General features: G+C 40.3%; 2 protein-coding genes, 1 long non-coding RNA gene and 1 pseudogene across 4 annotated transcripts; 1 reads left to right on the top strand and 3 right to left on the bottom strand.

Moving 5' to 3' along the window:
- Nucleotides 1-4,525: 4,525 nt before the first annotated feature.
- LOC118552900 (olfactory receptor 7D4-like) lies at nucleotides 4,526-5,458 on the bottom strand. Its single transcript, XM_036119660.2, is given in 1 exon segment — nucleotides 4,526-5,458. A coding segment is annotated over 1 exon segment (933 nt).
- A 63,311-nt stretch (nucleotides 5,459-68,769) lies between these two features.
- LOC118552866 (large ribosomal subunit protein eL15 pseudogene) lies at nucleotides 68,770-74,004 on the top strand (annotated as a pseudogene).
- Nucleotides 74,005-77,266: 3,262 nt separating this feature from the next.
- ZNF846 (zinc finger protein 846) lies at nucleotides 77,267-88,502 on the bottom strand. The gene is given in 8 exon segments (XM_078055875.1): nucleotides 77,267-79,550; nucleotides 79,553-79,622; nucleotides 80,124-80,206; nucleotides 83,366-83,449; nucleotides 83,927-84,053; nucleotides 84,706-84,794; nucleotides 85,246-85,479; nucleotides 88,156-88,502. Coding segments are annotated over 7 exon segments (1,590 nt in total). The 5' UTR covers nucleotides 85,316-85,479; nucleotides 88,156-88,502; the 3' UTR covers nucleotides 77,267-78,483.
- A 19,204-nt stretch (nucleotides 88,503-107,706) lies between these two features.
- LOC118552895 (uncharacterized) lies at nucleotides 107,707-129,890 on the bottom strand. Of its 2 annotated transcripts, none has more exons than XR_004925728.2 (5): nucleotides 129,587-129,890; nucleotides 127,369-127,476; nucleotides 119,730-119,815; nucleotides 117,256-117,337; nucleotides 107,707-116,330 (listed from the first exon to the last, which is right to left on the bottom strand). It is a non-coding gene; the product is annotated as an uncharacterized LOC118552895 (long non-coding RNA). The 2 variants fall into 2 exon arrangements; XR_004925729.2 differs by lacking the exon at nucleotides 129,587-129,890 and adding an exon at nucleotides 129,105-129,263.
- Between the last annotated feature and the right edge of the window lie 444 nt (nucleotides 129,891-130,334).

The raw sequence follows: 130,334 nt of genomic DNA, 5'->3' as shown, positions 1-130,334 counted from the left end.
TGATTCCATGACCCCAATATCACGGCCTGAGCCAAAACCAAGAGTTGGACCCTTAACTGACTGAGCCACCCAAGCGCCCCCAAAGAAGTCTGTTTTTTAAAAGACTATCTGCATTTCCTGCCTTAATTTTAAAAGTCTCTTTAAACTACAGATTTCATTCAGATTTTATCATTTTCTTCTTAAATATATTTAAAGACATTTAAATCTCTAATTTGCATGGAATGTATTTTGACATGTAGTGTGTGGTAGTGGATCCAGTCACATTTTTTCCTCCAGAAAATATGACTAATTGTTTTAGTACCACTTACTATAAATTAATTGGCATACTGAATTGGAATTCCACCCTTATTTTAAAAAAGTTCTTTTTTTTTTTTTTTTTTTTTTAAAGATTTTATTTATTTATTTGACAGAGAGAGACACAGCGAGAAAGGGAACACAAGCAGGGGGAGTGGGAGAGGGAGAAGCAGGCTTCCCGCTGAGCAGGGAGCCCGATGCGGGGCTCGATCCCAGGACCCTGGGACCATGACCTGAGCCCAAGGGAGACGCTTAATGACTGAGCCACCCAGGCGCCCCAAAAACAGTTCTTAAAAATACCTGTATCAAAAATAAATAAATAATTAATTTAAAAAAAATACCTGTATCAGTTTCTAGAACTCTTGTGTACTAGTAATGTATTTATATATAAACATATCTCACTCTTGATTATGGTAGCTTTATATGTTTTAGTATTTCATGGTAAATATATAATGGCAGGTAATATTTGTTGCATGTAACAGCAGTAGGTATTCAGCTTGGCATCCTTCACAGGTCAGCTGGTAGAGTATGCAGACAAGTGGTATTGGTATTAGGGTCTGTGCATTTGAAGGAGCAAACACTTCTTTCAGTCTTTAGAAGCTGCTTTCACTAGATAAAGACCTTCTCCTGCTGGGTTTCAGGCCTGGTGGTTTTGCCTCTGGGATCATAGTTGAGTTGGGTTGAAGCCATGTAATACAGCTGCTCCTGGATCTGTACTACAATCTGTGGTTGAAAATCCTATCAGTAGGGAAGTGGACCTTGTCTGGTCCCTCGGTAGACAGGACGGCGTCCAGGACCTTGGTCAGTAGGGCTGGCCCTGGGACAACGATTCTCTTCAGGATCCACAGGTGGCAGGGCTATCTTCCCAGTTGTGTGAAAAAGTATAGCTCTCTCACTAGGCATGCATGAATAGCCCCACAACACAGCTGAGAGGGGCTGAAGCCATCTCCTAGAACTGCCTTAGGGTCCGCATCCATGACTGAGTTCTGTAGGCCTGCCTCAGTCGGCACTGATGGATGAGTCTTCCCCTCATGATTCCTACATCATGGCTCAGAGTGTTTGGAGCTGGGCTGTGGGCTGCTTCAAGATCTGCAGTCTGACCAGGTCTGCAGGCTTGCCTCCAGAGTCACAGATGGACACATGTCCTTCTGGATTCTTATGTGGGGAGGACCACAGATCAGAGAGACTGGAGCTGGATCACAGGCTGGCTGCTCAAGATCTGCATCTTAGAGTGAGGTCAGCAGCCTGTTACCTGAGAGGCATGGGTGGAAGTGTCTCCTTCCGGGGACTGCGGGATGGTGCTGGTGCCAAGGCCAAATGGGGCTATAGCCAAGTCCACATGAGGATATGGCTATTTCCAGGTGTGTGGCTTGGACCATGGTCAGCAAGCCGACCACCTGGGCATAGGTCTGCCTTCTCAAAATGTCCCTCCTTGTTCTTGGGCCCTACTGGGGCTTTGTAGTCTTATACCTGAATCCCAAAACTCCCACAAATGGAGGGGGTCTCTAGAATTTGGAAAAGGCAAGCAAACAGACTTCCTCAAGCACCTCCAGAAAGAAATCAGCCCTGCTGATGCATTTTAGACTTCTGACTTCCAGAAATCTAAAATAATAAATTTGTGTCATTTTAAGCCACTAGACTATGGCAGTGTGTTACAGCTTCAATAGGAAATTAATACACCTCTCTTCCAAAATCTTCCCATCTTATTGCCACTGGCTACGTCAGGTCCCCATCATCTTTTCCCCTCGACTACTTCAACAGTCTCCTAAAATGTTCCCTCTGCCTCCAGTTTCTCCCATTCAGAGCAATCCTAAAGTCTTCATGCTACACCTGTGATTACAACATGGCCCTAGTGCTCCATTGCTTTCAAAATCCTTAATATGTCAAATTAGATTCTCTCTCTCTCTCTCTCTCTTTTTTTTTTTTTTTTTTAGAGCAGAGCGGGGAGGAGAGGGGAAGGGCAGAGGGAGAGAGAGACTCTCAAGCAGGCTCCATTCCCCGTGCAGAGCCAATGCAGGACTCGATCTCACAACCCTGAGATCATGACCTGAGCCAAAATTAAGAGTCGGATGCTTAACCGACTGAGCCACCCAGGCATCCCTCAAATTAGATTCTTAATAGCCTGTCCTCCATCTACCTATCTAGGCTTATTTCTAATAACTCATTCATCCGTTCCATATAGCCTCCTGAAATGCCTTTGTCTTGAATTTTCCATGTTTATGTGTATGTGGTTCCTTTCTCCTCTAGTTCCAACTCGTCTCTCTACTTCCTACCCAAACCATTCTTCAGTTAAATTTCTACTGATTATTTGTTACTCAGTGCTCAAGTGTATTGTCCCATTAGAAGTTTTTGCTGAATTCCAAGTGTTGGTGATGTGGAAAATGTGGAACCATCATTCATTGCTCGTGGGAATGTAAAATAGTGGATCCACTTTGAAAAAAGTTTAGCAGATTTTTAAAAATGAAACATCAGTTTACCATGTGACTCAGTAATTACACCATGAGTTATCTACCCCAAAGAAATGAAAACACATGTCAACACAGAGACGCACATGCAAAAGTTCATAACAGAATTATTCATAATAACCCCAAACTGGAATATCCAAGTGTCTGCCAGCTGATAAATGAATAAACAAATAAAGGTATATTTATACATTTGAATATTATTCTGCAATTATAAGAAACAAAATACTGATACAAGTTTTCCACATAGATAACCCTCAAAATTCATTATGCTAAGTGAAAGAAGCCAGAATCAAAAGACCACATATTGTATGATTACATTTACATAAAATATCTAGAAAAAGCCAATTTATAGAGACAGGAAGCAGATAAGGTGTTGCCTAGGACTGAGGTGGGAGTAGACATTAACTGCAACTGGAGGCAAGGGAAATTTTGCAGTGATAGAAATGTTCTAAAATTGCATTGTGGTAATGGTCACATAATTCTATAAGTTTACTAAAATTGAACGGGTGAATTTCATGGTATGCAAATTATACCTCAGTAATTTCATTAAATAAATATTTTCTCTGGAATTACTTGAGTTGAAAACTTTTACCTTTCTTTTCAACAGGTTCTATTACACACCAACATTATTATGCTCACAATTCTGTATTGCAATCATATTTACTTCTTTGGTCCCCTCCTCAATTTGTACACATAGACAATAATTCAACATTGCTTGAAACTTAATGGAATCATGTATTAGGATCTTGAGGATGTAGCTTAAAACCACAATAACGGGAAATAAAGGTCCAATAGAACAAAGAATAAGCAGAGGACAAGAAGGAAAGAAGGAAGAGGAAAGAAGACAAATAGGAGGCAATATCTCAATGATATGCAACGCAATATATTACCTATAAACCTGAACAAATGAGGGACACGTGGGTGGCTTAGTCAGTTAAGTGTCTGCTTTCAGCTCGGGTCATGATCCCAGGGACAAAGGACCGAGTCCCACATCGGGCTCCTTGCTCAGTAGGGAACCTGCTTCTCCCTCTCCCTCTTCCTGCCGCCCCCCTGCTTGTGTGCTCTCGCTCTCTCTGACAAATGAATAAACAAAATCTTAAAAAAAAAAAAAAACCCTGAACAAATGAGGTTTCAAATCAACATCCCTGCTGTTGAAGCTGAAAATCACACCAGTGTTTTCAGGAACACTATGGTAGCAAACTTAGGAGTGTGAGCTCAGGGTCAGGTTTCCACATCCCAATCTCAATCTTTTTTAAAAAGGGAGAAAATATCTTAAGGAAATGACAAGATACACAAATTTATGGATGTAGAGCAACAAGTACAGTCTTGTTGATATGGCAAGCACTTTGGTTGTGACTGTTGTATGATTTCCATTCCGTTTCTTCCAGGGAAAAACAAACGTAAAACCAACTTAAAGTGAAGGATATCAGCATTCCAGAGGACAATTTTGGGAGGAAACCATGCTGGCACTTGATATAAGTACTTCACATATAATATTGAAAATCTCAGGAATGGCTGTAGGAAAGCTGGCCAAAGAATGTTATGGGCTGTAAATAGGGAAGAAAAAAGAGAAAAAGAATTATTGAGGAGGTTGTTAAGGAGAAACTAACACAAAAACAAAACCTAACAAAAGCAAACCCATGGGTACTTTGGGAATAGAAGTGAGGCCTGTCTTTTAGGGGAGGAAAAAAACCCAGAAGATTTACATGCACAATATTTGCCTTTGGAGCCCACAGTGTCCCCTTGGTTCTGAGGCCAGTGACCCATCACAGACAAAGGCCTCGACTGTGGAGTCTTCCCAGGGCCCCCTTCACATCCTTATTCCTCAGGCTATAGATGAAGGGATTCAGCATGGGGGTGACCACAGTGTACATCACTGAGCCAATTGAGCTCTGGGAAGAATGAGTCGCAGAGGGACTGAAATAGAGCCCCAGGCTTGTCCCATAGTACAAGGAGACCACAGAGAGGTGAGACCCACAGGTTGAAAATGCTTTATATTTTCCTGCTGCAGAGGATATTCTCATTAAAGAGGAGACAATCAGAGAGTATGAAAAGAGGATCCCAAAGAGAGGAAACACACCCAGTATGGCAGTGGACACATATAAGAAGATATTATTGATGAGGGTGTCAGAGCAGGCCACCTTGAGAATCTGAACCACTTCACAGAAGAAATGTGGAATTTCCGTGCCTGGACAGAAGGTCAGCTGCCTCATCAGTAGGACGTGAATCAGGGAGACACAGATAATGATGAACCAACACACCGGAACCAGCAGGCCACAGAGTCATGGGTTCATGATGATGGTGTAGCGCAGGGGGTGGCAGATGGCCACAAACCGGTCATAGGCCATCACAGTCAGGAGGAAACCATCCATTCCAGCAAAAATCATAAAAAAATACACCTGAATGAGGCATCCAGTGTAGGAGATGTCTTTGCTGTGTGCCTGGATGTTCAGCAGCATCTTTGGGATGGTGGTAGAGATGAAACAGATGTCAACAGAGGACAGGTTGGAGAGGAAGAAGTACATGGGAGTATGGAGATGGGAGTCAGAGAGGATAGCCAGGATGATGAGCAGGTTTCCCAGCACGGTGACCAGATACATGAACAGAAACAACCCAAAGAGGAAGGGCTGCAGTTCTGGATCATCCGAGAGGCCCTGGAGGAAGAATTCTGATACTCTGGTATGGTTTCCTGCTTCCATGTACCTGATGTACCTGCTAGAGGAGTTGAAAGCAATATTCAGTGAATAGCCAACTGTCACATCAGCCAGTCATCACCTTTATAATACCACTGTTAGGTGGACATCCTTCACCCTCCATTAGTCCTTCCAAAGGCAATGATTTCATTCACTCAGCCAAATGGTATCTCATTTTCAATCTAAATGTACTTAGGTATCCTTTTAAAAATTTAGCAGATATGTCTATTTTTTAATTTCCTATTCACAGGTCTAATTCTATTTGAGGCCATGGACATAAACGAATTTCTTCTATATGATCATCCAAAATAAGCAAAGACATCAAATGTCTTTCTTTGATAACCTCCATAATTCAAATATCTCTATACGAGTTATACAATGTGGATTCTCAACTCAAATAGCCTTAATTCGATGAGGTGATGCTTCCTTTCAATGAGACAGTTAACTATTGTCTTACTATTTTTCATTCTAAATATGTGGCTACTGCTATTAACTTCTTTGTGGGGATTCAGAATGCTCATGTACACAGTAGGATGTCAATAAATGATAGCTACTTTTATTTGTTGATCCCTTTGGTAGACAAATATCCCAAAATTCAGTATAGAGCTGTGATTTAGAATATGGGATCTTGAGTCAGTCTTTCTAGAACAGAAATTTGGTCTACCAACTGACCCTCTGTGTGACCCTGAGAAAGTTAGTTAATCTCTTGTAGCTGCAGATACTACCCCTCTACAATGGGAGTGGTAAGTATTCCCTACAGTGTAAGCCTGGTGAGTGAATTAAATGAGATGATGCATGTAATGTTTCTACTGTGGTTCTTGTGACATTCTGTGGACACTTGAAAAATGTGAGTTTCTGTCCTTACCACCACAATAAATCTGTCTTGTATGGCTATCACTTATCAATATTAAACTGAGGCAGCCATCAAAGGTGGAATTCTGATCATTATAAACACAACAGGTCTGGTAACTCTTTTGACCACCTTCCGGCACTTCTCATTAATGAATACTCTATACCTCCCTCTTTCAGATACCACCTGCCAGGTGGATTCTTCTAAGAAGAGAGAAGAGCAGGTGGACTACATAGATGATAGGATGAAACAGAAGCACACAACCATTAAAGTAAAATACAAAGTTTGTGTGAGAGTGTGTGCTCCTGTGTGCCCTGGAGCAGGTGTCTGTGGTATTAAAAATCAGCACTTTCTTTTTTTTTTTAAAGATCTTTTTTTAAGATTTTATTTATTTATTTGACAGAGAGAGAGACAGTGAGAGAAGGAACACAAGCAGGGGGAGTGGGAGAGGGAGAAGCAGGCCTCCCACAGAGCAGGGAGCCCGATGCGGGGCTCGATCCCAGGACCCCGGGATCATGACCTGAGCTGAAGGCAGACGGCTTAACGACTGAGCCACCCAGGCACCCCAAAATCAGCACTTTCATTGCAAAAAAATGATTGGTAGATTTGATTTAAAATACTCAAAAACTTCTATAAGGGAAATCATCCTTTAAAAATTAAAAGGCAAAAAATTAAAAGGCAAATTTAACATGAAAATAAATGTTTACATTATGCGTGATAGAAAGGAGGTCCTTGTTATTCCTAATGTCTAGAGATTGCAATTAATTAAAGAGAAATAATTATTGAGAACCAATTTAGTCTGTGGAGGTACATAGAAAAGTCTTTTCTGAAATAGGTATACTTGAGCTGCAAGAGGAACGATGGGTAATTGTTAATCAAGGGAAATAAGGAAAGAGCACATATTTCAGGTCCCAAAAAACAGAATTTGCACTTTCCCCATGGTTGGGTGAGCTTGGTAATGGAAGGGATTTGAGAGGCCAGTGAGATGGAGAGCAGACAGTGAGGTTCAGGAGGGACAGAGTATGTGAGGAGCACAAGTGGAGCACCCTGTACTATTCCTTAATGTGCCTCTCACATTGGTGATTTTATGTTTATCTGTGGGTCAGAGGTTGTGACTGTTTTGTTCTCCATTGTCTTTCTAAAGATTTACATGGTGCCTGCACATACTAGGCATTCAACACATGAAATGTTAGGTGTATAATAAAGATTGAGACCAAAAGCGTCCACTTAACACAAAAAAGGAATCTTCAAGCTCATCATATGACTAAATGTAGGCTAAAAAAAGACACGGAATAGTAAAGTTAAATACAATGCAGTCATACCTATTTAAGAAGAGTAATCTATCCTAAAAACATAACACAAGTGTTTTAGGAATGGAAAGCTCATTAATGCTAGGATGTTTGCTAAAAGTATGCATCACAAAAATAGAGAAATGAAGAGGGATCATAACCATAATCACAGTGGAAAAACTATTTGAGAAAATGTAACTTACTGTGGTTAGATTCCTGGAACGAGCCTCTTACTACATGAAACTTCAGTCAGTTTCTTAACCCAATAAAGAATAGTTGTTTAAAACTGCAACCAAGGGGCACCTGGCTGGCTCAGTCAATAGAGCGTGCAACTCTTGATCTTTGGGTTGTGAGTTCGAGCCCCATGCTTGGCATAGAGATCACTTTAAAAAAAAAAACTGCGGCCAACAGGGTATTCCACATTAATACACTAAATTATTTTTCTTACATTTGTGAGCAGATCAAGACAATCTACTCCAACTCAGTCACTCCATATTCTCTTGAATATTTATAGAGATTAGTAACATAGGAAATGGATATTAGCCTGAATACCAAATGTCAGAAGTGATTGCATTATTTGTAGATATATTGTGGACACTAAAGGAAAACAACAACAATACAGAACGATTAAGTGCTATCAGTAAGACAAATCTTCCAGCAAAAACAGTTAGGGAATATATTTTTAAAAAATCCAATCACTTGAGGAACAAAGAGGACAGCACATCATGCATAACACATATCCAGTGAGTAGTTAATGGTAAGTGATGGACAGGAAATGGAACAGGAACCTGGAATTCATGGGAAAGAATAAAGAGGAGACTCAGTGGGAAATAACTTACTGAAGAGTGTCTCTAGATTCTGAAAGAGAGAGAGGGAAACAGAACGAGAGCTGGGGAAGACTGGTTTAAGTAGCAAGTAAAGCACCTTCAAACTAGAGGCCAGCTTTGTAGGCTGACTAAATATGGGACTGTACCTGTCTCATGACTCTAGAGATAAACCCAGTGCCTACTTTCTCACCCTTTTCCCTCCGTACTCCTCCAGCAATGATCCTACCTTCTCTGATGATTATCACTGAAGCCTTCTCTTCTCTGTAGTCTGTCCCAGGAGAGCCCATTTGGGTTTTCCCTTAGGCTGCCATCAGAGAATCATAGGAAAGGGGAAACAGGACATGTTATTATCATCTCAGTGGCTGAATTCTCTAAAGTCCTCATTGAATAAATTGTTCTTCTGACTTTCCTCACTGCAAACAATTCAGGTCCCATGGGATACAAAGATGAAAGAATGGCAAATTTTCAGCCATGTCTGTGTAGGCAACAGTGGGCAAAGATGAAGGTATATTCTCAAAAAAGGAATTCTTCTTTCTTTGGTTTGACTTAAAATGAGAAAATATCACCTAAGAAACATGTAATTCCTACAAGAACCAAAACCAGGAATCAACTTTATGGAATGTTCATTCCTGAAGAATCTTTGGAGATTTCAAAGATCACTTAGTCCACAGTGTCATGGAAGCAAAGAGGTCCTTTCTGAAGAAAAACAGAGTGGTTAATAGTTTTGGTTCTGTTGAAAGGACTAACCAAATGAGGACTGCTGGTGACATGGAGGCCTTTGTTGATATTAGAGAGGGCTCCATTTTTTACCTCTAACATGAGGGATAGGGGCATGAACAATCCAGGTAGAGTGGGTTGATAAGTGAGTATTGAGGAAATGGAGGTGCCAATATAAACCACCTATAAAGTTTGTCAGGGAACGTGAGGATATAGGTAAAACCGTGCAGAGAAAAAAATGTGGAGTATGGTTTTAAAATTTTTGTTTAATGGAAAATATGCAACAGGTTTAATTTCAAAGAGTATGATCACATTTAGAGCAGACATTTGCATACAGTAGATATTCTGGCTACACAATTCACAGGATGCATGTACACTCTAAGTCAGTGACAATCATAATGTGCTCTAACTCAAATATATGGGATATGTGGGTCCAGAAGTCAAGGCTTCTTAGTAGAAGCAGCCCTAATGTCATGCCCAGTGAGCCAATTGGACAGTATTTGCTTCAGGTCTCCTCAACTCTGGCCTCAGCAGGTTTAGAGGTCTTGACACCTACAAGGGTAGCACTTCCAGAGACATGGCCAAGGTCCTATTGAATTTGAAGTTTTCCAGCTGCCTGGAACTTGAGGTCTGTCATGCCAGAAAGAGGAGACACCATTTTGGCAGGGTTAATTGACCGTGGTCATGAATGTCATTGTGTGAGCATGGCAGTGGGCATGCACTGCTACCCTACTGTGTTCAGTCCAAGGATGGGAGCAGCATCCTCAGAGCAAAGACAGTGGTGGGTACAGATGGCTGTCAGGCAGTTATGCTCCCACAGCAGGAGATCTGAGTGGGTAAGTGAGGTCAGCTTCTTTAGCTGAGGGCAATTCTCTAACAGGGTTAAAGGCTGAGGGCTGTCAGATGGCTGTACTCCCTGAGCCTGGAGAATAAGCCCTTAATTTTGAAGGGAGGAGTGGGGGACCCAACACAGGGTTTACTACAGTCCACCCCATTAGCATTTGGTTCATGACCTGCAACTATATGTACAGTGTCCGTGAGAGTTTATTTGTGATGCATGAGAGTCAGTAGTTGGGAAGGGCTGTCCTTAGGAAGTGGGAGCCACAGTGAGAACTGAAGGACTGTAGGATCGCTGACAATACCGACTGCAGCTTTGACCCTCCTTTTTGCTCATGTTCCAGTGATGAGCTCTCTTGGGGCTACCTCTTCTGGCCCCCTTGGAGACTAATATAGCCAAGGCCAGAATGGGGGTAGGCTTGCTTTGGTCCTCTGTAAATTTGTTAAAGATAACATAGTCTCTCCCCTTTGTGATACACAGAGTGCACCACAAAATCTAATTAAAGTTTAGCTGTCAATTGGGTGCATATGAAACCTTTGATTTCACTACAGCTCCCCCGTGGAAAAAAAAGGGGGGGCATCCTCTTGATCTATAAAATTTGTGGAGTAAGTTCCGGAATTTGCAGAGAATAGCTGTGTAGCACCTGGATTGTCACCCACCTGATCCCCCCATCTGTAAGTTGTCCTGAGTAAAATCCCTGTATAAACTGTATGGAGTCAGGTGCCTGGGTGGCTCAGTCAGTTAAGTGTCTGCCTTCGGCTCAGGTGATGATCCTAGGGTCCTGGGATCGAGTCCCAAATCAGGCTCCCTGCTTAGTGGGGAGACTGCTTCTGCCTCTGCCTGCCACTCCCCGTGCTTGTGCTCTCTCTTTCTCTGACAAATAAAAATCTTAAAAAAAAAAAAAAATGTATCACGGGTCGTGAGTTCAAGCCCCACCTTGGGCATAGAGCATACATTAAAAAAAAAAAATACACACTCCTAATACCCACAAAGTGGAAACAACCCAAATGTTCATCAACTGATGAATAAATAAATAAAAGAATATACAATGGAATATCATTAGCCAAGAAAAAGAAATGATGGGGGCGCATGGATGGCTCAGTTGGTTAAGGTGCTAACTCTTGATTTTGGCTCAGGTCATGATCTCAGGGTCCTGGGATCGAGCTCCAAGCCAGGTTCAGTGCTCAGGGAGTCTACCTGAGATTCTCTCTCCCCGTCTCCCTCTGCCCCTCCCTCCCCCCAGAGAGCACGCACACTCTCTCTCTAATAAATAAAATCTTTTCAAAAAATGATGTATACTACAAAGCATATGAACCTTGAAAAGCATACTAAGTGAAAAGAAATTATTGACAAAATATTGTATGATTTCATTTCCATGAAATGACTATACAATACGATAGAGAAAGAAAGTAGATTTGTGGATGCTTAGATGTTGAGGGAGGAGGAAAGTAAGGGTTGGACAGCCAAGGGTGCTTGCAGAGTGATGCAAAGGTTCTAAAATGTAATGTTTGCACCACTCTGTGACATACTAAAAAACATGTATCAGTACAGTTTTAAAAGAGTAAATCATACGGTATGTGAATTATATCTCAATATAGCTGTTGCAAAACACAAAAGGGAAAATCATGATAATAGCTACATAAGTAAATTCATAAAAAATTTTATGTCTCTGAAGAACCTCGAGCAGAAAGATGTAGTAACCATTAACTGCCATTATATTTTTACCACTCAAAGCTAAAACGTAGTATAAAATTACTGTAAAAAAAGTACATGTCCCTAAGTATATATTGTTGTCATAGAAAAGTCTAGAAACTGATACAGGTGTATATAGAGCAATTCACTGTTTAATAAAAGTGGATTTTCAAATCAGTATGTCAAGGATAGCTTATCAATAGATCATACTACAGTAGACCATCTTTCTGAAGAAAAAGGAAAAATGGATTCACTATCCCACATCATATGCTAAATTGCATTCTTGGAGGAATAAACATCATAATGTCATTAAAATATACATTAAGAAAGAAAATAGGAAATCGATATGGAATGTAGAGTTTGAAGAGAATTTTTAAGGTAAGGCGGGAACCCTCAAAATTACTTATTAAATGCATCATGGATCACTACATCAAAAACTAATGATGTATGGTGACTAACATAACACAATAAAATAAATTAAAATTTAAAAAAAATTACTTGTGGGGCGCCTGGGTGGCTCAGTTGGTTAAGCGACTGCCTTCGGCTCAGGTCATGATCCTGGAGTCCCAGGATCGAGTCCCGCATCGGGCTCCCTGCTCGGCAGGGAGTCTGCTTCTCCCTCTCCCACTCCCCCCTCTTGTGCTCTCTCTCTCTCTCACATAAAAAATAAAAAAATAAAAAAAATAAAAAAAATTACTTGTTAAAAAAAGCATCCTCTGAGGGGACCCCCGCCCCCCCCCGCCCCCCCCAGCCTTGCCCTCTTGACTTCCAAATACAGCACAGGACTGGCTCGGGCCCCATCCTAGTCCCCTGGGTCTGTCCCTGCTCTCTGCCCCCGCGCTGGGCCGACTGCAGGACCCTCCGCACCCACGGGTACGAAACCACTGCTTCCCCGCGAGAAACAGTCGGACGTGGCCAGCGGTCCGAATCGGAGCCACGCCCCTTACGGCGAGAGGCAGGAAGCGGAAGTGGCGTCACTCGCTCCCCGCGCTATTTGCAGGGTTGCTCAGCGTCTCCGTGGGCGAGCCAGTTTGGTGGTCTTGGGGCTGAGCGTGTGTTGGGTGGAAGGCCCGGATGCAAGGAGAGCGTTAAAACACAGGTGCGACCCAGTCTCCGAGGGGCCTCTTTAGAGGAGTCGGGGCCCCTGAGCTCGCGCCTTTCCTTGCTGGTGTCCGCGTTGGGCCGGGCCGGAGGTGCGGTGAGGGCGCGCCTGCGGAATGTTTTTGCCACGGCGCCTCCCTGTTCAGACGCCTCAAGTAACCTTTGTGACTCTTTTCCAGGAGGAAGCGACTGTCCGCTGAGCGAGGCAGGTTGCCCCTGCCCGGTGCCCGGCGGTTCTCACGACCCCGGCGCTCCTGGCCCCCCTGGTGAGCACTGGGGGAGCGTTGGTTCAACGAGCCTCCCCTCTTCTCATACGCAAGAGAAAGATTTTAGCGAGCGTTTGACCTTGTCTTTTCCTGTTTTTCTTCTTGAACGTTACCGACAGGTAGAAAGAAAAGAGACTTACGTTCAAGGGTGTGCGTATTTCTGTATATAAGCAGGAACATGTGTGAGCCGCAAGTCAGTCTTCTAGATGAAAGCAAGAAGACTCCGCTCTCTCATGCTCTGTATGTCCTGGGCCCCTGCATCCCCCACAAACCATCAGAAGAAGGGCCTCCAGGAGAAAAAGCTGGGGACTTTATGACACTAGTTCCAGAATAACTGACTTTATTAACGAGGTGTTTGGACTAAGTGTGTTTTATCCTCTCAATTTTTCTTCTGTAAAATCTGAAACTTTCAACAAAATTTGAACATCCAGTACAGTGAATGTTTGTTATAGTAGTTTCACCCGTTTTTACCAATTTGCATGCATGCTCTCTCTGTGGATAGCTGAATGCATTTTATGGTGAACTGAGAGCATAAGTTGAAAAGAAAATGCATACATAAAACTTGACCTTTATTTTATTTTTTTATTATTAACATATAATGTATTATTTGTTTCGGGGTACAGGTCTGTGATTCATCAGTCCTACACAGTACACAACGCTCACCACAACACATACCCTCCCCAGTGTCCATCACCCAGCCACTCCATCCCTCCCACCCCCCACCACGCCAGCAACCCTCAGTTTATTTCCTGAGATTAAGAGTCTCTTATGGTTTGTCTCCCTGGATTCTTCTTGTTTCATTTTTTCCTCTTCCCCTATGATCCTCTGCCTTGTTTCTCAAATTCCACATATCAGTGTGATCATATGATAATTGTTTTTCTCTGATTGACTTATTTCGCTTAGCATAATACCCTCTAGTTCCATCCACGTCATTGCAAATGGCAAGATTTCTTTTTTTAATGGCTGCATAATATTCCATTGTATATGTATACCACATCATCTTCATCCATTCATCTGTCAGTGGACAGCTGGGCTCTTTCCATAGTTTGGCTATTGTGGACATTGCTGCTATAATCATTGGGGTGCAGGTGCCCCTTCGGATTACTACATTTGTATCTTTGGGGTAAATACCTATTAGTGCAATCACTGGGTCATAGGGGAATTCTATTTTCAACTTTTTGAGGAACCTCCAAACTGATTTCTAAAGTGGGCTGGACCAGCTTGCATTCCCACCAACAGTGTAGGAGGGTTCCCCTTTCTCCGCATCCTCACCAACATCTGTCATTTCCTGACTTGTTAATTTTAGCCATTCTGACTGGTGTGAGGTGGTATCTCATTGAGGTTTTGATTTGGACTTCCCTGATGCCGAGCGATATTGAGCACTTTTTCATGTGTCTGTTGGCCATTTTGATGTCTTCTTTGCAGAAATGTCTGTTCATGTCTTCTGCCCATTTCTTGATTGGATTATTTGTTCTTTGGGTGTTGAGTTTGATAAGTTCTTTACAGATTTTGGATACTAGCCCTTTATCTGATATGTCATTTGCAAATATCTTCTCCCATTCTGTCAGTTGTCTTTGGTTTTGTTGACTGTTTCCTTTGCTGTGCAAAAGCTTTTTATCTCGATGAAGTCCCAGTAGTTCATTTTTGCCCTTGCTTCCCTTGCCTTTGGTGATGTGCCTAGGAAGAAGTTGCTGCAGCCAGGGTTGAAGAGGTTGCTGCCTGTGTTCTCCTCAAGGATTTTGATGGATTCCTGTCTCACATTGAGGTCTTTCATCCATTTTGAGTCTATTTTTATGTGTGCTATAAGGAAATGGTCCAGTTTCATTCTTCTGCATGTGGCTGTCCAATTTTCCCAACACCATTTGTTGAAGAGACTGTCTTTTTTCCATTAGATATTCTTTCCTGCTTTGTTGAAGATTAGTTGACCGTAGAGTTGATAGTCCTTTTCTGAGTTCTCTATTCTGTTCCATTGGTCTATGTGTCTGTTTTTGTGCCAGTACCATACTGTCTTAATGATGACAGCTTTGTAATAGAGCTTGAAGTCCAGAATTGTGATGCCACCAGCTTTGCTTTTCTTTTTCAACATTCATCTGGCTATTCAGGGTCTTTTCTGATTCCATACAAATTTTAGGATTATTTGTTCCAGTTCTGTGAAAAAAGTTAATGGTATTTTGATGGGGATTGCATTGAATGTGTAGATTGCTCTAGGTAGTATAGACATTTTAACAATATTTGTTCTCCCAATCCATGAGCATGGAACGTTTTTCCATTTCTTTTGCCTTCCTCGATTTCTTTCATGAGTATTCTATAGTTTTCTGAGTACAGATCCTTTGCCTCTTTGGTTAGTTTTATTCCTAAGTATCTTATGGTTTTTGGTACAGTTGTAAATGGGATCAATTCCTTAATTTCTTTCTTCTGTCTGGTTGTTGGTGTATAGAAATGCAACTGATTTCTGTGCATTGATTTTATATCCTGCCACTTTACCGAATTTATTTATTTATTTGACAGAGAGAGACACAGCGAGAGAGGAACACAAGCAGGGGGAGTGGGAGAGGGAAAAGCAGGCTTCCCACTGAGCAGGGAGCCCAATGTGGATTCGATCCTAGGACCTTGGGATCATGACCTGAGCCGAAGGCAGACGCTTAAACGACTGAGCCACCCAGGCACCCCAAAAGTCACACATTTTGAAATTTTGGATTTTGTTTTCACAATGTGTTTAGGTGTTTCTTCCATTTCTTGTATTTTCTGTCAACTGGTAATTGGGTCCAGACTAGAGGGGAGCAAACTTTTTGTCTGGAAAGGTCCAGAAAGTAATTACTTGATGCTCTCTCTGCAGGCCATAAGTTGTCAGAATTACTCACCTCTGCCTCTGTAGTGTGTAAGCAGTCACAGACCTGAGGCAACAAATAGGGATAGGTGTGTTCCAAGAAAACTGTTCACCAGAGTGTGTCAATTCCTGGTGTAGAGGCTTCAAAACATCATTTCAGAATATTCTATAGGTGATGTTTTGTACATCAAATTTCATTTTGTCAGGAAAACTTAAATTTATACCATCCCTCGGATGCCAGGTTTGATTGCTTGCTTGTTAGTGATCACCAGAGCACTCTGTTTTAAAGATAGACTTTTCCTTTGATATAAGAAGAGTCATATATGGATTGATATTTTGATACTCAGAATATCTTATTTCAGGGCGCCTGGGTGGCTCAGTCGTTAAGCGTCTGCCTTCGGCTCAGGTCATGATCCCAGGGTCCTGGGATCGAGCCCCACATCGGGCTCCCTGCTCGGCGGGAAGCCTGCTTCTCCCTCTCCCACTCCCCCTGCTTGTGTTCCCTCTCTCGCTGTGTCTCTCTCTGTCAAATAAATAAATAAAATCTTAAAAAAAAAAAAAAAGAATATCTTATTTCACAACAGCCTTTCTAACATTTGCTTTATTTCTGTTAATACGTGTGTGAATAAACTTTTGTATATAGTGTTTCACATTTCTGGGGGTGTGTTTCAAGGTAAGGGTCAGCTTCTCAGGTTGGTTTTCTCAGTCAAAGAACAAGTATACATACTTTTTGCTGGATACTGTAAATTCTGTTAGATAATTCTTGTGGCACATGACAGTGAATCACCTTTTTAAAAATTTCTAAAAATTATAGAGACATATAAAGAACAAATTTTATTATTTCCTATATACTTATTTCAAAAAGAATATCCTGTCCATTTTTATCTGAGTAATACACTCAAATGCCTTCGCAGAAGTACAGTGTTTTGCTTTATGTTGTATTGTGTGGAAACATTTTATATGAGACTTAAGTGGTTTTCATATTGTAACTCTATTTTTGTCTTCCTTTTCTTTTTATGTAGCATACGTAACGTTTTTGGCAGTGAGTGGCAATTGTCTCACATTCCACAAAGGGTTATTGAATTCTTTTAATGAGCTAGGTTGTGTGCCAGGGACAGGGAAACAATGGCCATCTAAACAGACATAGAATTGCTACCATAGGGCTTATAGTCTACCTGGGAATACAGATTTCAGATGAATACTGGCACATTTGTAACAGGAACATAAGAATGGATTAATATGAGGTGGTTGTACCTATTGGGAGGGACTGATATTTACATTGTGAAGGGAATTGTGAGTGGGATTTAGTTAAGCAGGTTTTTGAGTGGTCCTGAGGATTTGTAGAGTGGATAAGAAAAATATCAGATGAAGGAAACTTCATGGGCAAAATATAGCCTAGTTAGAAGATTAGTGTATTTCTTGAACTGAGGCAAGAGTGCTGGCAGAAGGTGAACAGACAGCAAGTGGTGGGAGATGGAGTGGAGAGCAAGGACAGGACCAGGGGAACAAGTAAGGCAGTCTAGCCAGTATTCTAAGGCCAGGGACACTTCGGAAGTGCCTAAGCCTGGGAATGATTTGAATCCATTTACAACTTAAATAGAATATACTAACTCCAACTTTGGGAATGGACTTCAGAAAAGATGAGAGTGAGGGCATGGAGTCAGGATAGAATCTTAGGGTGTGTAAGTTGTTTGTTGTTTTTTAGGAGGCATAAGTTTTAAAACACGATCTTGGTCCCCTAGATGACGGTGGTTGTTATGGAAAAGAAGAATAGGAAATGATTTGAGAGTCATGTAGAAGGTAAAAGTGAGAATCCAATCATTTCTTCATTTATACATTTACTAGAGGATATACCTGTACTTAGTTAATGCTTAAGTGTTTGATTATTGCTTAGGGAAAAAAATCCAATCCAGGGCAGTTCTTAGGGAACTTGTAAACTATTAGAGGAGGTGAACATCTATCCAAGAAAACAAAGTATTGATAAAAATTAATTAGTGTTCTGGAGCCAAAGTAGAGAATAGTATTGTTTTCTCTATATGGGAGTAGGTAAAGGTAAGAAAAGAGAGTTGGTATTGAAGTCTGAAAAAGACAAGGCATAGGAGTTAGCCAGGGTGGAAGTGATGAGAGTAGGCATTGGGAAAGTCTATATCAGGTTGATTATGTTGAAGTTTGAGAGAAGGGAGTGTGTCAAGACTCACTCCCAGATTTCATAGAGACATTTTTTTTTTAAGATTTTTATTCATTTATTTGACAGAGAGAGAAACAGCAAGAAAGGGAACACAAGCAGGGGGAGTGGGAGAGGGAGAAGCAGGCTTCCCGCTGAGCAGGGAGCCCGACGCAGGGCTAGATCCCAGGACCCTGGGATCATGACCCAAGCTGACGGCAGATGCCTAACGACTGAGCCACCCAGGTGCCCCTCATAGAGACATTTTATTTGGTTGAGAAAAATGCTGAGGTAGGAATCTAATTATCAGTGTATTACTGACAGGAAAAGTGATACCTCTTCAAATTATGTGAATCAGGAGAGAATAAGAGGGGCGCCTTGGTGGCTCAGTTGGTTAAGCATCCGCCTTTGGCTCAGGTCATGCTCCCAGAGTCCTGGGATCGAGCCCTGCATCGGGCTCCCTGCATCGGGCTCTCTGCTCAGCGGTATGCCTGCTTCTCCCTCTCACACTCCCCCTGCTTGTGTTCCCTCTCTCGCTGTCTCTCTCTCTGTCAAATAAATAAATAAAATCTTTTAAAGAAGAGAGAGAATAAGAAAAAAACATGATTGTGATTTAATCTGATTAACAGGACATTCATTATTCAAGGATTTAATCAAAATCAGTGACTGAGCATTAAAAATAATTTCTCAGGGCACTTGGGTGGCTCAGTTGCTTGAGCATCCAACTCTTGAATTCAGCTCAGGTCATGATCTCAGGGTCCTTAGATTGAGCCCCACATCCAGGCTCCATGCTCAGCAGGGAGTCTGCTTGAGATTCTTTCCCTCTGGTCCCCCCCCCCATGCATGTGTGCTATCTCTCTACCCTTCCTCCTTCCCTCCCTCAAATAAGTTAATTAATTTTTTTTAAAAAGTTCTCCATTCGGGGCGCCTGGGTGGCTCAGTTGTTAAGCGTCTGCCTTCGGCTCACGTCATGATCCCAGGGTCCTGGGATCGAGCCCCGCATTGGGCTCCCTGCTCTGTGGGAGGCCTGCTTCTCCCTCTCCCACTCCCCCTGCTTGTGTTCCCTTTCTTGCTGTCTCTCTCTCTGTCAAATGGATAAATAAAATCTTTAAAAAAAATAAAAAATAAAAAAAGTTCTCCATGAAAATTCACACATTATCAATAATCTTAGAAATGTGGGTTTTTTGGAGTTTTCGTTTTTGTTGTTTTAGAAATGTTTGTTTTCATAAACAGAAAGTCACAATCTCTCTTAGTGATTTGGCAGTCTACTGTTGGGTTTCTCTTCCTATGCAAACTGGATTTCTGATTTCCTAAAGGAATGTGTATAGTAACCGTACATCTGTGACTCCTTATAGACACACCTCTGGGGGTTTGGAATCAGTCCATATGTAAATGACTAGATTTCCCTGCCCATGCAAACTGCCAGAAATCTCTCAAGGGTCCATGAGGCTTGGAAATACTGCTGTCAGCCTCTCTGTTTATCTTTTAGACATTCCAATGAGCTAGCTGGCCATAAGGAAACAATTGATGAAGGTTTTTTGTTTGGTTTTGTTTGGTTTTGTTTTTTACGTAAGCTCTATGCCCAATATGGGGCTTGAAGTCATGACCCTGAGATCAAGAGTCACATGCTCTCCCAGTTGAGCCAGCCAGGCACCCCTGATGAATGTTTTAAAGGTAGAGTTGCTGAGGATCCACATTTACTGCTGGTTTGGGAGAGTATTGGAAATAAATTTTTTTTTAATTTTCAATATGTACTAAATTTTTACATATGCATCCTCCTATGACAAAACAGTAAGGTGTGCACATGTATATCAAGTAAACATAAATACTGTTGCTATCAGCATTATTTGAAAGAGCCTTAAATTGGATAAATTTCAAGCATGGAATAACAGAAGAATGAGTAAATTGTTGTATTTTCATACGGTTGGAATACTTTGTAACAATGTGGGTGAACTTGACCAAACATAATGTCAAGTGACAGAAGCTAGGTACAAAAGTGGATGCCCCTCCCCAAGGCAAGAATTCAGCCCTTATTATGGTAGATATGTATTTATCTATTGCTGCCTAACAAAATATGACAAATTTGATGGGTTACAACATCTTGCATTTATTATCTCACTGTTTGTTTGAGTCAGGAGTCTATATATGGCTTACACAGGTTCTCTGCTCAAGATTTCAAAAGGCTACAGGCAGGATATTGCTTGGGTTTTGTTTTTATCAGACTTCAGTAGGGAAGAGTCACTAGAGCTTAACTAGGGAAGAATCTGTTTCCACACTCACTTTAGTAGTTGTCAAAATTCATTTCCTTGCAGCTGGGGGCTAGCCCCAGCTCCTAGAAGCCACGTGCATTTCCTTGCCATTTGGCCAGTTAAGGAAAATATCTTAATCTGAGGGAAAGCCTAGACACTCTTTAAAAGACTTCCATCTGATTAAGTGAGGCCCACCAGAATAATTTCCTACTGATGAACTCAGAATCTACTGACTTGGAACCCTAATTACACCTATTGAATCTCTTCATATTTGCTATATCATATTACTTAAAAGCAAGTCACAGGTCTTGCATCCACTCAAGAAGAGGAGATTGTCCAATGCCGTGTCCACACATGGAGTGCTTGGAGGACAGTCCATGGGGCACAAGCTAATTGTGGTTTAGTGCAAAGACGGAGTTGGGCCAACATGGAGTATGCATCCTGGAACACAGTGTCACATGTCATGAGGGATATAGTAAAGAAGCTATTAGGTTCACCTATGTCCGGAGGGATATGGAGTGTGTCTGCAAGTGGGAAGCTTTTGAGCGTGAGTTGTTACTATTGCAAGGGGCCCATTAAGGAAGGTGGTGACCACACCAAGGCTATGGTACTGGCACAAAACCAGACATACAGACCAATGGAACAGAATAGAGAACCCAGATATGGACCCTCAACTCTATGGTCAGCTAATCTTCAACAAAGCAGGAAAAAACATGCAATGGAAAAAAGACAGTCTCTTCAATAAATGGTGCTGGGAAAATTGGACAGCCACATGCAGAAGAATGAAACTCGACCATTCTCTAACACCATACACAAAGATAAACTCAAAATGGATGAAAGACCTCACTGTGAGACAGGAATCCATCAAAATCCTAGAGGAGAACATAGGCAATAACCTCTTTGACATCGGCCACAGCAACTTCTTTCAAGATACATCTCCAAAGGCTAGTGAAACAAAAGCAAAAATGAACTTTTGGGACTTCATCAAGATAAAAAGCTTCTGCACAGCAAAGGAAACAATCAACAAAAAGAGGCAACCCACAGAATGGGAGAAGATATTTGCAAATGACACTATAGATAAAGGGCTGGTATCCAAGATCTATAAAGAACTTCTCAAACTCAACACCCAAAAAACAAATAAGTCAAAAAATGGGCAGAAGATATGAAAAGACACTTCTCTGAAGAAGACATACAAATGGCTAACAGACACATGAAAAAATGTTCATCATCATTAGCCATCAGGGAAATTCAAATCAAAACCACACTGAGATACCACCTTACACCAGTTAGAATGGCAAAAATGGACAGGGCAAGAAACAACAAATATTGGAGAGGTTGTGGAGAAAGGGGAACCCTCTTACACTGTTGGTGGGAATGCAAGTTGGTACAGCCACTTTGGAAAACAGTGTGGAGGTTCCTCAAAAAATTGAAAATAGAGCTATCCTATGACCCAGCAATTGCACTCCTGGATATTTACCCCAAAGAAACAGATGTAGTGAAAAGAAGGGCCATATGCACCCCAATGTTCCTAGCAGCAATGTCCACAATAGCCAAACTGTGGAAAGAGCCGAGATGCCCTTCAACAGATGAATGGATAAAGAAGATGTGGTCCATATATACAATGGAATATTACTCAGCCATCAGAAAGGATGAATACCCAACTTTTATATCAACATGGATGGGACTGGAGGAGATTATGTTAAGTGAAATAAGTCAAGCAGAGAAAGTCAATTATATGGTTTCACTTATTTGTGGAACATAAGGAATAGCATGGAGGACATTAGGAGAAGGAAGGGAAAAATGAAGGGGGAGGAAATCGGAGGGAGAGATGAACCATGAGAGACTATGGACTGAGAAACAAACAGGGTTTTAGAGGGGAGGGGGGTGGGGGGATGGGTTAGCCCGATGATGAGTATTAAGGAGGGCACATACTGCATGGAGCACTGGGTGTTATATGAAAACAATGGATCGTGGATCACTACATCAAAAACCAATGATGTATGGTGACTAACAACATAATAATATTTTAAAATTTTAAATAAATAAATAAGATTACTTGGGGATTGTGAGTTCTGGTTACATGGCACGAGTGAAGCATCACAAGATGTCCTTAGCGCACACCGTTGACCCATCCTGCACCTGCTGGAAGAATCCTGTAGCTGGTGCAAGAGAATTTCCTTGCTTTCTGCAGTGTTCCTTCATTGCCTTCAATTGACAAATCTTCACATGTTCAGTGTAAAAGATAAAAGCCTTAAAGAATCCACTCCTATATTTCATACCAGGTCCTGGAGGGGTTTTGGAGCTGTGATGAATAAATTGGTAACCGGCATTCATATGTACCCTTCTATGTGCCCCTTTGCAATCCCATCTAATAATAAAACAACTCTAAATTTCTAACACAGATACAAGTGAAGAAATTCTCACCATTCCCCAAAGTGAGAGATGCAAAAATCCCAATAATCATTGTGTCCCCATTGCAGGCCCTATTAATTATTCCAGGTTTAGTCACAGTCTCACTGACTATTCTGTCACCTAAAGACTGAGTTGTCAAGTTAATCTCTAGTACTTGTATATAAGTAAAAATAAGAATTAGAAGTCAATGGTTTATATAATTGAACACATGCATATAAAGATATATAACAAGTAAAGAAAAAAACCTGCAAAACGACAGTTCTTGCTTCTGTAAATTGGTCTTGGCATAATTGATACGCATGGCTTACTTCAATGCCCAACTCAATATTTTTCTTATCCTCTAACAGAACATCAGCTACTCTGGGTTCTGCACCTGGTAGTTACCCAAATTCTTCAGTCCAAAAAGGTCCAAGTCTCTCATCTTGCCTTTTTTTTTTTCCAGCTGTAATTTTCTTTTAACCTTTTCTGTGGAGCATGGAAGTACTAGGAAACCTCTTACAATAAATTCTTGCCTCACTTGTATAGCAGTAACCCATTTTCTCTCTGGCAAATGGGATCAATCACCCCAGCCAGTATATAAACTCACTCTCCCTCTTTAAAAAACAGAACAAAAAAAGCATTGGTTTTTTTACAGTTGGCTTAGTGGTATTATAAGAAGCCCCAAATGATAGGGTGCCTGGGTGGCTCAGTTGGTTAAGCAATGGACTCTTTGATTTCAGCTCAAGTTCATGAGATTGAGCCCTGTGTTAGGCGTTCAGCAAGGAGTCTGCTTGAGATTCTGTCTCTCTCAAAATAAATCTTAAACAAACAAAAACCAAGCTCCAAATGACCATGTCTCCATATCATCTTCCCATTTAGTGGAACTATAATTGTGTTGTCTGAGGAAATCATTCCTCATTAGGAACTTAGGTATCCAACCTTCAGCTCTCTAAATTGCTGGGTTTAGAAGCAGATATTCTGTTGATGGAACCATTCCCACGTTGACCGATCAACTTTTGGACCCATGTATTCTGGCTTGGGTAGGGGGTACCATGTAATGCTCTCTGACTCAAAGCATATACTGTGTCCCATGAGACAGGAGCCCATCACCTTAGCGGGCGGTCTCTTAATGGCACTGTAACTGTGTTTTCAGTAAGCTATTTGACTTTTTATTTACTTCAGCTCCTGAGTCATGGAAGTATGAGGTAAGAACATCTGATTCTGAGGACATGCTTCTTTTCTTTCAGCTTGCAGTGAAATGTGTTTCTTAATTAGAAACAAAATGTGTGAGTGCCATGACTAGATAAAGCATTTTGTGATTCCATGGGAAGTGGTACCAGCAGAAGCACTGTAAGCAAAAAGGCAAATCCATATCCGAGTGTGAATCTGTTCTAGTGAGAGTGAATCTTTGCCACCTCCATGAGAGAAGAGGTCCAATGTTACCAACCTGCACCGAGAGGCTGATTTGTCCTTTCTAGGGAATGTTGTACACTAATTGTTGGTTTCCTCTTTTTACATTTTGGGGTTTTTTTTCATTTAGATAGAATTGACATATAGCATTAGTTTCTGGTGTACAACAATCATCTGGTGATGATTTTGATATTTATATATATTTTGAAATAATAACTGCAGTAAGTCTACTTAAATCCATTACATCTAGTTACAAGTTTTTGGGCTTTTTTTAAATGATGAGAACTTTTAAGATCTACTCTTAGCAACTTTCAGATATACAATACAGTATTATTAACTATAGTCACCATGCTGTACATCACATTGCCAGGACAAATTTATTTTGTAACTGGGAATTTGTGCCTTTTGACCACCTTCGCCAGTTTCATCCACCCGCGATCTCTGGCAACCACCAATCTGTTTTCTTTATGAGTTTGGTTTGTTGATTGTTTGTGGATTCCACATGTAAGTGAGATCATACAGTATTCGTCTTTCTCTAACTTATTTCATTTAGCATAATGCCTTTGGTGTCTATCTATATTGTTGCAAATGGCAAGATTTCTTTCTTTTTTATGACTGAATAAAATTCCATTTTGTGTGTATGTATATGTATGTGTGTGTATATATACATATACATATGAACACAGTTCTTAATTCTTTCATCCATCAATGGAAATTTATGTTGCTTCCATGTCCTGGCTATTGCAAATAATGCTGCTGTGAACATCGGGATTCATACAGCTTTGAGTTAGTGTTTTGGTTTTCTGCAAAAACACCTGGAAGTGGAATTGCTGGATCATATACTAGTTCTATTTTTAACTTTTCAAGAACTTTTACATTGTTTTCTATAGTAGTTGCACCAATTTACCTTCCCACCAATAGTGTACAAGGGTTCCCTTTTCTTCACATCCTGGCCAGCCTCAATATTTCTTGTCTTTTTGATAATAGCCATTTTAACAAGTGTAAGGTAATTTCTCATTGTGGTTTTGATTTGCATTTCCTTGATGATGAGTGATGTTGAGCACCTTTTCATGTGCCTATTGGCCATCTGGATGCCTCTTTGGGAAAATGTCTATTCAGATCCTCTGCCAATTTCTTAATACTGTTCTTTGTTTTTATGTAAATGAGTTGTATGAGTTTATCTATTTTGGATATTATCCCCTTATCTGATACATAGTTTGCAAAAATTTTCACCAATTTTGTAGATTATCTTCAACTTGTCATTTCTTTTTGCTGGTTTATTCTTGCTATTGTTGTCTTTGATTTTGGTATCAAATCCAAAAAAGTAGTTGGCAAGATCTATGTCCAGGAACATACCCCCTATGTTGTCTTCTAGGAGTTTTATGGTTTCAGGTCTTACATTCAAGTCTTTAATCTATTTTGAGTTAATTTTTCTAACAGTCCAGTTTTATTCTTTTGCGTGTGGCTGTCCAGTTGTCCCAGCTTTATTTATTGAAGAGACTGTTCTTTCCCCATTGTGTAGTCTCAGCTCGTTTGTCATAAATTAATTGACCATATATGCATGGGTTTATTTCTGGGCTCTATCCTTTAATGAAAGTGGGGTATTAAAATACAATACTATTATTGTATTAGTGTATTTCTTCCATTATGTCTGTTACTATTTGCTTAATGAATTTAGGTGCTCCTTTGTTGGATGGATAAATATTTACAAATGCTATATCCACTTGTTGGATTGACTCCTTATCACTGTATAATGCACTTCTTTGTCTCTTATTATACTCTTTTTTCAAGGTATATGTTGTCTGATATAAATAAAAGTTAATCCAGCTTTCTTTTGGTTTTCATTTGCATGGAATATTTTTTTCCATCCCTTTACTTTCAGTTTCTGTGTATCCTTATATCTGAAATGAGTCACTTATAGGAGCATATACATGGGTCTTGAGTTTTTTTATCCATTCAACTATGTCTTGACTGGAGAATTTAGTTCATTTAAATTTAATAATTCCTGACAGGAAAGTACTTATTGCCATTTTGTCATTGTTTTCTGGCTATTTTGTAATTCCTCTTTTCATCTCTTGCTCTCTTCCTTTTAAATTAATGATTTTGTTTAGTGGTATGCTTAGATACCTTTCTTTTTTCTGTATCAACAGTAGATTTTGTTTTGTTACATATAACAGCTTATATTTTAGTTTCATTGCATTCTAAAGCTTTACATTTACTCCCCCCATGCAAGGTTTATGTTTTTATGTCACAATTTATATATTTTATTATGTTAGTCACTATACAGTACATCATTAGTTTTTCATGTAGTGTTCCATGATTCATTGTTTGCATATAACACCCAGTGCTCCATGCAATACATGCCCTCCTTAATACCCATCACTGGGCTAACCCATCCCCCCACCTCCCTCCCCTCTAAAACCCTGTTTGTTTCTTGGAATCCACAAGCTCTCATGGTTCGTCTCCCCCTCTGATTCCCCCCCTTCATTTTCTCTTCCTTCTAATGTCCTCCATGCTATTCCTTATGTTCCACAAATAAGTGAAACCATATGATAATTGACTTTCTCTGCTTGACTTATTTCACTTAGCATAATCCCCTCCAGTCCCATCCATGTTGATGTAAAAGTTGGGTATTCATCCTTTCTGATGGCTGAGTAATATTCCATTGTATATATGGACCACATCTTCTTTATCCATTCATCTGTTGAAGGGCATCTCAGCTCTTTCCACAGTTTGGCTATTGTGGACATTGCTGCTATGAACATTGGGGTGCATGTGGCCCTTCTTTTCACTACATCTGTTTCTTTGGGGTAAATGCCCAGTAGTGCAATTGCTGGATCATAGGTTAGCTCTATTTTTAATTTTTTGAGGAACCTCCACACCATTTTCAAAGTGGCTGTACCAACGTGCATTCCCACCAATGGTGTAAGAGGGTTCCCCTTTCCCCACAGCCTCGCCAACATTCATCATTTCTTGCCTTGTCAATTTTTGCCATTCTAACTGGTGTAAGGTGGTATCTCAGTGTGATTTTGATTTGAATTTCCCTGATGGCTAATGATGATGAACATTTTTTCATGTGTCTGTTAGCCATTTGTATGTCTTCTTTGGAGAAGTGTCTGTTCATGTCTTCTGCCCATTTTTTGACTGGGTTATTTGTTTTTTGGGTGTTGAGTTTGAGAAGTTCTTTATAGATCTTGGATATCAGCCTTTTGTCTGTAATGTTATTTGCAAAAATCTTCTCCAATTCTGTGGGTTGCCCCTTTGTCTTGTTGACCATTTCCTTTGCTGTGCAGAAGGTTGTTTTTTTTTTTAAGATTTTATTTATTTATTTGACAGAGAGAGACACAGCGAGAGAGGGAACACAAGCAGGGGGAGGGGGAGAGGGAGAAGCAGGCTTCCCGCGGAGCAGGGAGCCTGATGCAGGGCTCAAACCCAGGACCCTGGGATCATGACCTGAGCTGAAGGCAGACGCTTAATGACTGAGCCACCCAGACGCCCCTGTGCAGAAGCTTTTTATCTTGATAAAGTGTCAGAAGTTCATTTGTTTCCCTTGCCTTTGGGGACGTGTCTTGAAAGAAGTTGCTGTCGCCGATGTCAAAGAGGTTACTGCCTATGTTCTCCTCTAGGATTCTGATGGATTCCTGTCTCACACTGAGGTCTTTCATCCATTTTGAGTTTATCTTTGTGTATGGTGTTAGAGAATGGTCGAGTTTCATTCTTCTGTATATAGCTGTCCAGTTTTCCCAGCACCATTTATTGAAGAGACTGTCTTTTTTCCATTGCGTATTGTTTTCCTGCTTTGTTGAAGATTATTTGACCATAGAGTTGAGGGTCCATATCTGGGCTCTCTAGTCTGTTCCATTGGTCTATGTGTCTGTTTTTGTGCCAGTACCATACTGTCTTGGTGATCACGGCTTTGTAATATAGCTTGTAATCAGGCAACGTGATGCTCCCAGCTTTGTTTTTCTTTTTCAACATTTCCTTGGCGATTCGGGGTCTTTTCTGATTCCATACAAATTTTAGGATTGTTTGTTCCAGCACTTTGAAAAATGCCATTGGTATTTTGATTGGGATGGCATTGAAGGTATAGATTGCTCTGGGCAGCATAGACATTTTTTTTTTTTTTTTTAAGATTTTATTTATTTATTTAATTGACAGAGAGAGAGACAGCGTGAGAGGGAACACAAGCAGGGGGAGTGGGAGAGGGAGAAGCAGGCCTCTGGCCGAGCAGGGAGCCTGATGCGGGGCTCGATCCCAGGACCTTGGGATCATGACCTGAGCTGAAGGCAGTCGCTCAACCAACTGAGCCACCCAGGCGCCCCGGCAGCATAGACATTTTAACAATGTTTATTCCTTCGATCCGTGAGCATGAAATGTTTTTCCATCTTTTTGTGTCTTCTTCAATTTCTTTCAAGGGTGTTCTGTAGTTCCTAGAGTATAGATCCTTTACCTCTTTGGTTAGGTTTATTCCGAGGTATCTTATGGTTTTTGGTGCTATTGTAAATGGAATTGATTCTCTAATTTCTCTTTCTACAGTTGCATTGTTAGTGTATAAGAAAGCAACTGATTTCTGTGCATTGATTTTGTATCCTGCCACATTACTGAACTGCTGTATGAGTTCTAGTAATCTGGGTGTGGAGTCTTTTGGGTTTTCCACATAAAGTATCATGTCATCTGCAAAGAGAGAGAGTTTGACTACTTTGCCAATTTGAATACCTTTTATTTCTTTTTGTTTTCTGACTGCTGTTGCTAGGACTTCTAGTACTATGCTGAACAATAGTGGCGGGAGTGGGCATCCTTGTTGTGTTTCTGATCTTAAGGGAAAGGCTTTTCCCCATTGAGGATGATATTCGCTGTGGGTTTTTCATAGATGGATTTTATGAACTTGAGGAATATTCCCTCTATCCATATACTTTGAAGAGTTTTAATCAGGAAAGGATGCTGTATTTTGTAAAATGCTTTTCCTGCATCGATTGAGAGGACCCTATGGTTCTTCTCTCTTCTCTTATTAATGTGTTCTATCATATTGATTGATTTGTGAATGTTGAACCACCCTCGCATCCCAGGGATAAATCCCACTTGGTTGTGGTGGATGATCCTTTTAATGTACTGTTGGATCCTATTAGGATTTTGTTGAGAATTCTGGCATCCATATTCATCAGGGATATTGGTCTGAAATTCTCCTTTTTGACGGAGTCTTTGCCTGGTTTGGGGATTAAGATAATGCTGGCCTCATAGAATGAGTCTGGAAGCTTTCCTTCTGTTTCTGTTTTTTGAAACAGCTTCAGCAGAATAGGTATTATTTCTTCTTTGAATGTTTTGTAGAATTCCCCAGGGAATCCATCAGGCCCTGGACTCTTGTTTTTTGGGAGGTTTTTGATCATGCTTCAATCTCATTACTGGTTATTGGTCTATTCAGGTTATCAATTTCTTCCTGTTTCAGTCTTGGTAGTTTATAGGTTTCCCGGAAGGCATCCATTTCTTCCAGGTTGCTTAATTTATTGGCATATAGATGTTGATAATAATTTCTTAAAAATGATATTTTTCTCTCATGTATCCCTTAACTAATTATTGTATAGTTTTTTTTCTACTTTGTGTTGTAACCTTTATTCTAGCATTTTTTTAAAAGATTTTTATTTATTTATTTGACAGAGAGAGACACAGAGAGGGAACACAAGCAGGGGTAGTGGGAGAGGAAGAAGCAGGCTTCCTGCTGAGCAGGGAGCCCGATGTGGGGCTCGATCCCAGGATCATGACCTCAGCCAAAAGCAGACGCTTAACCATCTGAGCCACCCAGGTGCCCCTATTCTAGCATTTAAATGATTAACCCACCACATTTACAACATTAGATTGTTCAGAATTTTATTATATATTTTCTTTACCAGTGAGATTTACATTTCATATGCTTTCCTGTTATTAATTAGTGCCCTTTGTTTCAGCTTGAAGAATTCTTTTAACATTTCCTGTAAGACTGGTGATGAACTATCTTCTCTTTTGTTTGTCTGGAAAACTGTCTTCTTCAGTTTTTTTTTTAAAGATTTTATTTATTTGTTAGAGCACGAGTGGGGGGAGGGGCAGAAGGAGAGGGACAAGCAGACTCCGTGCTGAGTGCAGAGCTGGACACAGGGCTCAATACCAGGATCCTGAGATAATGACCTGAGGTCAGACACTTAATCGACTTAGCCACCCAGGTACCCCTGTCTTCTTCAGTTTTGAATGATAAGTTTTACCTGGTAGAATATTCTTGGTCAGCAGTTTTTTCTCTTAGCACTTTGATTATATTGTACAACTACCTTCTGGCCTGCAGTTTCTGATGAAAAATTTGACAGTTTCATAGAGATTCTTTACAAGTTGATTTTTTTTCTTTTATGATTCTCTCCTTGTCTTTATCTTGACACTTTAATTATAATGTGTCTTGGTTTGGCTCTCTTTAGGTTCATCTTATTTGGAACTCTCTGGGCTTCCTGGACCTGGATGTCTGTTTCCAGAATAGGACAGTTTTCAGCCATAATTAGTTTGAATAAGCTTTCTGCCCCTTTCTCTCTTTCTTATCCTTAAGGGGCGCCTCTGATGAAAATGTTTTTCCATTTTTTGTTGTCCCATAAGTCCCTGAAGGAATCATCACTCCTTTTTCCATTCTTTTTTCTTCTGGCTGCTCTGATTAGGTGAGTTCCACTACTCTGTTTTCAAGTTTGCTTATCCTTCCTTCTGATTAATCTATTGAACCCCTCTAGTGTATTTTTCAGTACAATTATTGTATTCCTCAGTTCTGTGACTTAACTTCCTTTAAAAAAAAAAAAGACTTAGCATTTGGGGTGCCTGGGTGGCTCAGTCGGTTGAACATCCAACTCTTGGTTTCATCTCAGGTCATGATCTCAGCATCATGAGATTGAGCCCTGTGTGGGCTCTGTGTTCAGCGCAAGTCTGCTTGGGAATTCTCTCCCTCTCCCTCTTCCCCCATTCACATGTTCTCTGTCTCTCAAATAAATGAATAAAAGCCCTAGCATTTATTCATTAATGCATACTGGAAATCAATTTATTTCAAATAACAGTATAAGTAGTAGATTCTCCATGTCCTGAAACTAAATAGAATTGTTGCAATTTGTTCATCTCCTCTTTGTTCTCTAGATCCATCTAGGAATGGTGTAATTATTCAGGGAGGCCGGGTGTCTTAGAGTTATATCCATTTAGACAAGGCAGCAGAAACCAGCTCATCCACTGACCTTTGGATTTCTTGTGTCTACCCTCTTAACTCTTTAATCTTTAGTTTTTTTCATCATAATCAGCTTTTTGTTTTTCATTGTCCACTGGCAAACTTTCTTCTTTTCTGATAGTTTGTGGGGTTTGTTTTGTTTTGTTTTTTGACAGAGAGCATGCAAGCAGGGAGGAGGGGCAGAGGGAGAGAGAGAATCCCAAGCAGGCTCCACACCCAGTATAGAGCCCAACACGGGCCTCAATCCCACAACCCCAAGATCACGCATGACCTGAGCCAAAATCGAGAGTTGGATGCTTAACTGACTAAACCACCCAGGCACCCCTCTTTTCTGATAGTTCTAATTCCAAAGAGATGGCTTTTGTTTTCCTTACTTATGCTTAGACTAGGGTTGCATCCTCTCCCTACAAAAGTTTATGTCTTTAGAGATCTGCCTCTATTAAAAATATGGTTGTATTCATCTAGTGGAAATCGATTATGAACAAACAGCAAAATGAATATGTTCTTTTCACTATACCCTTTCTGCTGCCTTGTAGCCTACTACTTATTATAGGAACAGCCTTATTCAATTTCGAGTTTTGGTTGAACATGTTTAGCCGGTTTTGCTCAGAGTCAATTCAATGCAATATAGAAAGTACATTTGTAGTCACATCTCCCTGTGATTTCTTCACCATGTATGTATTTATATTTCTAAAATACTCCTTATATGTTGAATTCATGCAAAAGCATTGGGCTTTGACTAAAAAGTTTTCCACACTTCTTTTACTAGAAATTGGAAATTAAACCAAATGTAAGTTATTTCTAAATGCTTTTCTGCATCCTGCATATTTTAGAGCTTTTTTTTATCATGAATTTTCTGATGTCAAGAATTTTTTGTTTTAAGCTAAAAGCTTTTCCACAGTGATTACACACAAAGGGTTTCTCTTCGATATGAATTTTTTGTATTTCTAAGATTTACACTGTGTTTAAAAATTTTTTGACATTCACCACCTTGATAGGGTTACTGTTTAGTATGAATTTTTTATGTCACTTAAGGACTAAACAATAGCAAAAGATCTTTTCACACTCATTACCTATAGAGGGCCTCTCTTCAGAATGAATTTTCTGATGTTTAATAACATTTGAGTGATACTTAAAGGTTTTTCACAAACATTACACTTGGTATCGTCTCTCTCCAGTATGAGTTCTTCAATGTCAAGTTAGATCTGAGAAACAGACAAAAGTCTTTTTACAATTACTGCATATGTAAGGTTTCTCTCCAGTATGGATTTGTTGGTCATGTTGAAGATCTGTGAGCTGGGTAAAGGTCTTTTTACATTCATTACATAAAAAGGACTTCTGTTGAAAGGATAAAGAAGATGTAGTCTATATATACAGTGGAATAATATTCAGCCACAAAAAAGAATGAAATCTTGCCATTTGCAGCAACAGGATGAATCTAGAGGTACAATGCTAAGGGAAATAAGCCAGTTAGAGAAAGACAAATACCATGTGATTTTATTCATATGTGGAATTTAAGAAACAAAACAAATGAACAAAGGGGGAAAAGTGAGACAAACCAAGAAACAGACTCTTAACTATAAAGAGCAAAGATGGTTACCAGAGGGGAGGTGGGGAATGGGTGACGGGTGATACAGGTAAAGGGAATTTAGAGTACATTTATTCTGATGAGCACTGAGTAATATATGGAACTGTTGGATCACTATATTGTATACCTGAAACTAAAATAACACTGCATACAGGGCACCTAAATGGTTCAGTCGGTTTAGTGTCCAACTCTTGATTTCAGCTCAGGTCATGATCTTAGGGTTGTGATATCTAGCTCTGTGTTGGGCCCTGTGCTGAGTGAGGAGCCTGCTTAAGATTCTGTCCCTCTCCCCTTCCCCCCTGCTTGATCGCTTGCCCACTGTCTCTAAAAAAAAAAAAAAAATGATAAAATAACACTGTATGTTAACTACACTGGAATTAAAATGTGAAGAAAAGCTGGGGCACCTGTGTGGCATAGTCGATTAAGCATCTGACTCTTGGTTTAAGCTCAGATTGTGATCTCAGGGTTGTGAGATCGAGCCCCATGTCAGCCCCTTGCTGCTTGAGATCTCTCTCCCTCTGCCCCTCCCACTTGTGCTCTCTTTCCCTCAAATAAATGAATAAATCTTTAAAAAATAAATAAAAAAAGAAAAGCTTCTCTCCAGCTTGAGTTTTCTGATGTTTATTAAGATTTGAACTGGTTTTTATTTTTATTTTTTTAAGATTTTATTTATTTGAGAGAGAGAGGATGAGAACAATCGAGCATGAGCGAGGAGAGGGACAAAGGGAAGGGAGAGGGAGAGAATCCCAAGCAGACTCACTCTGAGTGGGGAGCCTGACAAGGGGCTTGATCTCATGACCCTGAGATCATGACCTGAGTCAAAACCAAGAGTCAGACACTTAACCAACTGAGCCACCTAGGTGCCCCATGGTTTGAGCTGGTTTTAACAGATTTTTCACAGTCATTCATTTTTAGGGTCCCTCTCTAGTATGAACTTTTTGATGTAGGATAAATCATATGGACTGAAGTCCTTTTTAAAATAATTACAGGTGTAATAGTTCCTTCTAATATGAATTTTTTGGTATGGATTTTTTTTTTTTTTTCTGAGAAACTGTAAAAGGCCCTTCCACAAGACTTACAGGCAAAGAGTTTCTTTTGAGTATGAACTTTTTGGTGGTGAGTCAGGTTTGGTCTTGTAACATGAAACCTCTGGTGTGTGTTAAAAGATGAGAGAATCCTATAGGCCTTCTGAAGATATACATCACATTTGTGTGGCTTTAGTTTATGTGTATGCTCTGGTGTTGAATAAACTTCGAAGCTCTGTTAAAGGTTTTGCCACATTGGTTACTTTCCAAGTATTTTATCTAGGATATAACTTATTTAGAGTGTTCTAAATGATGAGCAGTGCCTAAAGGCCTTTGTGTTTTGACCGTGTTTGTGGGCTTTCTCTGCCTTGTGAATTAACTGATGTTCAATAAGGTGGGAGACATGGTTGAAAGTCATGCTGCACTCATCACGTTCATAACATTGGACAAAAGTACAAAGTTTTCTATCTTTAGCATGGCAAGAGCTTGCTGACACACTGGGCATGGAGCACTTGTTACATCTCTCTCCACCATCCAGGGCTCCTTTCCTTGTCTCAAAGAGGATATCACTTCTACCTTATAAGTGTTCCAAAACATAGTGTCCCCCAAAATACAAGGTAATCACAGCATCACATCCTTATACAGTTTTCTCTCTTCAGGGCTCAAATGAGCCCACTGGTCTGGAGAAAAGATCACAGCCACATCTCTAAATTTCACTGACTCCTGCACCATCATCTTTAGAAATGAAAGAGACATTTTTCTCCTCTTAAGGAAAAGCAGTCTCCCAAGAAGTCACACTCTCAGAGAGGTCAGCCCCAACACAGCCAGCCTTATTTGTTACTTGATATTTTCTGTTTCTGTTGAAATGTTTACTATGTTCATCCATTCTTCTGACTTTCTTGAATATCTTTATGACTGTTATTTTGAATTCTTTTTTCCCCTAATTTTTATTTAAATTCTGTTTTGCTAACATATAGTGCAATATTGGTTTCAGGAGTAGAATTCATTGATTCATCACTTGCATATAGCACCCAGTGCTCATGATATCAAGTCCCCTCCTTGATATCCATCTCCCTCCATCAACCCTCAGTTTGTTCTGTCTTTCAGAGTCTCTATGGTTTCCCTCTCTCTTTTCCCCCTCCCATATGTTCATCTGTTTTGTTTCTTAAATTCCACATATGAGTGAAATCATACAGTAGTTGTCTTTTTCTGACTGACTGATTTTGCTTAGCATAATATACTCTAGCTCCATCCACGTCATTGCAAATGGCAAGATTTCATTCTTTTTGATGGCTGAGTGCTATTCTGTTGTATCTATAAACCACATCTTTACCCATTCATCTGTCAATGGACATCTGGGCTCTTTCCATAGTTTGGCTATTGTGGATATTGCTGCTATAAACAGTGGGGTGCAAGTGCTCCTTTGTATCACTATGTTTGTATCTTTGGATACAAAGTGCAATTGCGGGGATACAAGTGCAGTTGCTGGGTCATAGGGTAGCTCTATTTTCAACTTTTTGAGGAACCTCCATACTGTTTTCCAGAGTGGTAGAGCACACCATTTTTAGTGGGTTTCTCATATATCATCTGCACAGAACTAACATATATTTGATGACAGATAGTATTTATTAATGATTACTACATGGTACAACTCCAGATAACCCTGTCCCCAGAGGGATGGAGATGGCCATATATACTTACATTCATAAGATACCCTGAAATGGTCTTGGCATCAAAGAAGGGAATGTCAGGTAAATTACATCACCCTTACAGGATGGCAGGCATTGATTTGTCCTCTAGTAAGACCTTGTTGATACCCTTTGTTTTTAATAGACTCTGCTTTAAGTTCTTCTTGCACAGTTGAAATCAGTGGTCTGGGGGCGCCTGGGTGGCTCAGTCATTAAGCGTCTGCCTTTGGCTCAGGTCATGGTCCCAGGGTCCTGGGATTGAGCCCTGCATAGGGCTCCCTGCTCCGCGGGAAGCCTGCTTCTCCCTCTCCCACGCCCCCTGCTTGTGTTCCCTCTCTCTCTGTGTCTCTCTCTGTCAAATAAATAAATAAAATCTTTAAAAAAAAAAAAAATCAGTGGTCTGGGCCTGAGCAATTATGCTGCTGGCTCACTTAGGAGGAGCCAAAGTGAGCTAGTGACTGCTAGTCTCTTAAGTCACCTTACTGATATGTGTACATTGGGAAGAGGTACTACAAAACTTTTTTTTATTATATTGCTTTGAGCAAAAACTGAGTCACATTTCTCAGGGCTTAAGATTCCTTCCCTGTCAAATGAGACTTACTATTTTCCTCATGGGCAGCATGACTCACTATCGTCCTTTTGGGCTCTGGGTGAGACAGGACCACTCTGGCATCCTATGGCAGTCGTCTGTATTTGTGTGAGATTTCTCAACTGTGCAGGGATATTTGGGAATTTCACACTAGAATACAGTGACTTCTAGGCAGGTGAATGTGGGAATCATGATCCTCTCTGGGTGTACATGCCTTCTTCGTTTTCTTCTATGTCTTCTTTTTAAGGTCCCTTTCTGCCTTCCTGAGGAAAAGATAAAAGCAGAAAGGATGGTGGCTGACTGGCTGAGAGATTGTTCTTGGCTAAGAAAAAAGTATATCTTTGTACAAAATGACATACTCGTATTCACCAGATGGACACATTTCCTTCTAGGTAGACCTGTCTTCAGAACTTCTTAAGGAAATAAAGTCACTCAAAGACCAAATCCCTGTTGAATTTCCCCACACAATAGAGCCTTTCATACTGGTGGTGAGGGAATACTCTGAAAATAATTTCAGCATTTCAGTAAGTACTAACTAAACTTGACTGTCATGGTGGTGACCTTTTTTATTTGCTGTGCAATCTCACAGATAACAAAGAAGATGAAGGTGTGCTTTTCTCAAAGAATTGACTCATTCATGAGCATTTATCAAGTGTCTACAATGTGCTCAGGTGTATGCTGCATTAGAGGGACTTAAGACAAGAGCTCCTTGTCCAGGTGTGGTGAGACAAGTTTGAGTTTCCTTTGAAGCCATGTGACTGGAGTGAGTGAGTGTAGGTATTAGAATATCTAGGACCACTAAACCTTGGAGTATGAGAGACCTTCAAACACTTTATTACTGCTGTTTCTCTTATCCTCTTTCCAGTGAGCATTAATGATGTTTCTTGATTCAAGTCAGCATATGTGTGATTATTTGGATTATTTGGATTGTGACTTTCGTGGTGTGGCTGTGGACTTTACCTTGGAGGAGTGGACTTTTCTGGACTCCTCATAGAGAAACTTATACAGAGACACAGTACTGGAGAACTACAAGAACCTGAGCACAATGGGTAAAGCTGCCATCATTCCTATATCCTGTTACCGAACAGATTCAGATTAGGTACTTAATGTGTTGCAGGATGGGTGATGTCAGATCTGAACACAACACAAAGACACTTCACTAATGTGTTCTAATCCAGTGTGGTTGCTGTCAAAATGTGGTCCTTGGATGAACAGCATCACTGTCTCACTGTTAGAAATGTACATTCTCACATTCCATTTCCATCTATTGCAACAGTGGCAGTGAGACCTAGTAATCTGTTTTTTAACAAACAGTCTGCATGATTCTGACGCACACTAAAATTTGAGAACCACTTGTGGTGGTTTCCTCTATGAAAATGAAAATCTCTTTGTTGCCCTTACTGTATATTTCCTATCTCAATAAAAGTATTAGGGCTTATAAATGTGTATGTAAGCCTGAATATGGGTTTCATAAATAACCAATCTTTCAGGGTACAAAGGGTATTTGCATTTTTATCTCATTTGAACTAATTTTACTGCTGTCATTAGTAATATAACACCTGATTCTTGGGAAGGTTTGTTATCGCCTGCATGAGCCTCTTCCATTAATGTATTTTCCCCATCAGTAGGTTATCAACTCTCTAAACCCAGTCTGATCTCATGGTTGGAACAAGAAGAGTGAGGACAGTAGAGAGAGGTAGTCTTCAAGGTGAATATGAAGAACATCCCTCATCAATGAGAAGTTCAGTATGTTTGGAAATGTAACAAGAAACTTATGAGGTATAACTGACTTATAACATTATATTATTCTCAGGTACAGCATAATGATTCAATATTTGTATATATTTTGAAATGGTCACCACAATAAGTTTAGATTGCTATGAGATTTTTTGTGGTGAGAACTTTTAAGATTTACTCTTGGCAACTTTGAAATATAAAATAAAATACAGCATTATTAACTATCATCACCATTGCTGTATATTCCATTCCCATGACTTACTTATTATAAAACTGGAAGTTTACACCTTTTGACCCCTTTACCCAATTCATTCAACCCCCACTCTCCTCCTCTGGCAACCACCAATCTGTTCTCTATATGCATGAGCTTTGTTGTTTTTATGTTTTGATTTTTTTTAAGATTCCACATACAAGTGATATGATATGGTATTTGTGTTTCTTTGTCTGACTTACTTCACTTAGCATAATGCCTCAAAAACCATTCACATTGTAAATGGCAAGATTTCCTTCTTTGGATGAGTGAATAATATTCCATTGTGTATATATACCACATTTTTCTTATCCAACTGTCAATGAAAATATTTAACTTGTTTCAGTATCTTGGCTATTAAAATAATGCTGCAGTGAACTTGAGGGTGCATATATCTTTTTGAGTTCGTGTTTTTGATTTGTTTGGATAAATTCCCAGAAGTTGAATTGTTGGGTCATAGGATAGTTCCATTTAAATTTTTTGAGGAAACTCCAGAGTGTTTTCCATAGTGCTGCACCAATTTACATTCCCTCCAACAGTACACAAGCGTTCCTTTTTCTCCACAGTCTTATCCACAGTTGTTATTTCTTGTCTTTTTAATAATAGCCATTCTAACAGGTACAAAAGGATACCTCATTTGGGTTTTGATTTACAATTGTAAATTGTTTTAATTTCTCTTTCAGTAAGTGCAGAGAAACGGGACAGACCTTTGTATATTGGTTCTGTATCCTGCAGCTTTACTGAGTTTGTTTATTCTAACAGTTTTTTGGTGGTATCTTTAGGGTTTTCTATATGTAATATCATGGCATCTGCAAAGAGCAACAGTCTTACTTCTTTCCATTTTGCATGCCTTTTTTATTTCCTGTCTAATTTCTCTAGCAGAAAATCATATCAGGCACCCTGATATATGATCTTTTCAATGTATTGTTGAATTTGCTAATATTTTGTTGAGGATTTTTGCACATCTATTCACCAGGGATATTGATTGGCCTATAATTTTCCTTTCTTGTGGCATCCTTACCTGGTTTTGGTACCAGGATAATACTGGCCTCCTAACATAAATTTGCAAGTGTTCCTCTTTCATTTTTTGGGATAGTTTGAGAAGGATTCATATTCATTTTAGAATGTTTGGTAGAATTCACAGTGAAGCCATCTGGTCCTGGACTTTTGTTTATAGAGATGTTTTTGATTCCTGATTCTCCTGACTAGTCTAGTAACTGATCTTTTGAGATTTTCTGACTCAGTCTTGGTAGGTTGTATGTCTCCAGGGATTTCTCCATTTCTTCTAGGTTTTCCAGTTCATTGGCATCTAACAAACTTGTTCTTTTTGTAGGTTCTTGAGGTGATTTGAGATTTTGTTTCATGATGTGACATTTATTGTTGCGAACTTCCTTCCTAAAACTGCTTTTTCTGTATCCTATGTTTTGGTATGTTGTATTTCCATTTTCATTTGTCTCAAGGTGTTTTTTTTTTTTTTTTCTCTTTATTTCTTCTTTGACCCAGTGTTTTAGTAAAAGCATATTGTTTAGGGGAGCCTGCTGGGATCGAGCCCCACATCAGGCTCCCTGCTCAGCCAGGAGTCTGCTTCTCCTTCTCCCTCTGCCTGCTGCTCTCCCTGCTTGTACTCTCTCTCAGTATCAAATAAATCTTTTTTTTAAAAAAAGCATATTGTTTAATCTCCACCCCCTCCCCCCACAGTTTTCTTATACTTGATTTCTAGTTTCATAGCATTGTGGTTGGAAAAGATGCCTGATACGATTTTAGTCTACTTAAATTCATTAAGACTTGTTTCATGACTGACATATCTTTTTTTTTTTTTACTTCTAGGAAATCACTATTTAATTTTATTATGTTATGTTAATCACCATACATCATTAGTTTTTGATGTAGTGATCCACGATTCATTGTTTTCATATAATACCCAGTGCTCCATGCAATATGTCCCTTCCTTAATACTCATCACCGGGCTAACCCATCCCCCCACCCCCCTCCCCTCTAAAACCCTCAGTTTCTCAGAGTCCATAGTCTCTCATGGTTCATCTCTCCGATTCGCCCCCTTCATTTTTCCCTTCCTTCTCCTAATGTCCTCCTTGCTATTCCTTATGTTCCACAAATAAGTGAAACCATATAATTGACTTTCTCTGCTTGACTTATTTCACTTAGCATAATCTCCTCCAGTCCCATCCATGTTGATATAAATGTTGGGTATTCATCCTTTCTGATGGCTGAGTAATATTCCATTGTATATATGGACCACATCTTCTTTATCCATTCATCTGTTGAAGGGCATCTTGGCTCTTTCCACAGTTTGGCTATTGTGGACATTGCTATGAACACTGGGGTGCATAGGGCCCTTCTTTTCACTACATCTTTTCACAGATGTAGTCTTTGGGGTAAATACCCAGGTGTCGACCTTGGAGAGTCGTGGACCTGGGGCGGCGAAGGAACTGAGGAAAAGAGATGACAGTAGAGCGAGGCACGGGGACCCTGAGCAATCAGCCCGAGGTCCCAAGGTTTATTTTCCATAATCTTATATATCTTCTACAACGATATAGATCTATAATGATTTACAGCAGGGGCGTAGTAAGGCACATTCCTCCATGTACCCAGGATTAGTCAAGCACATAAGAATCTTTAAAACAGAATAAAGGAACAAAGAGGGGAGTGCCCAGTGTGCTGTTTACAGCTGGCTTCCTATCTACAAAACATCTGCTGCTGCGTACTTTAGAACTGACCACACACGTCCCAAGGGCATTTCACTCTGATCCTTTTGGGTTATTTTTAACGCTGCAATCTCGAGTTTTCTCAGAGATCTCGGAGTCTGAGCGAACATGCACCAGTGGTCATTGTGGCGTTCTGTTTCCCACAGCTCCCCCTTTCTTTTTTCAAATTAGCCGCTGTTGTAAGCACTCTGTGATGGAGATTTTGGGCACTCATTTGTTTTTTGAGGGTCGTCTTCATCGCTGGTCCTGGGCCGGACTTTCCAAAGACGTATCCAAATTGCTCGACTGGATCCATCTGAAATGACACAAGCATAACCAGGGCCTTGGGTAATTAATTTCCCGGGCAACCAATTATTTTCCTCATATTTTATCCACATGGGTGCATCCTGAGTTGAGATTGAAGCTGGCGAGAAATGTTTGTCAGCTCTGGTATATGGTTCTCCTTGGGGTAAATTTTAAAAATTTAAAATAAATAAGGTTTGTGCCATGACGTTCGGGGGGAGATTCCCACTTTCATTTTAGAAATAGTTTTACGCAGTTGTTTCTTAATGGTGGCATGCGCCCTTTCCACTACAGCTTGTCCCTGAGGATTATAAGGAATAGAAAAGGCAAATTTCTCCTTATCCTCAGGGTGAATGGCTATGGTATAGAAACAATCCTTAAGATCTATTATTATCAATGGCCATTGTTTGGGAATGGCTGTAGGAGTGGGTAACCCAGGCTGCAAGGCACCCAGAGGCTCCATGATGGCAGTAACATTCCGAAGGTCTATTAAGAGCCTCCACTTACCTGATTTCTTTCTGATAACAAAAATGGGAGAGTTCCAAGGAGATTGCAAAGGCTCTGTATGTCCTGCCTGCAATTGCTCTTGAATAATTTGTTCTAAGGCCTGCAATTTTTCTATCGGAAGGGGCCATTGAGGAGTCCCAACCGGGGAAGAAGTTTTCCATGTTATTTTAATAGGGGCAGGCCTCTTTTCCTCAATGGCCCCTAGAAAAAAGGGTAACCCAGTCCAGCCCTGTGAGTTTGTCCTTGGGTAGCGATAGGCTCCTTAATTCCTTGATGTTGTCTACCTAAGCCCTGTCCTGGTTCATAGCCCATCTTTGTCATAATTTGATTAACTGGTCGATTTGGGGGGATGATTAGCTCGGCTCCCCATTGTTGCAAGAGGTCTCTTCCCCAAAGATTAATGGGGGTATTTAAGATGAAAGGCTGGATAACTCCCTCCAATTTGTCTGGTCCTGCACATTTAAGTGGCACACTACTTTGCCGAATTTCTTCTGCCGTCACAAAACCTATTCCTTCTGCCGAACTAGAGGTTGCTTGCGTGGGCCAGGTATGAGGCCAATGCTGGGAGGCTATTGCTGAAATATCGGCTCCAGAATCTACTAGACCCGGGAAAGTCTTTCCCCGAATTTTGAGAGTCATAGAAGGGCGGTCAGTCTGAGTCAATAATGAAGCCCATTTAACCATGAGAGGATCAGTACTACCGAATCCTCCTCGTCTGATCTGTTAGGACTGACGAATTTGTACATAGGGTAATAATAATAACTGGGCAATTCTATCACCTCCCTTAAAGGTCCAAGGAACCTGCGTCTGCGCAACCACCATTATTTCTCCCTCATAATCAGAATCTATCACTCCAGTCATCACCTGGATACCTTTAAGATTTAGGCTAGATCTTCCTAGCACAAGACCCACGGTTCCTCGTGGTAAAGGTCCGTAATAACCTGTGGGTATTTTTGGGGGTCCGAGGCCAGGGTAAAGATTTATTGTAAAAGGAGTGGTTAAATCTACTGCAGCACTTCCCTGGGTGGCGGGACTGAGTGATAACACGGAGGGTTTATGTGCACAGCAGGAAGTTGCTGCTGGACAGGCGACCTATTGAATCCCCCATTGTTGTTCAGCCGGGGGTGGCCCTGTATCCCGTTTCCCGACCTTAATGGGAGTGGGTTACCTTGCCTGTCAAATTTGGATTTGCATTCCTTGGCCCAATGTTTGCCTTTGCCGCTAGGAGGGCAGAGGCTAGGGGCGGTATTAGAAAGGAAATTGGCTCTAGGTTGGGGGGCTTTACGGCATTCCTTCTTGACATGTCCTATTTTCCCACAGTTATAGCATTTTATATCCTTTTGTTTTTGTAGGGCCTTGAGTTGAAGGGAGGCTATTCGGGCTTGATGTGTAAGAGTGCCAATATTTCTACATAGACGAAGATAATCGAGAATACCTCCTGTTTCTCTATGGGGCCGGATGGCCGCTTGGCAGTCCTCATTAGCATTTTCAAAAGCAAGCTGTATTAGCAAGTGCTCTTTGGCAGGTTTTCTATCGACTTGGTGGTCAATAGCCATCTCAGGTCGAGAAATAAAATCAGTATATGCTTCTGTAGGCCCTTGCATAATTTTTATATAACTTTGCCCCACTTCCCCTGAGGGGGTTAGCTTTTCCCAGGCTGTGAGGGCGATTTCAGATACCTGTGCTGTGGCTGCAGGCGGGGTGTTAACCAGCTGCTCTCGAACATCTGAAAGGGGGCCAGAGCCAGTGAGCATTTCAAAAGAAATATGGTGCATGGCTGGGTTAGCCTGATTCACCCGGGCTTTCATATAGGCGGCATCCGATAACCACATTTTCCATTGTAATAAATCCTGTGGCTTAAGGCAAGCCCGTGCAACCATACACCAATCATAAGGGATCCATTCCCCAGAATTTGCCCAAGCTTTCAAAATCTCTATAGTATAAGGGGCTGTGGGTCCATACAAGTGGCAAGCCTTCTTCAGTTCCCTTAAGGCATTTAAATCTAATCCCTCATAGGCAGGACCAACAGCCTGTGTTCGGTCTATGGGGAAAGCCATAAACAAATCATTAGCCCCTTGCCGTCGGAGTTCCTTTTCCAGAGGTGAGAGAGCTAGAGAGGATCTTTTAAGAGGGAATGAATCTACTGCGGAGGGGGATGGATCATCTTCCGTAGGGTCCTCCGTTGAAAGGGGAGGGGCCGTGGGTAGCGGCCGGGACTGTGAAGCCAAGAAGATTTTTTTACTTTCAGTTTTAGCCTTTTCTAAAGTATCATCATCTAGTTCATATGTATGTAAAGACTTGGTGGTTTCCTTAGCAACCTCAGCCGGGGATAACTTATCCCCAGTTTCCATAGTATTGATCACCACTCCTACTAAGGCCCAAATAGGCCAAAAATCAAGAGGAATCGTTTCACCCTGTCTCATAGCCCTTAAGACATTATTTTTCACTCAGATCCAAGTCTCCTCATCTAAGGAGCCTTCTTCCGGAAACCAAAGATTATATTCAACTACTGTTTCCAAACGTTCTTCTATGTGCTGCTTAGTAACTTTAGCTCCATATTCTTTAAGAAAATGATGTACCAGCGCAGCAAAACCTGATGTTCTTGAATTTGATTGCCCCATAACCCCGTAATAAACTTTCCTACTTACCACCTTCTGTAGGGTTCCTAGCGCTGGCCGATCACTCCTCCACAGGGGCTTCAGGTCCTTGTTCGGCGCCACTCGTCAACCTCGGAGAGTCGTGGACCTGGGGCGGTGAAGGAACTGAGGGAAAGAGACAACAGTAGAGCGAGGCACAGGGGACCCCGAGCAATCAGCCCGAGGTCCCAAGGTCCATAATCTTATATACCTTCTACAACGATATAGATCTATAATGATTTACAGCAGGGGCGTAGTAAGGCACATTCCTCCATGTACCCAGGATTAGTCAAGCACATAAGAATCTTTAAAACAGAATAAAGGAACAAAGAGGGGAGTGCCCAGTGTGCTGTTTACAGCTGGCTTCCTATCTACAAAACATCTGCTGCTGCGTACTTTAGAACTGACCACACACGTCCCAAGGGCATTTCACTCTGATCCTTTTGGGTTATTTTTAACGCTGCAATCTCGAGTTTTCTCAGAGATCTCGGAGTCTGAGCAAACACGTACCAGTGGTTGTTGTGGTGCTCTGTTTCCCACACCCAGAAGTGCAATTGCTGAGTCATAGGGTAGCTCTAAATTTAATTTTTTGAGGCACCTCCACACGGTTTTCCAAAGTGGCTGTACCAATTTGCATTCCCACCAACAGTGTAAGAGGGTTCCCCTTTCTCCACAACCTCTCCAACATTTGTTGTTTCTTGCCCTGTCAATTTTTGCCATTATAACTTGTGTAAGGTGGTATCTCAATGTGGTTTTGATTTGAATTTCCCTGATGGCTAATGATGATGAACATTTTTTCATGTGTCTGTTAGCCATTTGTATGTCTTCTTCAGAGAAGTGTCTGTTCATGTCTTCTGCCCATTTTTTGACTTACTTGTTTTTTGGGTGTTGAGCTTGAGAAGTTCTTTATAGATCTTGGATACCAGCCCTTTATCTGTAGTGTCATTTGCAAATATCTTCTCCCATTCTGTGGGTTGCCTCTTTGTTTTGTTGATTGTTTCCTTGGCTGTGCAGAAGCTTTTTATCTTGATGAAGTCCCAAAAGTTCATTTTTGCTTTTGTTTCACTAGCTGGAGATGTATCTTGAAAGAAGTTGCTGTGGCCGATGTCAAAGAGGTTACTGCCTATGTTCTCCTCTAGGATTTTGATGGATTCCTGTCTCACATTGAGGTCTTTCATCCATTTTGAGTTTATCTTTGTGTATGGTGTTAGAGAATGGTCAAGTTTCATTCTTCTGCATGTGGCTGTCCAATTTTCCCAGCACCATTTATTGAAGAGACTTTTTTCCATTGCATATTTTTTCCTGCTTTGTCGAAGATTATTTGACCATAGAGTTGAGGGTCCATATCTGGGTTCTCTATTCTGTTCCATTGGTCTGTATGTCTGTTTTTTGTGCCAGTACCATGCTGTCTTGGTGATCACTGCTTTGTAATCATGGCTGACATATCTATCCTGAAGAATATCCCATGTGTGTTTGAAAAAAAATATATGTTTTATTGCTTTTGGATGGAATATTCTGTATGTATCTGTTAAGTCTATTTGGTCTATAAGGTCAATATGTCCTTATTGATTTTGTGTCTAGATGATCTATCTATTAATGAAAGTAGGATACTAAAGTCCTCTACCATTATTGTATTGCTCTCCATTTTTCCCTTTTGGTCTATTAATATTTGCTTTACATATTTAGGTGCTTTTATGTTGGGTGAATACATATTTACAACTGTCCTATCCTCTTGCTGATTGAACCTTTTATCATTTTGTAGTGACCTTTTTGTTGTCAAGCACTGAAATAAAGTTCTCATACACCAATCTGAGCAGCCATGCAGGGCTGCCTCTGCAAGGGAGAGCAGCAGCAGCTGAATCCTGCACATAGCTTTTATTTTATCAGAAAAGCAAGGACAGATGCCTCAAAGCATGGAAAGGAGTACAAAGCGATGGCAAATATCTTGAAGCCGTAAAGCAGCCTGCATTCTCCCCTAGGCATAGGCTCCAGAGAGGCAGTCATGGGATAAGGGAGAAGTGGGATGTTTGGGCTAGCAATTGCCAGGTGCAGAAAGGGGGGACTGACCCCGTTTTCTCATAGCTCCTAACTTATGCCCTGGAGATCATGGGATCCTGCTCCTATTGGGCCACTGTGTTCAATAACCCAAGAACAGGAATGCTGCTGACGTTTCAGCTGCTTCCATGATCACCCCTTAGGGCTTACAATATATTTTCTAAGACTAACTCCACACCTTTGTTTCTTGTTACAGTCTTTGTATTAAAGTCTTATTTTGTCTGATTATGCTATCCCAGCTTTCTTTTGGTTCCTGTTTGCATAGGACATCTTTTTCCATCTCTTTTATGCCAGTCTTGGCCTATCAATAAGCAGCATTGTAGTTAGGCCACTGTACTTTCTTTGTATGTATGTATTTATTTTTAAATAGGCTCCACACCCAGCATGGAACCCAGTGTGGGGCTTGAATTCCCGACCTTGAGATCAAGACCTAAGCTGAGATCAAGAGTTGGACGCTTTACCAACTGAGCCACCCAGGTGCCCCTGTGTTTATTATTCTTTTCCTACCTCAAATTAAATACATAGCCCATTTTTCAGACTTTCTTCTATTATTAATGTAAGCATTTGAAGCTTTGGTTATATCTGTATTGCTAGAGTTGAATCTCTAACAAAATTTGGATTATTGATAATTTTGTTATTTTTCAATTATAAATACTTAATTTGCACTATGGTGTATAGTTTGACATTATTTCAAAATGTGTTTGTGTATTTCCACCATATGTTGTATTTTTAATGTTTTTGTTACTGCTTATAACCAAGCTTCATTGTCTTTACAGAATTCTATTAATCTTTTGAAATGTTTGAGATATGCTTTCTGGCTCTGTATATGGGCAATTTTTAGAAGTGTTCCATGCAAGCTCGAAAAGAATGTTTGCAGCCAGCAATGCTCTGTGTCTCTGGGCCCAGCTCATTAATTGTTTTGCTCAAGCCTTTGTGGTTATTGAATGTTCCTCTATTCTGTTCCAGAGAAAGGTGTATAAAAAATATTCCACTCTAATGGTGGTTTTTATAATTCTCTTTTTATTTGGTCCATTTTTGTTTTCTTTTCTTTTTTTTTTTTTTTTGAAAGCTGTGTTATATACAGTTTTGGAATTGCTGTAGTTTTTGGTGAATTAACTTTTAAATATTATGAGTAACGCTTTATCTCTATAAATGCCCATTTCATTAAAATATCTTACCAGATTTTTATGTATCTTTATCATATTGTTTCGTCTGTATTTCTCAACCTGATTTCTTAAACATTTTATGTGACTTTTTAAAAAATAATACAAGTGACTTCTTAGGAAACACATGTTCAAAATACATTCATAAGCAATAAATGAACAGAGAAAATGGGATCCCCTGCAATGTTCTACCTGCAGGGAAATTAAGTAACTCTTGCACCAAATCCATAATGCTGACAGCTACTTAAGTTTTACTCTGTGGATCAACTAGAGAAAAGAGAAAAGCCCAGGAGGTTTTGGGTTAATGAGAAGTTTAACCTCCACTCCTGACCTGGATGTGACATTGCGCCAATTGTCCCTGCTACTTCCTCCGAACGCTGACAAGCTGCATCACTGATTCAGAGGCTTATCTTCAAAACTTTGGGTCTCAGGGTGCCTGGGTGGCTCAGTTGGTTAAGCGTCTGCCTTCGGCTCAGGTCATGATCCCAGGGTCCTGGGATCGAGTCCCGCATCGGGCTCCCTGCTCAGTAGGGAGCCTGCTTCTCCCTCTCCCTCTGCTGCTCTCCCTGCGTGCTCTCTCTCTCAAATAAATAAAACGTTTAAAAAAAATAAAGACATATAGCTGTCATTTAAAAACTCTGGATTCTAAATAAATTTCTAATTTTGAAATAAATTCAGGCATTCAGAGAGGTAAAAATAGGACATGTGTTCCTGTATATCTTTCACCCACCTCTCCTGAAGGTTAACATCTTAGGTAACCATAGTATAATTACTGAAACTAGTTGATAATATTTTATCAATGTTAATTTCCTAATCTACAAACCTTATTCAAGCTTTGTTTTATTTGGCCTGTTTTTTGGGCCAGGATGCATTCAGAATCACACATTGCACTAATATTGATAGTTTTTAAATCCACAATAACAATCCCTATCAATTAATGGAAGCATTTAGTCCATTTATTTGTAATATAATTACTAATATTTGGATTTAATTCATTTATCTAATTTTATGCTTTTCATTTGTCTTATTTTTGTTTCTTTCTTTGAATTCCATTTTTTCCTCATTTATTTTTCCTCTTGATGTCTAAAATTTATACACTGCATTACACTGAAAGCCTTGTAGTTTAAGGTCTTAATTAGGGGCACCTGGCTGGCTGTCAATAGAGCATGCAACTTTTGATCTTGGGGTAGTGAATCGAACCCCATATTGGGTGTAGAGATGACTTTAAAAAAAGTTAAAAGTCTTAATCAGTATCTCTTCTCTCTTACAAAGCATACAAAGAATTTTGAATACAGTCATTCTAATCAACTACCTTCTGATTTTATACACTAGATACAGTACTTACAGACAAGTCCAGAATCACACAAGATAAAACAGTAGTAACCACAAACCTGTGGACACAGCTATTAGGAAACAAACTGATAAATAGGCAAACACAATGGACAGTCCCCTAGATGCAGACATTGAAACCCAGAGACATACTGTGATATATGAGGAATGGCTCCAAGTTATTTGTACTTCTTTCCATTGAGGTGATGTTTCTGTATCCTCCCCCTTTGTTCTTTGGCTGACTTTGTGTGTTTTCTTGAACAATATATTTGGAAAATCCATTTGGCATTTTCTACTGAATTGTTACATAGGTACACCCTATCCGACAAAATGTGACCATCAACATAAATGTAAAAGGTTACTCACAGACACTTGATTTGAGTACCTTTAAGTGGCCAGAGAATTCAGTGCCTAGTCTTTCCTAATTTGGGTCCTCAATCAATGAGCCATGTAGGCACTGAAGTCTGTCTTGCTGCCCAACCAAGACAGGGAAGATAATTCATAACCCTGCCTACCTCTGAGTATAGTACCCAGTCCTTACCAGGTAGTAAGCCTGACTAGAGAACCCAGGCAACTAAGAGCCCATCCTACAGCCTTGCTTGGGCAGGGAACCAAGCTAGCATTCCTATACCACTGTTAGCAGCTCCCGCAACTTCAGAGCTCAGGCAGTTGACCTTACCCAAAAATAGACATTGTTAGCAGTCCCATCTGTCCAAAGACACTACCAGGAAACAATCCAGAAAGCTAAACTGACCTGACTGGTAAAGAACTCTCTCTGTCAAAGTTAACCTATAAATCCTGAAAGGGGAGACCACTTACTCAAAATGTGCAGATACCCATGTAAGTAATCAAGAATCATGAAAAATCAGGTAAACGTGACACTGTCAAAGGAAATTAATAAAGCTCTAATAACTGACCCTAAAGAAATGGAAATCTATAAAATGTCAAAATATTACTCTTAAAGAAGTTTAGTGAACTACAAGAACACATTGATGTATAACTAAACAAAATTAGGAAAACAATGCATGGAGAAAATGAGAAGTTTGACAAAGAAATAGAAACCATCAAAAACAACCAAACAGAGGGGTGCCAGGCTGGCTTAGTTGGTAGAGCATGCAACTCTTGATCTCAGAGTCATGAGTTTGAGCCCTGCGTTGGGTGTAGAGATTACTTAACCTTTTTTTTTTTTTTTTAAACAAATCCTAGAGATGAAAAATACAATTAATGAACTGAAGAATTCAATAGAAAGCTTGAAAAGCAGATATGACCATGCAGAAGAATGAATCAGTGTCCTAGACGACTAGACAGTTGAAAGTACTCAGAGCAGCAAAAAGAAAAAGGAATGAAAAAGAGGGAAACGTACAGGACTTAATAGGACATAATCAAAGGAAACAATATCTGCATTATGGGAAATCCAGAAGAAGATTTAAAGCAAGGATAGCTAAAAATCTCTCAAACCCAGAGAGAAATGGACATCCAGATCCATGAGACCCATAGGACCCCCACTAGGTTGAACGTGAATGGGGCTACAGCAAGACACATTATAATTGTCAAAAGTCAGAGACAAAGAATTTTGAAAGTGGCAAGAGAAAAGAGATAATTTATATACAAGGGAACTCCCGTAAATGATGGGTGGATTTCTCTGAAATTTTTCAGGCCAGGAGTGAATGGAATGATATATTCAAAATATTGAAAGAATTAAATTGTCAACCAAGACTTCTATACCTGGCAAAGCTGTCCTTCAGAGAGATAAAGATGCTTTTGACCAATCAAAAGCTGTGGGGATTCATCACCACTAGACCTGCTTTACAAGAAATACTAAAGGAAGTTCTTTGAGTGGAAGTAAAAGGACACGACTGACATCATAAAAACATAAGAAGGTGGAGTAAAACTCACTTGTTACGTAAATATATATACTCAAAGTTGGATTCTGTAATATGGTAATGGTGGTGCATGATTCACTTACAACTCCAATATAAAAGTTAGAAAATATAGTAAAAATATCTAGAAGTATAATGACTTGTTATTCTATACACAATATATGTTTTAAAAATATGTAAGCTGTAACATCATTAACCTGAAACATGAGAGGGAGAAGTAAAAGTATAAAATTTAGGAATGCCACTGAAGTTGTTAACAGTTTTAAAAGGGTGTTAAAATTTTAAGATATTTTATGTAAGCCTCATAATAACCACATGGGGGGGAAAAAAACCTGTAGTAAAAATACATAATAGGGGCACCTGGCTGGCTCAGTTGGTAGAGCATGCAGCTCTTGATCTCTGGTTCATAAGTTCGAGCCCCACATTGATAAAGAAGTCAGAAACCGATACCAAAAAACATCAGAGAAAAACAACAATCCAACAGCAGGATAAAAACAAGGAATAAAGGGTCAATAAGACATAAAACAATGAACAAAATGGCAATAGTGTCCTTACATATCAATAATCATTTTAAATATAAATGGATTAAATTCTCCAATCAAAAAATGCAGAATGGCTGAATGGCTAAGACAACAAGATCTGGCAATATGCTTCATACAAGAGACTCACTTTAGCCTTAAAGATACACATAGACTAACAGTGAAGGGATTGAAAAAGATACTCAGCAAATGGTAACCAAAAAAGGAAAAGAAAAAAGCCAGGGGTAACTACACTTAAAGCAGACAATATACTTTAACCTAAAAATGGTAAAAAGAGACAAGGCTATTACATAATGATAAAGGGATTAATCATTCAAGAAGATTTAACTATTGTAAATATTTATGCATCCAACATCAGAGCATCCAAATATACAAAGCAAAAACTAGCAGGGCTAAAAGCAGAAATGCATTAATATTGGGGGACTTTAATACCCCACTCACAACAATGGATAGATCATCCAGACAGAATCAATAAGGAAACAGCAGATTTTAACAAAACCATAGACCAAATGGACCTAACTGACATATACAGAACATTCTGACAATAAAATACAAATTCTACTTAAGCACATCTGAAATATTATCTAAGACCATATGATAGGCAAAAAAAAAAAAAAAAAAAAAATTCCCAGCAAATTCAAGGATTGAAATCCTACCAAGAATCTTCTGTGACCACAATGGCATGAAAATATACAAAAATAATGAATCATGGCTCACTACATCAAAAACTAATGATGTATTGTGTGATGACTAACATAATATAATAAAATTTTAAAAATTAGTAAAAACAAAAAAGTAAAACAGGAAGAAAACTGGAAAGTTCAAACACACTTCAAAATTAAACACTCTACTGAATAACCAATGAGTTAAGGGGGAAATAAAATAGTATCTCAAGACAATCAAAAAGGGAAACACAGCATATGAAAACCTACAGGATGCAGCAAAAAGATTTCTAAGAAGGATGTTCCTACCTAACAATAAATGCTTACATTAAGAAACAAGATAGATCTAAAAAAAAAAAAGAATAAGAAAGGAAGGAAAGGAGAAAGGAGAAGAAAGGAGAAAGGAGAAGAAAGAGAAGAAGAAAGAAGAAGAAGAAAGAAGAAGAAGAAAGATCTCAAATAGATAACCTAACAACCCTTTAGGAACTAGAAAAAGAACAAAACAAACTGAGCCCAAAATTAGCAGAAGGAAAGAAATAAGACTTAGAGGAGAAATATAAATAGAAAAAGGGAAAAAATAAAAAAGATAAAAGTGTTCATTCTGTTAAAAAAAAATAAACATAATTGAAGTCCCAAAGATGGCAGAGGAGTAGGGGACCCTACTTCAACCGGTCCCCTGAATTTAGCTGGATATCTACCAGACCACTCTGAACACCCACGAAATCAGCCTGAGATGTAAGAAGATATATCTGGATCTCTACAAACAAAATATCTCCAGCGGGTGGTTTCAAGGTATGAAGCGGGGAGCCATGATTCTCTGGGCAGATATAGGAAGATAAACAAAAGGGGGAGGGAGCCTCTGGGATCCTGCACCAATGGAGTGTGAAAGCCTCCCATGCTGCGGACCAGGCTCACAGACTGGTAGCAGTGGGGAAAGGACTTTAGGGCAGCCCCCCAGACTGAAACCTGGAGCTGCAGGGGCACACCTGTGAACTGGGGGCAGCTGGCAGTTTTAGAATCACAAAGGGCAGAGACGTGCCTGGACCTGGAGGCAAGGGTCTGGGAGTACTGCTGTGGGGGGCACAACCTAGGACGCTGCGGTTTTTAGCAGCACAGACAGAACCAGAGACAGTGTGGCCTGGAGAGATCATGGAAGAACAAACTGTGATCTCTTTTCTTATTTTTTTAAATTTTATTTTATTATGTTAGTCACCATACAATACATCATTAGTTTTTGATGTAGTGAGGCAGAGGTTTGGATGTGGTCATTTTGCTCTGACTCTCAGAAGAGATGGAGAAAGCCACCAGGGAAAGCCACCAGAGAGCAAAAGCCCCCAAAAACCAGTTTTCACTGAGCTCATCCCCCCCCCCCTACAGGGGGCCAGGCAACTCTGCCCAAACAGGGTTGCCTGCATAACAGTGCAGCAGGCCCTTTCCCCAGAAGACAGGCAGGAAGATCAAGAGGCCAACAACCCTAAGGTCCCTATAAAACAAGTGCATCTTGCTTGGGTTGTGGTCAATAATTTGGACTCTGTACATTTCCTCAGCCACCCCTCACCAGAATGAGTAAGAGGAGGAACCCCCAAAATAGGAAAGACTCAGAGACCGTGACCTCTGCCACAGAACAAATTGATATGGATATAAGCAAGATGTCGGAAATAGACTTCAGGGTAACAGTTATGAAGACAATAGCTAGGATGGAGAAAACGATTAACGGCAACATAGATTCTCTAAGGGCAGAGATGAGAGTTGAACTGGAAGAACTTAAAAATGCTATCAATGAGATCCAATCTAATCTAGATACTCTAACAGGGTAAACAAGGCAGAAGAAAGAATGTGATCTAGAAGACAAACTGATAGAAAAGAAGGAACAGGGGGAAGACTAGAACAAACAGCTTAAAATCCATGAAAACAGAATTAGAGAAATAAATGACGCCATGAAACATTCCAATGTCAGAATTATTGGGATCCCTGAGGGGGTGGAGAGAGAGAGGACTAGAAGATATATTTGAGCAAATCATAGCTGAGAACTTCCCTAATCTGGGTAAGGAAACAAGCATTCATGTCCTAGAGGCAGAGAGGACCCCTCCCAAGATCAAAGAGAAAAGATCAATGCCCTGGCATGTAAGAGTAAAATTCGCAAATCTTAGAACCAAGGAAACCATCTTAAGGGCAGTTAGGGGGAAGAGATTGCTTACATACAGAGGGAGGAACATCAGAATAACGTCAGACCTGTCCACAGAGACCTGGCAAGCCAGAAAGGGCTGGCAAGACATATTCAGGGTACTAAATGAGAACATGCAGCCAAGAACACTTTATCTGGCAAGGCTGTCATTTAGAATGGATAGAGAGATACAGAGCTTCCAGGACTGGCAGAAACTGAAAGAATATGTGACTACTAAGCCAGCCCTGCAAGAAATATTAAGGGGGGGGCTCTATAAAATGAGAAAGACCCCAAGAGTCATATAGAACAGAAATTTACAGAGAGAATCTATAGAAACAAGGACTTCACAGGCAACGTGACAATTAATTCATATCTTTCAATAATCACTGTCAATGTGAATGGCCTAAATGCACCCATAAAACGGCACAGGGTTGCAGACTGGATAAAAAGACAGGACCTATCCATATGCTGTCCACAAGAGACTCATTTTGAACCTAAAGATACATCCAGACTGAAAGTGAAGGGATGGAGAACCATCTTTCATGCCAATGGTCCTCAAAAGAAAGTTGGGATAGCAATTCTCATATCAGGCAAATTAGATTTTAAGCTAAAGACTGTAGTTAGAGATACAGAAGGACACTATATCATTCTTTTTTTTTAAGATTTTTTTTTTTTTTTGACAGAGAGAGAGACAGCGCGAGAGGGAATACAAGCAGGGGCAGTGGGAGAGGGAGAAGCAGGCTTCCCGCAGAGCAGGGAGCCCAATGCGGGGCTCGATCCCAGGACCCTGGGATCATGACCTGAGCCGAAGGCAGACGCTTAACGACTGAGCTACCCAGGCGCCCCTGACACTATATCATTCTTAAAGGGTCTATCCAACAAGAATATCTAACATTTGTAAATATCTATGCCCCCAACATGGGAGCAGCCAACTACATAATCCAACTATTAACCAAAATAAAGAGACATGTTGATAATAATACGTTAATAGTAGGAGACCTCAACACTCCACTCTCAGCAAAAGACAGATCATCTAAGCAGAAAAATCAACAAAGAAACAAGAGCTTTGAATGACACACTGGACCAGATGGACCTCATAGATATATACAGAACATTCCACCCTAAAACAACAGAATACTCATTCTTCCCAAGTGCGCATGGAACTTTCTCCAGAATAGACCACATCCTGGGTCACAAATCAGGTCTCAACCTAAACCAAAAGCCTGAGATTATTCCCTGCATATTCTCAGACCAAAATGCTTTGAAACTGGAACTCAATCACAAGAAAAAGTTAGGAAGAAATTCGAACACTTGGAAGCTAAAGACCATCCTGATTAAGAATGTATGGGTCAGCCAAGAAATCAAAGAAGAATTTAAACAATTCATGGAAACCAATGAGAATGAAAACACATCAGTCCAAAACCTATGGGATTTGGCAAAGGCAGTCCTAAGGGGAAAATACATAGCCATCCAAGCCTCACTCAAAAGAATAGAAAAATCCCAAATACACAAACTATCCTTATACCTTAAAGAACTGGAGAATCAACAACAAATTAAGCCTAACCCACGCATGAGAGGGGAAATAAGATTAGAGCAGAGATCAGTGAATTAGAAACAGAAATACAGTAGAACATATCAATGAAACTAGAAGCTGGTTCTTTGAAAGAATTAATAAGATCGATAAACCACTGGCCAGACTTATCCAAAAGAAAAGAGAAAGGACTCAAATTAATAAAATTATGAAAGAAAGGGGAGATATCACACTAACATCAAGGAAATAAAACAATTATCAGAAATTATTATCAACAACTATATGCCAATAAATTAAGCAACCTGGAAGAAATGGATGCCTTCCGGGAAACCTATAAACTACCAAGACTGAAACAAGAAGAAACTGATAACCTGAATAGACCAATAACCAGTAATGAGATTGAAGCATGATTAAAAACCTCCCAAAAAACAAGAGTCCAGGGCCTGATGGATTCCCTGGGGAATTCTACAAAACATTCAAAGAAGAAATAATACCTATTCTGCTGAAGCTGTTTCAAAAAACAAACAGAAGGAAAGCTTCCAGACTCATTCTATGAGGCCAGCATTACCTTGATTCCCAAACCAGGCAAAGACCCCATCATAAAGGAGAATTTCAGACCAATATATCCCTGATGAATATGGATGCCAGAATTCTCAACAAAATCCTAGCTAATAGGACCCAACAGTACATTAAAAGGATCATTCACCACGACCAAGTGGGATTTATCCCTGGGATGCAAGGTGGTTCAACATTCACAAATCAATCAATGTGATAGAACACATTAATAAGAGGAGAGAGAAGAACCATAGGGTCCTCTCAATCGATGCAGGAAAAGCATTTTACAAAATACAGCATCCTTTCCTGATTAAAACTCTTCAAAGTATAGGGATAGAGGGAACATTCCTCAATTTCATAAAATCCATCAATGAAAAACCCACAGCAAATATCATTTGCAATGGGGAAAAGCTGAGAACCTCCCCCTTAAGATCAGAAACACAACAAGGATGCCCGCTCTTGCCACTATTGCTCAACATAGTACTAGAAGTCCTAGCAACAGCAATCAGACAACAAAAAGAAATAAAAGGTATTCAAATTGGCAAAGAAGTCAAACTCTCTCTTTGCAGATGACATGATACTTTATGTTGAAAACCCAAAAGACTCCACCCCCAAATTACTAGAACTCATACAGCAGTTCAGTAATGTGGCAGGATACAAAATCAATTCACAGAAATCAGTTGCTTTCTTATACACTAACGATGTAACTGTAGAAAGAGAAATTAGAGAATCAATTCCATTTACAATAGCACCAAAAACCATAAGATACCTCGGAATAAACCTAACCAGAAGTAAAGGATCCATACTCTAGGAACTACAGAACACCCTTGAAAGAAATTGAAGAAGACACAAAAAGATGGAAAAACATTCCATGCTCATGGATTGGAAGAATAAACATTGTTAAAATGTCTATGCTGCCCAGAGCAATCTATATTTTCAATGCCATCCCAATCAAAATACCAATGGCATTTTTCAAAGTGCTGGAACAAACAATCCTAAAATTTGTATGGAATCAGAAAAGACCCTGAATTGCCAAGGAAATGTTGAAAAAGAAAAACAAAGCTGGGGGCATCACACTGCCTGATTTCAAGCTATATTACAAAGCTGTGATCACCAAGACAGCATGGTACTGGCACAAAAACAGACACATAGACCAATGGAACAGACTAGAGAGCCCAGATATGGACCCTCAACTCTATGGTCAAATAATCTTCGACAAAGCAGGAAAAAATATGCAATGGAAAAAAGACAGTCTCTTCAATAAATGGTGCTGGGAAAACTAGACAGCTATATACAGAAGAATGAAACTCAACCATTCTCTTACACCATACACAAAGATAAACTAAAAATGGATGAAAGACCTCAATGTGAGACAGGAATCCATCAAAATCCTAGAGGGGAACATAGGCAGTAACCTCTTTGACATCGGCCACAGCAACTTCTTTCAAGACACGTCCCCAAAGGCAAGGGAAACAAAAGCGAAAATGAACTTCTGGGACTTTATCAAGATAAACAGCTTCTGCACAGCAAAGGAAACACTCAACAAGACAAAGGGACAACCCACGGAATAGGAGAAGATTTTTGCAAATAACACTACAGACAAAGGGCTGGTATGTAAGATCTATAAAGAACTTCTCAAACTCAACACTCAAAAAACAAATAACCCAGTCAAATAATGGGCAGAAGACATGAACAACACTTCTCCAAAGAAGACATACAAATGGCTAACAGACACATGAAAAAATGTTCATCATCATTAGCCATCAGGGAAATTCAAATCAAAACCACACTGAGATACCACCTTGCACCAGTTAGAATGGCAAAAATTGACAGGGCAAGAAACAACAAATGTTGGAGAGGTTGTGGAGAAAGGGGAACCCTCTTACACTGTTGGTGGGAATGCAAAGTGGTACAGCCACTTTCAAAGACAGTGTGGAGGTTCCTCAAAAAATTAAAAATAGAGTTATCCTATGACCCAGCAATTGCACTACTGGGCATTTACCCCAAAGACACAGATGTAGTGAAAAGAAGGGCCATATGCATCCCAATGTTCATAGCAGCAATGTCCACAATAGCCAAACCATAAAAAGAGCTGAGATGCCCTTCAACAGATGAATGGATAAAGAAGATGTGGTCCATATATACAATGGAATATTACTCAGCCATCAGAAAGGATGATACCCAACTTTTACATCAACATGGATGGGCCTGGAGGGGATTATGCTAAGTGAAATAAGTCAAGCAGAGAAAGTCAATTATCATATGGTTTCACTTATTTGTGGAACATAAGGAATACCATGGAGGACATTAGAAGGAAGAGAAAATGAAGGGGGGGAATCAGAGGGGGAGACGAACCATGAGAGCCTGTGGACTCCAAGAAACAAACAGGGTTTTTAGAGGGGAGGGAGGTGGGGGGATGGGTTAGCCCAGTGATGGGTATTAAGGAGGGCACATATTGCATGGAGCACTGGATGTTTATATGCAAATAATGAATCATGGAACACTACATCAAAAACTAATGATGTACTGATAATTAAAAAAATGTAAAAATAAATAGTAAAGCATGGAAAAAAAACATAATTGACAGATCTTTTGCTGGACTAACCAATGAAAAAAGAGAGGCCCCAAATCAACAAAATTATAAATGAAAAAGTAGACATTATAACTGATAGAAAGGATAAGGGGCTACTATGAACAACTATATGCCAAAAAACTGGACAACCTAAAAGAAATGTAATAATCTTAGAAACATAAATCTACCAATGAATCGAGAAGAAATAGAATATCTGAACACACCAATTACTAATCAGATTGAATCAGTAATCAAAAACCTCCCAACACACAAAACCCCAGGACTACATGGCTTTATTAACTAATTTTACCAAACACTTAAAGAAGAATTAATGCCAATCCTTCTCAAACTCTTTCAAAAAAATTAAAGATGAAGGAACAATTTGAAATGCATTCTGTAAAGCATCTACCAGCATTACCCTAATACCTGAAGCCAGATAAGGACATTACAAGCAAATTGTATACCAATGCCATGATGAATATAGATGCAAGAATTCTCAACAAAATATTAGCAAACCAAGTTCAAAAATACATTAAAGGGATTATACACTATGACCAATTGGGATTTTTTTTCCCTGAGATGCAAGGATGGTTCAATATACACAAATCAATAAATTTAACATCGCAATAAAATGAAACATTAAAATAACATCATCTTAATATAGAAAAAGTATTTGAGGAAATACAACGTTTTATGATTTTAAAAAGCCTTGAAAGATTGGGTATTAAAGGAACATACATCATCATAATAAAGGCCATATGTGACAAACCCACAGCTCACATTAGACTCAACAGAGAAAAAGATTTTCCTCTAAGATTCTGAAAAAGGGTACCCACTCTCACCACTCACCAATTAGGCAAGACAAAGAAATCAAAGTCATCTAAATTTGAAAAGAAGAAAAACTGTTGATATCTGCAAATCATATGAATTTATATAAGAAATCCGAGACTCAACCAAAAACTGTTGGAACTAATCAATGATTTTAGTAGCATTTCAGGATATAAAAGAAACATCAGAACTCAGTTGCATTTTTATACACTAATCATAAAACATCTGAAAAAGAATGAAAATAATTCCATTCCCAACATCAAAAACAAAAAATACCTAGGAATAAATTTAACCAAAGAAGTGAAAGATCCATATGATGAAAACTATAAGACTTAGCTTAAAAAAAAAAAAAAAAAAAAAAAAAAAAATCAAAGAAGACACAAACAAATGGGAAGACATCCCATGTTCATGGATTGGAAGAAATAATAAAGTGATCCATACTAGCCAAAGCCATCTATAGGTTTAATGCAATCCTCATCAAAATACCAATACTATTCTTTACAGAAATAGAAAAAACAATCCTAAAATTTGTATGTAATCACAAGACCCATTGCTAATGCAATCTTGGGGAAAAAGAACAAAGCTGGAGGCAATTATACTTCCTGATTTCAAACTATACTACAAAGCTAGAGTAATAGAAACAGTATGATGTTGGCATGAAAATAGACACATAGTCCACCCATCTATATGCTGACTAAAAGAGATTCACTTCAAAAAAAGGACACACACAGACTGAAACTGAAAGGATGGGAAAAGATACTCCATGCAAATGGAAACCAAAAGAAAGCTGGGTTATCTTTACTTAGACAAAACAGATTTTAAAACAGACTGTAAGAAGAGACAAAGAACAGCACTAATAATAAAAGGATCAAACAAGTAGATGCAACATTTGTAAGTATTTACACACCTAACATAGGAGTACCTAAATATATAAAGGAAATATTAACAGCCCTAAAGAGAGAAATAGACAACAATACAATATATCCACTTTCCTCAATGGATAGATCATCCAGACACAAAATCAATAAGGACACATTAGTCTTAGTTGACACATTAGACCAGATGGGCTTAACAAACATTTCATCCAAAAGCAACAGAATATGTATTAACTGCACATGGAAGATTCTCCAGGCTAGATCACATGTTAAGTCCCAAAAGAAGTCAATTTAAGTACGTTGAAATCCTATCAAGCATCTTTTCCAATCACAGTGATATGAAACTAGAAGTCAATTACAAGAAGAAAACTGGAAAATTCACAAATTCATCATGATTAAATAATATCTACTGAACAACGGGGTTAAACTGAAAATAAGAAATTAAAAATACCTTGACAGATGAATATGGAAATATACCAAAACTTACAGTACATAGCTAAAGCAGTTCTGAGAGAGAAGTTCACAGCAATAAATGCCACATCAAGAAATAAGAAAAGTTTCCAATACAGAACCTGTTTACTCTCAAAGGAATTAGAAAAATAAATGAAAGAGACTCTTGGAAGATGGAGGAATAAGAGCTTACCTCGTCCCATGGACACACTGAGATAACAGTTACGTCTATACAGCTAACTGAAAATGACCCGAAAAGTCGCAACAACAGACTTTCCACAGTTAATCATAGAGAGGAGGCCACATTGAAAATGGTAAGAGGGGCGGAGACACAGTTGAGAACTAAACCCCTGGTAGGACTGACCACAAATGGGAGGAGCACCACAAACACAGAGACCAGACCCCACATGAGGCAGTGCCAGCACTGGGAACCTGCACTGGGAATACAGGTTCCCATAACATCTGGCTTTGAAAACTAGCAGAACTTAAGTTCAGGAGCTTTAAAAATTAGCAGGCTTAGGGAAGTCTGGCTGGCTCAGTCGGTAGAGCATCCAACTCTTGATCTCAGGGTTGTCAGTTCAAGCCACATGTTGCGTACAGAGATTTAAAAAATAAAATCTTTTTAAAATCCCTATCTCAGAAATCAGCAAGCTTAAAGCTGAGAGAGCCAGTGGGTGATAGGAAACTGGGTCCCTGCCCTTAAAGAGCCAGCATAAAATAGAACTCTGCCCAAGAAACAGCACAGAAGCAGCCATTTGAAAAGTGCCTGGGGTATAAGTGAAGGAGATGTACTGACTAATCTTAGAGCATGTGCTGCCAGGCAGGAATCTTCAGATTTATCCAGGAATAAAAGTGCTGGTCAACGCCATTTCTCTCCCCTTCCTTCAACCTAGGTAGCCAGATGCTTTTGGGAGCCAGCACCAATACTCTCACCCCATGTTCCCCTGCTCACCCATCCCTTCCAACTCACCCACCTCAGTAGGCATCCCTCCAAAAACAACTCCTTCCCTGCTACTCTATACAGGCAACCCTGGCAGAGACCAGTGCCACTCCAAAGTGATTCCTGCCCTGGGAAGGGGGGATATAGCCTCACACACCAGCACTCCCACAGTCCAGCAACCGAGCCTCTTAGCTGGCCATGCAGAGAGCAAGACTTCAACATTGGTGAGCCTGCAACTGTGCAGAAAGGCTAATTACAGGCATCTAGTCTGGCAGCTGACCTTGCTCACCAATGAGAGACTCTCGGATGCACAGGGAGTAAGCCCTGTCCTTTGGGGCACCTGAAGCTGTGGCAGAGAAGCCACCTAGTCTGACTGCTGGCCTGGTCCATCACCAAGTCCATGGTGACCTCAGTCCTCTCAACAGCACAGGGACCAACCCTGCCCAGTGTGCCCATAGCAGGAAAAATGGGTCATTGAAGTTGACTGGCCTCAAGCCAATTGTGTCTCAGCCTTGATAATAGGGGAATAGCAGCCCACACACAGGACACCCTGGAGCACCTGATTCTGGAGACCAGGGAGAATTGCACTACAGGGCACCATAGGACTTCTACACAAGGCCACTACTTTCAAGACCAAGAGATGTGGCTTACCTACATAATACACAGAAGCAAACATTTAGACAAAATGAGGAGACAGAGGAATATGTGCCAAATGAAAGAACAAGACGAAATCACAGTAGAAGAGCTAAATGAAACAGAGATAAGCAATATGCCTGATAAAGAATTTAAAGTGATGGCCATAAAAATACTCACTAGAGAAGAGAGCATGTTCTCAGTGAGAACGTCAACAGATAGAAAGCTTTAAGAATAAGGGGGAGAGGGAGAAGGAGGGGAAGATGAGGAAGAGCAGTAGTGGCCACCAGTTAGAGCTGAAGAATTCAATAATTGAAATAGGAGTGCACTAGAGGTAATCAACAGCAACTTGGAGGATGCAGAAGAACAGATCAGTGATTTGAAAGACACAGTAATGGAAAGCAACCACACTGAATAAAAAAATTTAAAAAAAAAACATTAAAAATGAGAATAGGTTAAGGGAACTCAGTAACATCATCAAGTGTAATAATATTCATATTATAGGGATCCCAGAAGTAAAGAAGGGGGCAGAAAGCATATATGAAGAAATTGTAGCTGAAAACTTCCCTGACCTGGGGAAGGAAACACATCCAAGTCCAAGAAACACTGAGAGCCCCTAAGAAAATAAACCCGAGGAGGTTCACACCAAGACACAAGTATAAATTCCAAGCCTATATCCCTGATGAATATAGATGCAAAACACTCAATACAATATTAAAACAATACATTAAAAGGATCATACACCACAATGAAATGGAATTTATTCTAGGGGTGCAAGGATGGCTCAACATTACAAAATCAATATACACCACATTAACAAAATGAAGCATAAAAACCATATAAATCCTATTGTACACCTGAAACTAATATAATGTGTGTTAATTAGCTGGAAAGAAAAACTTTAAAAATCACAAAAAAAAACCCATATAATCATTTAAATAGATGCAAACAAAGCATTTAACAAAATCCAATAGTGATTCATAATAACTATCAACAAAGTGAATATAGAGGGAATGTATTACAACATAATAAAGGCCATTTATGACAAGCCCACAGCTAACATCATACTCTAGGGAAAATCTGAAAGCTTTTTCTGTAAGATCAGGAACAAAGCAGCAATGCCTACTCTCACCACTTTTATTCAACATAGTGTTGGAAGTCCTAGCCAGAGCAAGAAAAAATAGTGTAGCAAAATTGGAACTGAAGAAGTAAAATTGTCACTATTTGCAGATGACATGATATCATATAAAAAAAAAAAAAAAAACCCTCAAGACTCCCCTAAGGAAAAAAAAAAACTATTAGAATAAATGAATTCAGTAAAGTTGCAGGATATAAATCAATATACAAAGTCTATTGTGTTTCTATACACTAATAATGAACTGTTACAGAAACTAAGGGGGCACCTGGGTGGCTCAGTTTGTTAAGCATCCAACTCTTGATCTCCACTCAGGTCTTGATCTCAGGGTCATGAGTTTGGGCCCCACGTTGGTCACCATGCTGGGCATGGAGCCTACTTAAAAAAGAGAGAGAAATTAAGAAAACAATCCCATGTACAACTGCATCAAAAAGAATAAAATACCCAGGAATAAATTTAATGACGCAGGTGAAAGACCTGTATGGTGAAAACTATAAGACAGTGATAAAAGACATTGAAGAAGACATAAATGGAAAGATATTCCATGCTCATGGATTGGAGAAATTAATATTGGTAAAATGTACATACAGCCCAAAGCAATCTACAGATTCAGTGCAATCCCTATCAAACTTCTAATGGCATTTCTCATAGAAATAAAACATTCCTAAAATTTGAATGGAGGGGCACCTGGATGGCTCAGTCAGTTAAGTGTCTGCCTTTGGCTCAGGTCATGATCTCGGGGTCCTGGGATTGAGCCCCACATTGGGCTCCCTGCTCAGCAGGAGTCTGCTTCTCCGTGTCCCTCTGCCACTCCCCCTCCCCCTGCTTACGCACACACACTCTAATAAATAAATAGAATCTTAAAAAAAATTTTGAATGGAACCACAACAGACCGTGAATAGCCAAAGCAATCCTGAGGCAGAAGAACAAAGCTGGAAGCTGGAGGTATCACACTTCCTGATTACAAAGTGTTATCAAAATTATGCAAAAGTTATACAAAGTTATAGTAATCAAAAAAGTACGATATAGGCAAAAAAACCACACATATTAGTGGAACCTAATAGCGAGCCCAAAAATAAACTCAAACATTTTTTGTAAATTAATTTATGACAACAGAGTTAATAATATACAATGGGGAAAGGACAGTCTCTTCAATAAATGGTGCTGGGAAAACTGGACCACTTTCCTACACAAAAATTAACTCAAAATGGATTAAAGACTTGACCTTAATACCCGATACCATAAAATTCCTAGAAAATATTGCTGGTATGTTCCTTGACATTGGTCTTAGCAATAATTTTTGGGGGATTGACACCAAAAGCAAGGCAACAAAAGCAAAAATAAAGTGGGACTGTATTTAACACTGTGTGGTATATTTGAAAGTTGTTAAGAGTAAATCCTGAGTTCTCATCCCAAGGGGAAAAGTTGTTTTTTTTTTTTTTTAAGATTTTATTTATTTGATGACATATCAGATAAAGGGCTAGTATCCAAAATCTATAAAGAACTTATCAAACTCAACACCCAAAGAATAATCCAATCAAGAAATGGGCAGAAGACATGAACAGACATTTTTCCAAAGAAGACATCCAAATGGCCAACAGACACATGAAAAAGTGCTCAACATCACATGGCATCAGGGAAATCCAAATCAAACCTCAATGAGATACCACCTCACACCAGTCAGAATGGCTAAAATTAACAAGTCAGGAAACGAGAGATGTTGGTGGGGATGCGGAGAAAGGGGAACCCTCCTACACTGTTGGTGGGAATGCAAGCTGGTGCAACCACTCTGGAAAACAGTATGGATGTTCCTCAAAAAGTTGAAAATAGAGCTACCATATGATCCAGCAATTGCACTACTGGGTATTTACCCCAAAGATACAAATGTAGGGATCCGAAGGGGTATGTGCACCCCGATGTTTATAGCAGCAATGTCCACAATAGCCAAACTGTGGAAAGAGCCAAGACATCCATCGACAGATGAATGGATAAAGAAGATGTGGTATATATATACAATGGAATATTATGCAGCCATCAAAAGGAATGAGATCTTGCCATTTGCAACAACATGGATGGAGACATGTCGTTATGCTGGAGGGTGTTATGCTGAGCGAAATATGTCAATCAGAGAAAGACATGTATCATATGACCTCACTGATATGAGGAATTCTTAATCTCAGGAAACAAACTGAGGGTTGCTGGAGTGGGGGGTGGGGTGGGAGGGATGGGGTGGCTGGGTGATAGACATTGGGGAGGGTATGTGCTATGGTGAGCGCTGTGAATTGTGCAAGACTGTTGAATCACAGATCTGTACCTCTGAAACAAATAATGCAATATATGTTAAGAAAAAAAAAAGAAGAAGATAGTAGGAGGGGAAGAATGAAGGGGGGTAAATCGGAGGGGGAGACGAACCATGAGAGACGATGGACTCTGAAAAACAAACTGAGGGTTCTAGAGGGGAGGGGGGTGGGAGGATGGGTTAGCCTGGTGATGGGTATTAAAGAGGGCACGTTCTGCATGGAGCACTGGGTGTTATGCACAAACAATGAATCATGGAACACTACATCAAAAACTAATGATGTAATGTATGGTGATTAACATAATAAAAAATTTTTTTAAAGATTTTATTTATTTGACAGATAGAGACATAGCGAGAGAGGGAACACAAGCAGGGGGAATGGGAGAGGGGGAATGGCGAGCAGGGAGCCTGATGTGAGGCTTGATCCCAGGATCTCAGGACCATGACCTGAGCCGAAGGCAGACGCTTAACAACTGAGCCACCCAGGTGCCCCAAAAAGTTTTCTTTTTTTTAAATCTTTTGTATCTATAGGAGATGATGGATATTAACTAAACTTATTATGGAATTAATTTCACAATATATGTAACTTTATGTCATTATGCTCTATAGCTTAAACTTATACAGTGCTGTGTCAATTATATCTCAATCAAATTTGAAAAAATAAAACATACCTTTAAATGCAAAAAAAAATCCAAACTTGCATCAAGAGAAAAAAAGAATAAATTTGGTATGCTTATTTCATGGAACACACTACTACAAAGAAAAGTGGTAGTTTATACGTTTGTATTAGCTTTCTATTCTTGCCACAAACTTAGTGGCTTAAAACAATACTCATTTATTACTTCACAATATCTGTAGGCTAAAAGTGTTGGCATGGCTTAGCTAGGTCTCTCTTCAAGATTTCGCAAGGCAGAAACCAGGGTATGGGCCAGGCTGCATTCTTATCTGGAGGCTCAAATAGTAAAGGATGTACTTCCAATTTTCCTCCAATTGTTGGCAGAATTAATTTGTTACAGCTGTAGAATTCTTGGCAGCTTTTTAAATCAAAGCCAGCTACAGAGAGAGGAAGGGAGAATTAGAGAAAGGCTTTGAATCTCTGATCTCTAGTCCTCTCTGAAGGAGCTCACCTGATTACTCAGGCTATCTCCAAGATACACTCCCTTTTGATTAGCTTACGTTCAACTGATTATGGACTTCATGTGTGCAAAATCCTTTATATATTTTGCCAACTAATGCACCAAGAGTGATAGCTCCTCACTTCTGCCATTCTCTTGATTAGAAGGAAGTTGTATATCCCACCCACATGCAATTGAAGGAGATTAAACAAAGGCATACAAGAGGGCAGGAATCATAAGGACCACCTCAAAATTCTGACTACACAAGTACCTGCAATAACATGGATGAATTTCACAAACACATTGTTGTAAAAGAAACCAGACATAAAAGAATGCATACTGTATTGGTTTATGTGTAAGAAAAAAAAAATCAAAACCAGGCAAAATTAGTACTAGTTTTGAAAATAAGCACAATTTATCTACTCTGACCCACTGAAGGTATAAAGCTTTGGACCTGGAGCAGCTATTTGAGGAATCCAAAAAATAAATATTTGCAGGTAGACTGATGAAAAACACCAGATTTCAAAGTATCACCAAACAGGCAGCAAATTTATTTTTTTAAAGATTTATTTGAGAGAGAGCAGGAGCAGAGGGAAGTGGTAGAGGGAGAAGCAGGCTCCCCGCTGAGCAGGGAGCCCAATGTGGGGCTCAATTCCCGGACCCCAGGATCATAACCTGAGCCAAAGGCAGATAGTTAACCAACTGAGCCACTCAGGTGAACAGGCAGCAGATTTACCAGTTTTTCTCCCTCTGGTATAACCCGGCCTGGACTCCATGCAGTTGAAAATCCAAAAGTAGGTATCAGCAACAACAGAGATTATTCCAGAAGATGCTCTTTGGTCTTGGCACAAGCGGTAGGTAGGCAGTCTCTCAGTGCTCAGTGAGAGAGATAAATACATTTTTTTGTTTTCCACATTTATTTATACTCCAGCCTTGCCTACAGTTTTGCTGCAGATTGTTTGTCCTGGATTGCAGTTCTCTCTTATTCCCAAATAAACTCATCTTTGGATGGTAAAATAACAGGCAGTGTCTATTTTTAAGGTTAACAACATTAAGCTTTTGATTGCTGAGGCATCTAATTCAAAGACATCCATCTTGGGGCACCGGGGTGGCTCAGTTGGTTAAGTATCTGACTCTTGATTTTGGCCCAGGTCTTGATCCTCAGGATTGTGAAATCAAGGCTCCGCCCTGGGCATGGAGCCTGCTTAAGATTCTCTCTCTCTCCCTCTCCATCTGTCGCTCCCCCCACCCCCATGCTCTCTCCCTTTCTCTCTCTCAAAAACAAAAAAAAAAGACATCCATCTGGAATAAACATATTGCCAGCTGCACAACCGAAGAGTCAGGCTATCCCACCTATGAAGTTCCCCTTTCAGAAAGCCCTGGGTGATCTAGAAAACTGACTTGAGTGACCCTCTTGTTATGTTTTAAATTCACCAATAAAGAGTGACTCCATGGGGGGAGAAAAGTGAATCCATGAAATCCTAGACACCCCCCCCCTTGACACCAATAAAGACAGAGTCCCAGGTGTATGCATGCATGCTCATTCTCTCCCTCCCCCTCTCCCCCTGCCCCCACCTTGGTATGTGGCCCTGGGCATGCCTTGTAGCATCCAGGACCTTGTTTTTTGTTTTTTCTTTTTTGAAAGTTCCCTGATGGTTGTTGCTGAAGTACACCTTGCAATCATAAGAACCACAAGGGCCAGTCCAGCTACAACACTGACTTCAGTTGGGGGAATGTTGCAGGGCTCCCAACAAGTGGTACAGGCCCAGGTGAGTGCCCCTAGGCATTTCTAGCAGAGAGCATCATTATCAATAGGCTGAGACTGACACAAAACAATGCACTCTCAAGTGAGAGCACTAGAATACTGAGTGGCACTTAGTAAGATTAAATAAGCCACAACTAATGATATTTTAAAAGAACACATCTGTATGCAAAGATTCCAAATAAAATATTAGCAAAACTAACCTATCTATGACACAAAAGAATAATGCACTATAACCAGGTTTATTCCAGGATTGCAAGGGTGGCTTATATTCAGAAATAGTCTCAACACAATTGATTACTACAGTAGAAAGAAAACTGAACTGTTGCAAGGGAAGCTGAAAAAGCATCTGATAAAACTTGGCACTCATTTCTCATTTTAAAAAGTAAATGAGAGAATGCCAATTCCCGGTTTGTTCTGTAAGAACCTGGGAGTGGTCACTCTGTCCCAACAAGGAACAAAAAGCTGAGCAACTGAAAAATAAACAATTATTCTTGACCCAGCAGAGAAATGGATGTTTCAGGGCAAATAACGCCTCTAAAATTGGAGAATGACAAGCTATTACAGAGAATCACAACACTCTAGATAGAAACAAGTGCCCACAAACCTCTGTGGCAACAAGTACCAAGATAGAGATAGATAAATTGCAATTGACAAAGTGAGGGAGGCCGGCATGGGCAAGTCTGACATAAAAATTCCAGGGGGACCCAGTCACTGAGAGCCCCCACACATCTGTGGGTTTTACCTGTAGGAGCTCAAACAGGTTCCACCATGAAAACTGGAGAAAAATTCCCTCGAACTTCTGGAAAGGTGGAGGTAAAAGGAACCATTTTGAAAAAACGCCAGAGCATTCTAATCTTCTTAACAAGGTCTGCCCTCAGGAGAAACTATTTAACCAGAGCCTGACCTGCTGGGGATTTATGGGAGCCTAACTCACCCGCAGGAAGGGATATACACAACGCCACCCCAGATAGCCTCCACCTGGGAGGCTATCACATAGCATGGTTAGCGGTGCAATTCATATAGTCCATGAACCCCCATTGCTGTTTACTCAGTGAATCCCAAGGGGTTCCTCAGGTAGCCAAGGGAAGGATGGATGGATTTATTTACCTATTTATGTACTTATTTTCAGCCTTAAGAAAAGGCAAAATTGGGGGCACCTGGGTGGCTTAGTTGGTTAAGCATCCGACTCTTGATTTTGGCTCAAGTCATAATCTTGGGGTCATGAGATTGAGCCCCGCATCTGCTCCCGCTGGGCATAGAGCCTGCTTAAGATTCTCTCTCCCTCTCCCACTGCCCCTCCCCCCACTCGGGAGCACACATGGACTCTCTCTCAAAAAAAGGCAAAACTGGGTTATTTAACTTTGAAGCAGTGGAGATGATCACCTCTTTAGTAATAGGGTTATTAAGTTTTAATCCTTGGTGACCCTGTTTAACTTACATTGGGCCATATTAATTATTTGAGCAAGGGATTCATAGGGTCCTATTTTATAAAGAAAACTTGTAAGTGCCAACAACTTACCTTCATTTAAATTTATTATTTATTGTTGGGCGCCTGGGTGGCTCAGTCGTTAAGCGTCTGCCTTCGGCTCAGGTCATGGTCCCAGGGTCCTGGGATCGAGTCCCGCATCGGGCTCCCTGCTCTGCGGAAGCCTGCTTCTCCCTCTCCCACTCCCCCTGCTTGTGTTCCTGCTCTCGCTATGTCTCTCTCTGTCAAAAAAATAAATAAAATCTTTAAAAAAAAAAAAATTTATTATTTATTGTTGTCATAGATATATCCAAGGTGATATATTTTAGGGCAATAGGTTCTAGGAACTTTATTATTTTTTAAAGATTTTATTTATTTGACAGAGAGAGCAAGCACAAGCAGGGAGAGCAGCAGAGGGAGAGGGAGAAACTCACTCCCCACTGAGCAGGGAACCTGAGGGGCTCATTCGCAGGACCCTGGGATCATGACCTGAGTCGAAGGCAGATGCTTAACTGACTGAGCCACCCAGGCACCCCAGGACTATGGGAAATTTAGGTAAGGCTACAGTTAAAGTAAGGCACATGTATTTATCCTCTATTTTATTTTTAATTACTTTTTTTTTTTAAGTAGGCTCCATGCCCAGCCTGGAGCCCAATGCAGGGCTTGAACTCATGACCCTGAGATCAAGTGTCATATGCTCAACCAACTGAGCCACTCAGGCACCCCTATTTTTAATTACTTTTTAAAGATTATAGTGGATATCATGTTTAAATTTGGTGTGATCCCCAGGTATAACTATATTTGAGACACAGTATTAAGTCTATGAAGCTTTTTCAATTAGTGCATTTTAGTAAATGTTAATGTAGAAGTTATGTTGAAGAGGCACAAAAGCCAATCAATGTCCCTTTTATCTTTTTCTTCCATAACTTTTTTGAGTATACAAATGTTATCACATAGTTGTTATACATGATTATTATGTTTAACTAGTTATAGAAGTTTTTAAGATATGAAATTTTAACATACAAATTTTGGAATTCTAATTGGATCTGATTATGCATCTTTGTTTTCATTATTATATAATTTATTTCAATTCTATATTAAAATATTATGTATGGTTTTTATTTAGCTATCTTTTATTTTCTCCCCTGCACTAGGGATTTCTTGTTTTTAAAATCAGTAAGTAATATAAGAGTAGCACTATGGTTTCTATACCTGGCATTTGCTGGGTACCTAAAATTTAAAGTTCTCTTTTTTGGGGGGCTGGGAGTGCTTCCCAAAAAAGCTGCAGCCCTTACTTTTTTTTATGTATTTATTTAGTCTCCTGTCTGACCTCGATTATATTTCCCTTAAAAAAAAATAGGTATTTACCTGATAAGCTCCTGGTGGCCCCAAGTGGCCCCTCCTATGAGCAACAGCTTTTCTTCCTAGGGTATCCCTATCAACTTTAGAGGGGCTGAGGTTTAAATCCAAGAGAAAAATAATGGCAGAATCCTGATTTTGTGGTAATTTCATTTTCAGGAGGATGCTTTTAGCATGCTGATAGGCAGCAGCACTCAAGAATGCCCAAGTATACTGACCAGGGGACTAACAACCTCATATGAGCTGTGAAACCTCCTCAAAGGTCTTAGGGAAGCAAAAACAAAATGTTCCTTCCTTCCTTCCTTTTTCATTACACACTGAGCCACGAGTCTCCATGGATGGGATCTTCTTTATCCCACTAGGTCAGAGAACAAAGAAGCAAAGGGATTTGCCTTTAAAGCAGCATTTAAATTTTTGGAAGCCAGGATTATCCATAGGATGGACCCCCTCCACCTAACTACTGATGACTGAGAGAGGCCTGTCCAAATTTCAAATCAAATGGATGAGTGTTTCCCAAAGGTCACAATTCCCAAGGAATATTCAATGACAGCTTTCAATGGCCCAGTGGAACACATATATTCACCCCAGACTTATTTGTCCATCAAAGTAGATTTCTCACAAAGAAGGAACAGCACCTGGGACTCAATGCTTGTCTCCTGAGCCCTCCATGGTGGCCCTTGGTGGTGCTCTAACGGTGTTGGCCGCCCAGTGGATCAGTCTCAGCACCCTCACAGTAGTCTTGAGGATAACCATTTTGTGCTTCCCACTTTCCAGGAATCCTTCACTGTGCCTCTTTTAGTATACGCCAATTATCCCTAGATGCTTCCATGATTTCTCATCCAGTAGGACACTTCGTTAATAAAATGTTGATTGGGGACCTCTCATACACCCAATCACAGTTAACTATACAAAGCAAGAATCTGGGGTCAATCTCTTACCACAATTTAGATTGGAAAACCACAGAAGAACGTGCAGACACTGCATAAGGCAGTAATCGTCAAAGTGCAAGTGCGCCAGAACTCGCTGTTTGGTATAGGACAGTTAAGTAAGCCAAGAGCAGTCCAGAGGCATGCCCCCCACCAAACAGAGTCACCCTGTGCCCACTGATTTGCGCTGGGGTGACCAATTATAAAGGTGACCAGATGATAACACAGATAGGTTAATGCCACCGAAAGTTTATTACTTACAGTTCCAAGAGAAGGGGGCACACCAGGTAATGCAGGATCAATCGGGAAGCACCAGGTCAGGAGGCAGAAAACAGGAGTGAGGGGAAAGCATAGGTCAGAGCTCTGTTGGGGTTTCTTCAGGAAAGGCAAGGCAGAGCAGGGTAAAGGTAAATACTGTGTAGCTTGAATAATTCCAGTGGGCCCTGAATCACAGTTGTCTGCTACCTAGCCCTAGGTTGATTTAGGGCAGGAGAAATACTGGATTGTTTTGTGAGAGTTAAGATAGAGGAGCTGGTTGGAGTACGGGCTCTGGAGCGGTTGGTTTGCCTATGAGAGGTGAGCTTCCAAAGAAATTAGTTATTTAGCTAGTGCAGGGGCACCTGGGTGGCTCAGTCAGTTAAGCATCTGCCTTCGGCTCAGGTCATGATCCCAGGGTCCTGGGATCGAGCCCCACATTGGCTCCCTGCTTGGCGGGGAGCCTGCTTCTCCCTCTCCCTCTGCCTGCCACTCCCCCTGCTTGTGCTCTCTTTCTGTCAAATAAATAAAATCTTAAAAAAAAAAAAAAAGAATTAGCTAGTCCTTTGTCTGGAGGCAGCCGTCCACTGAAAGGCAAGCCAAAAGGGGCACTTACCAGTACATCCAGGAGCTATGGAGGAGGAAGCAGTCCAATGTAATGCACTTTCTCAGGGTGCACTGCTGGCAGTTACCACCAGCTCTCTGCACTTCACAGGGCCCTCCACCCAACCCAGCCCGATAAAGCATGCAGACTGGGGTACAAGGCCAAGCAAGTTTATGTCATATTTTGGATTCGTGTGTGATGTAGTGGCCGCCAATACCCAGGTCCTAAGGGTGCAACCTATGGCAAGCCTGTCCATCATGGTGTTAACCAGCTAAAGTTGCCCAACAACTTCAATCAGTTGCAGAGGAGCGAGCTGGATGCCACTGGGGCTCTGAGAGTCTTGAATTCTTACTGGATTGGTGAAGATTCCACATACAAATTCTTTGAGGTTATCCTCATTGATCCATTCCATAAAGCTATCAGAAGAAATCCTGACACCAGTGGATCACTAAACCAGTCCCCAAGCACAGGGAAATGGGAGGGCTGACATCTGCAGGCTGCAAGAGCCATGGCCTTGGAAAGGGTCAGAAGTTCCACCACAGGGCGCCTGGGTGGCTCAGTTGGTTAAGCAACTGCCTTCGGCTCAGGTCATGATCCTGGAGTCCCTGGATCGAGTCCCGCATCGGGCTCCCTGCTCGGCAGGGAGTCTGCTTCTCCCTCTGACCCTCCTCCCTCTCATGCTCTCTGTCTCTCATTCTCTCTCTCTCAAATAAATAAATAAAATCTTTAAAAAAAAAAAAAAAAAAAAAAGAAGTTCCACCACATTATTAGTGTTTCTCACCAGGCAGCACGGAGAGGACACAATATTCTCCAGCTCCACTGTTACTGCTAATATAAGTAATGTTTGTAAAATTCTTACCTATTAAACAATTTAGGTAAAAAAAAAAAAAAAAAAAAGCTAGTCCTGGAGGGGCAGTCTCTCCAGGCAGCAAGACCTCAAAGATGTTAAAGCAACATAATACACAAAATTAAAAGCATGATTAATACAATGGTTAAGCCAATGTCCAAACACAATGGTTTCCTCTTGGATGGAAGGTGATGCAAGATGGAAAAGATTCACATGGGTAAGGTAATCTTCCATTTCCTTATCTGGAAGGTACATACCTATGGACACACTATTTTGTAGTTTATTAGCAGCACTTATGCATTTTCACACTATATTCTATATGTATGCTAGAATTATAAAATTTAAGAATGGAAAAAAAAGGGATGCCTGGGTGGCTCATTCGATTAAGCATCTGACTTCGGCTCAGATCATGATCTCAGGTCCTGGGACCAAGCCCTGTGTTGGGCTCTGCACTCAGCAAGGAGTCTGCTTGTCCCTCTCCCTCTCCTTCTTCCTCTCCCCCACTCGTGCTCGCTCTCTCTCAAATATATTTTTTTAACAGAATGGGGGGGAAATAACAGAAAAGTATTAAAATAATGTAGTAGAGGTGGGGTGCCTGGCTGGCTCAGTCAGGAAAGCATGCAACTCGATCTTAGGGCCTTGAGTTTGAGCCCCACACTGGGGAGTTTACTTTTTTTTAAATAAGTAGAAGGAGGGGGTCGCCTCAGTGGCTCAGAAGTTAAGCATCTGCCTTCAGCTCAGGTCATGATCTCAGGGTCCTGGGATGGAGCCCTGCATCGGGCTTTCTGCTCAGCGGGGAGTCTGCTTCTCCCTCTCAATCTCCCTCTGTGCTCTCTCTCTCAAATAAATAAAATCTAAAAAAAAGGAGGAGGAGGAGGTAAAGCAGAAGAGTCAGAGAGATGGTAGTATGAGAGGGACTGACATTGCTGGCCTTCAAGAAGGAAAAAAGATCCAGGAAAAAAAAAGGAGAGAAGGGCATCTAGAAGCTGGAAAAAGGAAACAGATTCACCCCCTAGAGCCTCCAGGGAGGAATACAGTCCTATTAATATCTTGATTTTAGTTCACTGAAACCCTTTTCAGAGTTCTGAACTCCAAAACTGTAAGGTAGTAAAATTTTAGTTGTTTTATGGCATTGTTTGGTAGTTTGTTATAGCAGCAATAGTAAACTAATAACACAATGTAAAGCTAGAATATTAAGGTACAGATTGTGAGGTCAAAGAGAAGTATCTATATTTAGGATAGAATGGATAGGGTAGAATAGGATGGACAATGTATATACTAATTTCTCAGAAATCTATTGCAAAAAGACCTTGGCACATGCTGTTCTATAAAGCCAGCTTTTGAAAAAGGTCCTCAGTGACTTTTATGGTTAAATCCCATCCTCATTCAACTCACCCAAATCAGCATTTGGTATAGTGGATCAGTCGCTGCTCCTTGCCTTGGATTCATGGACACCAATCTTAATTCTATTGCTATTTCATCGGCCACTACTTCTCAATTCAGTCAGTACTTCCTCCCATGACTCCCAACTGCCAAAGTTGACTCCCAGGGCTTGCCAATCCTCAGCTGAAATTATCTAATTGAATGGTTTTAAGTGCCATCTATACACTGATGAATATGAAATATAAGTGCTCAGCCTGATAAGCTTTTTTCAGCTACCAAGAAGTCTACACATAAGCAGTCCAATGGCTGGTGCAATACTACAAGCAGAAAACATCTCTGTGTTTTTCAGCCATACCTTATTTGTCTGTAGCTTTTGTCCTCATAGTACACAATGTATCATCTAAACTATAGGAATGTACCTGACTTCCAGGAAGGAAGGAGAAAGAATGAAGAGCAATCCTTGAAGAGAAAAAGCCATTGGAGACTGTCCCCTTTTTAAAAACTTTCCCAGAATGCACACTGATGTCTTCTGCCTACTTCTTATTAGCCAGGATTATGAAATATAGTCTTCCCCAAGGAAACCTGAGAAGTAGGAATGATTTTTTTTTTAACTATGTGCCTGGAGATAATCTGGATTCTATTTATAAGGGACAAGGAATATTGTGATGACTAAATACTACTTGCCATAGAAAGCAAGAATTGTCCTATATCAAATAATATGAAGAGCCCCGTTTTATGACCCACTTGCAAATACACTAGAAAGCAGTACCTAAAAACATGATAAAATGCTCTTACATTGCGAGGGCACATGGGTGGCTCAGTCAGTTGAGTGTCCAACTCCCCGTTTCAGCTCAGGTCATGATCTCCTGGGTCATGAGATTGAGCTCCGTGTGGGGCTCTGCACTCAGCAGGGAGTCTGCTTGAAAGATTCTCTCCCTCTGTCCCTCCCCCAGCTCACGTGCACGCTCTCTTTCAAAATAAACAAATATATTTTTAAAAATGCTCTTAGAGGGGCGCCTGGGTGGCTCAGTCAGTTAAGTGTCTGCCTTTGGCTCAGATCATGATCCCAGGGTCCTGGGACCGATCCCCACATTGGGCTCCCTGCTCCACAGGGAGCCTACTTCTCCCTCTCCCTCTACCTGCTGCTTCCCCTGCTCTGTCAAATAAATAAAATCTTTTTTAAAATGCTCTTACATTGCCAAATAAAGTTCCAAATATCTCATATAATTCAATGAAGACATATATATGCGGAAGTCTTTAGATGTGAACCATAATGAAAACACCATTATATGAAATGAGTATAATATTGCAAAAAATTTTACTTAGAGTATCTTTTTTTTTTTTTTAAGATTTTATTTATTTACTTGAGAGAGAGAGCATGAGCAGGGGGAAGAGACAGAGGGAGAGGGAGAAACAGACTCCCCGGTGAGCAGGGATCCCGATGCGGGACTCGATCCCAAGACCCTGAGATCATGACCTGAGCCGAAGGCAGACGCTTAACCGACTGGGCCACCCAGGCGTCCCTAGAGTATCTTTAAAAGCAACTAAAACTTTGTAATACAAAACCACCACAAAAAATAAAGGTGCTAGCTGCTTTCCTTGAGAAGGAAACACACAGAAAGGCAATTGCATTTATGTCATTTATTTCAATATGACCTCCAGGAAGAATTCTCTTGTGTACAGTAAGTGAAGAGCAATACCTGAAAACTTCCCCAAATTCCTCTCATTCATACTTCATTCTTTCAGTGAGTATTTTGTGTCTCTTAAGGGATGTGTATTTACCAAAAATCATACCCACATTTTTACATTCATTCAGCTTCTTTCCAGGGTGGGTTTTCACATGTAGAGTAAGATGTATAAGATGGATACACCATTTCCCATGTACCCTACAACCACTATTTCTCTCCAGTGTGGATTATTTTTACTAAGGGTCAAAAGCCAAAAAATAAACACATACAAACATACACACATAAAGGCATACCCATTATTTCTAATATTCATAACATTTTCTGCCTCTGTGAGATTACCAAAGAATGTTAACATACGGGGCTATGTTTTCCCATATATCTTACCATCATAAGGTTTTTCTTCACTGCGTGTTGTGACTTACCCATTAACACCTGAACAATTTTCAACATTTCTTACATTCATGAGTCTCCTTGCACATGAAGCAATCAAGAATTTCTAAAAGATTTCCCGAAGCTTTCCCACAGAAATCTCTCCACTGTTTTTTTAAATGTTGAGTTCTTAAAAGATATAAGAAACAACTGTAGGTCTTCCTGGATCCTTGACATTTGTAGGGTTTTATACCAGTATGAAGTCTCATGTGGATATTAAGGCCTTGGCACGAAGGTTTTACCACATTCCTTACATACAAATGATCTATCCCTAGTATGAGTTATCACGTGCTATCAAAGCATGTGGTCGTATTTTAAGGCTGTATCTCATTCTTACCTTCACATCACTTTTACAGTAGTTTCTTATTTATCTGTAAGTAATCTCTATGCCCAAAGTGGGGCTCGAACTCACAACCCTGAGATCAGAGTCACCGGCTCTACCAACTGAGCCAGCCAGGCACCCCTGACTTTCACAGTAATTTTAGATATGTAAAATTAATGTTTAGAGCAGTAACAAAAAGGCTCTTCCACATACCTTATAACTGGAAGGTTCTCTCAAGTGTGAGTTCTTACACATTCTGTAAAGTAGGAACAATTACTGCCCTCCCATATACCTTATATGAATGGGAATTCTGCCCCAGAAAGTTCCTATCATGTAAGGATGAAAAATGAGTAAAGATTTCTCACACATTCTTTACTTTCATAAGGTACTTTATCCAGATGAGTTTAGATGTGAATACTAAGGTCTGAAGAACACTTACAGGTTTTTTCACATGCCTTAGTTCTTAAATGTTTAGCAAGTGCCGAAGATTGAGCGAAGGTTTTCCCACATTCCTTACATTCATATGGTTTCTCTCCAGTGTGAGTTCGCATGTGAATATTAAGGCATGTGGAGTATCTAAAGGCTTTCTCACATTCTTTACATTTGTAGGGCTTTTCTCCAGTATGCGTTCGCATGTGCATATTAAGATTTGTAGAACGAGCAAAAGCTTTCCCACATTCTTTACATGCATAGGCCTTCTCTCCAGTGTGAGTTCTTAAATGTGTGGTAAGGCCTGAAGACTGAGTGAAAGCTTTCCCACATTGCTTGCATTCATATGGCTTCTCTCCAGTGTGTGTCCTTACATGCTGATTGAGCATTGAAGAATTATTAAAGGCTTTCCCACATTCCTTACATACATAGGGTTTCTCTCCAGTGTGTGTTCGCACGTGTAAGACAAGTCCTGAGGAACGAGTGAACGTTTTCCCACACTCCTTACATAAATATGGCTTTTCTCCACTGTGAATTCTTACATGTTTTGTAAGGTATGAAGAGTGAATAAAAGCTTTGCCACATTCCTTACATTCATATGGTTTTTCTCCAGTGTGAATTCGCATGTGTAAAATAAGTCCTGTCGATCGAGTAAAGGCTTTCCCACATTCCATGCATACATAGGGCTTTTTTCCACTGTGAATTCGTCTATGATCTGTAAGGTATGAGGAATGAGGGAAGGCTTTCCCACATTCTTTACATTCATATGGTTCTTCTCCAGTGTGGTGTCTCATGTGTATCTTAAGGGATGACTGATCAACAGAAGTTCTCTGACAGTCTTTGCATTCACACACTTTCCCTCGTGTCTGAGTTTTCTTGTGCCCAGTAAGATTTGAAAGCTGACAAAAGGCTTTATCATGTTGAACACTCTCAGAAGTTTTCTCCCCAACAGGGATTTCCTTGAGCAAAGTACAAATAAAGTTCTTTTTAAAGGCTTTCCCATTCTGATTACCCTTAGAAGTTTTCTGTCTACTGTGAGTATAAATAAGTGCCCACTAAATGCTCTTCCATACAGGTGAGAGCCATATCGCTTCCCTCCAGCATTGCTTCTCTCCTGTTGATTAAGGTTTAAGTGATAACTAAAGACTTTTCCACACGCACTATAACAGAATTTCTCCCTCATCACAACTTTTATGCATTGGAAACATCATCATAATTGAAGTGTTTTTTCCATTTCCATTTAAGTGTACAGAGTTCCTGCCCTGTTTTTGAGTTAAGTTGAACAAACAGACTCTGAGGCTAGGGCCCTGAATTATATTCTACTTTCACAGAGTATCTTCTGGTAATTATTCATACTAAGTCATTTAAAACCTAAATTATTCTGACTAAATCCCAGTGCATCAAAAACTGGACATCTGAGTTATATTTATGTGGATCTCTGAGGAGAAACGGGTTTGAAGTAGGTTTAGAGTGCTCCTCAAATTCTTGATATTCAAAGAATCTCTTCACAGATTGTGCTTTCTTTGGGTAAGTGACATTTATTTCATATAATTCACATGGATTTTGTACTTCTGGTCCAGGTGTGGAAGAAAGGGATTACTTTTGGAGATCTTACCAATTGTATTCCATTTGATGTTTTTTCCAAAGAAATATCTTGAAGGGATGTGGAACCTTTGGTTTTGAGCTGCAAATCCAATTCTGAAAAAAAGTGGAAAAATTTAGTTTTGGAGAAAAATCCTGGGCTAAAATTGTTTAAAAGCATATGGCACAGAGAATGACACCACAAAATATGGTGAAGTAGGGAACTCCAGGACTCCTTCCCATCAGAAAACAACTAACAAGCTTACAAAAACTATCAAAATCAACTATTACAGAACTTTAGAACCTAGTCAAAAACTTACAACCACCAAGGGAACACTTATGGAAGAAAGAAGCAACTATAGTTCACCAAGAGAGTGCTGAGGCATTTTAATTACCCACCTACCATCCCCCCTCTCCAGATCACCGGCAGCCATGTAGACAACAGGATGCATCCCTGAGCAAGTTACAAGTGCTGAAAGGAGCACTATGGACTTTGCTGAAGAACTGCCATTGTGTTTCCATCTGCCTGGCAGCTTCCTCGAGTATCACCGCTGCAAGCATGTGCCTTTATCTCACCCAACTCAGAGAGTTCCCAGGAGCAAGGCAGCATCTCAGACAACTACTGATGAAAGTGTCTAAAGGCAAAGTGTTGCCCACAGCAGTCCAAGGAAAGGAAAAGCCTTTGGGACAAATGAAAGACAGCCTGAAAAGCCTTAGAAGGAACAGACTGGGAATGTTGATATGTGCGTAAATAAAAGCTCGAGTGTTTACCAGGGAATCAAGAAGTCCACAAGCACACTGGGGGCTGGATGCATGCTGAGAAAGGCCGGAGAGGACTCAAAACTTTCACCTCTGGCTGACCTTCAGCCAGGAATGGAAGGCTAAGGAAGAGTTGTAGATGGTCTAGCTAAACACTGAAGGAGTGGCCCAACACACAGCCAGTCAACAAAAACTAAAAGAATATTTTAGTTTTCTTTTCTTGGCTCCAGTATTTAAGGAATTTCTGTCACTCTAAGGTGACCACTAAACTAATAGAACACAGGTTTCAGGGACTGCACTAAAAAGAAGGCAGAACATACAAAAACAATTTATAAAAGCCACTAAACAAACACCAACAATACACAACAAGCAGCAACAACAAACCCAGGGAGGGGGTGAATCAGATTTTCAAACTGCCACATTATGGTATCTAAAATTTACATTCCCAACTAAAACATATGAGGTATGCAATAGAACAATAAAAAAATTAATACAAATTGTTCCTGAAGGCCAAAGCATTGGACTTACTAGTAAGTTTAAATCAATCTGTTTCAACACACCCAAAAAGCTAACAGAAACCATAGACAAAGAATTAAAGGAAACTAGAAGAATTATGTTTCACTTAAGAGATTGTCAAATAAGAGACAGAAATTACAAAAAAGAACCAAATAAATTCTGGAGCCAAGGGGCAGCTGGGTGGCCCACGTCATGATCCCAGGGTCCTAGGATCGAGCCCCGCATCAGGCTCCCTGCTCAGCGGGGAGCCTGCTTCTCCCTCTCCCCCTGCCACTCCCCGTGCTTTTGCTCGCTCTCTCTCTCTCTCTGTCAAATAAATAAATAAAATCTTTTTAAAAAAATTCTGGAGCCAAAAAGTACAATATCAGAAATGTGTAGTATAGGCAAAAGGATAGACATGTACCTGAACAGAAAAGAGAATCCAGAAAAAAACCCCATACATCTAGAATCAATATATTCTCAACAAGCATGCCATGACCATCCAATGGGGGAAAGAACGGTCTCTTCAACACACAGTGCTAGGATAACTGGATACTTCTATGCAGTAGAATCAAATGGGACCCCTACTTCACACCATATACACAAATTCACTCAAAACGGATCAAAAACCCAGTGTAAAAGCTAAACCTATAAAAACTCTTAGAAGAAAACAAGGGTGTAAGCCTTCAGAACATTGGATTTGACGGTGTCCAATCTATCTATTCTTAGATATGACATCAAAAGCACCAAAGAAAACAAAGATAAACTGGACCCCACTGCAATTAAAAATGTACATCAAAGAACACTATCAAAAAAGCAAAAGGATAACCCCAAAAATGGGAGAAAATATTTGCAAATCATCCATGTGATACGGGTCCACTATTAGAGTACAGAAAGAACGCCTATGCTTCAACAACAACGAAACAAACAACCCAATGTAAAAAATGGGCAAAGAACTTGAATCAGCATTTCTCCAAAGACATGGAAATGGTCAACAAGCACACAAAAGATGTCCAACATCATTTGTTTTAGGGAAATGCAAATCAAAACCACAGTAAAATACCACTTCATACCTGCTAGGATGGTTACTATTAAAAAGAAAAAAGAAAAAAGAAAAAAAAAAAAAGAAAGGGGGGAGGGAGGAAGGAAGAAAGAAGTGATGGCAAGGATGTGGAGTAACTTCTAGACTGCTAGAGGGAATATAATATGGTACAGCTTCTGTGTAAAATAGTTTGGTAATCCTTAACAAGTTAAACATAAAATGACCATATGCCCTCACAATTCTATTTCTAGGTAATAAGTTATAGTCATGAAACTGAATTTTATATGATTCTATTTGATATGTACAGAATAGGCAAACCTGTAGATTAGAAAGTAGATTAGTGGTAGGGAGGCTGACTGCTTAATGGTTACAGGGTTTCCTTTTCAAGTGATGAAAATATTTTGGAACTAAAAAGAGGTGATGGTTGCACAACACTGAATGTACTCAATACCAATGAATCATACCCACTAAAATGGTTAATTTTTGTGTATTTTATCTCTAAAAAAATATATATGGCACATACTTATGTCTAAATATGCATGAAATAAGATAAAAGGTTGAAACAAAAGGGAAATTGGACCACACACAGTTTGGCTTGTTAGGAGTTTGGCTTGTTAGGAGTTTGGCAATGATAAAGGGTATGGTGCTGAAATTGTAGGCAATGTACAAGGCTTAATACTCTGGAAAACTAAGGCTGACCATAAACAAAAAAACACTGATAGAATCAGGAAAACAAGATAGAAAGTACTGTAAAATGAGCTATCTGCAAGTAATGAAATTTTCAATTGAGTCAGACGGATCTTTCTGGGAGAACAGGAAAGGTTGCAATCAATGGAAATTTAAAGGTAAAGAGAGTTGAAGGTTCCTAAGCAAACTCAGAAACCGAATGACTTCAGCCTTCTCAGAAAAAGAGTATACCTTTGAAAGTCTGCCAAGTGGCATTTCCAAATGTATGGCACCTTTCCCAGGCATGAACTTACCCTGCAGAATTCCTCTCCCTCCTGTCCTCAGCTCTTCTGCTCCTCCCATTGAAGAGTTGAGATCAGGTTTGCATGATTCGTATCCTGCTTACAGGAAAAATATATAAAGTGGACCTTGCAAGACATGAAACGCGGCTCTTTGGATAGGAACCAACACTTTAGCTTCAGGGTTTCTGTAGACAGTGAAGTCTCACTTTACAAACAGCAAAATAATCACACAAAATTTTAAATCGATGCAATAAAACTATTCTAAAAGGAACAAAAATGTAAGTACATTCTTTCTGTGTCCTCAAATGACTAGAGAGCTCTAAGACCTGAAAATCATGTCCAGCCTCTACACACATTTAAAATCCTAAGGTTTTCAGTCCCTAAAAGGAATAAAGTCATTTATTTAGACAGATCTTCATTTTCACAGGGAATCCTCTAGATAGTAAGGCCCCTGAGGCCAGGGATTACGTCTGTCTTGTTTACCACACTATTCCCATTTGACAGCAAAGATACTTAAGAAACATTCATTTCATAACATTCATAACATTCATGAAGAAATGATTCCAGCCTTACCTAGTATAATGAGATTCTGGTAGTTCTCCAGCATCACATCTCTGTAGAGATCTCTCTGTGTTTGATCCAACAAAGTCCACTCCTCCTGGGTAAAGTTCACAGCCACATCCTCGAAGGTCACTAAGTGCTAAACCATCAAATACATGCTGGCTTCAGTTAACCACCATCTTCTTTGAGGTTCTCAGGAAGATGCATGAGGGACTGAGGAAGGTAGACCAGAAGCCTATGGTACTCCTGGGCCCAGACCTCTTCTCCTCTCTAGGTTCAGATGCTGCCTGGTGATCACAGCCAGTCACATGGACTTACCAGCATCACTGACACGTGACTACATTTATGTTATCACAACTTGACTGTGGGCTATTCATGCTTTATTCCTCCTCTACTTATAGGCTGTAGTTAGCACTGAACACAGTGCAAACATTGTAAAATCTTCTAACAGGTGAATTATTTCCACAGTAACACACACATTCCATGAGATTAGATACCTTCGTATCATTCCTCGGTATCTATCATACCACTCAACAAAACGATAAGCCAACAAGCATGACTGAGGATCAGAAAGAATTAATGAATATTGAGATAAAAGAATCATATAATCTTGAGGATTAGTGTAATCCCTATATATTCTGAGATGGCATGAGTCCTGGAGAAATTGACCTGAGACTCATTCCTTAAGCAGAGTCATTAATTGCTATAAGAAGCCTGGGGACATTACAAGGAGAAATGACTACCCAACAAATAAGCCTGACATTCTGCAGAAAGGTCAACTCTCCACTTACCTGAGAAGAATTCATCAGTAACCCAGCCACCATCCTTGCCTCCTCAATTTTCCCCTCATGAAGACAGTAAGGGTCCCAAGAAAGATGACCTCAGAGAGAAGAATGCCATGAACTCTGAAGCCAATCCAGTTCCAATAATCACATGCCTATAAGCTATTCCACACCAGGCACAGAACATACCACAAACACACTAATTCCATAAACGGGCAAAGTGCTCTCAGTTACCTGTAGCAAGAAAATGGTTTTCTGGATCTTGCTACCCATGAGGCACAGGTTAAATATTCCAATTTAGAGTTACACAAATTACAGTACAGAGAGACAGAGCTATTGACACAACAGAATTCATGAACATGTTACCCCCTCAAAAAGCACACACACCTTCCTGCCTCCCAAATCCCAGGAGCCTGACTTGTACATGCTCTGCTCATTTCAGTCGCTCTTCTATGGTCTACTGCATGATCACTCAGCCCCTGAGCACTGAGCACTGGATCTGCCATTTGTGATGGAACTATATGAAAAGAAGCATCAACAAGGACTCACCACACACCTGATTCACATCAAGGGCTGCCATCCTGTGAATCTGATAGTGAGAATTTCCAAAATATTCCATTTCTTGCTCAGAAGACCACTTCAGAGAAGCTTTTGAGTTTAAATTAAGAGGTTGATCTCAATTTCTCTTTGACTACTGGAGTGTCTGGGTAACCGGTTCACAATATCCATCATTAAGCAATAGACATTTTTCCTCAATCATCAAACATCACTCTTTAGCCATCTCTGTGCAGATAAAACATGTGACAGCCATTAAAAACTGTCAAATATCCTACCATGCAAATATTAATACCAACCTCTATTTACTGAGCACTGTTAGTAGCTCTACAAATATAAACTCCTTTAGTTGCCCTAACAACCCTCCAAATTGGGTATTAATAACTGTCATTTAATAACTGAGAAAATGTAGGTTCACACAGTATTAATAACTGTCTCAAATCACCCGTTAGGAAAGGTAAGCCAGGCAGACACATGTTGGTATGGCAAAAGCCTTATCTCCTGTGGTGGTTGTTATTCCTCAGATGACCAGAATTCAGTCCACATCCTCTGCTAGGCATAATAGAAATGAGAAATACACAAGATTTTATGAAATGAGAAGTCCTTCTGAGCACGCCCTGCTGGAACTTGGTTGGATTTAGAACCTTTGCCTCCTTCTGTCTCTTACTCCTTCATTCAGTCAGCAAATATTTAGTAAGGGCCTTCCTTCTGCCAGGCCAGGTACTGGGCAAAGAGGAGGGAACAGTTCTTAGGGATCTCACAGTTCAATCGGGCAATGCCGGTAATAAACAGATAATTATCAGTTGGTGATGAGCAGTATAGTTAAAGAATCAATCCCATTAAAGTATAAGGAGTACTGCACATATACAAATATATTCCTGATACAGAAACAAGGCTAGTTAAAGGTAGGATAAAGACAGAATAGGGAAATAATCACTTCAGAGGACTGTGATAATTTATACCTCACTTAAAAAGTGTCCAAAGTTTGACCCAAAGACATCCAAACTTGAAATACCATAATTTTACAAAAACTCAAAATACACTTATGTTAGCCACTCCAACAGCTTCTGAATCATGTCACTGGGTTTTTTGTTTTTTAAAAAAGATATTATTTATTTATTTGTCAAAGAGAGAGAGAGCACAAGCAGGAGGGGTGGCAGGCAGAGAGAGAAGGGGGCTCCCTGCGAGCAAGGAGCCCAATTCGGGACTTAATCCCAGGACCCCTGGATCATGACCTGAGCTGAAGGCAGAGGCTTAACCGACTGAGCAACCCAGGTGTCCCAGGTTTTTTTTTTATGTTGAAACCGAAGGCTTTCCATATTATCTCACAGTTAACCACAAAGACTAGTATACAAATATATCATGCATCTTTTCACCTTTTCTTATTACTTTTTTCCATCATTAGTTTTATTTTTATTCATTCAGTACATTTTCTTCTACTTCTGTATTTCTTGCTCAACCTTATGAAGTAGAATGCTTAGATCCATTTCTCGAACTTCTTTTATTAAATTACAGCATACTTACAACTAAGGGAGGCAATCATGAATAAAAATCTCAATGAGGAATTAAGAAATGAACAGCCCCTTATAACCATCATTCAGGTTGAGAAATAGAATATATCCAAATCCAGCATCTCAGACATAGTCCTTGTCTCTTTTCCAAATCACTCACTCCATGCCTCCCAACTGCAACCACTATCCTGACACTTTAGAGTGTTCTGCCTGTTTTCGAATTTTAAAGAGTATCAAACAGCATGCATTCTTTTATGTCTGGCTTCTTTCATTAGACATTATGTTTGTGACGTTCATCTAAGTTGCATCTGTGCTCCTTCCTTTTACTAAAGAGTATGCCACAAAAAATATATGCCACAATTCATCCACCTGTCCCTTGATCCACTTTGGGTTATTTCCAATTTAGGGATATTTCAAATAATGATGTTACAAATAAGGATGCCTGGGTGGCTCAGTCAGTTAAGCGTCCACCTTTGGCTCAGGTCATGATCCCAGGGTCCTGGGACTGAGTCCCGCATCAGTCTCCTTGCTCAGCGGGAAGCCTGCTTCTCCCTCTGCTTGCTGCTCCCCCTGCTTGGGCTCGCTCTGTCTCCCTCTCTGATAAATAAAATCTTCAAAAAAAGGAAAAAAATGATGTTACAAATACTGTTTATGTTCGACTGGTGGACATGTGTGTGTGTTACTGGTGTGTAAGTTAGTCGATACACTTTAAAACACTTGGCACTGTCACTTTTTTTTTTTTTTTAAGATTTTATTTATTTATTTGACAGAGAGACAGTGAGAGAGGGAACACAGCAGGGGGAGTGGGAGAGGGAGAAGCAGGCTTCCCGCGGAGCAGGGAGCCCGATGCGGGGCTCGATCCCAGGACCCTGGGATCAGGACCTGAGCCGAAGGCAGACGCTTAACGATTGAGCCACCCAGGCGCCCCGGCACTGTCACTCTTTTTAGTTTTACTTTTAGACATTTAGTGTGCGCAGTAGTATACACTCTGGTTTTTATTTCCAAATCTCTGGTTGCTAATGAAGCACTTTTTCATTTATTTGTTGTCCATTTGCATTTTTTCTTTTATTGAAGAGCCTATCCAAACCTCTTGCTCATTTTTCACTCTGGGTATTAATTTGTAGGAGTTATCACACAACTCCTTTGTTGTTACATGTGAGGCAATTAACCAAGTACTAAAGGTCGAATATCATGCCTGCAAATTATTTTCATCTCCTTACCTTCAAAGAGCTTATCATAAACATTTAACTATACACACGGAGAGGTGTAGAAAGAGGTCCACTACGCATGCAGAATACTAACAAATGGTCAATGTGCAACAAGGTAACCTGAATAATACATCAAACTTCCATAACGGGTGCCCACAGCCAGAGCAGTTCCGTCCAGTGCTCACCAGAACGCCCGCAGTCGCCGGGTCAGTGAGAAGAGGGTACTGCGGCCGTTTTCCACCACTGCGTACACGTTTCTCCCCTGGAGAAAGGGCACAGTGTTTGTTGTGGCAGCTTTTGAAGAGAGGCGCACACCGGACGGAGAAAAGGCCCTGCCTCCCCCGGGGACCCCGAGCCATGGCCACGACCCCCACCCGCGCTGGCGGAGCCGACAGAGGCTCTCGGAGGGACCGGGGCGGCCGCAGTCCCTCGGGCGCGGTCGACTGGCGGGGAGGAAGCGCCGCGATTCCCAACCAGCCCAGGAAGTTCGAAACCCCCGGCGCTGAGCGCCCCGCAGGCGGCCAACAGAGCGGAAAACTTACCTCCCACGCAGGGCGGAGCGGGAAGTGAGATGTTATCCGCCGAGCACTTCCGCTTCCGGTTTCAGACACGAGGTCAGCGTAAGGGGCGGAGCCTCAGGAGCATCCGGGTCGGGTTACGGGTGGCGGCCTCTTCTTCCAGACGCCGGGGGAGGCGGTGGGACCTGGTTCCAGAGCAGGCTGTCCACGGCGACCGGGCCGGAGAGCCGAGAGGAGCGCAGGGGACCGAGTTGGAAGAGGGACAGACGCGGTGGGCGGGGTTTGCCTCCGGGTTCCGGGCCAAGGAAGCTCACCAAGTGCCTTTCTACAAGTCTTTCTCCGTGTTGGGTCAGCTCCACGTAGCGCTATGCATGTTTATGAAGATAATCCTGCTAGTCCACAAAAGGAACTCCTAGCGCATTCAGTCCTCTTTTTAGACCTTTAGTCTTGTTTGAGATAGAATTCTCATAGCACATAATCAACCCGTTTAAAATGTACCATACAGTGGCTTTTAGTATAGTCGGAGCTGTGTATCCATCACCACAATTTTGGTACATTTTCATAATCACAAAAGGAAACCCAGTACCCTCTTAGCTATAATACCCACATCACCCCAAGCCCAAGGCAACAACTAATCTACTTTTGGGGCGCCTGGGTGGCTCAGTTGGTTAAGCCACTGCCTTCGGCTTAGGTCATGATCCTGGAGTCCCGGGATCGAGTCCCTCATCGGGCTCCCTGCTCAGCAGGGAGTCTGCTTCTCCCTCTGACCCTCCCTCTTCTCATGCTCTCTCTATCTCATTCTCTCGCAAATAAATAAACAAAATCTTAAAAAAAAAAAAAAAGAACTACTTTTTGTCTCTAGGAATTTGCCTATTCTCACATTTCATGTAAACAAAATATTACAATATGCGGTCTTCTTTGTCTGGCTTCTTTGACTTACATAACGTTTTCAAGGTCACCCATGTTGTAGCATGTACCAGTACTTCATTTTTTTTCTTACTAAATAATATTCCACTGTATGGGTGTGTCACAATTTATCCATTCATTAGTTGATGGACATTGGGTTACTTCCCCTTTTTTGATTATTATAAATAATATGGGATGTTTTTTGAACAGCGATCAGAGGAAAATTCATATTCTTAAACGTTTATATCCTGAAAAATGAGACAGTAATACATATCAAGCTAAAAAACAGACAGAAAACCTAGAAATAGAATATCATTGCAAACCAACATAGAAAGTTATATAGGAACTTAACACTACAAAAGAGCATCAAGCCCAGATGGATTGGGTTTTGGCTGAGTGGGGGTGGTAACAGCTTTATTGGAACGTAATTCACATACAATTCATCCATTTAAAGTATACATTCATTCAGTGGTTATTATACTCACAGAGTTGTGAAACCATTACCACAATCAGTTTTAGAACAATTTCACCACCCCCAACACCCCATCCCATCCCAACCCTAAGCTGCTACTAATCTATTTACTGTCTCTATAGATTTACCTATTCTGATAATTTCATATAAGTTTTGAAAAATACTGTGTGGTCTTTTGTGACTGGTTTCCTTTCACATAGCGTAAACTTTTCAAGGTTAATCTATTTTGTAGCATTTATCAGTATTTTATTCTTTTTTTATTATTTATTTAAGTAATCTGCACCCAATGTGGGCTCAAACTCATGACTCTGAGATCAAGAGTTGCATGCTCTTCTGACTGAGCCAGCCAGATGCCCTAGTATTTTATTCTTTTTAATTGATGAATAATATTCCTATCAGTTGGTGGACATGTGGGTTGTTTTCACTCTTTGGCCATGAAATACTGTCATACAAGTTTTTATGTGGACATGTTTTCATTTCTTCTAGATAAATGCCTGGGACAGAAACTGCTGGGTCATATTGTAACACTATGTTTAAGCTTTAGAGGAACTACCTATTTTCCCAAAGTGGCTGCACCACTTTACAATCTCACCTACAATATATGAGGGTTCCAATTTCTCATCCTGTCCAACATTTAGTGTTGTTTGTTTTTGTGTGTGTTTTTTTTTAATATTATACCCATCCTGGTTGATGGGAAGTAGTATTTCATTGTAGTTTTCATTTTAATTTCCCTGGTGACTAGTGGGTATTGAGTATTTTTGCATGTGCTTATTGGCCATTTGTATGTCTTATTAGGAGAAATGTCCATTCAAATCCTTGACTATGTTTTAGTTGTGTTATTAACCATTTTATTATTGGACTCTAAGAGTTCTTTATATATTCAAGTTGTCAGCCCCTTTTCAGATATAGAATTTCCAAATAGTATCTCCCATTAAATAGGTTGTCTTTTCACTTCTTTATCATATCCTCTGAAGTACAAAACAATTTTATTTTGATGAAGTTTCAACTTGTCTATTTTTTTCTTTGGTTGCTTATGCTTTGGGTGTGAAATTTAAGAAACCACTGTCAAATCCAAGGTCACTAAAGATTTACCACTATGTTTTCTTCTAAGAGTTTTATGCTTTTAACTCTTACATTTAGTTCTTTGATCCATTTTGAGTAATTTTCAAATATGGTGTGAGGTAGATATCCAGCTTCATTCTTTGTTGTATGGATATCCAGTTGTCCCAGCACCATTTGTTGAAAAGACTATTTGTTCCCCTACTGAATTGTTTTGGCACCCTCACCAAGCATCATTGGACCATAAATGTGAGCGCAGGTGTTTTAGTTAGGAGAATTATACCTTCAAAGTTCAGATATTTGTAGTACTCCTTAAGTTGTTTAAGAGCAATGAGAATGCAGAAAAACTTCCTAATTCCTTTTATGAAGCAAGATAACATTCATATAAAACCTGATCGAATACAAAAATAGAAAATTACAAAGCCATATTACTTGTGAATATTGATTCAAATGAGCTATGTTAAATATTAGCAAAAGAATATGAAACCACAGGGGTGCCTGAGTGGTGCAATCAGTTAAGCATCTGATTCTTGGTTTCCACTTAGGTTGTGATCTCAGGGTCATGAGATCAAGCCCCACATCGGGCTCTGGGCTCAGCTGGGAGTCTGCTTAAGATTCTCTCTCCTTCTCCGTCTGCCCCACTCTTTCTCTCTAATAAATGAATAAATCTGCGTGGAGCACTGGGTGTAATATGAAAACAATGAATCGTGGATCACTACATCAAAAACTAATGATGGGGACACCTGGGTGGCTCAGTTGTTAAGCGTCTGCCTTCAGCTCAGGTTGCGATCCCAGTGCCCTGGGATCGAGCCCCTGCATCGGGCTCCCTGCTCTGCCGGAAGCCTGCTTCTCGCTCTCCCACTCCCCCTGCTTGTTTTCCCTCTCAAGCTGTGTCTCTCTCTGTCAAATAAATAAATAAAATCTTTAAAAAAAACTAATGATGTATTGCGTGGTGACTAACATAACATTACAAAATTAAATTTAAAAAAAGAATATGAAAACACATTAAGAAAATAATAAACTTGAGCATGTGGAATTTACTCTAGAAATTCAAGGTTTGCTTAGTTATTAGGGAATCTTTAAATAATATACCATATCAACACATTTAAGAAAACAAGTCATATGATTATCATCTTCATAGATGCTGATGACGCCTTTAACAAAAGTCAACACCCGTATTGATAAAAGCACTTAAAAAATAGAAATTGATGAATATTTTCTTAAGATGATTGCCTATATCGGGGCGCCTGGGTGGCTCAGTTGGCTAAGTGTCTGGCTCTAGATTTCAGCTCAGGTCACAATCTCGGGGTTGTGGGATCAAGTCCTGCATTGGGCTCCATGCTCCACCTGGAGTCTGCTTGAGATTCTCTCTCTCCCTCTTCTGCCCTTCCCCCTGCTCACGTGCTCTCACTCTCTCTAAATAAGTAAATAAAACCTTTTCAAAAAAATATGATTGCCTATAGGGGCGCCTGGGTGGCTCAGTCGTTAAGAGTCTGCCTTCTGCTCCTGTCATGATCCCAGGGTCCTGGGATCGAGCCCCGCGTTGGGCTCCCTGCTCAGTGGGGAGCCTGCTTCTCCCTCTCCCACTCCCCCTGCTTGTGTTCCCTCTCTCGCTGTGTTTCTCTCTGTCAAATAAATAAATAAAATCTAAAAAAATATATATATATATATGATTGCCTATATATCTATATGTGTGTGTGTGTATACATGTGTGTCTGGGTGTGTACTGGTGGTATTGGTTAATGCAGTTAGATAAGAGAAACTAGTAAAAAACATAGGAATTGCAAAAAAAGTAAAACCATCTCTTTTTACGGATGATATGATATTGTACATGGAAAGCTCTAGAGAATTAATGGTAAAATTAATTAATGGTAAGCAATAAAGAATGTAGTAAGTTAGCAGGATAGGTAATTGCCATCTAGAAATCAAAAGCCTTCATTTATTTACTCAACCAATAACCAGTAGAGAAAACCTCATTTATAATAGAAAAAAAAAACCTTTGGATTAAACTTAACAAGCAATGTATAAAACTCACTTAATGAACTTTTAAAATACTCTGAAAGACACAAATAGACTTGAACAAAAGAAAAAACATTGCTTGTTCTTTGATAAAATGGCTTAACATCATAAAGATATCCATTCTCCCCAGGTTAATTCAGAAATGTAAGATAGTCCTAATAAAAATACCAACTAGCTTTTTTAAATAGAGTTAGGTAGGGGCACCTGGTGGCTTAGTCGGTTGAGTGGCCAACTCTTGATTTTGGCTCAGGTCATGATCTCAGGGTCATGGGATCAAGCCCTGCATCAGTCTTCGTGTTCAGTGGGGAGTCTGCTTGAGGATTCTCTCTCTCCCTCTCTCTCTGCCCCTCCCTCCACTTATGCACCCTCTCTCTCTAAAATAAATGCATAAATCTTTATTTTCTTTATTTATTTGTCAGAGAGAGAGAGTACAAGCAGGGGGAGTGGCAGGCAGAGGGGGAGGGAGAAGCAGGCTCCCCACTGAGCAAGGAACCCAATGCAGGACTCGATCCCAGGACCCTGGGATCATGACCTGAGCCAAAGGCAGATGCTTAATGACTGAGCCACCCAGGCATCCCTACATAAATCTTCTTTTTTTTTTTTTTTAAAGATTTTATTTATTCATTCGAGACACAGAGATAGAGAGAGCATGAGCAGGGGGAGAGGCAGAGGGAGAGGGAGAAGCAGGTTCCCCGCTGAGCCAGGAGCCGGACGTGGGGCTCGATCCCAGGACCCTGGGATCATGACCCGAGCCGAAGGCAGACGCCTAACGACTGAGCCACCCAGGCGCCCCCCTACATAAATCTTTAAAAAAATTAAGTAAAATAAAATGGAGCTAGGCAAATTGATACTAACATTTATATGGAAAAACAAACACGTTATTATCTGAGACAACACTGGAAAAACAAGTGATGATGCCCTACTGACATCGTGGAATATTAGTCAGCCATCAAAAAGAAACTACATATAGTGGAATATTACTCAGCCATCAAAAGAACAAAAGCCTGTCATTTGCAACAACATGGATGGAGCTAGAGTGTATTATGCTAATAAGTGAAATAAGTCAGCCAGAGAAAGACAAATACCAAATGAAACAGATGAACATGGGGGGGGGAGGGAGAGGCAAACCATAAACAGACTCTTAGCTATAGAGAACAAACTGATGGTTGCTTGAGGGAAGTTGGGGGGGATGGGTTAAATGGGTGATGGGTATTAAGGAGGGCACTTGCAATGAGCATTGGGTGTTGTATGTATGTGATGAATCACTGAATTCTACTCTTGAAACTAATATTATACTATATGTTAATTGGAATTTGAATAAAAACTTGAAACTACAAAAAAAATCCATTTGCCATAGGTGCATGGGTATATTCTGACTTCTCAATTCTATTGCATTGGTCTCTATGTCTATCTTCATGCCAATATGTGTTTGTTTTTTTTTTTTTTTTTAAAGATTTTATTTATTTATTTGACAGAGAGAGACAGCGAGAGCAGGAACACAAGCAGGGGGAGTGGGAGAGGGAGAAGCGGGCTTCCTGCCGAGCAGGGAGCCCGATGTGGGACTCGATCCCAGGACCCTGGGATCATGACCTGAGCCGAAGGCAGACGCTTAACGACTGAGCCACCCAGGCGCCCATGCCAATATGTTTTAACATGCTTTTAATTTCTGTATACTGATGCTTTAACAGCTACAAAATGGTTATTAGCTGTTAGCTGTTCCCAAGTAAACCCTGGCTAACCCAAAAACATCTGGAGACTTTAGATAGCCCCAAGCCATAATCTCTAACATAGTTAATATAAATTTCATGGAAGAACCACTTTCAAATACAGCTGGCTGATATTATGCCTGCTTATTCAGCCTTGCTTATTCTATTTCAAAACCCAAGTTTGGCTGCCTGTCGCTTGAAAGGCTAATATTCAAGAGATGAGTTTTGACTGGAAAGGAATATGAGCTTTATTTAGAAGGTTGGCCACCTGGGAAGAAGGCAGACTCTTGTCCAAAGGCCAACTCCAATGTTTCTGCCTAGCCCAGGAGTTTTTTAAAGGTGTTTATGGCAGTTAATCAGTAAAAAGAGTGTCGTGGTCCATAACATTTCTTGATTACATGCAGATTCAATGGTACCAGCTACAGACATTATCTTGGTGCTTGAAGGTTGTACAAGGGGGTCTGGTTTCTGTTTTATGACGAGCATAAGTGCTCTGTTCTTTTCTAGGAAAGAATGCATGATCTATAGATATACAAAGATTAGTTAATCAAATACATGGGCTAAGGATGCTTACTAAAGTTTAAAGACTACTAGTTTAGCCAGAGGGGCCAAGATGACTTCACTTCCTTCTCATGGAAAACACAATAAAGGTGTTTGCCCACAGTTCCATTCCCTTCCTCTGCCTTGTGACCAACCCCAATATTTACATTAAGTGGCCCTGTATGGAGTACTGTGTTTCCCCCAGTGAACTGTGAATAAAACATAAGTTTAAAACTCTTTCTGTTACTCTCTCAGTCTGCATCTGGCTTCACCATACCTCACCCTTCAAGGCAATATGATTAAAACATCTGGACACTGAGCAGGATTGTTTGGCCTCAAATGAGAAAGAAATGCCACTAGACTGCTGTTGGCTTACTAACTGGATACACTACACTGGAAGACACCATTGCCTGCTGCTGTGATTGAACTTTGACCTTTGCTACTGTGTTTTGTTTGGCTGGTATAGGGAAAATGCTGGCCTCATAACAAGAACTTGAAAGTGTTCTCCCTTCTTCAATTTTTTTGGAAGTTTGAGGACTGGTGTTAATTCTTTATTTTTGTACATAAATTTGCCCAATGTGGGGCTTGAACTCACAACCCTGGATCAAGTGTTGCATGCTCTACCAATTGAGCCAGCCAGGCACCCCTAATTCTTTAAATGATTGGTAGAATTCACCTGTGAAACCATCTGGTCCTGGGCTTTTCTTTGCTGGGAGGTGTTTGCTTCTTGGTTCAATTTGTTCATTCATTACTGGTCTGGTCACAATTTCTATTTCTTCATGATTCAGTCTTGGTAGGTTGTATATTTCTAAGAATTTAACCTTTTCTTCTAGGTTGTCCAATTTGTTGGCATATAATTGTTCATATTAATCTTTTCCAGCCCTTTGTATTTCTGTGATGTCACTTGTAATGTCACCTCTTTCATTTATTATTTTATTTATTTGAATCCTTTTTCTTAGTCTTGCTGAAGACTTGTCAATTTTGTTTATCTTAAAAAAAACCTCTTAGTTTCATTGGTCTTTTCTATTGTTTTCCTATTCTTTATTTCATTTATGTCTGCTCTGATTTTTGTTATCTCCTTCCTTCCACTAACTTTGGGCTTAGTTTGTTCTTCTTTACATGGTACCTTGAGATGTAAAGTTAGATTGTTGATTTGAGATCTTTCTTTTTTTCTTAATGTAGGCATTCATTGTTATAAAATTCCCTCTTATCCCCGCATTTGCTTCATCCCATAAGTTTTGGCAGGCTGTGTTTTCATTTTTGTTTCAAAATATTTTTTAGGGGCACCTGGGTGGCTCGGTTGGTTAAGCATCTGTCTTTGGCTCAGGTCATGATCCTGGGGTCCTGGGATCAAGCTCTGCATTGGGCTCCCTGCTCAGTGGAGAGCCTCCTTCTCCCTCTCCCTCTGTTGCTCCCCCTGCTTGTACTCTCTCTGTCAAATAAATAATTAAAAATATTTAAAAATATATTTTTTATATACAGTAATGCTAGGGTTTGTTATTACCAGGTTATACTTCTGGTTGCAGTATAAATCTATTTTTTGGAGGCAATTCAAATAAGAAAATCCTAAACTGTGAATATCTTCAGCTCAGCAGTGGCACTTTTTAGGTATTTATCTTATGGGAAAGATACAATAGATGTGTAAAAAATTTAACTACAAGGATATTCACTATAGTATTGTAACAATAGCAAGAAAGATGAGAAGCAAGTTTCTAACAACAAGGCATTAGCTAAAATACAGCTTTTTCATGTGAAGAAATACAATGCTACTACTATAACGATGTCATAAAATATTTAAATATATGGGAAGTTGGTTAAGTTTGAAAAGCAAATTACAATACATCATCATATGACCTTATTTTATTATAAAATATGTGTATAGGAAAATGATTAATAGTGGTTTTATGTACTCCATGGAATTTTGGGTTATTTCTCTCTTTTGCTTGTCTTTGTTTTTTACAATAAACATATATTGATTACATAAAAAGATTTTTTTTGCTTCCCTATTGTTTACTTCATGGACTCACTGGTTGTTCAGGAATGTGTTGTCCAATTTCCACATATTTGTGAATTTTCCAGCTTTCCTTCTGGTAATTTCTAGTTTTGTACCATTGGGGTCAGAAAAGATACTTGGTATAACTAAAGTCCTCTTGAATTTGCTAAGACTTCTTTTGTGACCTAACATGATCTGTCCTGGAGAATGTTCCATGTGTGCTTGAGAAGAATATGTATCCTGTTGCTGTTGGATAAAATGTTCTGTATGTCTGTTAGGTCCATTTGATCTAAAGTATATTTCAGGCCCAGTGTTTGCTTATTGGCTTTCTGTCTGGATGATCTATGCATTGTAGAAAATAGGATATTACTTTGTTGCCTATTTTTCCTTTCATATATCTATTACTATTTGCCTAATATATTTAGATGCTCTGATGTTGGGTGCATACATATTTGCAATTGTTAAATTCTCTTGATGAATTGACTCTTTTATCTTTATATAATGACATTTTTGTCTCTTGTTACAGTTGCTGACTTAAAGTCTATTTTTAGTGATATAAGTATAACTACTTCTGCAATCTTTTGGTTTCCATTTGCATGGAATATCTTTTTTCTTTCTTTAACTTTGACTCAATATATGTCCTTAAAGTTGAGGTGAGTTTTGTGTAGGCAGCATACACTTGGGCCCTTTTTTTTATCCATTCAGCCACTTTTTGCCTTTCAATTGAAGAATTTAATCATTTACATTTAAAGTATAAATTGGTAAGGACTTACTAATGCCATCTTATCAATAGTTTTCTGGCTGTTTTGTAGTTCCTTTGTTCCTTTTTTGCTATCTCGAAAAGATGTTCACCCTGAATCTAATTAAACCTGTAAACCCATACTGTCCAATAAGCTAGCCACTAGCCAAATGTGACTATTTAAATTTAAATCAATCAAAATTGAAAACTCAGTTTCTTAGTCACACTAGCCATATTTGAAGTACTGAAGAGTCACATGTGGCTCAAGACTACTATATTGAACAGTGCAGATATAGAACATTTCCATCATCACAAATAGTACTGCTCTAAGTCATGGTTTCTCAACTTCAGCACTGTTGACACACAGAGCCAGCCAAGTACTGGGGCAGGGGTCCTGTGCATTGGAGAATGTTTAGCCACTCCCTGACCTCTACACACTAAATGCCAGAAGCACTCCCAGTTATGACAGCCCAAAACATCTCCACATATTGCCAAATGTTCCCCAGGAACAAAATCACCTTCATTGAGAACCACTACTCTAGACCTAACTTCCAATTTACAGGAACTCCAAAATACAGGAAATGAAAAACAAGCTAAAAGAAACCATGAGAAAACAATGAAACATCCATAATGTGCAACATCCCACATGAAATTGACATGGATTCTTTAAAATAATGTCATAAAGGCAAAAAAAAAAAAGTCAGGAGTAGTGTTCTAGATTAAAAGAGTATATAGACACAGTAACAACCAATGTAAATGTGTAAACCCTGACTGAACCTTGGGTTAAATAAATAACCATGTGTCTGTAAGCCATTTGTATGTCTTCTTCAGAGAAGTGTCTTTCATATTTTCTGCCCATTTTTTGACTTGATTATTTGTTTTTTGGGTGTTGAGTTTGAGAAGTTCTTTATAGATCTTGGATACCAGCCCTTTATCTGTAGTGTCATTTGAAAATACCTTCTCCCATTCTGTGGGTTGCCTCTTTGTTTTGTTGACTGTTTCCTTTGCTGTGCAGAAGCTTTTTACCTTGATGAAGTCCCAAAAGTTCATTTTTGCTTTTGTTTCACTAGCTTTTGGAGATGTATCTTGAAAGATGTCAAAGAGGTTACTGCCTATGTTCTCCTCTAGGATTTTGATGGATTCCTGTCTCACATTGAGGTCTTTTATCCATTTTGAGTTTATCTTTGTGTATGGTGTTAGAGAATGGTCTAGTTTCATTCTTCTGCATGTGGCTGTCCAATTTTCCCAGCACCATTTATTGAAGAGACTGTCTTTTTTCCATTGCATATCAACAATTGCACTCCTGGGTATTTACCCCAAAGACACAGATGTAGTGAAAAGAAGGGCCCTATGCACCCCAATGTTCCTAGCAGCAATGTCCGCAATAGCCAAACTGTGGCAAGAGCCGAGATGCCCTTCAACAGATGAATGGATAAAGAAGATGTGGTCCATATATACAATGGAATATCACTCAGCCGTCAGAAAGAATGAATACCCAACTTTTACATCAACATGGATGGGACTGGAGGAGATTATGCTAAGTGAAATAAGTCAAGCAGAGAAAGTCAATTATCATATGGTTTCACTTATTTGTGGAACATAAGGAATAGCATGGAGGACATTAGGAGAAGGAAGGGAAAAATGGGCGGGGGGAATTGGAGGGAGAGATGAACCATGAGAGACTATGGACTCTGAGAAACAAACAGGGTTTTAGAGGGGAGGGGGGTGGGGGGATGGGTTAGCCTGGTGATGGGTGTTAAGGAGGGCACATACTGCATGGAGCACTGGGTGTTATACGAAAACAATGGATCGTGGATCACCACATCAAAAACCAATGATGTATTGTATGGTGACTAACATAACATAATAAAATAAAATAAAAAAAAGAAAAAGAAAAAAATAAAACAAAACAAAACAAAATAAATAAATAAATAAATAAATAAATAACCAGCTCTGGGAGACTGTTTATTGGATTGAGTATATTAGACTGTATATTAAATGGCATAACTATTTTTTATTTTTCTAGGTGGAATAACAACATTATGGTTAAATAGAAGACTACCCATATTTCTAGGAGATGCATATGAAAGCATTTAGGGGTCTGACATATGTCTTCTACTTGATTCAGTTCAAGTTCAGCAGGGGGGAAAAAGTATAATAGGAATTGGTAAAGATTTAACAATTGATGTCTCCAGGTTGACAGTATATACATTCTTTCAACGTTTGAAATTTTTCGAATTAAAAAGTTGGCCAGAGGGAGACAGGGGGGAATCCATTTGCTCCCAAACAAAACCATTTTACAATGAAATAAATTCTGACTTCCAGAAACAACATTATTTTTCCAAAGAAACCAGCCTCTCTTCATAGTGACGCTGGGAAGGGAAAGCCAGATGAAATGTTAGAGATTTAACTCCTCTCACACAAGTGGGGATTAGCGGCTGGGCGCCTGGGTGGCTCAGTGGGTTAAGCCTCTGACTTCGGCTCAGGTCATGATCTCAGAGTCCTGGGTCAAGCCCCAGGATGGGCTCCCCACTCAGCGTGGAGTCTGCTTATCCCTCTGCACTTCCCCCACTCGTGCTCTCTCAAATAAATAAAATCTTAGAAAAAAAATTGTTTTAAAAAGACTCTCCCTCTGACACTCCCCTCGCTCACTCATTCTCTCTCTCTCTTAAAAATAAAACAGAAGGGATCAGGGGTTCCCCAGGGATAGTCTGTCCAGTTCTTTTTTTTTTTTTAATTTTATTATGTTATGTTAGTCACCATACATTACATCATTAGTTTTTGATGTAGCATTCCATGATTCATTCTTTGCCTATAACACCCAGTGCTCCATTCAGTATGTGCCCTCCTTAATACCCATCACCGAGCTAACCAATCCCCCCACCCCCCTCCCTCTAAAACCCTCAGTTTGTTTCTCAGAGTCCATAGTCTCTCATGGTTCATCTCCCCCTCCGATTTCCCCCCCTTCATTTTTCCCTTCTTACTATCCTTTTTTTTTTAACATATAATGTATTATTTGTTTCAGAGGTACAGGTCTGTGATTCATCAGTCTTGCACAATTCACAGCGTTCACCATAGCACATACCCTCCCCAATGTCCATCACCCAGCCACCCCATCCTTCCCACCCCCCTCCACTCCAGCAACCCTCAGTTTGTTTCCTGAGATTAAGAGTCTCTTACGGTTTGTCTCCCTCTCTGGTTTCAGCTTGTTTCATTTTTCCTCCCTTCCCCTATGATCCTCTGTCTTGTTTCTCAAATTCTTCATATCCATGAGATCATATGATACTTGTCTTTCTCTGATTGACTTATTTCGCTTAGCATAATACCCTCTAGTTCCATCCACCTTGTTGCAAATGGCAAGATTTCGTTTTTTTATAATGGCTGCATAATATTCCATTGTATATATATACACCACATCTTCTTTATCCATTCATCTGTTGATGGAGTCTCTCCAGTTCTCACCAGAACGTGCCCACATCTGCAGGGGAGCAGGGATGCGCGGACCACACCTCTGCAGAACTGAGCACAAGTAGCGTGCTTTTCTTCCCGTCAAAGGCCAGTTAATCGCCAGAAGCCACGCCTGTCATCGGAGACCAGATTCACACGTTGACCCTGTGCCTACCACGGCCATGCAGGCCCCCCACCCTGCTTTGGTCCAAGATCAGCTGGGCCAGACCAGAAGCCAATTTAGTCGACTTGGCCCTCTGATGTGGTGGGGAATTCGGCTACGACGGCTGTGTCCCAGGAACGCAGGCTTCCGCTTCTCATCTTGGGGAAAGAAGGGGTGTGGCCCACTGCTTACCTCTTGGAGAGCAGAAAATCTGCGTTCCCTCACTGAGAACCTGGTTGAACACATTGGCGGACCAGGCCAGAGGCGTGGCTTGACTCGGATTCATACCCACTTGGAGGCGGGGCTTTGTCCCTGCAGAATCATATTTTTTTTCTTTCCGCTTGCATCTACAGCCCAATACCATGACCAACCATATTTGTAATGGCAAGCCTGCCAATCTGTGAAATGTTATATCCTTCCCTTCGTTCGTTTTTCTTAAAATGTGCTTCACATGTTTGCTTTTTGCAATTTTGGTTAGAGTCATTCCTGGATGCTTCATATATGTATGTGTATATATGCATTTCACGCTGATTATTTATATGATTAATAGAATAATGGTATTTTTGGTATCGATCATGAATCTAGTAACCTTGACAAAGATTAGTTCTAATAATTTGCTGATTTTCTTGGATTTTTTATGTAAATGGTGTAAATAGCTATAAACAATAGTCTATTTTAATATATTTTTCTTTTCTGCCAATAATTGTATCTAATTTAATTTTTCTTACAGTGTTGATCAGAATTTCTAATATTATGTTGAATAATAGCAGTGATTAGTAGGCATCCTTGTCTTGCTCTTGATGTACAAAGCAATGATTCTAGGGGCACGTGGGTGGCTCAGCTGGTTAAGCCTCCAACTCTTGATTTCAGCTCAGGTCATGATCTCAGGTTGTGGGATCGAGCCCCAAGCCTAGCTCTGTGCTAGGTGTGGAGCCTGCTTGGGATTCTCTCTCTTCCTCTCTAAATAATAGTAGTAATAATAATAGTAATAATAATAATAAAACAATGGTTCTAAACTTTCTCCATTAATTATGATATTTGTAGTGGAGGGGGTGTCAATGACCTTAACAGGTAAAAGAAATTAATTTTTATCCTTGGATTGGGAAGAGATTTTATTGTGAAAAATGTGTTGAACTTTATCAAATGCTTTTTTATGCTTTTGATTTAACCTTATGGAATCTTAAGTCATACAAAATATTTAATATTTGTGTAGTCAAATTTGTCATTTATAGTTTCTGGATAAATTATTGTGCTTTTAAAAGTGTGTCCAGGGATGCCTGGGTGGCTCAGTCAGTTAAGCGTCTGCCTTGGGCTCAAGTCATGATCCCAGGGTCCTGGGATCCAGTCCCGCATCAGACTCCTTGCTCAGTGGAGAGCCTCCTTCTCCCTCTGTCTGCCACTTCCCCTGCTTATGAGCTCTCTTTCTCTGACAAATAATGTCTTTTAAAGTAAATGAATAAATGTGTATCCAAACTCTAGGTTATAAAAATATTTTCCTAATTTTCTTATAGTTTGAAATCTTTATAACAGTATATGTTTTGGTATGCAGTGTGACATGGAGGTGCAACTTTGTGTTCCTCCAGATGGATGGTTAATATATTGTTTTGATTGCAATAGTTTTGTAATTTTTAATATCTGTTTACAACAGTAATAGGGATGACTAATGTTTCCTCTATTAAATTATTTACCCTAGAGATACTCTACAAAATGGTGCTACTCTCATCCTCTGTTACAATGAAAAAACAAACTTATGCACAGAGAGCTTACACCTTGACTCAATCTTAGACAGTCTGGTTTCACGGTCATCTTGCTTCACTATTGGGAAGACAAGTCTCTCTTCATTTTTGTTTGTTTGTTTCAATAAATTCTTGGCTGATCTCTGGCATTTATTCCTTATGTAAATTTTGAAATCATTTAGTTATTGTTTTACATTTATATGTTAATCTTGGGAGGACTGGTTTTTCTTTCTTTACATAAATCTTCTCATCCAGTAATTATTTCCATTTGTTCAGATCTTGTTTCATTGCATTTCATAAGATTTCTTTATGTGTATCTTATCCATTTCTTGTTATATTTATTTCTAATTTTTTGAACTTTCTTTTCACTATTGAGAATGGAAGTTTTTCCCATTTTTATTTCTACATGAAGCTTGTGTGTGGAGGGGATTGGATGTGTGTGTGTGTTGAGGGGGGGGGGTGTTGTGATGAATGTACCTGAGAAAATTAAGTTAATTTAATACTAAGTTTTATTTTTTTTAAGATTTTATTTATTTATTTGTCAGAGAGAGGGGGAGAGACAGAGAGCAAGCGCAAGCAGGGGGAGCAGCAGGCAGAGGGAGAAAGCAGGCTCCCCGCGTAGCAAGGAGCCTGATGCGGGACTTGATCCCAGGACGCTGGGATCATGACCTGAGTGAAGGCAGCCACTTAACCGACTGAGCCACTCAGGCGTCCCTAATACTAAGTTTTAAAACAGAATATTTCGGGTCACCTGGGTGGCTCAGTCAGTTAAGCATCTGCCTTTAGCTCAGGTCATGATCCTGGAGTCTCGGGGATTGAGCCCCACATCAAGCCCCACATCGGGCTCTCTGCTCAGCAGAGAGTCTGCTTCTCCCTCTTCCTCTGCCCCTCCCCCTGCTCCTTCTCTCTCTCACTCTCTCTCTCTCAAATAAATAAAATCTTTAAAAAAAAAAAACAGATTATTTTGTGTTTTTACGCATAAATCCATAACTAAAGATAGAGATAATCTTGTCTCTTTTTTCCCACTATTTATACAGGTTATTTCTAGAAACCAGAATCTAGAAAGCAGTATTGAATAAGCATGAAATATATGGGCAATCCTGCCTTGTTCTGGATTGAATGGAAATTATTTTGGCCCTGTACCTGAAGCTGCCTGGGGCCCTCTGGCCAACTTAGTAGTGTCTAAGCTTTAACAAGTACCCTTAGCCCATATCATTGATTAGCCTTTCTTTGTATACCTATAGATCGTGCATTCTTTCCTAGAAAGAACAGAATATTTCTGCGTGTCACCAGGCCCTCCTGCACCACCCCTGGGCACCAAAGAACCAGACCCCCTTGCACAACCCCTGCTCACTAAGGAATCAGATCCCCTTGCACAACCTCCAAGCACTGAAGTAGCATCTGTAGCTGGCACCATTGAGTCTGCATGTAATAAAGAAATGTCATGGGACCACTGTACTCCCTTTACTGATTATCTGCACTAAAACCCTTTAAAAACCCTTGGGCCAGGCAGAAACCATGGAGTTGGCCTTTGGACAAGAGTTCACCTTCTCCCCAGGTGGCCAGCCTCTTGAATAAAGCTCATATTCCTTTCCAATCAAAACTCATCTCTTGGGGCACCTGGGTGGCTCAGTTGGTTGAGCACCTGCGTTTGGCTCGGGTCATGATCCTAGGGTCCTGGGATGGAGCCCTGCATCAGATTTCCTGCTCGGTGTGGAGCCTGCTTCTCCCTCTCCCGCTCCCCCTGCTTGTGCTCTCTCTGTCAGATGGATAAATAAAATCTGGGAAAAAAGACAACAATTCATTTCTTGAGTATTGGCTTTCAAGCAACAGGTAGCCAAACTTGGGTTTCAGTAACATACTCTCAAGTTAATCATTTAACAGAATTATTAAATAAAAATTATTCTACTGGTGAAATGTGAATAAGGTCTATAGTTTAATAATATTATGCCAATGTCAACTTCTTGGTTTTGACTATTGTACCATGGTTATGTAAGATGTTGTCACTAAGGGAAGCTGAGTGTACTAATTTTGTAATTTCTCTGTTAGGTGAGGTCATCAAGATGTGACCACTTGTTGACTCAAGAGCTGGCCTGGGCAGTTGGAGCCTCCTCACCCTTTCCCCTGTCCTTGAAATGCATGTTCCACTTGCTTTCCCCATTTTCAGAAGCTGCCCTAAGGATACAGCCTTGAGATAGAAATGTGATGTTGAAACTACCTAGACAGTATACACGTCTGAACCCGTTAAGGTCTCTATACAAACTTAAGATTTGGCAGGTGGGTGCTGAAAACTACTTGTCTTGAGGCTGCCTAAAACAAGACTCTTAAGTAAATTCCCTTGCTTATTAAAACTGCCACCTAACTCTTTGATCTCAGGGTTGTGAGTTTGAGCCCCACGTTGGGTGTAGAGATTACTTTAAAAGTAAAAACTTGGAGCACCTGGGTGGCTCAGTTAGTTAAGCTTCTGCCTTCACCTCGGGTGATGATCCCAGGATCCTGGGATTGATCCCTATGTTGGGCTCCCTGCTCATCAGGGAGTCTGCTTCTCCCTCTCCCTCTACCCCTCCCCTGCTCATGCTCTCTCTCTCTCAAATAAATAAAAAATCTTTAAAAAAATAAAAAAGTAAAATCTTTAAAACTGACACCTATCAATCTGAAATGGTTTGCCTCTTTTTTAATTAATTTTTTTAACTTGAATTCAATTAATTAACATATAATGTATTATTTGTTTCAGGGTTACAGGTCTGTGATTCATCAGTCTTATATAATACCCAGTGCTTATTACAACACATACCTTCCCCAATGTCCATCACCCAGTTACCCCATCCCCCACCCCCCTATGGTTTGCCTCTTTTTTCATCTCTCCCTTCCTTTAGAGTACAGGGGCTGGTTTCAGATTACACCCAGGAAGCTCCCAAGGAGGCTCCAAAGCAACACTATTGTGTCTAAAATTATTTCAAAATAAAAAGGGTTTTTAAAAAATTATGATTAACTTGGGATACTTTTCAAACCTTGGCATTTGGTTAATGCCTACTAAACATCTCCACTACTGTGTGATGGTCATCTTAATTTTGAGACACCCAAAACTAAATTCATTATTTCCCCCCAACACTTGTTCCTGCTTTACCCCATTTCAATAAATGACAATTCCATTATTGTAGTTGCTCAAGCTGAAATCCTTAGGGTCATATTTCATTTTTTTCTTTTTCTCATAGCCCACATGTAATCTGCCACAAAATCCTGTCAATTCCATGTTCAGAATATTATAAAGAATACAAAAAATAGTTATAATTCATCCACATATCACCACCTTTAATGCTAACACTGACTTCAGGGCTTATCTGCTTCAGCAGCTAGAGTTACCTTAACTAATATGATGGATGATAGATGGATAGATGATCAAAAGATAGAGGATATAGATTGATAGATGACTGATTGATGGATGATATAGATTGATAGATAGATGATAGATAGATAGATGATAGATAGATGATAGATAATCCTTGTGGTACTTGTGGTATATGTGTTTCTAGACTAGATATCAAGAGGGGAAGTGCTAGGTCACTGGGTATGCTGATTTTTACTTTTAAAATACATCTAATTATCCTCCAAAGTGGTTGTTACCATTTACACCCACTCCTTTTTGTGTAATATCAGTTTTCCCACAAACCTAACATTGAATTTTAAAAATATTTGCCATCCTGGGGCACCTGGCTGGCTCAGTCAATGGAGCATGCAACTCTTGCTCTTGGGGTCATGAATTCAAGCCCCATGTTCGATGTAGAGCTTACTTTAAAGAAAAACCAAACATATATTTTATTTATTTAAGATTTTATTTATTTGAGAGAGAGAGAGAGCGTGAGAGAGAGAGATCACAAGCAGGGGAGAGGGGTAGAGGGAGAAGCAGACTCCCTGCTGAGCAGGGAGCCCAATGTGGGACTCCATCTTAGGACCCTGGGATCATGACCTGAGCTGAAGGCAGACACTTAACCGACTAAGCCACCCAGGCACCCCAATAAATAAATATTTTTAAAATAAAAATATTTGCCATCCTGATGGGAGTAAAATAATGTCTCAGTATTATTTTAATATACTTTTCCCTGACTATTCCTGAGAAATTATGTTTTTTCATTCATCTAATTTCAGGTCTAATTTTATATCTCAACATGTGAAATCTTTTTCTTTTCTGTTATTTTTAACATATCCAACTGGTTATACCAGGTAATAGAAAAACCATTTGTATTTTTATATAATCTACTTTACTAATGAAATTTATGAACTTTAATATTGTTTCAGTTGATTCTTAGACATACAAAATCTTGTCTTGATCTCTTTACCTATTCTTCTGAAATAAGTTTCTCTCATTTCTGTAAAATATCTTAAAGTTCTGCTCATATCTTTTTAAGGTTAAACATCAACATTAATGTTAAAATGGAATTTTAAAAAATTTATTACGATTTGCTCCTTTTAAAAATAACAATAAACCATTACATGTAAACATAAATAACATTTTTATTTTGAAAATATAAGAATATTTGCCAAACCAGAAAATTTAGAGAGAAGAGTGGCATTATTTGACATTTTTGCATAACTTTAATGTCTGCTTAACAGATAAACAGCTGGCCTCACATATCTGCTTCTACAATTAATCTGTTGTGATTTGTTTTAATTGAAGTATATGAAGAAATTCAGCTTCACAAAGACACAAAGATGGAAAAGAGAAGAGCATTTTTACAGCCTTTTCAGATAATTGTGGACAGTCTTCTTTGATACTGAACCAAAATTAATAAGTGGTCATTTCTTAAAGATTAGTTACAATGTGGAATCTAAAACCGTATCAACAAATTTGTCATGTTCTGTCACAAACAAAAATAGAGAATTTATTTTTTTAAAATGTTTTATTTATTTATTCATGAGAGTCAGAGAGAGAGATAGAGAGAGGCGGCGGCAGAGGGAGAAGCAGGCTCCCCGCCTAGCAGGGAGCCCGATGCGGGACTCCATCCCAGGACCCTGGGATCGTGACCTGACCCAAAGGCAGACGCTTAACCATCTGAGCCACCCAGGCGCCCCGAGAATTTAAATGTGAAACTGAACTTCAAAAAATGAAGAAGACACTGAAGCCACACACATTTATAATCATTTGTTTGGGGAAGGATTTCTTAAACAAGACACAAAAACTCACACCATAAAGGAGAAGACTAATAAATTTGACTAAAATTCAGAATCTCTGCCATCGAGACACCATAAAGAGAGGGACATTTACAAACAGAAGTAAAAATTGGTATCAAAGTTATCACACCCAGCAAAAACATGTACAGGTAATTCCCAAGGGGAAATTTAAAATAGCCAATATTATAAAAAGATGCCCATTCTCAATAGTAATCAGCAAAACATGAATTAAAATAATGAGATACCATTTCCTAACTACTCAAAAATATAAAATACAAGAAAAAACATAAAACACAAAACAAATTTTAGCATACAGATTCTATAGCCAGCGAGTTCAGTTTTAGAGTAATTTAATATATATGAGCAAGGGAGATGTGCAAGAATGTTTATGGCAGCATTATTCATAATGGATAAAAGCTGCAAACAACCTAAGGAGGTCCATCTACTCTAGACTGGATAAATAAGCTGTGGTATATTCATACAAAAGGTCCCTATGCAACAATTAAATAAATTAACTACAACTACATGAGACACACAAATAAACGTCAAAAATGTGTGAGCAAAAGTATGTCACATGAGAATGGATAAACATGCTATTCACTTACATAATGTTTTTCCCTCCTTGATTTTTTTTTAGTAACTTTATTTTGAAATAGTTTCAGAATCACAAGAAGTTGCAAAAATAGTACAGAGTTCCCATGTACTCTTCACTCAGCTTCCCCCAATGATAATATCTTAACATAACCATAGTACATTCTCAAACCAGGACACTGGCATTGCTACAATACTATTAATTCATCTATAGACCTCATCTGGATCTTATCTGTTGTTATTTGCACTCTTTTCTTTTATGGGGGGAGATAATATAGTTCTGTGGGTAATATATGAGTGATAAAGTTGACTTTTTATCACTTCTTATCACATATATAGATAGGTTCAGGTAACCATTCTCATAATCAGGATACAAAATGATTCCATCTCTACAAAGAAACCTTCATGTTATCCTTCCCCCAACCCTTGGCAATATGTTGTCATGCAAGAAATTAATAAATTTAAGAATCACAATAGTTAATTTCATCTTGAGAATAATCATGAAGATCCCACACATAAGACTTCTGAGGTAGAGCAATCTTCTATCTCTTGGCTTGGTTGAGGGGTACAAGTTTATTGATCTTTAACTGTACGTGCATATTTTCATCAAATCTTCTCTATTTCCAATTTTTCAAAGAAAAATACAGAATAGAAATCACAACTATTAAGGTGGTAGAAATCAATCCAAAATATTAGATATCATAATAAAAGACTAGACTGGTTTACAAACTAAAAGATATTCTCAGATTGGATTTTTTTATACAGCTACATCCTATTTACAAGAGACACATCTAAAGCTTAAGTACACAGGTTTAAATGAAAAGAATTGAGAAATACATAACAGATACTAATAAAAAAAAAACTGGCATGACTTTACTAATAATACTAAGTTAGATTAAATAAAGATTAAAAAATCCTTCTCTTTACTATCTCCAATTTTTCTCCTAGTTTGTCCTGAACCCATTTCAATCAGGCTTTTGTGGGCAGTAGGTCACAGAACCAATTCTGACAAGGTCATCAAGGACTTATATTGATATTTTGATATTTATTGTTAAATTCAATCAGGAAAAAGGGGGAAGGGCCAAGGAGGAGTGGGTAGGGAGAGTCTCAAACCTCAGCACAGTCTAGCCAAGTTTGGGCCAGGCCAGTGGAGTGTTCTTGAGCGACAGCCATCACTAGAAGAGCCCTACTACCCAGAGGAATTGGGCACTATTACTCCTGCCATGCTTAGTCATTGCTAGGAGTAGTCTTAGCACAACACCAAAGATAGGTCCTGGGATGGGTAGCAACCAGGGCCATTAGCCAACTAAGCCCCCAGGTAGATACCTAAGGGGCAGGTTCTCATGGCTGCCACACAAATTTCTGATAGCTCCCCCACTATGAAACTACAGTAAGGACTTTGTTTTAAAAGAGTATCTCTTTTCTCATGTAACATGAGTCTAGAAATAAGCAGTTCAGGGCTGCTGTAGTCACTCAAGAAACCCCCTGGGGAGCAAGGAGCCCTATGTTCTGGCTGCACCATCTCTACCTGTGGCTTCTGCCTACAGGTTACAAAGTAAGGTCTTCCAACTCCAGGCTCTGTATCCAGGTTCTAGGCAGAAAGGAGGAGGAAGGACCATGAACAAAAAGTGAAAATAACAAGCATGGGACTGTCTCCTTTTCAAGAGCTTTCCCAGAAGCTACACCAGTGACTCTGCCTACCTGCCACGGGCCAGAGCTCTGGGACATGACCACTCCTTCAGAAAAGAACAAGAAAGAGAGCTGGTTGGGTTTTTGTTTTGTTTTTGGTTGGTTTGTTTGTTTTGTTTTTATAGTAAACATTAACAAATTGAGCAAAATCCAAGTTCTGAGAGTAAGAAGAATGAGGAGAATGGATATAGAGGCAGCCAGCAGTGTCTGCTATACCGGGCTAGAGAGAAAGTTCCAACAAATGCCAAAGAATCCATATCCTACAGATCACTGACTCTGACCACAAGGCAGTTAAATGGGAAATGAAAAACAAGGCAACAAAGAACTCCTGGCACTGCATCTTGAAAACATATTCCCGAACAACCCATGAGTCCAAGAAGTCATCAAAATGGAAATGAGACAATATTTACAACCAAGCCATAATAAATACAAATATTACTTATCACAACTTGTTCAAAAATTTAGAGGGCACTTTGAGAGATATGAGTATTCTTGAGTATTTATATTACGAAAGAAAAAAACAAATTAATGAGTTAGGGGTAAGCACAAAGGCAATGCCATGTTCACAACATGGACATAGCCTCTCTCCTTCAGAACAAGTTCTCTTGTGAATAGCAAGTGAAGATCCATACCTGAAGACCTTCCATATTCATTATACTAAAAGGACTTTCCTCCAGTGTCGTCCTCACATGTTGCATACAAGAGTGAGTGCTTGTGAAGGCTTTCACACCTTCTTTTGTGGAAAAAAAATATATATATATGACTTTTCTGTGTGGTTCCTGCCCTGATTCTTTTGAGTTGAAAAAGTGACTTTTGCCAAATGGCTCTATTACGTGTCTATTATCCCAGAGCTTCACACATAAGATTTCTTAAAATCATTTTCATAAGTAAATTATGTTCCAAATCCTCAATAAAGGATGTTTGTGGGATGGGAGGGATTTGATTATAGTTTGTGTGCTAGTAACATTATTTTGTTAATGCTAAATTTCATCAGTGTATTAATGATATTTTGATTACAGAGGAAAATGTCTGTGGGAAGGCAATTCTTCATGGGTAGCTCACGTGTGCACATCTTACTCTGTTCTGGACTATGTCTCCAAGGATGTTTATATAACATCCTTAGAGCAGAGGGCAGGTTTTTTGTTGTTCAGTGTAATAAAGATAATGTCTCCCTCTGGGGCAAAGAACGAGCAGGTTTGTTTGCAGCTCCTTAGAAAAGCTTGGGGCTCCAAGCTGTGATACAAACCCACTTCATGTCACCCCTGTGGGACTTGGGAATCAAGAGGAATTGACAGCAATATGAAGCTTGTACTGCCTGCTGTCCTGTAATAAAGTCCTTGGTCTCTGACCCAGAAGTCTGGTGTCTTTGGCCAACATCCATGAAACTGTGGCAGGCTAACTTGTTAACCTATAAGTAGGGGGAAATCTCAGATCTTTGAGTTCCTGACAATGTCCTTGTTCTTAGGATAAATGTTACAGAAGTCTCATGTCTGTAATGGCTCACCCATAAAATAAAATTATACACAAACGAAAAAAGCTGTAACTGTCAAAAAATGTTGACAACTGGTGAATCTAGGTGAAGGAATGGACTTTGGGAGAATTTTCCCAACCAGTATTATAAGGCCACCATATTCTTGAAACAATAACAAAAGGACAACATGAGAAAGAAAAACTGCAGGCCAATCTTACTCAAAGATGCAAAAATCCTAACATATTAGCAAGCCAGGAACAATGATGTGTAACTAATATGTGCTGGCCAAGTTATTCAGGAATGCAAAGTTAATTTCACAGTGAAAAATCAATTAAAGTAATTTACCATACAAACATGTTAGAGATGTTACAGGTATTCATTCACTCATTCATTCAACAAATACTTATTGAGTGCCTACCATGTGTCCTACCATTGTTCTAGGAGTTTTGAAATACATCAGTGAACAAATATTATCATCTCAGGAGATGCTGAACAAACATTTGATAAAATTCAACATCTGTTCATGAGAAAGGATGCCAACATCCTAGGAAAAAGAAAGAAAGTTTCTCATCCTAGTAAAGTTATCTATAAAAATGTTACAGAGAACACCACACTTAAAGATGAAATATGAAAAAAAAAATGCCCTTTAAGATCAGGAAGAAGACAACAGTACCTAGGACTGCTTCTAGTCAGTATGGTTCAAGTCCCAGCCAGAGGGCAACAAAAGGAAAGGTATACAAATTAAAAAGGAGCAGGGGAAATCTGCCTGTATTGGTAGATATGATTATCTACAGAAAACCTCAAAAGATCTACACATCAGTTATTAGAATAAGAATATAGCAAGTGTGCTACTAGCCAAACTCAACATACAAAGAGAATTATAATCTATAAGGACCACAAGATACATATACCTCTAGCCCTTCTCCAGAAACCTTACATCCCACTTTAGTTTGAAGTACCCACAGCCTATGAAAGAAAACCATTCAAGGTCTCACAAAAAGTCCAACAAGACTTTTAAAGAACACAAGGAAGAGAACCAAATTAGGAAGTGTGGCATTGAAACTACTGAGTAAAAGGAGGAAGACTCTGAAAAAGATGACATCTCCAAGCTAAATAAATACCTCACCTGAATCCCAATAAATGAGCTAAAGAGGGTCATACTCTTCAGTCATGCATCTACTCCAAAAATGATTCATCAGTTGAACTCACACATCATTTGAGAAAAGATCATGCTATTGTCCCCTACAAGGAACACCACTATTGCAAAGATGACTTCAAAGCTAAGTATTATGGACATATCCTACCACAATGGAGACTGTAGCTCGATTTATCAAAATGAATGCACAATGGAATCTCCTTTTATAACAGCTTTAGTGAGATATAGTTTACATACCATAAAACTCAACCATTTTAAATGTATAATTCAAATGATTTTTAGTGAACGTAGTTGTGCAACTATAAGCACAAACCAGTTTTAGAAACATTACTATCAACCCAACAAGATCCTTCATGCCTGTTTAATCATGCCTGTTTCCCAACCCCAGCCCAGGCAAACACGAACCTACTATCTGTCTCTATGGCTTTCCCTATTCTGGATATTTCATATAAATGAAATCATACAATATGCGGTCCTTTGTGACTGGTTTCTTTCACTGAGCATAATGTTTCTAAAGTTCATTCATGTTGTAGCATGTATCAGAACTTCATTTCTTTGTATTGCCAAACAGTGCATTGTATGGATAGCTAGATTTTGTTTACTTATTCTCCAGTTGATGGACTTTCAGGGTTTCCTCTTTTGGCTATTATGAAACATGCTATGAACATTTGTGGGCAAGTTTTTGTGTGGACATATCTTTTTCATTCTCTTGGGGGTCAAATGGCAAATTTATTTTAAGAAATCACCAAACTTCTTCAAAATGACCACACATCATTTTACAATCCCACCAGCAATGCATGTTCCCTGAATGTTGGAGGCTGCTTTTTTCTGGTCCTTCTTTTCCCTCAAGACCCATGTTTGTCGGGTGCCTGGGTGGCTCAGTCATTAAGCGTCTGCCTTCGGCTCAGGTCATGATCTCAGGGTCTTGGGATCAAGCCCCGCATCAGGCTCCCTGCTCAGCGGGGAGCCTGCTTCTCCCTCTCCCACTCTCCCCTGCTTGTGTTCCCTCTCTCGCTGTGTCTCTCTCTGTCAAATAAATAAATAAAATCTTAAAAAAAAAAAAAAAAGACCCATGTTTGTCAATATAAATGCTTTTTTTAGATACTAAGAAGCCAATGTCCACACTTCATATTTTTAAGAAAATAACATTTTAAATATATATATTTATAAAATGTATAAAACTTTACTGAAAGACATTAGAGAATGACTAAATAAATGAAGATATTGAGTTTAAGGCCTGAAAGATTTAACAACAATTCTACCAGTACTGATCTAATGAAATGCCAATATGATTTTTTGTGGAATTGTGTAAGCTTATTATAAAATACATATGAAGAAATGAAAGGCACAGAAGAGAGAAGCTACTCTTGAAGAACAAGTTGTAGGGATCTGTCTCTCAGATGTTAAAAAATAGTATAAAGTTATTAAAGATGGTGCTATATTGGTACAGGATTAACAAATGTGATTATAACAGAATGGAAGGCCCAGAAACATAAAAACATGCACACAGAAACTTCAAACGGGGACTGACTTTCAGATTAGAGTTCTAGGAAAACTGGTTATCTACCAGGGAGGAAATTAAATTGGACCCCTCCTGATCCACATATAAAAAAATCAATAATGGAAAACAAAATATTTTAGAAGACATTTCAGAAGGACTTTTTAGAAACACTTTAGAGGACAAGAGAGTAGAACATATTTATGACTGCATGTTATTGCCCCAACACAATCACCCAAAGACTACCAGGACAAAATCTATCGTCTAACAAAGTCAGGTTTACTGGCTCATTGCAACAAGGGAGACCACACACCTAAGGAACCCTGGGTATCCTACCAAACAAAGGAAGACCTATGGCTATCATAAAATCTGGGGGAAGGAGAGAGTTCAGGTGAAATTTAAATGAAGTTGTATTTTGATAGGCTCAAAAAGGAAATCAACATTGTGAGTTAAAATACATCTAATAGAAACAGTATTTAGAATTAAACCAAAATAAAAATACCTTAGGTCGAAACCCATGTAATGTAGCTAAAGGGATATTGAGAGGATATCTATGGCCTTAAATGCTTTTATTCACAAATACGATCTGAAAACTGATGAGTTAGACTTCCATTTTGAGGATAAGACACTGAAGAAAGCAATTCCGTATTTATAACGCTCATAAGGTTTCTCTCCTACCCTGAATTTCTTTGTGCAGGAACTGAAGTCCCCGTGGAAGGCTTTCTCACACTAACGATATTCACAGAGTTGCTCACATGTGAGATCAACTGGGGCTTTCCCATGTGCTTCTAATCCTAGGGCTTCTCTCCACTGTGAGTACTCACATGTTTCTTATGGGATGGGTGACTACTGAAGTTTCCCACAGTAGCTGCACTGGTAAATCTCCCCTGTATGTACCCTCTTGTGAGCAGTCAGGTTAGAGCTCCTATTGAAGGCTTTTCCATGGTTGCTGCAATGGTAAAGCTTCTCCCCATTATGGGTTCTCATGTGTGCCATCAGATGCAATTTCCTGCTAAAGGCTTTGCCACAATCTTCACACAGATAGTCCCTCCCTGGTGTGCACTCTCTTATGCGTGGTCAGGTTCCTGCTCCTGACAAAGCCTTTCCACAGTCATTGCATTTATACAGCTTCTCCCATTGTGTATCCTCTTGAGTATAGCAAGGCTCAAGCTGGATCTGAAGAGTTTCCCACATTGGTTAAACTCATACGGTTTCTCTCCAATGTGGATTCGCACATGTGTCATAAAGGACGAGTAATGACCCACGAGCTTTCCCACGCTGAAAACATTCACAGGGTTTCTTGCCAGCATGAGATCACACATGGGTCTGAAGGGATGAAGGATAACTAAACACTTTCCCACATTCTTTACATTCATTTCATTTCTCTCCTGTGTAATTTCTCTTGGGCCAAACAAGGTTAGAATTGCTTCTGATTGCTTTTCCACACAAACTGTATTCATGGGGTTTCTCTCTGGGTTGAGTTAGTGCCTGTTGGTTAAGGGATAAGCGATAATTAAAGGCTTTCTCACTTTAATTGCACTCATGGGGAATCCCCCCACCACAGAAAGTCTGCACTAGGGATGCCTGGGTAGCTCAGTCTGTTAAGCATCTGCCTTTGGCTCAGGTCATGATCCCAGAGTCCTGGAATCAAGTCCCACATCGGGCTTCTTGCTCAGTGGGTAGTCTCAGTGGGTAGCTTCTCCCTCTGCCTGCCACTCCCCCTTGTGCTCTCTCTGACAAATAAATAAAATCTTAAAAAAAGGTCTGCACTGGGGCGCCTGGGTGGCTCAGTCATTAAGCGTCTGCCTTCGGCTCAGGTCATGATCCCAGGGTCCTGGGATCGAGTCCCACATCGGGCTCCCTGCTCAGCAGGAAGCATGCTTCTCCCTCTCCCACTCCCCCTGCTTGTGTTCCTGCTCTCGCTATCTCTCTCTCTGTCAAATAAATAAATAAAGTCTTTAAAAAAAAAAAAAGTCTGCACTATAAAAAGCAAATTCCTACATGAGAAATTACTACCATTTTCAGAGCACATGTACCGCTCCTGCCCTATTTGAGTTCTTCCGAATTTTAAGTAAGGTGAATGCTCTGCCACAAGGTCCCATCATAGTCACGACATTCTAAAGCTGCTTATGTAGATTTTTCTTGATAAATACTTAAAAACTGAATTATATGTCAAAATTCAGTAAGTCATATTAATGGATCTGCTTACTTATGGCAACTCTCCATAAAAAATTGGTTTAGAATGTTCCCCAAATTCATGATACTCAGAGACTCTCTCCTAAGAAACAACTTCTTTTGGGTGAAGGTCACCGGACCCAAGTGTCTCCCCATGATGGTCGTGCTCTTCTTCCATAACACAGCAATCCCAGACTTCTTCTGCAGAGAACCAGCAATGTGCCCTCATGAGCCTTACCATTTTTCTGACAGTAGGTGTTTTTTCCAAACTTTATTCTGCTTTGCAGTGGTGTTTTTGGCTTTAAGTTGAAACTTTTGATCTGAAATTAATGGGGGAGAGGAGGACAAAGATTTAAGTTCTTAGAGAAATAAATGATGAGATAAAGTAATTAAAAACAAAAACGAAGAGCCAGGCCCATGTAGCTTTTATTCATAGACTGACCCTAAACATGAGAAGTCAATGTGACAGTGAAGAATGCCCCAGCAGTTGGACAGACTTTAAGGATTTCAGCAATATGAAGAATTTGAGAGTGACAGAAACAAGGGATGGAAATGCTAAGAAATGTTTTTGTCAAGAATGAAATGGCTGCTAACAGTCTGACAGAGGGCACTATCAAAGTTTGGGGACAGTAGAAAAATGAACAAACTGGTGGGGTCATGTTCCAATAAAACTTTATTTACAAAAGTGGAAATGTTCAGAAAAAAAGGAAGCAGGACAGAGAGAGCTTTCTCTGGGAACAAAAGAAAGTTGGGGAGAAAAGGAAGAAGGAGAGGAAGCGAAGCCAAAGCTTCAAGAGAAAATTCATCCCAAGTGGCCTGAGATGATTTCTCAAACAAGGTAACATCTTAGACGGCACTGTAATAGCAGTGTACGGTGACAGATGGTAGCCACACTCGTGGTGAGCACAGCATAACATAAAAACTTGTTGTGTAACTCCTAAGTTGTACACCTGAAACTAATGTAACACTGTGTGTCAACTATACCTCAATTTTTTAAAAATCATGACATTTTAGAAATTCCCTGAATGGAGTTCCTTTTGCCTGGGGCTCACCTACACTGGTTTCTTAGAGAGTCAGAACTCTCCTTTTCTTGGTCCCCAGCTCCTCCTGCTCTACCTAGGTGAGCAGGTCGGGCTTATGGAAATGACACCTACACAGGGAAAGACACATCAAGGGGGATGTGCAGGGATGAAAAGGCAACTTCCCCTCAGAGTGGGGGCAACACTTTCAGAGGATGGGCATGTGTGGCCCCATGAGCAATAAGGTGATGGTACCCAGGACCCACACAAACTACCTCACATCAGGCCCTATAGGGATTGGGGATCCCCAGTCCCAAGCTCAGAGACACACTTCAGGAGCACCAAAGCTTCTAATCATGAAGAAAATAAAGTTGGCATAAAGATGAATCTTCATTCTCAAGGGGAAGATGCTAGACTAGGGATTAGTGACTAGAGCCCGGAGTTAGCCACCTGCTTTTGTAAATACACTTTTATTGGAACACAGCTCTATCTGTTTACATACCATACTACGCCGGGCACTGCATTAGCAGCATCGTGTCGTTGCAACAGAAACTCTGTGGCCCACTATGCAGAAAACATTTCCTCTCTGGCCTTTAAAAGAAAAGTGTGGCCACTCCTGTTCTACACTGTCACTCCTCAAGAGTGAGCCACATCTCCTACTTCACTACTCTTTTCCCAAGACCAAAAACAGTTCCTGGAATGTAACAGATGCTTAAGAAATATTTGCAGCAGGGCGCCTGGGTGGCTCAGTCAGTTGAGCGTCTGCCTTTCACTCAGGTCATGATCCTGAACTCCCAGGATTGAGTCCTACATCGGGCTCCCTGCTCGGCGGGGAGTCTGCTTCTCCCTCTGCCCCTCACCCCACTCTCGTGCTCTCTCTCTCTCTCAAATAAATAAATAAAATCTTTTAAAAAAATATTTGCAGCAGAAATCTACCAAAGAGATGAGGCTGACTGAGGCCAGTTTCCTGTAGTTCTTTAGCATCAGGTCTCTGTACTTAATTTTCTGAGCAGGGTCCAGTGGTGCCCACTCCTCCTGGGAGAAGTCCACCACCACTTCCTCAAAGGTCACTGAGTCCTGAAACATCACACACATTCAGGCTCAGCCAAAGCTCATCTCCATCAGTGTCCCAGGAAGGCAGAGTGTGAGGAGGATGGCACCAGAAGACCAAGAAGTGGGAAATTCAGATGCGGGCAGAAAGGGTTCCTCGCTTCATCTCTCTCCACACACACATCCTCAGCAGTCTTGTCTAGCCTCATCGATTTATTAGCTCTTCAACAAGTGGTTGAACTTTTCTCTCTCCAACTAGTCTGTGAACCCATCTGGCCTGGGTCCCCTAGGTGAGTTGCCACACAGCCCTGAGCTCATGGAAGCCTGGGACAAATACTTAGTAAATGAATGAATGATGTCTCCATGAATTCCTGAGACAAAGTCATCTCATAGCCTTTCTTAGTTTTCTGCCACAGCTCTGAAGTGACTACTGAGCTAATATGAACAAGGCACTGAAAAAAAATTCACAAACACTGAGCATTCTCTGGGAAGTCCCTTAGCCACCATTCATTAGAGGCTAAGGGTCCTGAGGAAGTGTGGAGACAAGTCCTGGTCAGGTTGGAAGGCTCCAGGCCACCAGAAGGAGACACAGCCAACCTCAGGGAGGGAGACGTCACATTGGAAAGAGGGGGTTTCTGATTACCTGTAACCAGATTGTCAGCAACCCTGAGCCATCACTTCTGCCTCCACATTCCCTTCCTGGAGACAGGTAGTCTTGAGCAGGCACAGCTAGAGGACAAGAGGGTGGATGTGAGAGGCAGGATATGCTCTAGACTCCAGCCAGCACATGCCTGGAAGCTGCATCACAAGACCCATGACCACACATGAAAACAAAGCAAATGCCGCGTGCACACAGGTTTCCTAAAAGGCCGCGGGAGTCCTGTCTCTCACAGCCAGCAAAGAGCCTTGTCGGCCTTGCTGCCCATGAGGAAGCCTAGCAAACCCCCATGACTGTTAAGGGTACTCAAGTTCAGAGAGGTTTAGCAAGTCAATTGCCCAAGTTTATAAAAAGAATGCAAGGTATCATGTATTATTCCCCAAACATCCCAAACCCAGGCACCAACCCTGATGCAAGCAGATTGGAGGGCTCCTGGGGCTCTACTCCCACCTTGTTCCTAGCCTTTGGAAGCTCTGAAGGAAGAGGGCCTCAGGAAAATGAAAGTGGCCAGGGCGTGATCTAGCTCCAGGCAGGTGCACAACAGGGAAGAAAGCCCATGCAGGTGTGGCTGGAGCTTGGTGTGACCTGGGTGTCTGGAGAGGAAAGTGATGGGAGAGGGTGGCAGATGGGCCAGGAGCCAGGTCAAGATCAGGGCAAACAAGCCTAGATTGAATCTGAATTTACACCTTCTGATTGGCAGCTTCGCAGGAGTTCTGTAAGAGTTTTCCATTCCTATTTGTATTTTTAAAGATCAAAACTGGCAGCTGCTCAAAGGACAGAAAGGGGAAGGCAAGAGTGGAAGCAGGGGTGGGTGGTGAGGGCCAACAGCAGAGTCCAGGTGACAACGGGGACTCCTTGGGAAGGGAGAAGCAGCAGAGATGATTGTATACATTTTGTAGGAAACGTCTAAGGATTTGCTAGGGACTTACACTAGGATGAAATGTGGGGAGAGAAGATGTGCACCCAGTGAGAGAACTTAAGAGAAACCACAGAATGATCCAGTCTTTACACTGACAGTGTTGAGCTTCACACCCAAACCCTGTGCTCCTAGAAAATTGTGATGGGTAAGAAATCCCCCAGCCCTTTTGTGTTCTGGGAAATGTCTGAATGCAATGAAACACCCTTCCCTATATGACTTAGATATCTAAGACAGGAGGATGACCCCTTGTTGGCCAGGCACAGACTATCCAAATTCCCATTTTTGTCTAATGAATGAGTAGCTGAACTGTTTGTCCCCACTGAACTACCTAGATAAAATACCTTTGAATTTAATTTGACTTCACTGAACTTCGGTGCAGTTTCTCTCCTCCCCCAACCTACCCCTGAGCACTGGGACATAACAACCCTCTACCAGCCCCTCCCTGACAATCAGCTGACCTCCCTGATCAAAAAAATCCTATCACCCCACCCACTCGTCCCACTTCCCAGCCTTCTGAACTCCCTCCTATAAAAGAAAAGCTCTTTAGTGCCAGACTTTAGGGTGGGAGTGTTCTGCCTATGGCAATAGTCTCTCCTTACAGTACCAATAAACTGGGTAGGTAGTGGTGCTATCAGCCTGAGAGGGAAAGATTAAGAAGAGGCAAATTTGTTCAAGGTGAGGTTTTACAGGGGAAAAAAAAAAAAAAAATCTATATATATATATACACACACACATAGTATAAGATATGAAAATTAATATGTATATATCATATACAATATACTTTATAAATATACACAGCATTTAACCTATTTTACATACAGCATGTTAATGCTGTAACACTAATATTAATTAATACCCCATCAAATTAAACAGGGTATACAGCGACAGAGAGCCCAGGTACGAGGGAGGCAGCTATCCATCTGACCATTGCCTCCCCACATCGTGACACAAGAGGAAGGGGATGAGAGCTGGAGGGTTCAGGAAGGGAAGGGAAATTTCCTCCTGGGGCAGGGACACTCCCACAAGGTATGCTCCCCCTTAGAGAAGTTTGATAGGGCAAAGGGTTTTGGTGGGGGTTGGGGCTTTGGGGAGGATCTTTTTGCAAGAGGCATATCAAGGCCTGTTTTTAAGCTTGTGACAATAATGTGGGCTGGCAGGAATAATTCAAAACATGTTAGACCAGCAGGCTGAGGCAGGGCTTCTAGGGTATATCTTATCTGGGCTCCAAGTTCAGGCCTCCTCAGCGCTGGGTAGAAAAACTGTCTTAGCCACAGATGACAAAGGATGACTAGAGGCCATTGGTAGTTGGGAGTGTCCTAGGGATATTGGAATTTATGTCTACAAAATCTTAAATAACTCCTATCCTTAAACCAGCAACTCACAGGATTATAGCCAAGAGAAATCCCGGAATCCCGGCATCCCGGCATCCCGGCATCGATGCAGGGAGAGAAAGAGAGATAGCTTGTCCACTACAAACTGATTATCATAGGTAAAAACTGGAACCAATCAAAATACACATTATAGCATTAATTATCATGTATCGTACCATGGGATATGATTATGGTGTTTATTTTTTAAAGATTTTATTTATTTATTTGAGAGAGAAAGAATGCACAAGCAGGCAGAGGGGCAGAGGGAGAAGGAGAAGCAGACTCCTCGCTGAGCAGGGAGCCCGATGTGGGGCTCAATCCCAGGACCCTGAGATCATGACCTGAGTTGAAGGCAACACTTAACCGACTGAGCCACCCAGGTGCCCTGATTATGGTGTTTAAAACAAAAACTGACATAGATCTGAAGGTAAAGTATAAATATATTTATATGACTTACAAAATATATATATGCAGAGAGGCATGTACCTGCATTAAAAATGACCGTTAGGCAAAGAATTTGAATAGAAATTTCCCCAAAGAAAACATATAGATGGCCAATAAGCACATGACAAGATGTTCAACATCACTCATCATTAGGGAAATGCAAATCAAACCCATAATGAGATGCCACTTCATATCCATTAGGATGGCTATTATCAAAAAAATAAAAATAGAAATCACAAGTGTTGGTGAGGTTTTGAAGAAATTAGAACCCTTGCTCATTGCTGAGGGGATTATGAAACAGTGCAGCCCCTGTAGAGAACAGTATGGTGGTTCCTCAAAAAGCTTAACATAGAATTACCATATGATTCAGCAATTCCATTTCTGAGTATATACCCAAAGAACTGAAAGCAGAAACTTGAACAGATATTTGTAAACTAATGTTCATAGCATGATTCACAATAGCCAAAAGATGGACAACCCAAATATCCATCAACAGATGGAGAAACAAAATGTACATACATAAGGCTGAATAACATTATAGTTGTGTTTATATATTATATATTATAAAACTATAGCATAAATAAATATAAGTGCATATATTTATATTTTATGTTTATATTAAATATAACTATATATTTATATTTTATAATATAAATATGTTATAGAATATATATAAAATGCAAATATACCAAAAATATAAAATATGCAAAATATGTAAATATATAATGTAAAATATACAAAAATATAACATAATATATAAAATATGTAAACTATAAATATACATAAATATGTGACTATAATAAACATAAACATACATAATGTAAATATAATATTATTCAACCTTAAAAAGGAATGAAATCCTCATACATGCTGTAACATGCATGTATTTTAAAACATTATGCTATGTGAAATAATCTGGACACAAAGGAACAATATTGTAGGATTCAACTTATACAAGGTACTCACAATAGTCCAGTTCATAGAGAAAGAAAGTAGAATAGAGAGTACCAGGGGCTGCGAGTTAGGGTTATAGGGAGTTACTATTTTTTTTTTTTTTAAGGTTTTTAAAAATTTATTCATTTGAGGGGCGCCTGGGTGGCTCAGTCGTTAAGCGTCTGCCTTCGGCTCAGGTCATGGTCCCAGGGTCCTGGGATCGAGTCCCACATCGGGCTCCCTGCTCAGCGGGAAGCCTGCTTCTCCCTCTCCCACTCCCTCTGCTTGTGTTCCCTCTCTCGCTGTGTTTCTGTCAAATAAAATCTTAAAATAAATAAATAAATAAATAAATAAAATAAAAATTTATTCATTTGAGAGAGAGAGAGCGTGAGCAGGGGAGAGAGGCACAGAAGCAGACTCCCCGCTGAGTCAGGAGCCCCCCCACCCAGTCGGGCTCAATCCCAGGACCCTGGGATCATGACCTGAGCCAAAGGCAGACGCTTAACCATCTGAGCCATCCAGGTGCCCCAGGGAGGTTGTTTTTTTTTTTAAGATTTATTTATATGAGAGAGAGAGAGAGAGCCGTGCGGGCGCATGCATGCACAAGAGAGGGGAGGGACCGAGGGAGAATCTTCAAGCAGACTCCCTGCTAGGGAGCCCACACAGGGCTTGATCTCATGACCCTGAGTACATGACCTGAGCCAAAACCAAGAGTCAGACGCTTAACTGACCAAGCCACCCAGGTGCCCTTGGGGGGTTATTTTTTAATTGGAAGAGTTTCATTTGCGGAAGATGAAAAACTTTTGGAGATGCATGGTGGTAATGGTTGCACAACAATATGAATGTACTTAATGCCAATGAATAGAACCCTCAAAAAAGGTTAAAAGGACAATTTTATGGTATATACATTTTATCACAATAATTTAAAAAAAGAGGGGTGCCCAGGTGGCTCAGTCAGTTACACGTCTGCCTTCAGCTCAGGTCATGATCCTGGGGTCCTGGGATCAAGCCCCAAGTCGGGCTCCCTGCTCAGCCAGGAGTCTGTTTGTCCATCTCCCTCTACCCCACTCATGCTCTCTCTCTCTCAAATAAATAAATAAAATCTTAAAAAATAAATAAATAAATGAAAGCAAGGCCACACTGCTATTGGTAACACCAGAGGCCTCTAGAGAAAAGCACGACACTGTATTTCATGTGCACTTGGCAGGGAGAATGTGAAGGGAAACATTAACATTTTTACTCTATAGTTTTCTGAATTAGTCGAATGTTAAACAAGAAAAACAACACACCCATGCATCACTTGTGTAATCAAGAAAAATTAAACAGTCATGTACAAACAGAAATAATGCACGTAGCTGAATCATCACCTCTGCACACAGCTAATCTCACTGATCCAAGTGACTTTTACCTCACCTCCACACACACCAAATGCCTTCCATTTGGAACCCTGCCAACAGCATACTCTAGACCCACTCATTACTGACTACAGATTCATATTTCATCTATTTCCAATCTTTCTTTCCAACCAAGGGAAGAGCTTTTTAATTTTTTTTCAAAGATTCATCTATTTGAGAGAGACAAAGGGAGAGGGAGAGAGAGAATTTCAAGTAGACTCCCCACTGAGCATGGAGCCCAACACAGGGCTTGATCTCACAACCCTGAGCTGAAATTAAGAGTCGGATGCTCGGGGTGCCTGGGTGGCTCAGTCGTTAAGCGTCTGCCTTCGGCTCAGGTCATGATCCCGGGGTCCTGGGATCAAGTCCAGCATCAGGCTCCCTGCTCAGTGGGGAACCCGCTTCTCTCTCCCGCTCCCCCTGCTTGTGTTCCCTCTCTCGCTGTGTCTCTCTCTGTCAAATAAATAAATAAAATCTTAAAAAAAAAAAAGAGTCAGATGCTCAACCGACGGAGCCACCCAGGTGCCCCGGGAAGAGCTTTTTAAATCAAATATCTACAGCCTTATGAAATACATCCACATAATCTTACATTCTTTAGATGGTACAAAGCATACATCATTGTGCATTACAAAGGCAACATCATTGTGGTATATATATATACAATGGAATATTATGCAGCCATCAAAAGAATGAGATCTTGCCATTTGCAACGACGTGGATGGGACTGGAGGGTATTATGCTGAGCGAAATAAGTCAAAAAGAGAAAGACGTGTATCATATGACCTCACTGATAGGAGGAATTCTTAATCTCAGGAAACAAACTGAGGGTTGCTGGAGTGGGGGTTGGGGTGGGAGGGATGGGGTGATTGGGTGATAGACATTGGGGAGGGTATGTGCTCTGGTAAGCGCTGTGAACTGTGCAAGACTGTTGAATCTCAGATCTGTACCTCTGAAACAAATAATGCAATATATGTTAAGAAAAAAAAAAAAAGAAGAAGAAGAATGTAGCAGGAGGGGAAGAATGAAGGGGGGGAAATCGGAGGGGGAGAAGAACCATGAGAGACGATGGACTCTGAAAAACAAACTGAGGGTTCTAGAGGGGAGGGGGGTGGGAGGATGGGTTAGCCTGGTGATGGGTATTAAAGAGGGCACGTTCTGCATGGAGCACTGGGTGTTATGCACAAACAATGAATCATGGAACACTACATCAAAAACTAATGATGTAATGTATGGTGATTAACATAACAATAAAAATAAATATACTATCTTACCAAGGAAAAAAAAAAAAAAACAAAGGCAACATCATTGTAAATGGCAGAGAATGTGCCCAAATTGTGGCTTTTATCACCTCCTGCCTGGAAGATTCCAATGTTTTACAGACTGATTCCTTTGCTCTCTTGTATCTCTATGCCTAATAGTTAATAATGTTCCATGAGGTCAACAGAATTCTACGAGGGAGGAAAAAAGCCTACAAATCTGATTGTGCTCCTTCCCAGTTTAAGAACTTCTAGAATGCCTCCTTTGGATACAGCACACAGTCCAAATTCCAATCTCAGCAGATGAGACCCTCCCACCTCTGGCCTTTCACACACCTGCCTTGCCCTCCCCTGGTGGGAATGCTTGCTGAATGAGAACCAGGAGGATAACCAGGAGGATAACCAGGGTTCTTCTGGCCTTAGTGCTGGGTTACCGGGAAAAAAACTCTTCTGAGAGCTTGCAAACGTTAACTCCACTCTCCCATGAGTATTGGTCCAAATCACAACACCTCTGTGGTCCAAACACCTCAGGCAAGAAACTAACATAAGCACAAGCACACAATTTCTGGAAAAACTCAGTTTCCACCAGGCCATAGAAGAGACCCAGACATGGGATTCTCAGAAACTGAACACTGACAGTAAAAAAACAACTTAAGTCAAGGAGCCACTGAATAATAATAGTTACAAGAAAGGAAAATAAGGAGCCCAACTCATTCATGAGCATAAGTGCAAACAGCAGAAAGAAGGTATTAACACACTGAATGTACTAGTGAGCAGGAGAATCTACCACAACCATGTGGGGATCCAAGTTAGGTTTAGGATCTTTATGAAAACACTTATAAGAATTCACTACATTTGTAGACTGGAGAAAAATCATATAATCACCTGAGTACATTCAGTAAAAGTATTCAATAAAATCACTATTCCATGGCTTTGGGAAAAAAAAGTTAAATAAGAAGGGAACATCTTTACCAGAAAACAGTTTTTTAAAAAACCTACGCCTTCCAGAATGTGGTAATTAGACTGAGGTTATAAAAGAGAATGTCTGTTTTTAGGAGACATATGAACACTGAGGTCTTTAGAAGTAAAGGGTTATGATTTCTGCAACTGACTCTCAAATGATCCAGCAAAAACAGTAATTATTATATGTACAGAGATACAAGAAATGTGGCAAAATATTAACAAATGCTGAATCTAGACAAAGAGCAAATGGGATTTCATTGTACTGTTTTGGTAACGTTTTCTCCTATAAGCTTCAGTGGTTTCCAAACAAAAAGTTTTATCTTAAAATAAGGAACTATAGCTTACTGGTGAAAAGTTGAAAAATTCTGGCGTTTAATCTGAGGAAAGACAAGGATGGCAGCTGTCACCACTTTATGTGGTGATGGTACTGGAGGTCCCACCAGGGCGATAAAGCTAAAAAAAATGAAAAGTTTGAGGAAATGAAAAGTTTGAGGATTGGAAAGGTATAAACACAACTGTCATTATTCATAGATGACAGCTGTACATATAAAAAAAAAATCCCAAAGCATCCAGCCTCCCTCTCCTAACACTCTCCCTACCCAGTCTGGTCAGGCCTCTCTTTCCTAGGTTCACCCAACACACCAGGCTCCCCTGCTCCTGGGATTCTGCACTTGAAGCTTCTTCCACCTCTCAAACACTCTCCCTCCACAAGCCTCTGCCTAATCAGTCCTACTTACCCTTCAGTTCTCATAGATCAGTTCTTCCTAATAGGTCTTCCCTGTCTGTCCATGTTAAGCTCTCCTGTTTGGCACAGGACACCCCCCCCCCCCATCAATTTTATATCTGTTTCTGATCTAAATAGCCCACTCTCTGGGGACAGCACTGTGCCTCTTTTGATTGCCCAGGCCAGACTCATAGCCAGTACCTAATGAGCTTCTGCTGTGGGCCCTGGAAAATGTTCATTTACAGCTAGACTGAGAAAGTGCACCTCCAAAAGAAACGCCAACACAGCGGCGCCTGCGTGGCTCAGTCAGTTAAGCGTCTGCCTTTGGCTCAGGTCATGATCCCCGCGACCTGGGATGGGCCCCTTGTTGGGCTCCCTGCTCAGCAAGGAGCCTGCTTCTCCCTCTCCCTCTGCTGCTCTCCCTGCTCATTCTCTCTCTCTCTCTCTCTCTCTCAAATAAATAAAATCTTTTAAAAAGGGGCGGGGGGGATGCTTGGGTGGCTTAGTCGGTTAAGCGTCTGCCTTCAGTTCAGGTCATGGTCCCAGGGTCCGTGGTGGGATCGAGTCCCACATCGGGCTTCTCGCTCAGCGGGGAGCCTGCTTCTCCCTCTCCCGCTGCTTCCCCTGCTTGTGCTCTCTCTCTCTGGCAAATAAATAATAAAATCGGAAGGAAGGGAGGAAGGCAGGCAGGCAATACAAACGTTAACACATTAACTTAAATGCCTGTCACAATATAAACCACCAGTGTTATTCCTGAAGCTTTTAAGAAAAATTCTTAAAAGGCAAATGTGAGAAACATTATTTTTAGAAACAAGTAGCCTGTGTTGCTGAACTTCCTCCAGAATTTATTTTTCTTCCGACTTCCCATATGTGACTTTTTAACCTCACAAGAAAAAAAAAATCCATTTGGTCAAAACACATCTCTTTTAAAATTGGTAAATTCTCATTTCCGCTACTGGTATTAGGAAAGCTGCCTCCTCCTTTTTCCTGGAAATCTCTATGTTTTAAAGACACACAATTTCAGGTATTTCACTTATGCTTTAGACTTCCATTAGGCTTCAGCCGCAAGTATATGCCACCAAAACCCGTTTTAATAATATCGAGAGTAAGCGATCCCCATGTTTTAAAGCTCTGCGGCGACGGCAGGCTCCGGAGGAGGGGCCGCCGACTTGGGAAGTGCGGAGCTGAATAATCTTTCTTCAATCCTAAGGCTTGTTGTTTACATTTTCACCTGCTCTATTTCATTCCCTTTTCTTGATTACACTTATTTATTGGCACTCGCGCTAGAATCCTGAGGAAGCATTTTCCCAAATGAATTTATCAAATTAACCGAAAAAAAGTTTTAAGATATTCTCACCTCAACAATTTCTCACAAAAGCAAGCCGCAAGTAAAATGCTCTTGTGTTACGAAGGCAGAAAGGGACTTCCTTGATATAAATTTCACCAAGGCCTCTTACCCCCCGAAACCAACGGCATCCCCAGTTCAGAAAAACCGAAGGACCCGGAGAGGCGACCAACGGCCGTCGATCTCCTGGCCCGCGAGACCGAGACCCCGCCCCCGCTGAGACCCCGCCCCTAAGGCCCCGCCCATAGTCCGTTGGGCCCGTCTAAGACCCCGCCCCCAAGAGCCCCACCCCCGATAAGGCCCCGCCCCCAGAGCTCCGTTTATCCACCCTCACTGAGACCTCGCCTTCCGAGGGCCCCGCCCCCACAGAGATCCCGCCCCCGACCCCGTTTGCCCACCCTCACCGAAACCCCGCCTTCCCAGAGTCCCGCCCCCTCACTTTCGTCAAGAACCCGCCCCCTCACCGAGGCCCTTCTCCCAGCTCCCTCCCGGACCTTGCACCTGCAGCCACGCTTCTGTGCTGGAAGCAAATAACGAGAAAAACCGTGGTGCCGTTAGAGGGAAGATGGCGGCCGTTCGGGGGAGGCGCACCCCACTGCCGGTCTCGGGGCTTGGAAAGTAGAAGGCTCCCCCGGGGCCTAGGAGCGCAGAGGCAGCGGGAGGGGCGGTGGCCGCGTCCTCTGGCCTCCGCAGAGAAGTCCTAACGTTGGCCCAAGGCACTGCAGCTGGGCCCACGCCCCGCCGGCTCCACTCCAGGGACTCTGGGCAGGAGCCAGGCGGAAGGACCGGGGTGGGGGCGGGACCAGAACGGCCCGGAGTCTGTTGGGCGGAGCTTCGTGCCCACCCACCCCTGACCCGCCAGTCAGCTCCCTCTCAAAAAAATGCTGTTCTCTGAGTTCTTGCAGGGGCTTCAAGGATGTACTACGCTTGGAGGTGCTTTGTTATGCAGCAGTAGATACCTGATACATCCTTCCTCACTATTCTTAAAAAACTTTCTTGCCCCTTCTCAGTTTTTCAGTATTTATCTTGTTAATCTTGGGACTGTTGACTTTATTTTTTTTAAACCTTTCTGTTTTTATATGACAAATAGTAAAGGACATTTAGTCTTTCCTTAGGTATGAACATGTTTAGATCTTTTATTTATTTCGATTGCTGGTTTTAGGTTTATGTGGTTACCATCATTTCCCTTAATAATGCTTTTCCTTTCATTCATTCATTAACTTGAGTCATACCCTCACAGAA

This window comes from Halichoerus grypus, chromosome 1, assembly GCF_964656455.1.
Source record: "Halichoerus grypus chromosome 1, mHalGry1.hap1.1, whole genome shotgun sequence".
Classification (NCBI taxonomy): Eukaryota; Metazoa; Chordata; class Mammalia; order Carnivora; family Phocidae; genus Halichoerus; species Halichoerus grypus.
This window is presented reverse-complemented; position numbering and strand designations above follow the sequence as displayed.